We start from the raw sequence: 144,179 nt of genomic DNA on the forward strand, positions 1-144,179 counted from the left end.
TGCACTCCTTTCCTTATGGTGCAGAACTCACCCTCCATGGTTCTGGGATCCTAACTATTGGTATTGCTTCCATCAGCATTCAAATCCTAGTCACCTCACACCACACCCTGTCAGGCACAGCAGTGGGTGGTCTAGCTGGAATAGGGCCACCCACTTAGGGGTCAGGCAGACTGGTGGGAGGGACTTGGTAAGGAGAGTTGGAGAGTAGCCCTCAGAGAGTGAGGAGCTAGGGGAGTTGTTACTCCCTGGGAGACTTTGGCTAGGTCGCGGACGGTGGTCTGGGACCGGAGGAGTCGGAGACCCGGTCACAGGGTATTGGAGAAAGGTGCCAGACTTAGTTTTGGAGAACGGTCGACACCGGAATATCTAGTAACCGGACTGGTACCGAGTACGGCGGGGTACTGGATGCCAGATCAGGGAGTAGCTTCACATAACTGATAATTAACCTGTGGAGGATAGTCTCTTTATGAACTTTCCCCAAGAGCTCAGAGATTGAAGGCACCAACACACCGAGGGGGATTGGGCTTTCCAACTGATGCGGCCCACTGAAATCCCAAGTGTCAGCCATTGAGAGCACGGCTCCTCTATTTAAGTATAGGGAACAGGACCCCGACAGCTTCAGGCTGAGGGGTCACTCAGAAACGTCTAAACATCAGTGCATGGAGGCAGGTCAGGACCATCAGCAATACCAACGGGAATAGATTCCCGGATGAGCACCCCAGGGAGGCAGCGGCACCCAGAGACTTGTTTTACTCATTTGTCAGAGTCTACTTAGGCTATGTGCACACAGTGCGTTTTTCTCGGCGTTTTTGCGCGTTTTTCGGGTGCGTTTTTGGCCTCAAAACTGCATGACTTTGCTTCCCCAGCAAAGTCTGAGTTTTCATTTTTGCTGTCCCCACACAGCGTTTTTTTTCAGCTGCGTTTTTGTGGTGACCACAAAAGCGCAGCATGTCAATTATTCCCGCGTTTTTCACTGCGCTTTTCATCCATTGAGTGCAATGGGATGTTGAAAGACGCAATGAGAAACGCAAATAGCTGCGTTTTGGTGCGTTTTGGTGCGTTTCTAAGACCAAAAACGCAGCTATAAACGCAGGAGGTGGGTAGTAAAGTGACGTGTACAGGAAGAGGATTCCTTCTGTCAGTAAACACAGAAGCGTGAATCCTCCCGGTACCGTCACCGTCGCGTCCACCTCCCGTCCTGTGCATGTATGCTGCCGTGCGGCGCCATGTCTGGGCGGGAGGTGGAAGCGGCTGAGAAAACAAAAGTTAACAGTAGAAAAAAAAAAAAAGTTATACTCACCTGTCTGCAGACTCCTGGTGCCATGCCCGCTCCCAGATCCTCTCACGGTATCGCCACCCCCGCTCCGGCTGTGTGCAGACGGCCGGGAAACCTCCGATGGATCCTGGCGATGGATCACCTGATGCAGTCACCTGACGCATCAGGTGATCGTAAGTATCGCGGTGACGCGGGCGCCCGGCCGGTATCAGCGGATGCGTCAGGAGACTTCATTCATCCCTGATTACCGGCAGCTGCTGCAGCGATCGGACGGGATCAGACTCCCGCCCCATCGCTCCAGGTGCTGCCGGTAATCAGCACATAAGTATTATTTTTTTTATTTTCTTTTGCACCGATGCATCAGCTGATTGTATAATCGGCTTTTATACAATCAGCTGATGTGTGATGGGATTCAGGAACTTGATCCTGACACATCATCTGATCGCTTTGCCTTCCAGCAAACCGATCAGATGATATTGGATCCGGATTGGACGGCGCGGGACCCTGACCCAGGATTACTGCGGAGGGGGGGTTCTTTATTTCAATAAAGATGGAGTCACTAATTGTGTTGTGTTTTATTTCTAATAAAAATATTTTTCTGTGTGTTGTGTTTTTTTTTTATCTTTACTAGAAATTCATGGTGGCCATGTCTAATATTGGCGTGACACCATGAATTTCGGGCTTAGGGCCAGCTATACAGCTAGCCCTAACCCCATTATTACCCGGCGAGCCATCCGGCATCAGGGCAGCTGGAAGAGTTGGATACAGCGCCAGAAGATGGCGCTTCTATGAAAGCGCCATTTTCTGGGGTGGCTGCGGGACTGCAATTCACAGCGGGGGTGCCCAGAAAGCATGGGCACCCTGCACTGTGGATTCCAATCCCCAGCTGCCTAGTTGTACCCAGCTGGACTCAAAAATTGGGCGAAGCTCACGTCATTTTTTTTTTAAATTATTTCATGAAATTCATGAAATAATTTTAAAAAAAAGGGCTTCCCTATATTTTTGGTTCCCAGCCGGGTACAAATAGGCAGCTGGGGGTTGGGGGCAGCCCGTACCTGCCTGCTGTACCCGGCTAGCATACAAAAATATGGCGAAGCCCACGTCATTTTTTTTGTTTGGGGGGGCAAAGAAATCCTGCATATAGTCCTGGAAGGAGGATGCTGAGCCTTGTAGTTCGACAGCTGCTGTCTGCTCTCCTGCATACACTATTGGATGGAGGATGCTGAGCCTTGTAGTTCTGCAGCTGCTGTCTGCTCTCCTGCATACACTATTGGATGGAGTATGCTGAGCCTTGTAGTTCTGCAGCTGTCTGCTCTTCTGCATACACTAGTGGAGAATGAAGAACACATTGAAGAAGGAAATGACATCAGACCTTTTTTTTTTTGTTCACTGATAAAAAACGCATAAGGACGCAGTGAGCAAAAACGCAGCAAAACGCAGCAAAAAACGCACCAAATCGCGGCAAAACGCGTGCGTTTTTTGCCGCGTTTTTTCGACACAGGTGCATTTTTGTGCGCTTTTAGCGGCCAAAAACGCACAAAAACGCAGCGTCAAAAAAACGCAGTGTGCGCACATAGCCTTAATGGTTGCACCAACATCCACACGGCCTGAGTGAGTACGCTGCTCGCTCCCCCCCCCCCCTTCGTCCTGCCTGCTGCATGGTCTGCACCACGCTTCCCTGTGCCTCCACCATCCAGAGTCCCGGGGCCTTCCCCTACCTGTGGAGGGAATGTCATCTGGCTGCCCCACTCCATCTCCCGCGGGTACTCCCATCGGTAGCGGCGGTACTCCCTTTACCGCGAACCATTGGTGGCATCACGAACACTAATCCCCTGTAAATAGACCCCCCTTTTATTTTCGAGTGGCCGCGAGCCACAGTAACCCCCGGATCCGAGCAGTCTGACTGCTGCAGGGGTGGTACAGATAGAAGCCACCAGGTCACTAAACCAGCACTGGGACTAAGGGGACCTGCGGTTAAGACCAGCCGGCCTTGGGTGACCAGTTTCCAGCTTACTGTGATTAAATGAACCAGTTACACTGCAACCCCCTGTGTGGCCTACTTTCTTTCAACACCCATCTAGATCCCCTATCCTCTGGGGCCTGGCCCTGCTTGCAGAGGGCCTAACATCTAGGCTGCCACTAACACCAGCCCCAGTAGTGAAAACTATGCAGCGGTGGCTCCATCCACATAGCCGCAACACCGCAAGTGGTGTCATCTGATAAACTCTAATTTAATTCCCTTGTAAATATACCCCTTTTTCAAAGAGCTCCCATGGCACGGAACCGGGCAACGGCCACCAAAGTGACATTCCCCAGTTATACACCTCCCAGGACTGAGTACCCCATAACCCTGTGTGACACATTGGCACTGGCTCTCCCAAGGCTCACGTGATATATGACTTCTCAATAATCCCTGTGGCCAATTAGAGGCTGCTTCACTTTCCAATTTTTTTAATGTAATTGTCATCCAGAGAAAGTCAGTGCTGCGGCTGCTCTTTCACCAAATGTCTGAGGGAAGGGAGAGTGAAGCAGCCTCTGACTGACCGTAGGGATGTCATGACATAATAATGTAATCTGAGCCCCGGGAGAGCAAGTGCCAATACCACTGGAATGGCAGACTACCCGGAGGGGAGAATAGCTGCTCTTATTTTACTTGGAAAAACATAGAGATAAAGAAGAGGTTGTCTGAATAGAGAAATACCCCTTTAATTTAAAAAATTGCTAATTTCGAGCTTATATCCTGCCAAAATATTGCTTGCTCAGAAGTTGGAAAGATAGCAAAAACCCCTGGCATCATTTAGAACGTATTCCGCAGCACTTTACAAATTAAGGGGGACATATACAGATATTACAGAGTAAAGGCCCTGTTACACGCAACAATGTATCTAACGATATATCGCCAGGGTCACGGATTCCATGACACACATCCGGTGTCGTTAGTGGCGTTGTTGTGTGTGACACTAACGAGCAAGTGTTAACAATGGAAAATACTCACCAAATCGTCCATCGTTGACACGTTGTTCACTTTAAAAAAATCGTTGATTGTTGAGGATGCAGGTTGTTCGTCGTTCCCGAGGCACACACATCGCTGTGTGTGACACCTCGGGAACGACGAACTACAACTTACCTGCGGCCGCCGGCAATGCGGAAGGAAGGAGGTGGGCATGATGTTACGGCCGCTCATCTCTGGCCCTTCGCTTCTATTGGGTGGCCGCTTAGTGATGCCGCTTAGACACCGCACGAACCGCCCCCTTAGAAAGGAGGCGGTTTGACGGCCACAGCGACGTCGCTAGGCAGGTAAGTACGTTTGACGGCTCCTAACGATATTGTGCGCCACGGGCAGCGATTTGCCCATGACGCACAAACGACGGGGGCGGGTACACTCGCTAGCGATATTGTTAGCGATATCGCTGCGTGTAACACCCCCTTTACACAATTCAACAGATACCAAGAGGCGTGAGGGCACAAGTTTACAATTTATGTCTTTAGACATATATCTTATATCCTGCCAAAATACTGTTTGCTCAGGAGTTGGAAAGAAAACACACCCTATAACATTACATAATCACATTATGCATCTTATTTGGAGCAAGTTTCTTGAAGACCAAATCTCACATTAGGACAAGATAGGTGGATACATAAAGTAAATTTGTTATATTTATTGCTATCATTTGATGTGATTATATCTTATCTCTTTCTTTTTAGGAAAGCTGAGTAATTAATGTAAATATTTGCGGCTCTATTTCCGATCGGGATTTTATTACGTGACAAAACTATCTTTCAAACAAGTTTATCCACCTCTTCTCCGGGAAAGCCTTCTCTCAGTATCCCTCCCATGAAAACCTCTAAGGTACTATACAGAAAGGAAGAATAACATCAATTACTTGATAATGTCTCTACAAGGTACTTGCTGCTTCTTTCTTTCTCTATTCTTCTTGATCGGTAAGAAATTCTACTTAATATTATTTACTAGAACTTATCAACTATTGTTACATAAGTACATTTATATGTCTACAAAATCCCACTAGTTTGTAAACTGTCCACTACTAACCTGACCTAAGGTTTTGATCCAGTAATCAGCCGATAAGAATCCTTCTTCCAAAAAAAATGGTGAGTGGAGTTGATACCAAAGCGTTCTATTGATGTCATCTGACCACATGACCTTCTCCCATGCCTCCTGTGAATCATCCAGATGGTCACTGGCAAACTTAAAAAGGGCCTGGACTTGTGCTTTTATGATCAGGGGGACCTTGCATGTCCTGCAGAATTTTAATCTTAGAGACTGTGGTTCCAGCTCTCTTTAGGTTATTGACCAGGTCCTCCCATGTAGTTCTGAGCTCATACCTGACCTTTCTCAGAATCATCGTTATCCCATGAGGCGAGATCTTGCATGGAGCCGTAGACTGTGTAAGATTGACAGTTATCTTATGTTTCCTTCATTTTCTAATAATTGCACCAACAGTTGTTGCCTTCTCACCAAGCTGCTTGCCTATTGACCTGTAGCCATCTCAAGCTTGTACAGGTTGACAATTTGGTCTCTGGTGTCCTTAGACAGCTCTTTGGTCTTGGCCATGGTAGAGAGGTTGGAGTGCGATTGATTGAGTGTGTGGACAGAAGTCTTTTATACAAGTAACATGTTCAAATAAGTGTAATTAATATAGGTACTGAGCGCAGAGTAGGAGCTTCTTGATGAAAATAAGTCCATGAGAGCCAGAATTTTTGCTGGTTGGTAGGTGACCAAATACTTATTTCATGCAATAAAATGCGAATTAATTATTTAAGTATCATACAATATAATTTTCTGGATTTTTTTTATTCTGTTTGTCACAGTTGAAGTTAACTATGATAAAAATGACAGAGCTCTCCATTCTTTGTAGTTGGGAAAAAATTGCAAAATTGACAGTGTATCAAATACTTATTTTTCCCACTGTATATAAGATTATCTCTGAACAGAAACATTTTTTTGAACACATCCAATTGTATAAATTATTATTATTTTTATTATTATTATTATAATAATACTAATGATAATAATTAAGAAAATAAATGGGTAATAAAACGCGCCTAAGATAAGCGGATAACAAAGTATAATGGCTAAAAAACACCCGATGAATCATGAAAACCGGCAAAAAAAATTGTGTATAGCCAGAGTACGAATACAAGTATATTGAAACAAATAATGACAATATTTAAAAAGATAAATGTAAAAAACAGGGGGATACTAATTGGTGACAAACAGCAGGAGGAAATAGTATAGCATCTGAATAATTATATTTGAGCAATAATCCCAAAAAATGTATAAAGATAAATGAAATATAGGAAAATGACAATAGTATGGTAAATAAATATATAAAGGATTCTGGGAAAATCTTACAATATACAATGCAAGTATGCACAAGAAGAGTTAAGTAGCTGATGATGAGGGTATATACGATTGTATATAAAGTGCTTGCAAAGATCAGGGGAATACTAGAATGACAAATAACACCAGTAAGGATAGAAGTAAGAAATAAATGAAAAAAAGAGTCTAATTTACTCCTATACTTCTCCTTCTGGAAAGGTGCCAGCTCCAAAATGCGTTTTACCGTAAGCCTTCATCAGGGAGTGGTGTTAGATTATATTTGCAATATATATGATATCTTAACACAGAGTACTTGATCTATTTATTTACAATATTATTGCAATTTTCCCATATTTCATATATTTTTATTTTATTTCTCAATTATCATTATTCATATATCAGGACCATGTTACTGCACGTCATTCACAACCTCTTTACCTCTTCTACGCTATCCATCCTGGGCCTTACTGAAACATGGCTGACACCCTCCGACAGTGCCTCATCTGCTGCGCTGTACTATGGCGGCCTTCACTTCACCCACACACCTCACCCTGGCAATAGACAGGGTGGAGGAGTGGGTCTCCTTCTTTCTAACAACTTCAGCTTTAACTAGAGATGAGCGATGTTCGAGGTTCGCCAATTTCATGTTCGAGTGATTTTGGGGGGTGTTCGAGTGGTTCGTCGAACTCAAGCTTTTTGCTAAAAGCTCGACAGTTCGAGTTACGTTCGAGAACGGTTCGAGCACCAAAAACGTGGCTTTTCACAGTAAGTATGTGCGCACGTTGCGTATCTGCATGCGTCCTGCGTCCCCAGCACAATCCCTCTCTCTTTCCTACTCACCGATCACGGGCGCCTCGCTGCACGGTTGTCACAAATCTGCAGCGTCTTTTCCTCTTTTGAAAATGGCTGCCGCTTCATTATTCAATTAGTTATTCCGTGCTTTCCCCACCCACCGGCGCCCATGATTGGTTGCAGTCAGACACATCCCCACGATGAGTGACAGCTGTCTCACTGCAACCAATCACAGCTGCCGGTGGGCGGGTCTATATCGTGCAGTAAAATAAAGAAATAAATAATAATAAAAAAAAAAAATGCGGTTCCCCCATATTTGATACCAGCCAGGATAAAGCCACACAGCTGGAGGCTGGTATTGTCAGGATGGAGAGCACCACGTTATGGGGAGCCACCAGCCTAACAATATCACCCAGCAGCCGGCCCGGAATTGCCGCATTCAGTAGATGCGACAGTCCCGGGACTCTACCCAGCTCATCCCGAATTGCCCTGGTGCGGTGGCAATTGGGGTAATAATGAGTTAATCATGCCAGGCGTCTCCCCGAGACACCTTCCATGATTAAACTGTAAGTGAAAGTAAAGAAACACACACAGCGAAAAATCCTTTATTTGGAATACAAGACAAAAAAATCCTCTTTCCCCATTTTATTAAAATTCCCAAATACCCCTCCAGGTCCGACGTAATCCACATGACACTGTCAGGTCTGCTAGCTCTGCTACATGAAAAAGACAAAGAATGTACATCCACAATGCCCAATAGTGAAAGGTGATATCTTTATTGAAACCAGGGTAGGTGAGGAGCGGCACAATTACAAGTGGGACTGCAGGCAGCAGGTATATCCAGGTTATCAAGGTATAATAACCAAATAACAATCAAAAATGATGATTGACCAAATATACAATGTACATGGACAATATAGCACCCCATTAAATATAATAGATGATGGAGCGCCCCAATTTCATCCACACAGTTACCCGCGTCCGGGTGGACGTGGGTAACTGTGTGTCTCCAGGTCTCTTTCCCTTCCAGGTATGTCAGCACCAGATATATGCTATTAGCCGTAGGCTGGCTTGTGTTTTTATATCTGTTAAAGGGTGCTTTATTGATTTCTCTACTATTTATATACCTAATTCAAGTTACTACACCCCTTTTGGGGTGCTTGATTTATCATTCATTATCCTGGTTGGTGAAATTGTGGCACTCCATCATCTATTATATTTAATGGGGTGCTATATTGTCCATGTACATTGTACATTTGGTCAATCATCATTTTTGATTGTTATTTGGTTATTATACTTTGATAACCTGGATATACCTGCTGCCCGCAGTCCCACTTGTAATTGTGCCGCTCCTCACCTACCCTGGTTTCAATAAAGATATCACCTTTCACTATTGGGCATTGTGGTCGTACATTCTTTGTCTTTTTCATATAATAATTAGCGACTGGCCTGGGTCATACTCTCTAATACCATGAATTCTAATTATATAGCTTCTTACATATCAACTTGATAATCATGGTGAGGCTGTGGTTTTTGTTTAGCTCTGCTACATGAAGATGACGGGGAGCGCTCTGTGTCCTCTCCACGTAGCACCTGAGGTGAACCGCGCTGTAATCTGAGACTTCAGTCTGCAATGCAAATCTGCTTATGTTTATCATTAGAGCAAGTAGCTGAATGGATAGAGCGCTCGCCTAAGAAGCCTTAGTTCACGAGTTCAATAAGTCCCGGCTGTGTCGGTAAAAAATTTGATTTATTTTTAATTTTAAATTAGAATTATTTATTTATAATTCTAATTTAATTTAATTATGCACTGAGGGGAGGAGCCGGACATCAGCTGTGAGCCACACCTCTAAAATCGGAGCAGTTCACGGAATGAGGCTGCATTGCTCTCTCAGTCATTAAGTCAGTCTCAGTCAGTCAGTCAATCAGTCTCAGTCATTCAGTCAGTCTCAGTCAGTCAGTCTCAGTCAGTCAGTCAATCTCAGTTAGGCTAAGTTCACACATCCTGTGTTTTCAATCCGTCAGGTCCGTCAGCAACGGATCAGTCATTTTCAAGATGTCAACTGATGCAACTGATGTGTTTTTCACAGGATTCCTTTCACAGGAATCCTGTGAAAAAACGGATCAGTTGCGTCCGTTACATCCGCTGTGCATCCGTTTTTTGACGGATCAGTCATGATCCGTCTGTGTTTGGGACAGCCCAGTGGGCGTGCCAAGCATGCTGGGCATGCTCAGTAGAGCATGACGGAATCCTGCGCTGGATTCCGTTGTAAGACGGATTACGACGGAATCCAGCACCATAGACATGCATTACAAGCTTGACGGATGGCGACGGATTCCTGCGCGGCGCGTTAATTTTGACGGCCCGAAAAACGTTACATTCTGCGTTGCTCCCCGCTCGGCGGTCAGTCAAAAACGACGGACCGCGACGCAGCGGATGCAACGCAGGGTCATCAGTCGCAATCCGTCACTAATAGAAGTCTATGGGGAAATACAGGATTCCTTCAAAATATTTTGCAGGATTCCGTAATTCCTCAAGGCTACGGATTGTGACTGATGCAAAACACAGGATGTGTGAACTTAGCCTTAGCCTAAGTCAGTCAGTCTCATTCAGTCAGTCTCATTCAGTCAGTCTCAGTCAGTCAGTCAGTCAGTCTCAGTCAGTCAGTCAGTCTCAGTCAGTCAGGCAGTCTCAGTCAGTCAGTCTCAGTCAGTCTCAGTCAGTCTCAGTCAGTCAGTCTCAGTCAGTCAGTCTGAGTCAGTCAGTCTCAGTCAGTCTCAGTCAGTCTCAGTCAGGCAGTCTCAGTCAGTCAGTCTCAGTCAGTCTCAGTCAGTCTCAGTCAGTCAGTCTCAGTCAGTCAGTCTGAGTCAGTCAGTCTCAGTCAGTCAGTCAGTCAGTCTCAGTCAGTCAATCAGTCTCAGTCAGTCAGTCCCACTCAGTCAGTCAGTCTCAGTCTCAGTCACTCTCTCTCTCCTTTCTCTCTCCTCTTCACTCCCCTTTCTCTCTTCTCTCTCTCCTCTCTCCTCTTCTCTCCTCTTCTCTCTATCTCCCTCTCTTCTCTCCTATTCTCTCTCTCTTCTCTTTCTCTCCCTCTTCTCTCTCTCTCCCTCTCTCTTTTCTCTCTTTTCTCTCTCTTTTCTCTCTCTCTTTTCTCTCTTTTTTCTCTCTCTTTTCTCTCTCTTCTCTCTCTCTTCTCACTCTCTTCTTTCTCTCTCTCTTTCAGACCTGGCGATGATCAGCTGATGCGGTCACCTGACGGAATCAGCTGACACTATAAGTCGAGCGGTGAGGCCGGATTTTTACCGCCCGGCCGGATAAACTATTAGCTGATGCTGTCGGACAGGAGTCTGCACAGAAGTGTGTAGTTTGGTTTTTTTGCACTGATTCATCAGCTGATTGTATAAAAGCCATTTATACAATCAGCTGCTGTGTCATGTGATTCAGGCCCTTGAACCTGATACATCATCTGATCGCTTTGCCTTCCAGCAAACCGATCAGATGATATTGGATCCGGATTGGACGGCGCGGGACCCTTGACCCAGGATTACTGCGGAGGGGGATTAATTATTTCAATAAAGATGGAGTCACTAATTGTGTTGTGTTTTATTTCTAAAAAAAAAAAATTTCTGTCTGTTGTGTTTTTTTTTATCTGTACTAGAAATTCATGGTGGCCATGTCTAATATTGGCGTGACACCATGAATTTCGGGCTGAGGGCCAGTTGATAATATACAGCGAGCCACCCGTCACCAGGGAAGCTGGTAGAGTTGGATACAGTGCCAGAAGATGGCGCTTCTATGAAAGCGTCCTTTTCTGGGGTGGCTGCAGACTGCAATTTGCAGCAGGGGTGCCCAGAAAGCTTGGGCACCCTGAGCTGCGGATTCCAATCCCCAGCTGCCTAGTTCTACCTGGCTGGACACAAAAACTGGGCGAAGCCCAAGTCATTTTTTTTTTAATTATTTCATGAAATCATGAAATAATTAAAAAAAAAAAAAAAAAGGGCTTCCCTATATTTTTGGTTCCCAGCCGGGTACAAATAGGCAGCTGGGGGTTGGGGGCAGCCCGTAGCTGCCTGCTGTACCTGGCTAGCATACAAAAACATGGCAAAGAACACGTAATTTTTTGGGGGGCAAAAAACTCCTGCATACAGTTCTGGATGGATTATGCTGAGCCTTGTAGTTCTGCAGCTGCTGTCTGTCTGTATGGAGGAGAGCAGACAGCAGCTGCAGATCTACAAGACTCAGCATACTCCATCCAGGACTGTATGCAGGAGTTTTTTGCCCACCAAAAAAATGTCGTGGGCTTTGCCATATTTTTGAATGCTAGCCAGGTACAACAGGCAGGTACGGCTGCCCCCAGCTGCCTATTTGTACTCGACTGGGAACTAAAAATATAGGGAAGCCCTTTTTTTAATAATTTCATGAAATAATTAAAAAAAAAAAAATCGACATGAGCTTCGACCCATTTTTGTGTCCAGCCAGGTACAACTAGGCAGCTGGGGATTGGAATCTGCAGCACAGGTTTGACCGAGCTTTCTGGGCCCATCTGCTGTGAATTGCACTCCACAGCCGCCCCAGAAAAAGGCACTTTCATAGAAGCGCCATCATCTGGCGCTGTATCCAACTCTTCCAGCTGCCCTGAAGCCGGGTGGCTCGCTGGGCAATAATGAGTTAATACTAGCTTTGTTTTACTAGCTAGTATTAAGCCAGAGATTCTTAATGTCAGGCAAGTTTGACCCGGACATTAAGAATCTCCAATAAAGGGTTAAAAAAAAGACACCACACAGAGAAAAAATGCTTTAATAGAAATAAATACACAGACACACTTAGAGACTTCATGTTTATTACTCCCTGTCAGCCCTCCATGATCCATGGTCTTCTGTCTTCTTTCTCCTTCAACCCATGCAGCTCTGCTACATCAGGCAGCACTGTGTGGGAGGAAGAACGCTGTTGCTCCCGTGCAGTCTATTCACTCAGTGAGTGAGCAGAAGCTGCATGTGACATCACCGCTGACAAGCGGGATACCATAGCAACGGTGCTCTGATCACGTAATTCCCGGTGCCGCTGCGGGCTGTAAGCGGTGACATCACCACGACAGGCGGGTTATCATAGTAACGGTGCTCCGATCACGTGACTCCCGATGCCGCTATTTACCGGCTAACAAATAGGAATAACGTTTGGAACACCATTCTAAGTCCGAACTGGGTGCAAAAACCTAAAAAAACATCACTATGGGGAGATAAGGTATGCACACCAGTGACTATGTAAGGGGAATACATGAAATAGCAGAAACTGCTGTGTGAATACTGACTTGAAAAATCCAATAGCTATATGCAAGAGTGAATATGTGAAAAATGGAATCTGCATTACTGCCATGAACATATGAATCAAGAGAAATTTAGCTACTGAATTGATCAATGCAATAGAGCCCCAACACTACGCCAAAGTATTTCTCTACGTTGGGGTCCCTAGCTTGTGTGTGTCCTCTCATGCAGTTAAAAATCTTACCATGTATGGGAAGCTGAGACCCAGGCTATTTATGCGTATGATATGGATTGGCAATAGGTGTGGTTGGGGAGGGTTCACAAACGAAAAAATACTAACAAATAGGAATAACGTTTGGAACACCATTCTAAGACTTAGAATGGTGTTCCAAACGTTATTCCTATTTGTTAGTATTTTTTCGTTTGTGAACCCTCCCCAACCACACCTATTGCCAATCCATATCATACGCATAAATAGCCTGGGTCTCAGCTTCCCATACACGGTAGGTTTTTTAACTGCATGAGAGGACACACACAAGCTAGGGACCCCAACGTAGAGAAATACTTTGGCGTAGTGTTGGGGCTCTATTGCATTGATCAATTCAGTAGCTAAATTTCTCTTGATTCATATGTTCATGGCAGTAATGCAGATTCCATTTTTCACATATTCACTCTTGCATATAGCTATTGGATTTTTCAAGTCAGTATTCACACAGCAGTTTCTGCTATTTCATGTATTCCCCTTACATAGTCACTGGTGTGTATACCTTATCTCCCCATAGCTATTTACCGGCTGTGATAGCTAGTCCCTGCATGTGGGCTGACTCTGTAAAGAGCGCCCACATACAGGAACGGGGAGTCGACCATGTGTCAGAGCATTTTGCCGGTACACGGACATGCTGGAGCGATCACCGCGTACCGGAGAGATGCACTGACAGGACCTAGCATGATGTCATAGCCATGTGACCAATCTGTAGCCAATGAGATAATAGACACGTGACTGGTCACATGCTATTTTGACGTCACGATAGGTCCTATCATCAGTGCTGGTTACCGGGAGGACGCAGTGATTATCGGAAGGAAAAGCGTCGGGAGACAGAGTGCAGGACGTGTCGCGGGGACCTGTAAGTGTTATGGCAATGTTTATTAACTGTATGTGTACATGTATAATGTGTTTATATATGTTTGTGTTTGCCTCCCATTGTTTTCAATGGGGTTCGACAGGTTAGTCGAACCGAACTCGAACGGAGCCTCCGTTTGACAAACCGAACCGAACTTGAGCCTTCAGAGGCTCGCTCATCTCTAGCTATAACCCAATCCCACCTCTACCCTCCTTTGTCCTGACTTTCTTTTGTTCTCCCCCCAACCTCACGCAGTGCTCTGCCACATGCATGCTCGCAATGCTCTGACACACACATGTGTAGCTCCCCTAAGACTGGTTGCTACAGGGTATGTCATTATATCCTCCCCGGGCAGGTGAAGATGTTAATCTGGTAAGTTCTACACACACCTCACACCACCTTACAGCAGGGAGAAGCAGTCACTAGAAAAGGGTTAACAATGTTTCTACACACACACTTCCTGGCAGACGCCAGGTGGACTCCACTAATTAGAAGAAGAGTGGTTGCTATAACAACTTGCAAAGGTGGTGGAATGGGCAGTTAGGAGTTGAGAACATTTCAGTTTAACTTTTAGCCAGGAGAAACAGCTTGGACACGAGACAGAGCAGATGCACAGTGTGTAGCTCCCTGAAGTGAGGCTGCCAGGCCCTTTGCGGCGGCAGATCAGAGCTGTCTGGATGTAACACCGAACAGACAGCACAACCAAGCCAGTGCCAGTAACATCTAGAGAGACGGGACTCGGCACCTGGAATCGTGGACTAAAAAGGAGCAATCACCAGAGCACGGGACTGAGCACAGGAGAGGTACAGAGCCCTAGATCGGGTGGCCGAGGCACAGCCTGGGAGATGGGTCAGAGGTCCAACCCACGAGAGGCCCAGGCTACCGGCCGTACGGACCAGGACTTGGGTGAGAGTACAGTGTTGTGCATGGAGGAGAAAGGCCACAGATTACCAAACCGGATCCAGCCTCTGACCTTCCCGGGAAGCAACCGGAGTCTCTGACGGCGAGGACCAGCACCCAGGGTGCGATACCACCTGAGCCAGTAAATAATGTGACTGGAACCCGCATCCGGTGACTCTGTGAGTAACTGCCACCGTCCTGCGCTCCGGCGCTCCCATGGCCTGCAGCCCCCGTTCTCACCAACCTCCCGTGGTTCCCCGCTCCACCCGCAGGTAGCGATACCATCCCGGCTGCACCTAACACCTGTCCCAGAGAGAGACTGTGTAGTGGCGGCTAATTCCTGGCCGCATACCGCGGGTGGCGCTGCAAAGCATCCCCACTCCCTATCCAGTACTGCCCCTAGGAGAGGACTAATCACAGGAAGGGTCGGCGGTGAAGGAGGCCGAGACCCCAGTCACGCTGCAACTGCTGACACGCTCCCCAGGGACCCGTCACCTTCCTTCCATCCCCATCCATACTGCACACTTGTTTGTTTGATGTTTTTGTTTGTCATGTAGCCGACGGGGTCACGGAACCGGGTCAAGCCAGTCACAGCTATCCCAAGGAACCATTGGCCCGGTGACAGGTGGCCCTAAGGCCCCGTGGACGCTACACATGCTCGCAATGCTCTGCCGCACGTATGCACGCAATGCTCTGCACGCCCCCCATAATGCTCTGCTGCACGCCCGCCCACAATGTTCTGCCGCATGTATGCACACATGCCCGCAATAATCTGCCGCACGCGTGTTTATAATGTTCTGCTGCACGCCTGCTTGCAATGCTCTGTCGCACGCACGCTTGCAATGCTCTGCCGCACACACACTTGCAATGCTCTGCCGCACGGCCACACGCTCGTAATACTCTGCTGCCCACCCGCTTGCAATGCTCTTCTGGATGAACGCCCACCCACCCGCTTGCAATGCTCTGCCGCACGCAGGCCCCTACTCACCTCATTCCAAGACCTCTGCTACCGGCAGCTATTCCTGTCAACCCACTGTCTTTCCAGGGCGAAAGTGCAGCACACAGCATACACTGTGAGCTCCAAAGAGATGGCGGCGATCTCCTCCCTCTGCTGTGATCTGGACAGCTCAGGGGGCATCTCCAGATCACAGCAGGGAGCTCTCCGTGTTAAGTATATGGGTCGGAGCGGGACTATCAGAGTCAATGGGTGCTGCCATAAATGAGGTAATTGTCGCTACACACAAGTCCAAGATGGCAGCGCCCAGTGGTTCAGTAAAATAGAATTAAATAAAAACTAAAACAATGAATTTAATTTTGTATTAATAATAATGGATTCTATACTCACTATTATTAATACAAAAAAAAACCCGCCACACCTTACCTTTAAGGTGCTAGTTTTGGTTTATTCTTCAAAAATCTGGTGACAGGTTCTGACTCGCCCACCCCAGGGCTATGGGACACCCGGTGCCGGGCCGGACTAGTCCGGTGGTAGTCAGTGGTGGCTGGGCCCGGCTCCGTGGCCCTGGTGGGTGTCAGTTGAATATGTGGCGGATGACTTTAAGTTTGTATTCGTGACGCCACCTGTGGTCTGCGGCTATTAAGCCGCCGCTGCTGTGTGAGGCCACCGGGATGATGTTATAGCAGCAATGGTGGTACTGCTCCCCACAGGTGGAGCAATGCCCGGGGCACAGTTGGTGCTTGTGGAAGTCTATGGTGCTGTGTGACTAACACGGTGCAGGGCCGACAAGCAATGAAAGAAACAGGCACAAACAGTAGTCTCTTTACCTTCTCCTCTTTTACTCGGCAGAAACTTAGTCCAGGGAGACCGTCACAGATGGTAAAGATGATCCGGCCGGCCTGGAAGTGCCTGGGGTGATCTTTGGCCAGTTGAGTATGAGGCCTACTCCTTAATCTTTCTCTGCTGTTTTAGGACACTGCACTTTAGGTTTGCAATTGCCCTCTTGCTGCTGGGACTTGTTTTTCGTCCCCTTTTCTGTGTGGTAGACTGCGCAGGCCCTCTCTGGTGCTTCTCTGCTGGAGCCCACACCAGGCCCTTGGGATGCAGCTGTACCTTCAGATTGCTTCTGGGACAGGGGGCTTGCAGCTCTCCTGCCCTCCGGATTCAGCTACCAGGGATGGATTTTATGCCCTGGCAACTACAGACTCCGATGTCCGAGTCTCTGCTGTGCCTCTCTGCACCTCTTGCTTCACTGGGCCAAGCTATCCAAGCTCTAGGCCCCAGTTTCACAAGGCAGCACTACCCTGCGTCTGCACTCTTTCACTCCTGTCTCCAGACTAACCACTACTTCCTCCCTTCAGCCAGACTTAAGGAATCCTCCCTGAAGTTCCAGGTTCAGAGCTCCCTCTGCTGGCCGGAGGGAGAATTGTGTTGAGTGTTAACTTACTGGCCAATAGATCTACCAATTACCTCCAGGCTCAGCATTAACCCTTTGGGAGGGCAATGCTGTTGTGGCGACCAGGTCCTGGGGCGCCACACTCCCCCTTAGTTAAATTCAGTACTCCCGGACTGTAGAAACAAACATGACATGTTAGAACATTTCATCCCATTATGGGAGGCGCAAATACTTTAACGTTACAAACTTAAACATTACTATAATAGTCCAGTGTGGCTCCCTGCCGGGTGTCCATTACACTGCTCCATGGGGGACCCGCCGCGATCAAACCCCCAACGTAGGCTCTGGGCGTGCGTCAGAGCATTGATGACCCCACTCTATGCACGCCGGACGGGTTTTTCTTCAGGGGTGTCGAGCACACTGGTGCTAACTATGAACAATTTAGGTGTTGGCCACCCATAGTCCAGTGGCCCAATTGTCCATTTTCGCAATCAAAGAAAAGAAAAACATTTTGTACACAACCTTACAGACATTTTGCATAACTATGTACATTCTAATAAATACTCCTTCTTTTTCCCTTATACAGTTGACTCTCTATACCTTGGAGGGGGTTGTCCCCGAGTGCTGCGCTGGGACCTACGTAGCTCTGGTGTTTGCCCCTGACTACGTGGTGCGTCTTCTATCTCAGCACTACAGGTGGGCCTAACCCCAATAGGTAAGCGTGATGGTTGCCTTTGTGGGCTAAGAGTCGCCAAGGGTATGACAGGTTCACCACTGACAGGGGGTTGATCCTCCTGTTCCACTGCTGGCGTGTCATCTCGTGCTGGCGCGGACGGTTCTTTAGGTGGATCCGGAACCTCTTCTGTTTCTGGCTCGACCAACTGCGGAAACGTCAAAACTGGTACCACTATAGCGTTGTTTATTCGGGTCCAAGTTTTGGGGAACTTTCCAAGGATGGTTTGAATCATCTCCCCTTCTTTCTCTTGACTTTGGGGACTTCCTTGTACTCCTTCCATTTCTCTTTGGATTCTGCACCGTTCAGGGCACGCTTTCAGGCGGTCTCGGGAAATTGCTTGATAGGTCTTGCCTTCATCCTTGCTTATGAGGCATACCTTACTATTGTCAAAGTTGGAGGGGATAATGGTGTAGGGCTCGTTTTCCCACTGATCATCCAATTTATGCGTCCTCCGCTTCTTCTTGAGGACTTGTTCTCCAGGTGCTAAGGGAGTTGCTGGGGCTGTTTGATTGTAATGCTGCTCTTGTCTCGTTCTTGCTTGAGACAGGCTCCTCTCTACGCACTCCTGGACCTTACGGTACCGCTGCTGCCGTTCTGTATCCCAATCCTCTATTTCTTGAACCGCCTCAGGCGACACAGTCCCCATCTCAAAGTCTACAGGCAACTTGCCAGGCCTGGCTCGCATCAGGTAAGCGGGGCTGCAGTTGGTCGAATTCACTGGGATATGGTTGTACAGGTCTACCAGATCTGGCAACTTTTCTGGCCATTGGTTCCTTTCCTCCAGCGGTAGGGTCTTCAGCATATCAATAACCACATGGTTCATTTTCTCGCACAGTCCATTGGTTTGGGGGTGGTACGGTGTGGTTCGGATTTTCTTACAACCGTACATGTTACAGAACTCTTGGAACACTTCAGCCTCGAATGCAGGACCCTGATCAGTCAGTACCCTTTCCGGATAGCCGTGAGGTCGACAAAAGGATGCCTGGAACGCTCTAGCTGCTGTCCTGGCTGTCTGGTCCTTCACAGGCACTACTACCAGGAAACGAGAGTAATGGTCCACAATGGTGAGGGCGTACACATAGCCTGACCGGCTTGGTGTTAGCTTCACGTGGTCCAGGGCCACCAACTCCAGGGGCTGCTTCGTGACAATTGGCTGTAGGGGAGACCTTTGGCTGGCATCATCCTTCCGCCTCAGGTTACACGGGCCACAGTCTCGGCCCCACTTCTCGATCATCTTTCTCATGTGCACCCAATAGAACCGATCACGGAGTAGGGCCTCCAACTTCTTCCACCCGAAGTGTCCTGCGTTATCATGATACGCTGCTAGGACCATTGGAGCATCCCTCTGCGGAACCACTATCTGCCAGACAAGTTCATTTGTTCGCCAGTTGACATATCTCTTGCAGAGCTTGCCTTGGTAGGTGAACAGTCGTCCCCTCTCCTTCCACAGCTGCTGGGCTTCCTCTGGAGCGTCTGGGCCAAGATGGGTCTCAGCTTGCGCTAGCTTCTCTTTGACCAATCGCACGGCCGGGTCACCATTCTGTGTTTCTTCCCAATTATGGTGGAGTAATGGGTTGACCGAGACCTCGTGCTGGCTTGAGCGCTTCACTCCCACAGCATGCTCACACTGGGAAACACCTTGGTGATGGAAAGCCGGTAACTCTATCTCTTCGAGTTCATCCAGGTCTTCTCCAGACTCGGGTAAGTGAGGCATTCTGGACAGCGCATCAGCATTGTTATTCTTCTTGCCAGCCCGATACTTGATGGTAAAGTCAAAGTTAGACAGCCGGGCCATCCATCGCTGTTCCATCGCACCTAACTTGGCTGTTGCCAGGTGTGTCAACGGATTGTTGTCCGTGAAGATGGTGAACTTGGCCGATGCCAGATAGTGCTTGAAGCGTTCAGTCACTGCCCAAACAATAGCGAGGAACTCCAGCTTGAAGGAACTGTAGTTTTCTGGATTCCTTTCTGTGGGCCGAAGCTTCCTACTGGCGTACGCTATCACCCTCTCTCTGCCTCCCTGTACCTGGGACAGAACTGCTCCCAGTCCCACGTTGCTGGCGTCTGTATACAGTACAAACGGTTGGCTGTAGTCAGGGTAGGCCAGAATTTCTTCTCCCGTGAGAGCCCCTTTCAGCCGGACAAAGGATGTTTACAGTTGGCTGCTCCATTCAAATGGAGGGCTCTGCTTCTTAGCCTGCTTTGGCTGGCCCACCAGGAGATCTTGAAGGGGCGCTGCTATCTTGGTGAAACCATCAATGAACCTTCGGTAGTAGCCCACCAGTCCAAGGAACTGCCGCACCTCCTTCACTGTGGTGGGTCTTGGCCAGTCCTTGATTACAGTGACTTTCTCCGGATCAGGTGCCACACCTTCTGCGCTGACCACATGACCCAGGTACTGTACCTTTGGCTTCAAGAGGTGACATTTGGACGGCTTGATCTTCAGGCCATATTTCGACAAGGACTCAAACACTTCTGCTAAGTGCTTCAGGTGGTCCTCATAAGTCTTGGAGTAGACTATGACGTCATCCAGGTACAACAGCACGGTTTCAAAGTTGTGGTGGCCCAAGCAGCACTCCATCAACCTTTGGAATGTCCCTGGGGCGTTGCAGAGCCCGAATGGCATACAATTGAACTCACAGAGGCCCATTGGTGTCGTGAATGCAGTCTTCTCCTTGTCCGCCTCTGCCACGGGAACCTGCCAATACCCACTGGTGAGATCCAAGGTGGAGAAATAGTTAGCTGACTTTAAGGCTGTTAGTGACTCCTCTATTCTGGGCAGTGGATAAGCATCTTTATGTGTAATGCGGTTAATTTGCCTGTAATCTACACACATTCTCATCGTACCATCTTTTTTCTTTACGAGCACTAGTGGAGCTGCCCAGGGGCTACAACTATCTCTGATAACCCCAGCCTCCTTCATTTCCCGTAACATTTCCTTGGCACACTGATACTGTGCGGGGGGTACAGGGCGGTATCTCTCTTTAATGGGATGATGATCACCCGTGGGGATTTGATGTTTAACCCCTTTCACCTGCCCAAAATCTAGGGGGTGTTTGCTGAAGACCCGCTCGTACTCCTGTACCACCCGGTAAACCCCATGCTTTTGGTGCGAGGGGGTGGAGTCGGTGCCTACATGTAATTTTTGGCACCAGTCTTCCGGCTGCCCCTTGGAGCCATTGTCTTCCGCCTGGTCGGACGGGATCAAGGGTTCCACTGCTTTAATGGTATTGTTGCTGACAGTGTACAGTTTTGCTACAGTGGCGTACCGGGGCAATTTGGCCTCCTCCTCCCCACAATTCAAGACACGGACGGGCACTCTCCCCTTGCAGACGTCCGCTACCCCTCTGGCTATCAGGACTCCAGGCCTACTGTCTGAATACACCGGTTCTACCAAGGCATGGTAATCCTGACCCTTGAGGCCTATTGCTGCCCGACACCATATCAACATTTCACTTCTTGGGGGTATTACAATGGGGAGGGGGTCACTTACCCTCACACTGCCAATTTCTCCTCCGGCCAGCTCTACCTGCTGCCTCCTCATCAGGGCTCTGATCTCCCTCTGTAGGACACGCTGCTGCCCGGAGCTGGCAGTTTCAGACGCCTGTTGCAACAAAATTATCACTTCGGCAATACAATTTTCTATCACATTTGTACCAATGGTTAGCAGTGGGTCAGATTCTTTGCGATCAATATCTACAATTATCATCCCCTGACATGGCAATTCCACCCGCCCCACTTTAATGGTTACTTCTTTGTACCCAATTTGAGGTAAGGGCTGACCATTACTGGCCACAATTGTTAAATCATCATCTGGGCCATGGTCAATGTCTGAATCAGCCCAATATCTTTTGTACAGTTTGTGGGGGATGGTTGTTACCTGGGACCCCGTATCCAGGAGGGCATTCAAAGGGATCCCATCCAGCACAATGGGAAGGACCGGTCGTCCTCCCACATACTTGCTGCGGCTGGGGTTTGAGCCGGGCTTCCTTACACCTGGGGGTTGGCTCCTGGCCCCAGGCTCAGCCCATTTAAAGGACAGCGTCGTGCAATGTGGCCCGCCTGGTTGCAGTGGCGGCAGATCGGTTGTCCTGTTGAATCATACCGGTCTGTGTCTCTGCCTCGGGTCGGCGGAATCCTCCTCTGTCGCATCCATGGGACGTCCTCTGGGCTGGAGGCCAACTCGATTTTTGCAGGCGAGGGGGTCATTTGTAGAGACTGCACGGTCTTGGCAAGGGCAGCCACAGTCTTGGTCAGCTCCTGGAACTGCTGTCTGAGCTCTGCAGTGGGATCCTTATCCAGGGACTGCGCCTCAGCCCCTGCAGTGGCTCGGGTTGCAGGCACCACCCCGGGGTACGTGATAGCAAGAGGCCGGAGGGGTACTGGGTCATTCGGTGTAGATTCTCTCAGTACCCTGATGGCCTGGTCCTTAAACTTGGCAAAGTCCAGAGCAGGGTTCTGCAGGACCAGGATACGCAGCTGGGTCCTGTGGGCATCTGACAGGAGCCCCTCTATGAACTGCTCAGTTAGGAGTTTGTGTTCTTCACGCACACTCTCTGGGTCCACCTGTTTAACTGCTTTCAGGGCCTCCTGCAAGTTTAAGGCATAGTCCCTTATGCTGTCTGTGGCCCGCTGCTTGCACCCAAAGAATCTCATCTTTATCTCTGCTGCGGTGCGGGTGTCAAACGTACTCTTTAGCTTGGCCAGTATCTGGGCTGCTGTCCCTTTATCTGTATCAGGCCAGGACTTCGCTTCACGCTGGGCTGCGCCGGCTAGCTGTCCCATTACTATGCCCACCTTCTGGCTCTCAGTCAGCGGATACACCCGGAATAAGCTGTGCAGGCTTTCTCTGAAGTCACTCAAGGTATGGGACTCCCCGGAGTACTGCGGCAGCCATTCTGCTCCCGGTATGTACGGCATGGTGATCGGCATTACCGGCGCTACAGTGGGGGCCGGGGCGACGGCGACTGGGACTGCTTCGGCCGGTGCTGCGGCGCCTTGGGCGATGGCAGCCACCTGCTCTCCCTCTGAGTCGGACATCTTCCTCCCCCTTAGTGAACCTTACCAGGCTCCGTTCACTTTTCAAATTTCCTTCTGGGTCGCGCGGGGTTAACAGCGCTCTGCTCTGATGGCGCGCTCCCTTCGCGCTCTTTTTCAGGCACGCCCCCCTTCTTCCTGCGCTCGGCGAGGCTAATGGCGGCGGCGGTTTACAGACAGTACACAGTCTTTTAAGCACAATTCCTGCAGGCGCACAGTACCCGGTGTGACCGGGCACGAAATCCTGTTCGTGACGCCAAAAGTTGACTCGCCCACCCCAGGGCTATGGGACACCCGGTGCCGGGCCGGACTAGTCCGGTGGTAGTCAGTGGTGGCTGGGCCCGGCTCCGTGGCCCTGGTGGGTGTCAGTTGAATATGTGGCGGATGACTTTAAGTTTGTATTCGTGACGCCACCTGTGGTCTGCGGCTATTAAGCCGCCGCTGCTGTGTGAGGCCACCGGGATGATGTTATAGCAGCAATGGTGGTACTGCTCCCCACAGGTGGAGCAATGCCCGGGGCACAGTTGGTGCTTGTGGAAGTCTATGGTGCTGTGTGACTAACACGGTGCAGGGCCGACAAGCAATGAAAGAAACAGGCACAAACAGTAGTCTCTTTACCTTCTCCTCTTTTACTCGGCAGAAACTTAGTCCAGGGAGACCGTCACAGATGGTAAAGATGATCCGGCCGGCCTGGAAGTGCCTGGGGTGATCTTTGGCCAGTTGAGTATGAGGCCTACTCCTTAATCTTTCTCTGCTGTTTTAGGACACTGCACTTTAGGTTTGCAATTGCCCTCTTGCTGCTGGGACTTGTTGTTCGTCCCCTTTTCTGTGTGGTAGACTGCGCAGGCCCTCTCTGGTGCTTCTCTGCTGGAGCCCACACCAGGCCCTTGGGATGCAGCTGTACCTTCAGATTGCTTCTGGGACAGGGGGCTTGCAGCTCTCCTGCCCTCCGGATTCAGCTACCAGGGATGGATTTTATGCCCTGGCAACTACAGACTCCGATGTCCGAGTCTCTGCTGTGCCTCTCTGCACCTCTTGCTTCACTGGGCCAAGCTATCCAAGCTCTAGGCCCCAGTTTCACAAGGCAGCACTACCCTGCGTCTGCACTCTTTCACTCCTGTCTCCAGACTAACCACTACTTCCTCCCTTCAGCCAGACTTAAGGAATCCTCCCTGAAGTTCCAGGTTCAGAGCTCCCTCTGCTGGCCGGAGGGAGAATTGTGTTGAGTGTTAACTTACTGGCCAATAGATCTACCAATTACCTCCAGGCTCAGCATTAACCCTTTGGGAGGGCAATGCTGTTGTGGCGACCAGGTCCTGGGGCGCCACAGTTCCCTTTAAGGCCGGAGTCACACTTGCAAGAGACTCACATGAGTCTCGCATCGCATCACCCGGCACGACCTGCCGCACTCTGGACAGGGGCATCTCAGCTGCATAGAAATACATGCAGCTGACCCGCTCCTGTCAGGAGAGAGTGCGGCCATACCGGGTGATGCAATGCGAGACTCATGCGAGTCTCTCGCAAGTGTAACTCCAGCTTAATGGTGTAACTCTATAACTATGGGTAAGGCAGTTTATTGGATAATCTGTTTAATTCTACTTTTCCTATTTCTTAGGTTCATCTTCATGTCAAAACTGCAGTTATAAAAATGTCATAGAAAACATAAAGTTTCCAAATCCCTCTGTCCGCCCAGTGTTGAACTGGACAGATCCCACTCATGTTGGGGTTCATATGTTTATTTTCAATATAATCAACGTGGTAAGCATCACATCATTTATTGTGTCAGTTTCATTTGTCATTTTTTTCTTTTTTGTCTTATGGCATTTGTTCTTTTTTTTGCACCAATTTCTTCACTGTGGAGCACTTGGTCCATGACTTTTAAGCACAGTAAAAATTATCTTAATTTTACCTTTAACCATTGTTGCATCTTTTTAGAGCAAAAGTCACAAACTCAGCAAAATTTGTGCAAAAGATTCTGGGTAACAAAAATACCTCCAAGTGGAAAATGCGGTTTGTACAAATGATTTTCGACTTTTTAAAAAGACACATTTGATGACTCAATCTTAAATAGTAATGGGCGATCCCGAACTGTAAAGTTCAGGGATTGTACCTATCACATAGTGATCGTGTGCATGATCCCGATCACGAGCTTTCCTGGGAAGCTCGTGTTACAGATCGAGACCAGATCAGGTCCAGGGGCTGTAAAAAAAAAAGCACATTATTAAAAAACATTATGATCATACTTACAGGTCCCACAACATGTCCTGCAGACTGTCTCTCGGCCGCTTCTGCTTCCGTGTCCGATAGTTGCTGTGCAGCCCGGTAACCAGCACTGACTTACAGGACCTTCAATGATGTCATAAACATTATTCTTACAGGTCCCGCGACGCATCCTGTAGACTGTCTCCTGACTGCTTCTGCTTCCGATCATTGGTGTGCCCCTGGGTTACAGGACCTTATGTGACATCATAGCCATGTGACCAGTCTGGTGTGAATGTTGTACAGACATTGGCTTACAGACTGGTCACATGACTATGACGTCATCAAAGGTCCTGTTAACTGAATTTGACTGTCACTGTTCAAGTGTCGCATCGCATCACGGCGTACAATCTCCTAACAGGAGCGGGTCAGCTGCATATATTTCCATGCAGCTGAGACGCTCCTGTCCTGATATCAGTCCGTGTGGGGTGATGCAATAAGAGACCCATGTGCAATCATACCTTCACTGTCAGCCTGCTTCTCGCTCTATACAGAGCGATGTAGCAGAGCTGACATGGCTCTCCCTGCTTCTCTCCCTGTAGAGCCGCTTGTCTTTACAAAGTGATGAAGCAGAGTTGACATGGCTCTCCCTGTGGACCACATCGGACTAAGGAGTTTTCTATAATAAAGATGGAGTCTCTAAATGTTTTTTTTGTTATATATCTAATAAAAAAAAATTCTCTGTGTTGTGTTTTTTTTTACTGTTTACTAGAAATTCATGGTGGCCATGTCTAATTTGGCGTGACACAATGAATTTCGGGCATAGTACCATCTGAGAATACAAAGCTGGTATTAACCCCTTTATTACCCAGCAAGCCACCGCCACCGGGGCCAATGGACGAGCCGGGTAAAGCACTTGTAAATGGCGCAAAGAAATTATGCGCCATTTCCAGGGGCGGCTGCAGGCTGCCGAGAATCCCAGCCCCAGATGCCTGGCTTTACCTGACTGGCGATCAAAATAAGGCGGGAGCCCACACTTTTTTTTTTAAATTTTTTTTTTAAACCCGTAGCCATCCGCTTTATCTGCGCTGAGAGTCAAAAATACCGCGGAGCGCTACGTCATTTTTTATTTATTCATTTTTATTCAAGTACTAGCTGTAGTACTCGAGCATTGCCTGTGATAGTAACTGTCTCTCTGTCTCTCTCCCAGTCTCTGTCTGTCTGTCTCTATGTCTGTCTCTTTCCCTGTCTGTCTCTGTGTGTCTGTCTGTGTCTATCTCCCTGTCTGTCTCTGTATCAGTCTCTCTGTCTCTATCTCTGTGTCTGTCTCTATCTCTGTCTGTCTCTCTCTCTCTCTCTATCTCTGTGTATCACACGAGACGATCTATCGTGCGATCGCACAAGCGATCGTACCCGCCCCCGTCGTTTGTGCGTCACGGGCAATTAGTTGCCCGTGGCGCACAAAGTCGTTAACCCCCCGTCACACGTACTTACCTCCCGGACGACGTCGCTGTGGGCGGCGAACATCCTCTTCCTGAAGGGGGAGGGACGTTCGGCGTCACAGCGACGTCACACAACAGCCGGCCAATAGAAGTGGAGGGGCGGAGATGAGCGAGACGTAACATCCCGCCCACCTCCTTCCTTCTGCATTGCCGGCGGGATGCAGGTAAGCTGCAGTTCGTTGTTCCCGGGGTGTCACACGGAGTGACGTGTGCTGCCTCGGGAACGATGAACAAGCGGCGCGCAGAAGGAGGAATGAGTTTTTGAAAATGAGCTGTCACACGCTACGATATATCAGACCATGCCGGATGTGCGTCGGGGTCACGTCGCTAGTGACGCATATCCGGCATCGTCTGATATATTGTAGCATGTGACAGCTATGAGCGACTGTTAACGAGCAAAAATACCTTATCGTTGCTCGTTGACACGTCGCTCATTTTCAAAAACTCGTTCCTCCTTCTGTGTGCTGGTTGTTCATCGTTCCCGAGGCAGCACACGTCACTCCGTGTGACACCCCGGGAACGACGAACTGCAGCTTACCTGCGTCCCGCAGGCAATGTGGAAGGAAGGAGGTGGGCGGGATTTTATGTCCCGCTCATCTCCGCCCCTTCCACTTCTATTGGCCGGCCGCTGTGTGACATAGCTGTGATGCCGAATGTCCCTCCCCCTTCAGGAAGAGGATGTTCCCACAGCGACGTCGTCCGGGAGGTAAGTACGTATGACGGGGGACGCGTGACGCACAAACGACGGGAGCGGGTACGATCGCTCGTGCGATCGCACGATAGATCGTCTCGTGTGAAGCCCGCATTACAGTGTTCACCCATATTTTTCAAGACATTTTACAATTCCTCTAGCAGCTAGATATCACCATCTAGGCTAAATCCTGATTGAGCACAACCCATTTGTGTCTAATATCAGAGCTTGGAGTTCATTAAAACTTCTGTGTTTGTTCGCCTTTACACTTTTTTGATAATTAACCACAGGTTCTCAATGACGTTGTGATCTGGGGAGTTTCCTGGCCAGGGACCCAAAAATGTAAATGTTTTGTTCACCTAGTCACTTACAGTTGAAACCAGAAGTTTCCATCCACTATCTAAAAAGACACATCTGCAGGTTTTTCCTCACTATCTGACATGAAATCAGAAAAAAACCTTTCCCTTTTAGATCAATTAGGATTAACAAAATTATTTATATTTACCAAATGCCAGAATAATGGCAGGGAAAGCGGTTTTAAGGCATTTTTATTACTTTCTGCAAAGTCAGAAGTTTACTTATGTACCGCCCCGGGCTCGGCTGCAGCTGAGCCGCTCGAATCTGGGCTCGTCGGTGGGTGGCTCGAGCGACTCCGGACCCGGGGTCACTTCACTCTGAAAGGGGACTGGCGCTTTGGAGGGGACGTACAGTCAGGGCCAGAAATATTTGGACAGTGACACAAGTTTTGTTATTTTAGCTGTTTACAAAAACATGCTCAGAAATACAATTATATATATAATATGGGCTGAAAGTGCACACTCCCAGCTGCAATATGAGAGTTTTCACATCCAAATCGGAGAAAGGGTTTAGGAATCATAGCTCTGTAATGCATAGCCTCCTCTTTTTTAAGGGACCAAAAGTAATTGGACAAGGGACTCTAAGGGCTGCAATTAACTCTGAAGGCGTCTCCCTCGTTAACCTGTAATCAATGAAATAGTTAAAAGGTCTGGGGTGGATTACAGGTGTGTGGTTTTGCATTTGGAAGCTATTGCTGTGACCAGACAACATGCGGTCTAAGGAACTCTCAATTGAGGTGAAGCAGAACATCCTGAGGCTGAAAAAAAAGAAAAAATCCATCAGAGAGATAGCAGACATGCTTGGAGTAGCAAAATCAACAGTCGGGTACATTCTGAGAAAAAAGGAATTGACTGGTGAGCTTGGGAACTCAAAAAGGTCTGGGCGTCCACGGATGACAACAGTGGTGGATGATCGCCGCATACTTTCTTTGGTGAAGAAGAACCCGTTCACAACATCAACTGAAGTCCAGAACACTCTCAGTGAAGTAGGTGTATCTGTCTCTAAGTCAACAGTAAAGAGAAGACTCCATGAAAGTAAATACAAAGGGTTCACATCTAGATGCAAACCATTCATCAATTCCAAAAATAGACAGGCCAGAGTTAAATTTGCTGAAAAACACCTCATGAAGCCAGCTCAGTTCTGGAAAAGTATTCTATGGACAGATGAGACAAAGATCAACCTGTACCAGAATGATGGGAAGAAAAAAGTTTGGAGAAGAAAGGGAACGGCACATGATCCAAGGCACACCACATCCTCTGTAAAACATGGTGGAGGCAACGTGATGGCATGGGCATGCATGGCTTTCAATGGCACTGGGTCACTTGTGTTTATTGATGACATAACAGCAGACAAGAGTAGCCGGATGAATTCTGAAGTGTACCGGGATATACTTTCAGCCCAGATTCAGCCAAATGCCGCAAAGTTGATCGGACGGCGCTTCATAGTACAGATGGACAATGACCCCAAGCATACAGCCAAAGCTACCCAGGAGTTAATTAGTGCAAAAAAGTGGAACATTCTGCAATGGCCAAGTCAATCACCAGATCCTAACCCAATTGAGCATGCATTTCACTTTCTCAAATCCAGACTTAAGACGGAAAGACCCACAAACAAGCAAGACCTGAAGGCTGCGGCTGTAAAGGCTCGGCAAAGCATTCAGAAGGAGGAAACCCAGCGTTTGGTGATGTCCATGGGTTCCAGACTTAAGGCAGTGATTGCCTCCAAAGGATTCGCAACAAAATATTGAAAATAAAAATATTTTGTTTGGGTTTGGTTTATTTGTCCAATTACTTTTGACCTCCTAAAATGTGGAGTGTTTGTAAAGAAATGTGTACAATTCCTACAATTTCTATCAGATATTTTTGTTCAAACCTTCAAATTAAACGTTACAATCTCCACTTGAATTCTGTTGTAGAGGTTTCATTTCAAATCCAATGTGGTGGCATGCGGAGCCCAACTCGCGAAAATTGTGTCACTGTCCAAATATTTCTGGACCTAACTGTAGGTTTACGGCCAGGGCCGTGGTTTTGGTTAAGTTCGTGACGCCACCCACGGGTTGTGGTGAATGTGGACACCACCGCTGCTGTTTACTAGGCACCCGGGAATGATACTGTGCAGCGAGGTGTTAACCCCTCCGTGGGTAGGGGTGATGGCCCCGGGACCCGATTGGGAAGGACGTGCTGGTGTGGTGCAGGGCGGTGCGCAGCTCGAGGGCACAGTTGTACTCACGATGATTGACACACACGAGTCTCTGGTAAACCAAGATGATGGTGGTCGGTGCCCGCAGCCGGCTGCGTCTGGTCCCCCACCCGGTTTGGTGGTCTCCGCCTTTTTCCTGTACCTTGTTGTGTAGCTGTAGACTGCCCGCGCTTCAGCGACGGGAGTCCGCTCCCCGGCTTTGTGGATGTCGGGAGAGCCCGTTGCCCGCAGACGCTGGCCCGTGGGATCTCTATGCCTGAGCGGTGGCTTTTTATCCCCCTCGGTGGGCTGTTGTCTTCAGTTGGGTCTTGGGTGGGAAAGGACCTAAAGTCCAGACCTCAATCAGTTAATTAACTCAGTCCAGTAGTTTCTGGACCTCATTTCAGGGTCTGAGTACCTCCCTTTGTGCTCCGGTTTCCATTCGGTTCCTTGGTTCATTACCGGTGGGCTACTACCCTGTCCCGGTCCCTTACGGTTCCACCGAGCCATCTTCCCGGTTCCTGCAGGCTGAGGCCACCGTCTGCCTCCTAGCCAGAGGTGGCTGGGCTCCGACCCAGACACCTGTTGTTAGACTCCGGCAGACCTGGGCACAGGTCTGCCTCTGCACTTGAACTTCACTACACTCCACTACAAGACTATCTAACTTGTTTTTCCTGCCTCAGGGCCTATGAACTCCTCGGTGGGCGTGTCCAACCACCTGGGCACGCCCCCTGGTGTGTCCATCAAACCCGGAGGGAGGTGACTAGAGTTTTAAGGTTGGCTGATGACACCTTTTTAGGGGACAGGTGTTGTGCAAGGGCCTACCTGTGACTACCTGGCTAGTCCAGGGCGTCACATTCCCCCTTGGTTTACAGACCGTCCGCGGGCTGTCCGACCACCACCGTTTATTTTTGCAACTGTAAAGAGATAAAAGAGAAACATGTACAAATATAATAACTTTTTACATTTCAGGTAGATTCAGAAATCATCTCTTACGGGACGCATTTTGCTTTAATGTTGCATAACATTTTATTTAACCGGGAACGGGACCAGGTCCTTTCATTTTCCCACCCAACCAAACCTAGCCTTGATGCTGCCTCTAAGAAACAGGTCAGCAGCACCCCTTTTCCCCAGTCCAGGAATCGGGTTCAGGTCCGGATGTTGCCCATAACGGGCCGGGTAAAAAGTTCCTTACCCAGCAGTCTCTCAGAGGCACCACATCCAGGGGTCCCTTGGACCGGAGGGTAGTCACCGGTTTCCATCGTGACGGGACCCCGGCCTACTCTGCCGCAGGCCCTTCCTCCAACCAGCCTCTCTGGAGACTGTAGAACTTAAAGGGAGGTCCAAGGGCTATTTACAAAACCCAATAGTTTTTGGGTCGCCTGCTAGTTTTCGGCCTTGTCTATGGTATAAAACAGGGATCAACCAAAGTCCCAACGGGGACAAAACTGCATGGTAGCCGGGAACCGCTACCTTTGAACTCTCTTCTACTTTTACTGCATGGGGTCGGGCCGCTCCCGCTGCTGCGGGTAACCGGGCACACCAAACCAGGGGCGGAACATCTGGGGATTCATGGCCTCCATGATGTACTGGAGCAGCTCGGCAGGCACCGCCGTTCCCTCCTGGGATTAAGCCGCCTGGGGTTCACCGCCCCCATCCTGAGGGGATTCGGTCTCCGCGCCGACTGATGGGGCAGAGGGGGTCTGCGTGGCCTTATCTTCCCGCGAAGCAGGCTTCTCATGTGCCCACACCACAGCAACGATTTTCTGCATCTCCCCCCTCCAGCCCAGGGCCTGTTGCATCGATTCAACCCGTATCTGGAGGCAAAACCGTGCCATACTCCGTTCGAACCACGCGGCGGTCCCCAGTGGCAGCCCGTACCCCTCCGCCTCGGCTTCGGCATCCATAGCGGGGGCCGCGGCCTCTTCGCCCTCGGGTGCTGCCATGCGGGGACTCACCACCGCAGCCTCGGGGCCCGCCGCTCCTGCGACCGGAGCGGGTGCTGCAGCCTCCTCTTCCTCGCCGGCAGTTCCCCCCGTGGGCGCCGCCGCTCCAGCGGTCGGCGCGGGGCCGGCATCAGGCTTGGGAGCAGACATCCTCCATCTGCTCCCCCTTGGTCTTTTCGCGGCACTCCCTTCTCGGGCCGGTCAGTTTCGTTTTTCGACCGCATGCTTTTCTGCACGGCTGTGTTCCCAGGGCTTCAACTCTCGCGCTCTTTTCGCGGGGAAGAAGGCTTTGGCGGGAATCTTCACGTCAGATGATGGCGGCAAGATGGCGGATTCGAAAATTTTTGAACGGGTCACCGCTGACTTTAACTTCAAGGCGCACTTCACCAGGTAGGTGAATAGGTAAGTATCCTGTTCGTGACGCCAGAAGAGTCGATGTGTACCGCTCCGCGCTCGGCTGCAGCCGAACCGCTCAGATCCGGGCTCGTCGGTGGGTGGCTCGAGCGCCTCCGGACCCGGGGTCACTTCGCTCTGAAAGGGGACTGGCGCTTTGGAGGGGACGTAGGTTGATGGCCGGGGACGTGGTTTTGGTTAAGTTCGTGACGCCACCCACGGGTTGTGGTGAATGTGGACACCACCGCTGCTGTTTACTAGGCACCCGGGGACGATACTGCGCAGCGAGGTGTTAACCTTTCCGTGGGTAGGGGTGATGGCCCCGGGACCCGATTGGGAAGGACGTGCTGGTGTGGTGCAGGGCGGTGCGTGGCCCGTGGGCACAGTTGTACTCACGATGATTGACACACACGAGTCTCTGGTAAACCAAGATGATGGTAGTCGGTGCCCGCAGCCGGCTGCGTCTGGTCCCCCACCCGGTTTGGTGGTCTGTTAAATAACCGGTTTAAGGCGACAACTGCAAAGCCAGTATATAATGATTGGAGCGAGAATTGGTGCAAAAACATATTATAGATTTATTCAGATTAAGAGTTTGAGGTTACAGTCATTAGAGAAAAATAACTGTCTTGGCTTGAGTTAATAGATGGATAGACAGGTAAGCAGAGAGAAAAAATAACAGTTCATTTATCTTACATCGCTGTAGTGTGTGTAAGCCGTCTCTCTGTCTGTAGATGGTCTGGTCGGGTTGGTGAGTCCGTCTTTCTCCTGTCACCTTCTGCCTCTCCCTCCTTCTTCTTCCTTTGAAGTCTAGTCTGCTTTTATAACCCAAACCCCTCCTCCTGATTGTCCTTATCTCTTTACATGGTATTACAAAAAGTAACTATCCTTATTTTAGTTCAGCATTATGTCATGTCACGTGGTACGTTTTACCCGCGAAATAAGTGTACTTGCGCAGTAGAGACTTGTAACAAAACCTACTTCAACTTATTTATAATTCCTTTGAGGCTCGCTGAACTTTGACCTTAGAGTAACAGAAAGAAGTTTCTCATAGCTATTTCAGTTCTTAGCCCAACATTCCAAACAGAATATAGCTCTTCTTTGACAACTTTGACGAACAACTAGCAGATGACTTTGGTTCTACCATTTCAAACTCTTGGTCAGTATTTCCAGCTCACAAACTCACTCTTAAAGGGGATGGCGAAATACACATATTTTATGAATACATGTATATTCAAGTTTATGAATCAAATCTCCATAAACTCACTATTTTACAGTCCCCCCTTTTATGGCGATTTGATGAACCCCGGGAAACCCTAACTCAATCGTGTCATCATTCGTATCACATACATTCTTGTTGAAAATTCTAGACCAATATTTGACTTGATAAACCAATCTGCAACTTTCTGTCAAAAAGTCATCTTGCGATTTAACATTCCTCTAAGAATGTTATCTTCCTTTTTCATTTCTATTTTTATATTCTTATATATCTTCTGAATTCTACACATCACAAAAACTTGATATATAATACACATCAAAACTAATAAAAATATGATTATGATGGGATTAAATAAAACATTACCAACCGCTGACTGAAAAGATGACTGAGACCAGGAATGTACAGATTTGCTAAAACTCTTCCACCAAGTTCTACCTGACATTCCATTCCATTCGTGTTCAATATCACTTAATTCACCTTGTTCATGCCTGAATATAATTTCTGCTTCCTTTAACTGTTTCGTTAATAAATCTAACAAACCCTTATCTTTCTTTATTTCACTTGTCCACATATCCCAAGGAAAATCATTTATCTGCGATAAATTGAATTGTATGGGAAATGCCGTTAAGTTTCTCCTTCCTATAGAAGTGATATTAAAACTTCCTTCCTTCTTTGAAAGAGATCTCACATTTCCTTCTATACAATACAAACCCATAGGTAGGTTTTCCTTATGTACACAAGCAGAATAGAAAACAGAAACCTTCTCTGTCTCAGACATGACCTGAAAACAAATCTTATTTGGACTTACTGGAGTCACCAGATCATGTAGTGTCTGTACAGTCTCTATTCTCGCATGACAAGAAGAATGATTATGAAAACATGAATGATAAATCACCTTATCCTGTCCAGGTAAACACATCACCTTAGAAACAAAATGTAAACATGAAGAAATGTCTACTTGTTCAGTGTTCACTCCATCAAATGCAAAATATGTGTACTGCAGTTGATAGAACACTTGTTGTGTGTTACTCACAGGTATACCCAAAACTGTAACGGGAACAATAGTTCCCTCTCTTCCGATCACTGGGACTAGCGATGTGCCAACACAAATGTTTCGTTCACATCCTAACCACTTATTTACCCACAAATCCGTATGATTCAATGCAAAATCATACTCTACAGGTAAATTTCGCAGTATTCCCAGTGGAGTAATTCCACTCTGTGAAGCTTGTGCAATCAACTTCAGATTAGAAGAATACTCTATCTGTATCTCCAGGCACGCTTTAGCCACTTGTGTTTCGTGTGTGCTTTCCACGAGAGCTAATGTAGCATCCTGTAGATGTGACACGGAAGAGCCTAGTACAGCAGCTGTATTCATTACCATCTTTTCAAGAAGTTGATTCAGACTCTTCTGAACCTTTACACCTTTTCCTCCAATAAAACCAATATTATCCAAATCTGACTTAAGTGTCTGTATATTCATGGCATTAGTCAGACTTCCCACTGTCCCAATTCCTCCCAGAATTCCTTCTAACACTCCTCTCTTACTCCTAGTCTGAGCTGTTCTTTTCCCAAACCATTGTTCTATCCCCATCTCCATGTTTATGAGATGTGATTGACACTGAGGAAACCTGGTAGAGATCTTCCAATGAGACATATTGAAAGTCCACACCATTGTCATAAATTCTCCATCCCTTAATAAGGACTTGGACTGAAATTGATTAATTTGGAAAGGAGTAGACGGCATGAACCTCGTGTTTGTGCATGCACTATCCGCTGCTGACCAAATATTCACACTAACGTCTTTACAATGTCTGTAATGTGTCTTTGTTTCAACGCAACACTGGTAAATTCCAGAGTCCCTGGAAGATGGATTCTCTATGGAAAAAATGAAATTATCATCCATCCATCTGATATTACCAATCTGACCTCTGTGAATGACATTAGTTGGACTGTTTAAAAAACTTCCCAAAAATGATGAATTTTTGGTCCATGTCAACAAAGACTCAGAAGGCAATTTCAACCTTGTGTTACATTTTAACATTATGGGTAATGTATTTACTTTGTTATGTACTGTCTGTGGTGAAACCCTTATTTCCGGAACTATAGTGTTAGTAACGGTAAACACTACAGATACCTGAACTTGCACAGGTTCCCGTGTTATCTGGAAATTCCATGTTTTGACCCAATCTTTATCTCCTTCTGTAATGGAGAGTAAAGAAGGATCCAGAATTTTCCCAAAAACCTGAGTTTTTAACAAAATTTCTGTTTTGGATCTTCCAAACTTTCCCCTTGCAATCATGTCATTTGTAATATCACCGGACCATACAGCAGGTTCATCACCTCTGATCTCTATGTTCCAGTATAGTACATCTGTAGGAGAACATTCCCATGTACCCGTTTTATTATTGTGTACATATTCTCCTTGTAATTGTGTGAATCTAGTTTTAGGTCCTGCAATCGCATGTAATATTATGTCTGTGTCGTGTATGAAATGTAATTCAATGCAACATTTTGTTCCATATCCCATGCAGATATTTCCTGTTATCTCCACAGAATCATCCGTGATGTTCTCTGTCAGTAAGTTCCGTGTATCTGATCCTCTTGGTCTTCGAGAATGTTGAATCTCTCTAGTCCGTTCATTCACATCATTGACGATTGTTCCTTGATGTAACATGTAAACAATGACGAAAATAAAGCAAAGCAGCAGGAACGTAGATCCCATCACGTAGAAGCTTGTCTTGAGCTTGGGAAGATGTTCTTTCTCCAGGAGGCTTGATGTCATCTTTCCTTCAAAGTCTTTAGGTTCCTTATTCCAGTTCTTATCGGAATCCATTTCTTCCTGGAAAGAAATGCAGTATCATTATTTTGTCACAAATATTTTGCACTGGTCAATGTGAACCCACACTTTTTGTGTTTTCCGGGTCTTTTTTACCACATTTGACACTCGGTGCACAAGAATCATGACTTGTCCCATAGTCTCAAGGACTTCAAAAGGACCTTCCCAATTACACTCCCATGGACCACTCTTGCGAAAGGTTTTGATCATCACTAGAGCACCTTTCTTGAATTTGGACTCATAGGGTGGCTCCATTTTCTGCATTCTCGATGCCGCATATGGCAGAATCGCTTTCAGGTTCTCCTGTAGCGATCTCAACCATTGGGACCTTGAGATAGCATCTTTTTGTGGTGTGGATAAAAATGGCTCATGTGGAAACCACAATGGCATTTTTCTTCCCGTCATCAACTCAAACGGAGTGAATTGAGTTATAGAAGAGATTGAACCTCTTATACTCATGAGTATGAAAGGTACCTTGTCAACCCAAGTGTTACCTTTGTCCAAAAGCATCTTTGCAATTCTGGACTTGATTGTCCTATTCATTCTTTCCACAATTCCCGCAGATTGTGGATGATAGGGGACATGAAATTGTTGTCGCGCCCCTAGAATAGCACAAGCAGTTTGCATGATTTTACCTGTGAAGTGGCTACCTCGATCGGAGGTAATCATCCTTGGGATCCCCCAAGTACAAAAGACATGTTGTACCAATTCCCTTGCTGTGGGCAAAGCATCATCTTTCCTAACAGGTAATATTTCTACCCATTTTGAGAACACATCTACCACAATCAATGCATACCTGAGACCATGTTTACCTGAGGGTAAAGGACCAATATAGTCTATCTGCAGTGTAGACCATGGACCATCTGCAGGTGCGATTCGTAGAAGTGGTGGCTTCTGTCCTTTAGGTCTTGGATTTATTTGGGCACAAATGAGACATGCTAGTACAACACTTTGAACTGTTTCGTCCATTTTTTCCCAATAAAATTTCTCCTTAAGAATGACTAACAATTTCTGTTGTCCCAAGTGACCTAAACTCTCATGGTTGTATCGAGTGAATTCTACCTGTAGATGTTTTGGTACAACTGGACGCAATTCTCCATTTGAACTGTGACACAAAACCCCATTTTCACAGATGAAAGGAGGCTTTGGATCATCCAGAGAAGTAACAAGAGAAGGATCTTTTCTCTGTTCTTCTGCAAATGAAGGTATGTACGTGTCTGCTCTTTGAACCGCTGACATCTCAGAAGGTTCAGAGTCAAACACTTCCTCTCCTGTCAGGGCAGCTTCTTTGGCTAGAGCATCTGCGGTTGCATTTCCTACAGATAACTCATCATCAGATCTTTGATGTGCAGCGACTTTCACTATAGCAAATCTATTTGGGGCCCTAGATGCCATCTCAAAAATTGATTCTAGCGTTTCGCGGTGCAGCAAGGCTTTGTTGGATGAGTCCACATAGCCTCTCCTTTCCCAAACAGGCAGGTAATCGGTTAGGGATCTGACAACATAGGAGCTATCACTGTAGATTACCATTGGAGTTTGATCATCAGCTTCATTCAGCTGTAGGACCATTCTTACCGCTTCTATCTCTGCCCTTTGAGCTGAGAAATGACTCGGTAACTTGTGTTTTACCACTTGTCCTCGCTTGGAATAGAAAATTCCATATCCTGTGTGATAGTGTCCTTCCAGAAAAAATCTAGAACCGTCTACAAACACAGGTTCATCTGCATCTTCCGACTGTCGTCTGAAGAGAGATGGACTTGGTTCATGGAACGTTTCTATGCAATCATGGGTTTGTCCTTCATACTGCATCAATTGAGGAAGAACATACTTGGCCTTATAATCTACCTCAATTTGATTTGGAGACAATGAGAGCAACCAATGGGCAAATCTCTGATTTGACACACCTGGGATGTTTTTCTCAAAGAGAAGTTTCAGTGTGGAATGTGGCGTTTGGAGAATAACCTTTTGGAACCCGATGATGTGTTGAGTGATTTTTATCGTAAAATACACTCCCACCAGGTGTCTTGCGCACACCTCAAACCCCCTCTCAACAGGTGAGAGAAGCTTAGAGAAGTACCCCAAGATTCTCCATTCCCCCCCTTGCAGCTGCAGCAAAACCACAGAGATGCTTGTCTCTGAAGTGTGTGCTTGTAGCGCAAAAGGTGCGTTCTTTTCCACCATACTTAACGCAGGTGCGTGTTGTAGATCATGTTTCAATTGTGTGAAGGCTTTTTCCTGTTCGACACACCAGGGACCAAAATAATCATCATTGTCACCTTTTAAAAGATCATACAAAGGTCTGGCTTTGTCAGCAAAATTTTCAATGAAATCCCTTGAGTAATTTACAAGTCCTAAAAAATGTCTTAGTGCCTTGTGTGATGTTGGAATTGGAAGAGATGCAATTGCCTCTATTCTGTCCTGTAGGGGTCGCCGTGTACCTGGACTTAGCAGAACTCCTAAAAACCTGACCTCAGTCTGCATCAGCTTGACCTTTTTGGTATTCAGTTTTAAACCTGCATCATGCAGCAGCTCAAACAATTCTGCCAGTAGAGAAATATGCAAATTCTCATCCTCCGTACTCAACAAGATATCGTCCACATATTGCAATAAACATTCCGGACGAGAAAATTTCGACAAAACGTTCGCTAGCGCCTGATGAAAAATGCTTGGCGACATACTTGCCCCCTGAGGAAGACGACAGCATACAAATTGCTGATCGAGGTGGTTGAATGCAAATCTATATTGGCAACTTTGCTCAATCGGTATACTGAAAAAACCATTACTGATATCCAATACTGAGAAGTACCTTGCCTTAGCATCCAATCTTGACATCATGTCATGTGTATCAGCTACAATCGGTGCAACATTGGGAGTATACTTATTGAACATCCTCAAGTCCAACAACATCCGATAGCTACCATCGCTTTTCAGAACACACCACAATGGATTGTTACAGACAGAATTTGCCTTACGTATCACACCTTGAGCCAACAATTCCTGTATAATCTTAGACATCGGAGCAACTGACTCCGGAGGCAACTTATACTGACGCTGTGGAGGTGGGTCTCGGCCTTCAATTTTGACAACAACATCCTTCATTGTTCCAACCTCATTCCTGTACTGAGCCCATAAAGAAGGAAACCGCCGTACTAACTCAGTCAATACTTCATCATCACCAGTTTCAGGCCACAAATGATCTGCTGACACTACATCGGTCAAACAAATGGTCCCGACATGACTATACTCATTTGGATCAATAACTACCGCCTTACAACCGTTAGAGTCTTTCCAAACTGTTTTGTTACCCAAATCAATAATCCAGCCATGCTTTTCCATAAAATCAGTGCCAATTATATTCTCAGTATCCTGACAACACCAAATATCCATTTTCGTTTTCAAAAAACCAGGTATTTCCAAAGAAACATCCTGCGCTAATGTCACCTTTGTTCCATTTTTACCACTGAAACCAACAATTGTACATACAGGGGAATCTGGCTTTAAATGTAAATCAACATTTGTGACACTCAATTGCGCACCTGTATCAAGGAGAAATGTTACTTCCTGACCTTCAAGATTTACCTTTAAAAATGGTCGACCACAGCTATCCATTGAAACTCGAGTAACAAATTCCAGTGGATGTAGCCTGGGGACCGGCTTTGCTAGTCAGGAGGATGGAGAAGGGAGAAGAGCAGCAGGTGTCTTACCTCTTCCATCCAATCCCTGTATGGTCATTTCCCTTATCTGTCTGGTCAGAGGTGCATATGGTGATTGGTTATTTCTGTTGTCAGTATGAGTGGGCGTATATGGTGATTGGTTATTTCTGTTGTCAGTATGAGTGGGTGCATATGAAGGTGGAGGTGCTGAAGATGGGGGAGGTGCACTGGATGTGTTTGGCATCAGTCCATTTTCCTTACCCAGCCTTTCCTCAACTCCCGCCCTCAGGAATTTCTTGCATTCCCACTTCAGGTGTCCGGGTAGGCCGCAGAAAAAGCAGTGAATTGTGCTCTTTCTGTTACCCCCCCCTGAATTCTTGTTTTTAGAATTCAACACCGGTCTTTTGTTGTTTTTGATCTGTTTTTCCTGGGATACTAATGTGTCAGTGGTCCCTTCTATCATGGCTATTTTTGATTTTACCTGATTTTGCTTCATTCGTCTACGTATTCTATCAATAAATGACGTGGCCTCTTGTAGACTTTCCAATCTAGAAGCTATTTCGAATGAAGCAGGGTCCAAATATTTAAACTTTTTAACAAAGGCCTTGATCATGGAAGGCGGTTCTTGATCAGATCCGATTTCCAGTATCAAACGATATCCTTGTTCGAATTTGACTAAGAAGACAAATGGATCCTCCTGTATGTGTGTCTTAAGGTTTTCTAACAATTCGACTGTTGGGGTAGACTCTCCTGTGGTAAAGAGAATTAACTGTCTCAGCCTATCTTCCTTTGTGTCATGGATCAGGTCATTGTGTTCGTCAGTCCTAGGTGTTGCTTGTAACCTTTTTGCCATGTGGGAGGGAAGCCATACCCTGAAAATCTTGTTTCTCTGTTCATTTGTTAGATTATATTTATCGGAATGTGACTCAAAAATGTCCGCATTATGGAAGGCGTCCATTTTATCATCATATTTGGGTATGTCTTTAATGATTTTCATTAATTGGTCATGGATTTTAATGTTAAGACGGGCGGCCTTATCATGTAACTTCTTTTTCCGAAGTTCCTCCTCATTCAGAGTCTCGTCCCCGGCCGTATTCAGCCCGTCCGGTACGTCTGAACCTGAACCTGATGCAGGTGACTGGGAAGCATCTGTCTTGTTCTGTCTCGTATTAACAGATACATATTTAATATCTTTCCGTAGTTTTGATATTAAATCTGCTCTTGTTTCCAACTGATCCTCCAGATGTTCGATATGTTCTGCTAATATCGAACAATTTGGACAATCTGTTGTTTCTGCATCTGTGACGTGTGTGTCTGTTGTATTGGGCGTGTCTGTTGTAATGGGTGTGTCAGTCACCATGCAGATAGTGTGTGCATATGGCTGTGCCCCACCCACCATGGAGTTGTAAGTGTATACCATACCCAATACATTCTGTATCTTTTTCTGTAATCGATTCACAGTAAAAAACTTCTTATCTAACTTAGTATTCTCAAGTTCACATTGCCGGTACAGATTTGACCATAACTGTGCGTCACTATGTGTATGGTCAAAAGAATACTCTACATGACAGTTATTAGAATAACCATGAATAAAATCCATGTCTCACCAATATGTGATGCTTGTCCTCGAATGGCTCCAACCGTCTTTGGATGGATGGTCCTCGAATGGCTCCAACCGTCTTATGGATGGATGGTCCTGGAATGGCTTTGACACATACGACCTCCGTGCAGCTTTGTCACGTTAAACCTCTCTTAGGTTCTGATGTGGACACAGTGTATCGTCTTTGCCTGCAGCACTTGGACAGAAAGTTTTACTGCACTGACCCCCCCTTCTCGGACAAAGGGCAGGGAATGACGTGAGAAAAAAAAAAAAAAGAGTCCTAATCGCTGTGAATAGGCAGCGTGAAAAAAATCACCTCGCACAGAAAACAGCTGTGCCTATCAATCATTCAGGCTGATGCTCGCCAATGTTAAATAACCGGTTTAAGGCGACAACTGCAAAGCCAGTATATAATGATTGGAGCGAGAATTGGTGCAAAAACATATTATAGATTTATTCAGATTAAGAGTTTGAGGTTACAGTCATTAGAGAAAAATAACTGTCTTGGCTTGAGTTAATAGATGGATAGACAGGTAAGCAGAGAGAAAAAATAACAGTTCATTTATCTTACATCGCTGTAGTGTGTGTAAGCCGTCTCTCTGTCTGTAGATGGTCTGGTCGGGTTGGTGAGTCCGTCTTTCTCCTGTCACCTTCTGCCTCTCCCTCCTTCTTCTTCCTTTGAAGTCTAGTCTGCTTTTATAACCCAAACCCCTCCTCCTGATTGTCCTTATCTCTTTACATGGTATTACAAAAAGTAACTATCCTTATTTTAGTTCAGCATTATGTCATGTCACGTGGTACGTTTTACCCGCGAAATAAGTGTACTTGCGCAGTAGAGACTTGTAACAAAACCTACTTCAACTTATTTATAATTCCTTTGAGGCTCGCTGAACTTTGACCTTAGAGTAACAGAAAGAAGTTTCTCATAGCTATTTCAGTTCTTAGCCCAACATTCCAAACAGAATATAGCTCTTCTTTGACAACTTTGACGAACAACTAGCAGATGACTTTGGTTCTACCATTTCAAACTCTTGGTCAGTATTTCCAGCTCACAAACTCACTCTTAAAGGGGATGGCGAAATACACATATTTTATGAATACATGTATATTCAAGTTTATGAATCAAATCTCCATAAACTCACTATTTTACATGGTCTCCGCCTTTTTCCTGCACCTTGTTGTGTAGCTGTAGACTTCCCGCGCTTCAGCGACGGGAGTCCACTCCCCGGCTTTGTGGATGTCGTGAGAGCCCGTTGCTCGCAGACGCTGGCCCGTGGGATCTCTATGCCTGAGCGGTGGCTTTTTATCCCCCTCGGTGGACTGTTGTCTTCAATCGGGACTTGGGTGGGAAAGGACCTAAAGTCCAGACCTCAATCAGTTAATTAACTCAGTCCAGTAGTTTCTGGACCTTGTTTCAGGGTCTGAGTACCTCCCTTTGTGCTCCGGTTTCCAGTCGGTTCACCGGTTCGGTACCGGCGGGCCACTACCCTGTCCCGGTCCCTTACAGTTCCACTGAGCCGTCTTCCCGGCTCCTGCAGGCTGAGGCCACCGTCTGCCTCCTAGCCAGAGATGGCTGGGCTCCGACCCAGACACCTGTTGTTAAACTCCGGCAGACCTGGGCACAGGTCTGCCTCTGCACTTGAACTTCACTCCACTCCACTACAAGACTATCTAACTTGTTTTTCCTGCCTCAGGGCCTGTGAACTCCTCGGTGGGCATGTCCAACCGCCTGGGCACGCCCCCTGGTGTGTCCATCAAACCCGGAGGGAGGTGACTAGAGTTTTAAGGTTGGCTGATGACACCTTTTTAGGGGACAGGTGTTGTGCAAGGGCCTACCTGTGACTACCTGGCTAGTCCAGGGCGTCACACATACATTAAGAGTACTATGCCTTTAAACAATATGGGACTGCCCATATGATGATGTCATGTCTTGAGAAGCTTCTGATAGGTTTATAATGCACACCTGAAACACACTTCTTCTTTGTGTTGCATCACGGGAAAGTAAAAAACAAAATCAGCCAACATCTCAGGAGAGAATTGTGGACTTGCACAAGTCTGGTTCATCATTGAGTGCAATTTCCAGATAACTGAAGGTGCCTCATTCATCTGTACAAAAACTATATGCAAGTAGAAACAAGATTGGAATGTCCAGCCATTATACTGCTCAGGAAGGAGACAGATTCTGTGTACAGGAGATGAACTTGCTTTGGGCAGACATGTGCAAATCAACAAAAAACAAAAGCAAAAAGACCTTGTGAAGATGCTGCCAGAAGCTGGTAAGATTGTGTAAGATCCACAGTGAAACAAGCACTGAATCAACATGGGCTGAAAAGCCACTCTGCCTGGAAGAAGCCATTACTCAAAAGGAAACATAAAAAAGCCAAATTAACCCCTTCACGACCTAGGATGTAATGGTATGTCCTAAATCATGAAGGGGTGATTACAGCCGGCTGCTGTGGTTAGCTGGTAGTGATCTCCGCACATGTCTGCTGATTTGAACAGCAGACGTGTGCTTTGCAGGCGCAGGTGGATCCGTGATCCACCCGTGCCTGTGAACCCCTGAAATCGTGCTGTCAAAATATGCAGCATACTGCGAGTTTCATCTCATGTTAGGATATAATCACATAGGACTATGTGACGCCCTGCCCTATCAGGTCATCACAAGAGTGCTGTGCAACCTGCCCTTCTGCATGGTACCTGCTCCTCCTTGGTTACAAGTCCTGTCCCTTTGGTGTTGCTAAGAACAGGTATACACAAATCCTGAGGAACACTCTGCACCACACCTACCAGACACCCATTGGGCGGCCTGAGGGGAATAGGGCCACTCAGATGAGGGGATGGAAGAAGGAGGGCCAGAAGTGTCAGTAGTAGTAGGAAGTGTCAGTAAGCTGTGACAGGAAAAGGTAACGCTGCGGAGCTGGGCTCCTGTACCCGTCCCAGGTGCCAGACGTTAGCCTGGCCTGGAAGGAGCTGGAACCCCGGTCGCAGGGGGTAGTGACAGGAGACACGGTACTGCCATGGAGGACAGACCGGCTGCCTTGTGCTACAACCGGGCAGGGGCCAGGGCACGACGGGGTACGCGGACCCTAGGCTGGGAAGGAGCTTTATGCAGCCCAGTAATTCACCCGACGAGGACGGAATCTTTATGAACCGTTCTCCACCCACACCATAATCGGGGTACTAGCACAACAAGGGGGATAGGACTTCCCAAATCCGTCCAGAAAATACCAAGCGGGAACCCTGAGAGCAAGCTCACCCTGCTAGCCATTCAAGTGAGTGGGACCCGAGTAGTTTCAGGCAAAAGGGATCCACACAGAGTAAACACAGTGCCAAGGGACAAAGCTTCAGACCAACCAGCAATGCCAAAAGGGCACGGACCCAGCGTGCTCGCCCAAAGGTCACAAGGCATTCAGGATTTTGGTTTACTCGGTGTCTGTGTCAGCATCTCTTGACTGTGTGAGTACGTTGTGCCCCTCTACTCCCGACGGGTCCCCAGCCAACCATCACCGAGCCGTGGGACACCATCCCCCTTCCCACGGAGGGGTTAACATCACAAGCTGCCATCCCATCGCTCCCAGGCACTCCCTCTCAAACTCAGAGGTGGTATCCCACTTTACCACGACCCGTGGGTGGCGTCACGAACACTATCCAATTCTTTCACCCCCTTTGGTAAATATTTTTTCCCCTTTTTCATTTCGAGCGGCCGCCCGACCCCGCCTCGGGTACGGAGACCCCTCGAGCCACTGCGGATCCGAGCAGCCCGTCGGCTGTCGTGGGGCGGCACACCTCGAAAATCTTGGTGTCATGAACAGGATGCGAGCCGGACCCACTAACCTGGGTAACATACGCCTTGAAAAGTGAAGTCTGGGAGTCCAAATCCTTTTTCCCGCAACGTCCGCCATTTTTCCGTTGTTTTTCGCTCCAAAAACGCCATCTTCCTCAGAAAGCGCGCAAAGCCAAAACCAGGCCCTTTGTCCTCAACCTGAAACAGGAACCGGAAGTTCCCAGAGGGACACAGCGCGCAAAAGAGTGCTGGGAGAAAAAGGAGGGGGCGTGCCTGAATGTAGCGAAAGCGGAAGAGAAGCAAGGACGCCAGGACTCTGCCATACTGTTCCTGGACAACGCAGAGGCAAGATGGTGGAGCGGAGCTGGTCACCGGAACGTGCTGTTCCCGGGACCACGACTTGGATTGAAGAAGAGACCGAGCAGCTGTGCTTGAGATCTAGTTTTGTGTGTTTGTTTTGGACGATTTCCTGGGTTTGGAAACTTGTGCATATCATCTGGTATTTTTGGACCCTAGCCCCGCTGTCCGCTATATGTCAAAAGAGCAGATGACCAAAAAATGTCCGTTTAAATGGATTTAGCGCATGCGCGAATAGTGCGCTGTCCATATGCGGCGAAGGGGCGGGCCAGATGGGCGCGTCTACGTCCCACTCATACTTCCTACCTTGAAGGTGTCATGGGTGCGCCGGGCGGTTATGACGCGACTTCCTGTGGGACTTGCGTTCCACCGCTGCGTTCCATTGTATGGAGCGGAAGCGGTGGACGCATCAACGGAAGTGACGTCAGACGCCGGCGGGTAAGCGGCGACCATTTAAACCGGGTGGTTATTGACAGAGGTGTACAGCGGAGAGGATTCTAGCTGTTACCATCTGGTAAGTCGCTTGCCTTTCTTTGTTTTCTCTAAAGATTGGATGCATATAGGGGTTTTATAATTATGACTCCCACTCATTATCCCGTTTTTCTCTTTTATAGTGAACCCATTTGAGGTTTTTTCATTAAAACCTGCATCTCATTATATAGACTCCCCTGAAGAATAGCATATAGGAAACGCGTCGGGAGAAGGAGGATTGGGGATAAGGACAGTTCTTGTTACTTTGGAAGGGATCCCGGATCCAAAGTGGAAGGGTCCGTGGATACGCCGTTGATGGTGGCAAACTGTCTGTATGGAAATAAGATACACCAACACGGGTGAGATCGTTCCATTTTTTACTAATCAGACAAAGATACAGTGGGGATTTGAGTATACTATTAACCCTGAAGCTTTGTCGATTTGATTTGAACCATTGGGCATTAATTGATTGTTCCAACACCTTTACAGGTGGTGGTATACCTTTCCCCTTTTACCAGGTATATGAGGATGTGGTTTGGTACAATATTGTAGGCAGGCAGCACCAGGGTGAGACGACCCTGAGGTCTGGAGTTTTGCTTATACCAATTCAATCATTTTGCTCCTGTTTCGGCTGTCATATTTAACCAGCCTTTGTGTTTGTTTGTTTATGCTATATGATAAGGTGTATGGGCCCTCCTGCAGTTTATAAGGGCTACACAGTACTTCACGTGGCATCATTTTATTAAAGGCAAGGTTCTCCTTTCCTTTTTTTAGAGAAACTATTATTAAAAGTTAAATTTTAGATTCTGCTGTTTTTGATATTTGATTAATTTCACCAGTGGCTGTATTATATCCCAGGACCACGACTTGGATTGAAGAAGAGACCGAGCAGCTGTGCAGGAGAATGCGGATGCAGTTCCTGTTCATACTGAATCACTGGAGGGAAGAGATGAGGAGCCTGGCGGTGGCGCTGTGAGCCCGTGAGATTGAAATCCCACGTGAAGAAAGGGTAAGCGGTTACCCAGTCCCTGTTGATTACCTTAATTCGGCCATGGCGGCTGAGGGATCCGGTCCGCCCCTGTTTGCGGCAACCACTCCACCGCCTTCTACCCTTTCCTCGGCAGACGCCGAGCTGCCATCATCCATCCCGGTAGCAGAACCTGCAGTATTCTTATATGGAGCTCCAGCAGCAGCCCCAATGTCTACCATCAGCCCAGTCACGTCAGAGGTCACCCGGACCCCGGCCAGACGAGACCCGGCCGCATCACCGGGCATGTCCTCAGAGGCGGAGCAACTGGACCCTGCAACCCCGGCTGCGTAGCAGTCGGTCTTTCTACATACGGTGGCAGGAGTGGGACCTTCAAGCTATGGTTCCACTACCGCGCGGCATCCCGATGGCTGTTGGGGCTGCACGAGTCCAGTTCAAGCCAGTTAGGGAGCTGAGGCCGGACGCCGACGCCCCCTACTGGGAGCGACACAGCCAAGAATTACAGCAGTAGATCGTCACCAGAGAGCAGCATTGACGGGAGCTTGCTGCCCGCAACAGGGCAGAGAAGGAGCAGGTGAGGAGCACTGCTTCACGAGTTAAAGGCCCACGGTGTCGTGGTCTTGTGGGTCGTTTTGACCCCAAGCAGGGATGGGGTTTTATCTGTGAAGCAGGCCTCACAGCAGGGGTGTTTGCATCATGGCGGAACGTGTCCCCGCACTTTCCTTGGAAGCACCCTGCACGTAATCTGGAACCTGAAGAAATGGTCACTTATACTCGACACTGAGGGGAATGGGGCTGGTATGCCCTGGAGGTGACCAAGCATGTGATGTATGAGGAAGGGTATGTAGCACGCAGCCGCAAAGAGGCGTGGCTGCGAGACCCGACCATCTATTATTAAAGAAAAAAAAAATACTAACACTGCAAAAAGGTTAACGATGCCATAGAACTGTTAGGTATTGGTGTTTTCGTTTGTTATTTTTCAGTTTGTTGTTTTCCATATAGACACTGCTAGAAAATGAGTACTTTAATGAAAAGGTTTTAATTAAACAGGAAAGTAACCTGATTTTCTTCTAGATTTGCTACAAGTGTACGACCGGTACATGGACTTTGTTGACTTTTTCAGGGACTTCATAATAATTAAGTAAAAATGGACCACGGTCACAGGACTGGCGTGACCAACACAAACTTGTGTCTTGTACATAATTGCACCTCCTATGCCCACAAGAGTCGTCTGACACATCCCGGGACCTTAACCCGGCCAAGGACCCATTTAGGTTTCCAGGGGAAACAGGTTGTTTGGGTGGGGGATCGCGGATGAACTACGTTTAACCAAGGGGGAATGTGATGCCCTGGCGTATCAGGTCATCACAAGGGTGCCGTGCAACCTGCCCTTCTGCATGGTACCCGCTCCTCCTTGGTTACGGGTCCTGTCCCTTTGGTGTTGCTAAGAACAGGTATACACAAATCCTGAGGAACACTCTGCACCACACCCACCAGACACCCATTGGGTGGCCTGAGGGGAATAGAGCCACCCAGATGTGGGGATGGAAGAAGGATGGCCAGAAGTGTCAGTAGTAGTAGGAAGTGTCAGTGAGCCGTGACAGGAAAATGTAACGCTGCGGACCTGTACCCATCCCAGGTGCCAGACGTTAGCCTGGCCTGGAAGGAGCTGGAACCCCGGTCGCAGGGGGTAGTGACAGGAGACACGGTACTGCCATGGAGGACAGACCAGCTGCCTTGTGCTACAACCAAGCAGGGGCCAGGGCATGACGGGGGACGCGGACCCTAGCCTGGGAAGGAGCTTTATGCAGCCCAGTAATTCACCCGACGAGGACGGAATCTTCACGAACCGTTCTCCACCCGCTCCAAAATCGGGGTAGTAGTGCAACGAGGGGGATAGGACTTCCCAAATCTGTCCAGAAAATCCCAAGCGGGAACCCTGAGAGCAAGCTCACCCTGCTAGCCACGCAGGTGAGTGGGACCCAAGTAGTTTCAGGCAAAAGGGATCCACACAGAGTAAACACAGTGCCAAGGGACAAGGTTTCAGACCAACCAGCAACGCCAAAAGGGCACGGACCCAGCATGCTCGCCCAAAGGCCGCAAGGCATTCAGGACTTTGGTTTACCCGATGTCTGTGTCAGCATCTCTGGACTGTGTGAGTATGTTGTGCCCCTCTACTCCCGACGGGTCCCCAGCCAACCATCCCCCTGCCCACAGAGGGGTTAACATCACAAGCTGCCATCCCATAGCTCCCGGGCGCTCCCTCTCAAACTCAGCAGTGGTGGTGGTATCCCGCTTTACCACGACCCGTGGGTGGCGTCATGAACACTATCCAATCCTTTCACCCCCTTTGGTAAATATCTTTTCCCCTTTTTTCATTTCGAGCAGCCGCGCGACCCCGCCTTGGGTCCAGAGACCCCTCGAGCCACTGCGGATCCGGATCCGAGCAGCCCGTAGGCTGTTGCGTCGCACAACTACACAACGACCACAACATTTAGGAAATTGTGTGTTGTTCTCTAATTTTGATCTCCAGTGTATATGGGGTTCGGCGTCCATGCTCATAAATCAGGTTCAAATCCGGTGCCAAACCAGACATTTTTTTAAAAGGGAATCTGTCACCAGGTTTTTAATACCTAATCTGAGAGCACCATAACGTAGGGGCAGAGATCCTGATTTCAAGCGATGTCACTTACTTAGCTGCTTAAATAAGCAGTAGATTATCATTACAGGACTACTTGGCGTGCTGCAGGAAGTTCGGCATATTCATGAGCTCTGTATAACTGCTAGATCTGCAGTAGAGAAAACATTGATTTTATAAAAATGACAGCAAACAGCTCAGTAAGTGACACATTGCTGAAATCAGGGTCACTGTCTCTACATTATGCTGCTCTCAGATTAGGTGGCAAAAACTTTGTGACAGATTCCCTTTAAGTCCCTTTAAGTCCCTTTAATTCCCTTTAAGTCTGCTGGTTTGCCCATCTCTTGACACAAGTCATTAAATCAGTGTAAACAGAGCTGAGCTTTGCTAAATAAACTAATAACATCTTTTCTTTTTTAGGATACAAGAGAAAAGACTCTAACTACAATTGTTGAGTTAATGATGGTAAGAGCCATTTGTACAATATTCACTCTTTTATTGTACCATTTGACTGTGAATTTCAAAGTTATAACATTTGAAGAAAAGTACAAAATAAGTAGGAGTGTAAAAGCACAAAGCACAAATTCATTCCTAAATTTAGATATCCCCAGTATTTGTATGATGATCCTGCACTGATGTTAATAGCGAGATGCGTCTGGTGGCAGCATTTTTGTTGGGAACATTGAAGCCCAACATACCCAATCCTTCAATCTTACAAGGATCTTCCAATGCTCTAAAGGTGATCAGAAATAAAGTTGATGTGGAAATGTTACTGCGCTGCTGAAGATATGACATAAATCCAAGCAAACTGAATTAAGGTGGTTTTATTCAACGCGTTTCGAAGTGTCTCCCCACTTCTTCATCATGAAATCCACCAATATAACCTCTTATATTGCCATGTAGGTTAACAGTGTCCACCAGATATTACTATACATGTATCCCTTTAAGGTGATTAAATGGCAGAAGCTGGTCACAACAGGCACTCCAACCAGATCAAGCTAAAAACCAAGTATCCTATAAAGATACCCACTAATAATTTAATAGAATGTCTAGTGTATAACTAAGATGTAATGCTAGTGCAGAAAGCGCTCAGTCATTGAGCACAGTGTCACTCACCCATTTTGTCCTGCTTAGGGGAGAGAGAGGATGACGACCATGGGCCCCGACGTGCATTTCGCATAGGGCTTCCTTGGGTGGCAATGTGAGATTGTGTGTCCTACAATCCTATATACCATACTGGCAGGTGTAGGAATAGGCACGCTAATTCGCACGTGCACGTTAACCGGCCGTGATTCCATACTATCTACTTCCGGCAATCACAATGACGTGGTAAGAGGAAATCCTCAGTGATGTCATTTTACCCGCCCACGTGTCCGACGGGAGATTTTATGTTCTTAACTTTTCAGTGCCAGTGTTTAGATGCCTTCAGAAGCATAGAGGATCGTCGGCGTGAGCGCGCATGCGCAGTGCATGATCACCGTTTTGTTTAAGACCAATATGCCCAGGATCATACAAAACAAGAAATGTTCTAAAGGGGTCTCTCGACCTTCACTTGGTGGCAGATTTTGAGGAGCAGTCAGTTGAGTCCACTGGAACATAGCATTTTTGGTCAATCTTTGCTGAATTGTGTAGGTGTTTTTCTAGTGTCCAATTAATTATGATAAGTAGTGGTTTTGCTGCAGATATATCTGACCCCAGAGTAGTGGGATCAGATGATGACCCCTGTTGCTGTCATGACTTACATCCTGTGAGAACCAGCAGAGCGCCGACACTCACAGGGGAGCAGCATTTCTGCTGTACAGAGCGGTGCTGAAGCATAACTCTGATTAGCAGAAGTGATCAGACAGGGGACTATTAAATTCAATAAAAAATGTAAAAAAAAGTTTTAAAAATCATGACAATAAAACTCCTAAAAAGTTCAAATCACCCCTCTTTTGCCCCGTTGAAAATAAAACAATAAAAAATACACATATTTGGTATTGCCGCGTTCAGAAATGCCTGTTCTATCAAAATATCAAATCATTTAATCTGATTGCTAAATACCAAGAAAAAAAATGAAAACGCCAGAATTACATTTTTTGTTTGGCGCAACATTGCATTAAAATGTAATAACAGGCGATAAAAACATCGCACCCTCCCAAGAATGCCATAATTAAAAATATCAGCTCAAGACTCAAAATATAAACTCACAGATCTCGAAAAATGAATGGTTCTCGGAAAACGGCGACAAAAGCGTAATTCTTTTTTTTTTTTTACAAACTTCAGATTTTTTTTCACCACTTCGATAAAAGTAAAACTATACATCTTTGGTATAGTGAATATAGACATATATAGTGAACCTGGTAAATAAAGAAAACCCAAGACAATCATGGAATTTCACTTTTTTTGCAATTTCACTTGAAATTTTATTCCCGTTTTCCAGTACAATATGAGACAGAATGAATGCACATTCAAAAGTACAATTCATCTCGCAAAATCAAGCCCTTGTATGGCTATATTGATGGAAAAATAAAAAAGTTATGGCTCTTGGAAGAAGGGGAGAAAAAAACGAAAAAAAACCCCAAAACAACGGAAAATTGTCAATGGTGAAGGGGTTAATGTACTATATTAACATTGATTTTTATTGTATTGTAGGGTTGGAAAAATCAGTTTATAAATTGGCAGCCACATGACTATTGTGGTATTTCTTATCTTTACTTGGCAAAAGAAAGATTTTGGAGGCCAGACCTGTACATATACGAGATGTAAGTTTTTATGATTACTTTAATGCAATATTTATAATATGTTGGATAGAAAAGATAACACATTTACTGGGACATAAATCTTTTGTTTTCTCGGGTGACAAAATTTAGTGACAAAAAGTTTGCAAAACTGTGCCTCTGGAAGACATAAGAATGTCAGGAGCTATTCAATTAAAGCAAATCTGTCACCTGGTTTTTGATCTCAGAAATGTTGGCGCCTACTGAAAAGTCTGTACAGCAAATGCCTCAATACTTGGTCAGGGCTCCTTTTGCATGAATTACTGCATCAATGCAACATGGCATGGAGGCGATCAGCCTGTAGCACTGCTGAGGTGTTATGGAAGCCCAGGTTGCTTTGATAGCCGCCTTCAGCTCGCCTGTATTGTTGGCTCTGGTGTCTCTCATAGATTCTCTATGGGGTTTAGGTCAGGCGAGTTTGCTGACCAATCAAGCACAGTGACACTGTGGTTAGTAAACCAGGTATGGGTACTTGTGGCAGTGTGAACAGGTGCCAAGTCCTGCTGGAAGATGAAATTTCCATCTACAAAAAGCTTGTTGACAGAGGGAAGCATGAAGTGCTCTAAAATTTCCTGGTAGACGGCTGCGCTGACTTTGGTCTTGATAAAACACAGTGGAGCTACACCAGCAGATGACATGGCTCCCCAAACCATCACTGATTGTGGAGACTTCACCCTAGATCTCCAGCAGCTTGGGTTGTGGCCTCTCCACTCTTCCTCCAGACTCTAGCACCTTGATTTCCAAATGAAATGCAAAATTTGCTTTCATCTGAAAACATAACCTTGGACCACTTAGAGCAGTCAGGCTCTTTTTCTTCTTGGCCCAGACGCTTCTGGCATTGTCTATTGGTCATGAGTGGCTTGACACATGGAATTTGACACTTGTAGCCCATGTCCTTGATATATCTGTGTGTGGTGGCTTTTGAAGCACTAACTAGAGCATCAGTCAACTCCTTGGTGAATTTCACCCAAATTTTTGAATGGCCTTTTCTTAACAATCCTTTCAAGGCTGCAGTTATCCCGGTTGCTTGTGCACCTTTTTCTACTACACTTTTTCCTTCTATTAACCCCTTCACGACCGGCCGATTTTTCGCTTTCCATTTTTTTTTTGCCATTCTTTTTCTGAGAGACGTAACTTTTTTATTTTTCAGTCAATATGGTCATGTGAGGGCTCATTTTTTTGAGTAACGAGCTGTACTTTTAAATGAAATGATCAGTTTTACCATATAGTGTACTGGAAAACGGCAAAAAAATTCCAAATGCAGAAAAATTGCAAAAAAAGTGTGATAGCACTATGGTTTTTGAGATATTTTATTCACTGTGTTTGCTATATGGTAAAACTGATGTGTGGGTGTGATGCCTCAGGTCAGTGCGAGTTTGTAGACACCAAACATGTATAGGTTTACTTTTATATAAAAGGTTAAAAAAAAATCGGAAGTTTGTCCGAAAAAAGTGGCGCACGTTTTACGCCTTATTCCGTGACCCGTAGCGTTCTCATTTTTCGGGATCTATGGCTCAGTGACGGCTTATTTTTTGCGTCTCGAGCTGACGTCTTTAACGGTACCATTTTCGCGCAGATGCTACGTTTTGATCGCCTCTTATTGCATTTTGCGCAAAAGTTGTGGCGACAAAAAAAGTCGTTTTGGCGTTTGGAATTTTTTACCGCTACGCCGTATACTGACCAGATTAATTGATTTTACATTTTGATAGTACGGGCGTTTCTGAACGCGGCGATACGAAAAGTGTGTATATTTTTTAATTTTTTTAACCCTTTAATTTTCAATGGGGCGAATGGGGGGTGATTTGAACTTTTAGGTTTTTTTGTTTTTTTTAAATTTTTTAAAACTTTTTTTTTCATTTACTAGTCCCCCTAGGGGGCTATTGGGATCAGCATTCCGATCGCTCTGCACTATCTGCCGATCACAGCTACACAGCTGTAAACAGCAGATGACTTGCTTTCACTTTCGCTGTGCCAGCGGCACAGCGAAAGTGAAAGCAAGTCATATGTAGTACAGGAGCCATCACATGACCCTGTGCTACCATGACAACTATCGAAAGTCATGTGATCGCATCACGTGACTTCCGGTATCGGGCGGTAAGTAAAAGTTTATCGTGACCGCGCTTATAATGGCGCTGTCACGTATTGACAGCGCCATTTAAGGGGTTAATCGGCACGAGCAGATAACGATTCTGCTCGTGCCTAGCAGGCACACATCTCAGCTGTGAAAATCAGCTGAGATGTGCGCTGATCGCAGCATGATGCTGCCGGCAGACCGCGGGCAGTAACATTATGACATTTAGGACGTAATTTTACTGCCCGCGGTCGTTAAGGGGTTAATATGCTTGGATACAGCACTCTGTGAACAGCCAGCTTCTTTAGCAATGACTTTTTGTGGCTTACCCTCGTTGTGGAGTGTATCAATGACTGCCTTTTGGACATCTGTCAAGTCAGCAGTCTTCCTCATGATTGTGTAGCCTACTGAATCAGACTAAGGGGCCACTTAGGAAGCTTTTGCAAGTGTTTTCTGCTAATTATTCTAATTTTCTGAGATACTGATGTTTGGGTTTTCATTGGCTGTAAGTCATAATCATCAATATTAACAGAAATAAACACTTAAAATAGATCACTCTGTGTGTAATGACTCTATAATATATGCATTTCACTTTTTGTATTGAATAACTGAAATAAATTAACTTTTTGATGATATTCTAATTTATTGATAAGCAGTTGTAGATCCCATGAGACAACAGTGTGGTGCTGCAACTAAAAAAAGTCAACAAAATTCTGGGATGTATCAAGACAAGTATTGAATTTAGATCAAGAGAGGTAATTATTCCCCTATACTCTGCCCTGGTAAGACCACTCCTGGAATACTGTGTACAGCTCTGGGTGCCCCAATTCAAGAAAGACATCGATATATTGGAGCAAGTCTAGAGAAGAGCAACCAAGATGGTACGAGGTCTGAAAACCATGTCATATAAAGAACAGCTAAAAAAAACTAGGAATGTTTAGTTTGCAAAAGAGAAGGGTGAGAGGAAACTTAACAGTGGTCTACAAAAGGGGGTTAGACCCGATGGCCCTTGAGGTTCCTTCCAACTCTACCATTTTATGATTCTATGAAGGCTCTCAAGAATCACATAAGTCTACAGCAGATAATTGGGTTAAATGAATCACAAGGTTTTCCACAATGAACACATTGTCTGTCAGTATCAGTATGACCATCAATGCTGATTTATCCTAGCTTAACATAATGTATGGACATGAAATATCCATTTTATGTTTACACTACACTGGGTCAACCCCTTGTGTGAGACGGGAAACCCTGTTTCCTTGAACATCTAAATCTTCTTGGAAGATTTCCACAAGGTCTTTGATGAGCCGAGTTGTATTACTTTTGAACCACCCTCCCTCATGCGGTAGTGTCAAGTTAATCAGACTGTGGGTCAGAATGCAGTTAATTTCCGCACCCTTTCCTCTAAACTTGGATGGAATGATGATGCTCTGGTAGCTGCCTTTTGAGAAGGTCTGCCGGGAGGATAAAAGGATGAACAGGTGGATCATGATATTCCTGTTACGCTGGATGATCTAATTTCCTTGGGTAGCCGAGTTGATCTCTGGTTCCAAGATCGGTCCAGTGAGATGGCATGCAAAAAGAAACTAATGTGCCTGGCTGCATCCCTCCACAGGCTGCTGGTTTCCCAATCTCCAGGTCTTGCAACTGCTACTGAACTGATGCAGGTCAAGATGACTGAGCAACAATAAGAACATTGTCAAGCTTTTTCTACGAAAGTGCAGAAAGAACACTTCATCTATTCATGTCCCATGAGGTTGGGACTTTCTAGCCTAAGGTCTGTAGAAGAGGCTACCCTGGGCCAATTCCTTTTCCCACTGACTTTCTTTGTATTGTATGGAGTTACCCGGTTCATTGAGATGGCCTATCCTAGATTCCGGATCGTCTGGAAACTTCATGCAAAAGGCTGTGGTGCACTGGTACTAGATTTCCATCCAACACCTCAAAAACCAGTGACAGTGTTGTCTGTCTATGTAAAACTCTTGTCTGAACCATATTCTTTGTTTCTGAGCAAGTGAACCTATGAGTAGGAACTTTACATTCGGAGAAGATCTTCCGGATGCTTCCCAACCTGTGTTGCCCACTCCTCCTGGGTCTACCTTAGTCCGTACTCAGGAACTCATTCTTGACTGGAAATCCGGGAAGGTACTTCGGTGTGGTCACTATTGCCATAAGGGGTGTCTGGTCAGTTCTCACCCATCCCGGTCTTCTAGAGCAACATTTGCCTTCCAGTCCTGCTCCCTGTCTGTTGCTCTGATGTGGAGGTCTTCGACAAGAGGAAGAAAGAACTCCAACATGTTCTTGAGCCCACCAAAATGATTACTCTGGAATCCACTTCCATCTGCCATTCATGTGCTTGGAACAAGTCACTCAAGCAATGGCCGTCTGGTCTACTCCTTCCACCATCCGATCCTACACCTATCAATTCTGAGGATGTCTTGGAACCAAAGAAATCTCCTTCACGTCTGGTGAAAAGGGGTCGTAAGCAGGGGGTCGTGTAATACCAGCATTCCTCCACTGTCCTGCCTTTTCCCTTCGGCAGGTACGCCAACGCACTCACCGCCGCAGCTTTTCTGCTCCACAAATGAACACCCACATGTTCCTCCTGCTGCTGCTATCATCTTCCTGCTTATGCTCCGCTCCTAGCTCTGTCTGTTTCCGAGGACTTGTGCACGCTATGCAGGCCTCCAAGAATGGCTCATAGGGCACGCGCACACTCCCTGTTTCTTAAAGGGGCAGCATGTGCACTCCAAAAGTCTTCCCTGGCTTATTGCTGGGAACCTCAAGATATTTAAAGGCACATTCCCCACCAGGGAGGTGCCTGAGCAAGGTATGTTTTCTTTCTATTTGCAAGTTGTCAGGTTCCCGTTATCCTTAGCTTGTCTTGTGTATCTGAATCTGTGTTCCAGTAACCAGTTCTTGCCCAGTATTTTCTAAAACCTGTCTGGAGTACCTGCCACCTACTCTGTTCCAGCCGTCCTGCCAGTACCTGCCAACCAGCCTGTACCAGCCACCCTGCCAGTACTTGTGGTCCAGGATGTACCAGCTGGTCACTCTGTACCAGTCTGTACCAGCTTGCCCACCTGTACCAGTTCAGTCTGGGTTCCTGTACCCATCCTGCCAATGTTCTGGTACACTTCTGAAAGTTTTTGCCTTCATCCGTTTTGTGACTCTGTCTACACCAAAACCGGTACCTGTCCTGTCTGTGTCAGCGGTCCTATCTGCACTTGTACCTGAACCTGTCCAGCCTATGATTTCTACTTTGTCTCGCTGTCTGCTAATCCAGACTACAGTCTGCGGCCCCGACGCTATTTGGGTCAGTTACTGTGGACCCTGAGACTGCCTTGGAGTGTTACCATGTCTCTACTGGCAGCCAAGTCGAACCTCACCATCAGAAGCTCTTGTGAATAAATGGTAGACACTTAGTTACACCCTTCAAGGGTAATCCTGAGCTTCCATGGTCCAGTGGGTCCTGGCTGTTACATGCTGTGCCACTCCGGCTGTAATACTTTCCCAGTTTGTGAGTGAAAATGTTTTTAAAATTGTACCAGAATTGAATCACAGTCCACCTTCTACGTCTCTTCCAGGGTCTATTGCAATGTTACCTTGCCATTTTAGCTATGCCTCTGTAACAGGTGTGTCACGAGTGACAGACAGTCATGTGGTGTCCAGCAATAGAAGGTCACAGTGTTTGACTGCACAAACTGCTTCCTTACCTTTTACAAGTCCTGATTGATGTATTTGATATCCAATGTATCTCCTCTTCTTTGTTTTCATTCCTTTCACTTTAGGATCCTGCAGAGTTTTTCACCCTTTCAGCTGCTATTCATCAGCACTTCCTTGGCGTCTATATATACTCTCATTTTCCCATACTCCGTGCTGGCATCAAGTCCTCAACCCTTAACAAGTCTTCAATGCAAGCAGTTGGTTCACATTCTTCTGGTGTAACCTGGCTGTTGTTTATAGTTCCTCTTTCTGAGGCATCTGGAGATAAGTTGCTGTTTCTTTCCTTTGCTTGTTATTCATGTGTCTTCTTTAGAGCTTAGTGGGGTTGACTAAATGCTCATTCCATCTGCTCCCTACTGTTACGTCACCCCCGGAGTCCGCTCCATTGACTTTTGCTCCGATCGCCAGGCGACGCCGTGTTCCTGCCGTGGATGGTGCTGGTGATGGGAGAGGAGTCGATGCCGGCGGCGCCGGTGGGCGCAGGCTCCGGTCATCCACTGGTCTGGGTTTCCTGGGAATCTGCAGTGCCACTGGCTGACTGTAGGTGGCGGGTGTCTCCCAGTTGAGGTACCATCATTCAGCTACAGCCAATGGGAAGACACCACACCCTTTTTAATTCCCCTCCTGTCTGCTGACCTGCCAGAGATAGTTCTGATAATTCTGGCTCCTGTTTCATCCTGTGATTTTTTGTGCTGATTACCGCTTGTTTCCTGACTACCCTCCAGCCTGCTGTTTTTGTACCTCGCTGCCTGATCCGGTTTTGACCTCTGCTTGTTTCTGATTACGTCTTTGCCTGCCGATTCTGTCCCTGTTCCGCAATTCCTGGTTTGACTCTGCCTGACGACTACTCTCTCAGACTGCAGTCTTCCACAGGTAGTGATCTCCAGGGCCCTGTGTAATTCCAAATCCCTTAATACGGGTTAAAGGGTTTCAGGGTTCTGGGGGTCCTGCTTGGCGAGAGGCTTCCCTCTAGCCTGTCCATTACAGCCCGTCTGAGTCTGTGGATCTAGGCAGGAGTTATACCTACCTAGATCAGGGTCAGCCTAGGTCCAGGTATCCAGATCAGCGCATAGGTGCGGAACGTATCTAGGGTGGTGAGGGAACCCAGGGTCTAGTGGTAGGCTTGGTCAGGGGTCACCATCTCCCCCTTACCTAGATAGAGGGTCTCCCTTCCCTTTTGCCATATGCTAGGTATTTCCCTGTGCCTAGCATAACAGCCTCTCTCTGAGGGCACTTTCTTCATTTGGGAGTTAGAATGTTTTTTAAATTGTACCAGAAATGAATCACAGTCCCTCCTCTACGTCTCTTCCATGGTGTACTGCAGAGCCTCCTTATAATTTTAGCTAGGCCTCACACCGAGTGCATATGCTTTCCCAATCTTGGAGTCAGAATGTTTTTAAAATTGTACCAGAATTGAATCCCAGTCCACTCTATGTGTATCTTCTATGGTGTACTGCAATGTGTCCTTGTAATTACAGCTAGGCCTCACACTGAGTGCATAGGCTTTCCCAGCAGATAGATAGGCATAATCTTTCCCCAGCAGATCTGTATTATTTTTCCTGAGCACCTTACGGTGAGCCAGACCTTCTCTTGGACCTGATTTTGAGATCTATCTGCTGATCTTGGATAATGCCTAACGGGAATTTGTTTCCCGGGCACGTTGCAGCATTTGGATAATTTGCATGGGGTGGCAAAACAGTTTATCGGGACGTACTTCCATCCTTTTTAGCCACTCTCAAAATTCCCCTGATAAACCCCAATAAAAAGTGGGGGGAAACACGTTGGGATCAAAATTTTGGGAATCAGTGTTAGTACCAGGAATCAAGCAAATGGTGCTCTTATGTGGGAAGGTACTGTGATATATGGAGTCTCCCTGTAGCCCAGGAGGACTACCATCTAAACGTGAAGTACCCCAGTATGATGTATAGCCTACTATTCTGCAGATTATTAATGGTATATATGGTTACCTTGCGTGACCGGGTTACTATCAGGGAGGGTGACATATTGTATATCTGATAATTCCCTATCCTGGTGTGTATGTACCCATTATGATTTAATACTATTGCACCTTGCACTTTGTTGGAGGCTGGTGGACGGTTATTAAATTAGGTGGACAGGGAAAGAAGGGACAGCCATCGTGGAATGGGGGCACCATACATCTAGGGTGCTTAAAGCCCCATTGCCAGGCAGAGTATAGTGGAGGGACAGGTTCCCCCCTTTTTCTCCTGATTGAGGAGTTTTGCATTACCAATATACCACTGCACATTTTTGCAAGAAGAAACGTGTTCCAGCTCACCACTCTGGTGTGTAAGTCTGAGGAGTAGACCAGCTGATCCTGCACGGAAATCCCAGGCACAAGGGGATAATAGCAGATACAAAGTAACGAAAATCCAGCAGATCACAGGCAGATGAATTAAAAACTTTCCTTTATTTTCATCGCTTTAAAAATGGATAGACAGCATCCACAAGGCACAGTTCTTCCAACGCGTTTCGACATAACGCAGTGTCGTAAGTTCTTATTCATGGATATGAATCCATGAATAAGAACTTACGACACTGCGTTATGTGTAACTGCACATTTTTGTCCCATATATTAGTCCCCAGACACCTTGTTTTACCCAGTGTGCACTGATCACACAAAGCACGTTGGTTGTGTGTTTTTGTCTGTCCTATTGTGGTTTTATCAATTGACAAATCAAGTATCTATTTTTGGGTGGATAATTTGATAATTTGGCAAACTTTTGTCTAATGTGTTTCCCAGCCTTAATGGGATCCTGTCAACTTGGAAAATGTTAAAGGGGTAGTCCAACACCTAAAAAGTATTTTCTAACTATCTATCCTCACCCTCCCTAACCACTTTTGGAATTTTCTTTATTATACAATTCCTTATACGATCCCTATATATCTAATTCCTAAAAGTGTTTTTGTTACTGTACTTTCTTTGATGTTTTTTTTGAGAAGAGCCTTAAGCCTGCTTTACACGTTGCAATTTCGCATACGATTTCGTATGCGATTTGCAACGCCCCCATTGTATGTGTGGCACGTTCAATTTGTTGAACGTGCCGCACATACGAGTAACCCCCGTCACACGTACTTACCCGTTCATACGACCTCGATGTGGGCGGTGAATGTCCACTTCCTGGAGTGGGAGGGACGTTCGGCGTCACAGCGACGTCACACGGCAGCCGGCCAATAGAAGCGGAGGGGTGGAGCTAAGCGGGACGTAAACATCCCGCCCACCTCCTTCCTTCCGCATTGTGGGCCGGGAGCCGCAGGACGTAGGTAAGATCTGTTCATCGTTCCCGGGGTGTCACACACTGCGATGTGTGCTACCCCGGGTACGATGAACAATCTAACGTGCAATTCTAGAGACAGGTACGATGTAAATGCGATGAACGTTTTAACGTTCAATCGCAATCGCACGTACCTGTCACACATTGCAATGTACTTACAATGCCGAATGTGCGTCACTTACGACGTGACCCCGCCGACACATTGTAAGATACATTGCAGCGTGTAAAGCGGGCTTTAAATGGGATGTCACAAGAGGCTGGAGCAGCCCCTAGTGTACCGCTGCGCGCTCGTCTGCAGCCGAGCCGCTCGGATCCAGGCTCGTCGGTGGGTGGCTTGAGCACCTCCGGACCCGGGGTCACTTCGCTCTGAAAGGGACTGGTGCTTTGAAGGGGTTAGGTTTACGGCCGAAACCGTGGTTTTTAGTTAAGTTCGTGATGCCACCCATGGGTTGTGGTGAATGTGGACACTACCACTGCTGTTTACTAGGCACCCGGGGGAGATGTTGAACAGCAAAGGTGTTAACCCCTCCATGGGTAGGGGTGATGGCCCCGGGACCCAATTGGGCTGGTATGTCAGTGCTTGGCGGAGCGCAGCCAGAGGGCGCAGTTGTACTCACTATGATTGATGCACAAGAGTCTCTGGTAAACCAAGATGATGATGGTCGGTTCCCGCAGCCGGCTGCATCTGGTCCCCCACTCGGGTTGGTGGTCTCCGCCTTTCTCCTGCACCTTGTACTGTAGCTCTGGGCTGCCTGTGCTTCAGCAACGAGAGCCCGCTCCCCCGGCGTTGTGTATGTCGGGAGAGCCCGTTTTCCCGCATACGCTGGTCCGTGGGATCTCTCTGCCTATGCGATGGCTTTCTATCCCCCTCGGTTGGCTGTTGCCTTCAGTCGGGACTTGGGTGGGAAAGTTCCTAAAGTCCAGACCTCAATCAGTTAATTAACGTGGTCCACTGGTTTATGGACCTCGTTTCAGGGTCTGAGTACCCCCCTTTGTGCTCCGGTTTACAGTCGGTTCCCCGGTTCGGTACTGGTGGGCACTATCCTGTCCCGGTCTCTTACGGTTCCACCGAGCCGTCTTCCCGGCTCCTGCAGGCTGAGGCCACCATATGCCTCCTAGCCAGAGGTGACTGGGCTCCGACCCAGACACCTGTTGTTAGACTGCGGCAGACCTGGGCACAGGTCTGCCTCTGCACTTGAACCTCACTCCTTGAACTCCACAACTTAACTCCTTCTTTTTCCTGCCTCAGGACTTGTGAACTCCTCGGTGGGCGTGTCCAACCGCCTGGGCACGCCCCCTGGTGTGACCATCAAACCCTGAGGGAGGTGACTAGGGTTTTAAGGTTGGCTGATGACACCTTTTTAGGGGACAGGCGTGCAAGGGCCTACCTGTGACTACCTGGCTAGTCCAGGGTGTCACACTAGCACCGCCTTTGAATGAAGCATCATCAGGGGATGGTGCTGGTATCACTCACTACTTCTTGCACCACCCTCAAATAAATCATCATAAGGGGGCAGTGATGACACCAGTACTGCCCCCTGATGACGCTTCCTTTGTGCACAATGCTAGAGGCTGTGGGGCGGCGCAGATATCACTCACTACATCTAGCACCACTCTGAACCAGTGTCTTTCACACACGCAACTAAAATGTCTGCAGAGATATGAGTAGTAGAGATGAGCGAACCGGTCGCGGTTTGGCTCGAGCTCGAGTCGCCGAACCGAGGTCTGGTTCGCGTTCGGTTCAGCGAACCAGTTCGGCGAACCTCTCGAACCCATAGGAAACAATGTGAGGCAATCACAAACACATAAAAACACCTAGAGAACACCCTCAAAGGTGTCCAAAAGGTGACAAACAACTCACAACACAACACAAACACATGGGAAAGTGACAAGGACATATACTCATGCGAAAACAAAAGATCTGGACAAGGAAAAAGAGGAGGAGACACAGATATAGGCATGGCATGCCCTTCTAAAATGATGTAAAACACCGCAAGGTGACTCAAAGCGGAGTCTCCCTTTTTTCCAAAAATTGGGCTACACAGACACCCACCCCTTCAGTTGCAGCACTTGTGCCCCAGTCGTACACTTCACAGTTAGATTTGCATCAAGCACATTCAAAAATACGCCATCCTTAACCGTCCCCAGGATGACACCGGGGTAGGTAGCAAAGTCTTTGCTGAACTATGACTTGTTCATCTTGGCTCCTTTTTAAAAATACAGCAAGGGTTACTCCAAGCAGAGTCTCCCTTTTTTCCAAAAATTGGGCCACACAGACCCCTTCAGTGGCAGCACTTGTGCCCCAATCGTACACTTCACAGCTAGATTTGCATCAAGCACATTCAAATATGCCATCCTTAACCGTCCCCAGGATGACACCGGGGTAGGTAGCAAAGTCTTTCCTGATCCCAGCTCTGTTCATCTTGGCTCCTTTTTAAAAACACTGTAAGCAAGGTTTACTCCAAGCGGAGTCTCCCTTTTTTCCAAAAATTGGGCCACACAGACACCCCATCAGTGGCAGCACTTGTGCCCTAGTTGCAAACAGGATGTTTTGATTTGCATCAAGCACATTCCAAATCCACAAGCATTTACTCTCCCCAGGATGACACCGGGGTAGTAAATTCCTTGTGGATCCATGACTTGTTCATTTTGATGAACGTTAGTCTGTCCACATTGTCACTGGACAGACGCGTGCGCTTATCTGTCAGCACACACCCAGCAGCACTGAAGACACGTTCAGAGACAACGCTAGCAGCTGGACACGACAAAATCTCCAAAGCGTAAGTGGAGAGCTCAGGCCATTTTTCAAGATTTGAAGCCCAAAATGAGCAAGGCTCCATTTGCAAAGTAATGGCATCGATGTTCATTTGCAGATACTCCTGTATCATCCTCTCCAGCCGTTGACTATGTGTCAGACTTCTTGTCTCTGGTGGCCTTGCAAAGGATGGTCTAAAAAAAGTATGAAAAGTTTCAATAAAATTGCTGTTACCAGCACCAGATACGGTGCTGCTGGTACGGGTAGACTGTTGAAGATGACGAGACCGTCCCATGTTTCTCAAGTTACAACTGGGAGATTCACTCCGTGCACCATGGTTGTTTGGTGGAAAAGCCAAGTTAAGATCGAGTAACAGCTTCTGCTGATACTCCTGCATACGTGCGTCCCTTTCTATGGCTGGAATTGTCACAAAATTTGGACTTGTACCGGGGATCTAATAGTGTGGCAATCCAGTAGTCATCATCACTTCTAATTTTGACAATATGAGGGTCATGTTGGAGGTAGTGCAGCAAGAAGGCGCTCATGTGTCTTGCGCAGCCATGCGGACCAAGTCCACGCTGTGTTTGTGGCATAGAGGTGCTAACCGTTCTTTCTTCCTCCGACATCACCCCCCAGCCTCTTTCAACTGAAATTTGACCAAGGTCTCCCTCATCCGCTGACTCTTCCATGTCCATGGACAGTTCGTCCTCCATTTCTTCATGTTCTCCTGCATCTTCCACAACATTTCGCTTGCTACCATGCGCCCTTGTTGATCCCTATCCCCCAAGCCTGCCACCTTGGTGATGATGAACGTCTGGACCTTGGTGATGTTATTGTCCCTTGCGCATATGAATCCTCCTGTAGTTCCTCCCCTTCCTGTTGTCCCACCCCCTGACTCCGAATAGTGTTTAGCGTGTGCTCCAGTATGTAAATGACTGGAATTGTCATGCTGATAATGGCATTGTCAGCGCTAAACATATTCGTCGCCATGTCGAAACTGTGCAGAAGGGTGCATAGGTCCTTGATCTGAGACCACTCCATCAGGGTAATCTGCCCCACCTCTGCATCTCTTTGGCCCAGGCTATACGTCATGACGTATTGCACCAGGGCTCGGCGGTGCTGCCACAGTCGCTGTAACATGTGGAGAGTCGAATTCCAGCGTGTCGGCACATCGCATTTCAGGCGATGAACCGGCAGGCCGAAAGACTTCTGGAGCAATGCAAGTCGCTCAGTTGCGGCGGTTGAACGGCGGAAGTGAGCAGACAGTTTTCGTGCCCTGTTCAGAAGGCCATCTAGGCCGGGATAGTGTGCTGGACAACAAGGTTCAACACGTGAGCCATACAGGGCACTTGTGTCACCTTGCCCAGGCGAAGGGCCGCACCCAGGTTTGCAGCACTGTCGCACACGGCCTTACCAGGCTGCAGGTTGAGTGGAGACAACCATTTACCAAACTCAGTCTCCAGAGCTGCCCACAACTCAGCCGCTATGTGACTCTTATTTCCAAGACATTTCAAGACAAAGACCGCCTGATGCCGTTGCGCTCTGCTGCCAGCATAGTAATGAGGGGTGCGTGATTCCTTCTGCGCAGTTACAACGCTGATGGCCTGACCAGGCAGGCTTGGGGCGGAGGTGGAGGACCCAGACGAGGTTGAGGAGGCAGAAGCAATGGAGGAACTTGGACAGACAGAGGATTGACGCCCAATTTGTGGGGACAGCAAGACTTGTGCAGCAGACCCTTCACCATCTATCACCATAGTTACCCAGTGCCCAGTCAGCGACATGTAACGTCCCTGTCCATGCTTACTGGTCCAAGTATCGGTGGTGAAATGCACCCGTTCACACACAGAGTTTCTCAAGGAAGCGGTGATGTTGAGTACGACATGCTGGTGTAGCGCAGGCACACCTTTCTTAGAGAAGTAGTGGCGACTGGGCATCTGGTACTGGGGAACAGCGACAGACATAAGGTCTCTAAAATCTTGTGTGTCCACCAGGCGGAAAGACAGCATTTCGGTAGCCAAGAGCTTACAGAGGGATAAAGTCAACCTCTTAGCTTTGTCATGGGTCGCAGGAAATGGCCTTTAATTTGTCCACATCTGAGGGACAGAGATCTGGCTGCTGTGTGTAGACGGTGGTGAGTAGGGTGTCCCTGAAAAAATGCAGGTTTGTGAGGAAAGTTCAGGCGTAGACATGATGTTGCCTTCATCCAATGTTGATGCTATCGATGTCTGAGAGAGCTGTACACACGCACTTGTTTCCCCTTCCAAACCAACTGATGACCTACCAAGCAAACTGCCTGTTGTGGTTACAGTGGTGGAAGTTGTGCGTGGAAAACCAGGTGTGACAGCTGTCCCCACAGTCCTAGAAGATGAAGAGCGCACGGATGCACTGAAAGGGGCAGGCGGTGGATGGTCCACTCCGCTAGGCCGCAATGCAGCACGGTGAGCTTCCCACTGGGACATATGATATTTATTCATGTGACGATTCATGGAAGAAGTTGTCAAACTGCTGAGGTTTTTGCCTCTACTAACAGATTCCCGACAAATTTTACAGATCACATGATTTGGGCGATCCTTTGCAAGGTGAAAAAAGGACCATGCTAGGCAAGGCTTAGAGGACATGCGACCTGCTGAGCCACCCCGAATAGTGCTCAGAGGCAGTTGAGGATGCAGTTGTAGACGTGCTACCAGTACTCCTCCTCTGTCCAGCAAAGCGCAAGGTAACTTCATCGTCAGTAGCATCCTCCTCCACTGCCTCTGTTGACCTCCTTGAGTGCCTAACTGTGGGTTTTCAGTAGGTGGGATCTAGAACTTCCTCATCAAGCATTGTGTTTGCACTCCCCTCACCCTCAGACCGAGCCTCTTCCTGCCCTGAATGAATATTTAAGTTGTCATCCCAATCTGGTATCTGCGTCTCATCATCTTCAGTATGTTCCTCATTGTCTATTACAACAGGTATTACAGTTTGTGAATAAGGGTCAACATTATGCTCAGAAACGTGGTCATCACAGCCTGAATCTGAGTCACAAAGGTTCTGGGCATCACTGCAGACCATTTCCTGGTCTGTACTCACTGTAGCTTGGGAGCACATCTCTGATTCCCAGGCTATAGTGTGACTGAACAGCTCTGCAGACTAAGCCATCTCTGTTCCACCATACTGTGCAGGGCGAATGGAGACTTGAGAGCTGGGAGAAAGCAAGTGTGATTGGGATGACAACTCAGAGGACTGGTGTTTTTTGGATGCGGTAGTTGAGGTGGCGGAGAGGGCACTTGTTGGACCACTTGAGATCCATTCAAGCATTTTCTTTTTTTGGCCATCATCTACCTTTGTTCCAGTTGTTCGTGTCTGTAAAAAAGGGAGCACATCTGATTGTCCACGGAAAGTAGTAGACATCTTACTTTTGCTGGAAGATGGCCTATCTTCAGCAGATGTTAATGGAGCTTTGCCACCTTCCCCACGGACAAATCCTTTTTTTCCTTTTCCAAGACGCCTGTTCCCCTTTCCACCAGCATCTGTCATTTTGCCACTCATTTTGATTGCGACAAGATTGTGCACTTAAAATGTGTTAGTAAAAATTGAGAGGTGGTGTAGATTGCAGCGGTGGTCTACCTTAATTGACAGCAGAATAAACAACAATAACTATCCGGACAATGCAACTATGGCCCTTAAACTGGCAGCACAGTTTGCTATTCTAATAGCTTAGTAACAATGAGTTTGACTGTGCAATGCAGAGGTGCTGCAAATAGCTTTGCCCCAGTGGAACACTAATGAAGTCCAACAGCCACTTTTAGGATGCCACTAAGTTTCCTCAGTGTTTGCTATTATAATGGCTTAGTAACAATGAGTTTGAGTGTGCAATGCAGAGGTGCTGCAAATAGCTTTGCACCAGTGGGACACTAATGAAGTCCAACAGCCACTTTTAGGATACCACTAAGTTTCCTCAGTGTTTGCTATTATAATGGCTTAGTAACAATGAGCTTGAGTGTGCAATGCAGAGGTGCTGCAAATATCTTTGCACCAGTGGGACACTAATGAAGTCCAACAGCCACTTTTAGGATGCCACTAAGTTTCCTCAGTGTTTGCTATTATAATGGCTTAGTAACAATGAGATTGAGTGTGCAATGCAGAGGTGCTGCAAATAGCTTTGCACCAGTGGGACACTAAGTCCAACAGCCACTTTTAGGATGCCACTAAGTTTCCTCAGTGTTTGCTATTATGATGGCTTAGTAACAATGAGCTTGAGTGTGCAATGTGGAGGTACTACAAATATATTTGCACCAGTGGGACACTAATGAAATCCAACAGCCACTTTTAGGATGCCACTAACTGGCAGCACTCTGCAATTAAAATGGCTTTGCTAAAAAGGGCAGGAGGGTACAGTGGCCGGGTTGTGGGTCAGTGTAGAGGAAAGGAAGCCTCACTTTCTATCCCTCCTAATGGTGAAATGCAGCGAGGAAGTCCCTGAGCTTAGCTACACAGACGCTGTTATCTGTAGCTGTTAAAAACTGTTTCCACCCACCTGACTGTCACCTATGGCTCTGAGCCTGCTGTAATTAGCCCTTACAAGGGCTGAAAGAAACTTCTATCCCTATTCTGTATAGCGCTCTGTCTAGAGTGGCCACAACAGGATCGGCGACAGGAGCTGCGCCAGCGGTGACTGACACCCAGACGCAGAAGGAAGATAATGGCATCCAGACGGGCAGATCCCCGTTATTATAATGCTGGGACATGTGACATGGACAGCCTATGACACATGCCCTTGCTTGTCTGGCAAAAAGTCCACTTAGCTGTGTGTGTGTCTGGGATTGGCTGACATGCTGGCCCGCCCCACTACATGCGCGCTTAGGGAAGGAAGACAAGAAAAAAAAAAAAAAATGGCGATCACCATTATAGAAACAGCAGTGATCTGAATGCGCTGTTCCCGCACACTATACGCTGAAATTTCATAACAGTGTGAGTCACAGAGTGACTTACACTATTACAGCGAAAAGCCAGCTAGTAATTAGCTTGGCTTTTTGCTGCTAGAACCGTTCTCGAACGTAACTCGAGCTATTGAGCTTTTAGCAAAAAGCTCGAGTTCTAGTTCAATCTAGAACACTCCCAAAATCACTCGAACCGCGAACTGGAGAACCACGAACCACGCTCAACTCTAATGAGTAGCATGAAGGTGCTCCACTAACGTCGGCAACAATGTCCATCACACATCATCCAGGATCAAAGACATCTTTAGGGGCGTCGATGGAAGAAACTAGTAAGTATTTGCAGTGCTGCCCCCTGGTGACGTCCTTTTGGACACTATGAGGAGTGACTGCAGCTCCAGCCTCCTGTGACATCACGGTGGAGACTCCTCTCAAACAAAACGTCACAGGAAGTGCAGTTAAAAAAACATCTTTAGGAATTAGATACATAGGGGGGAAGTGTAGGGACACAGCACCCGGTCATGGTACTTTGGTTGACAACCAGCTCTGCACAGATGCATGAATGTGGGTTATATTGGGATATTAGAACATTACAATAACCATACATTTTCTTTTTTATTTCTTTAGGACTGAAACCGAGGATAAATCTCAACCCGCTGTCTTTAGTATACTTTATTACAATGGAGTGGTGCTTGATTTTACAATGATGAGATTAGTCACGTCTTGTGATCTAAACGTTTACAAATTTCCCTTTGATAAACAGAACTGCAATATATCTCTTGGTTCCTACATTTTCCAAGGTTTGTGACATTAACTAAAATGATGATAGACATGATTTGTATGGCAGAGGCTCACATAGATCCTTCTTTAGCAAGAAATGGTTGGAAAATAGTAGGTTTGAGAGTCACATACAACCCCAATTCCAAAAACAAGAAAAGAGAGCCAACTGGGGTGCAATTATACCCCAAATCAAGTAATAAGTCAATAATAAACACTATTTTATAGAAAATGAATTCTATTAAACACCTATCTTTATATAAACAGTAAAAACCTTTGCATACATTATTAGTCAAAAGCTAGTAAAGACCAAAGTACACTTGTACAGTAAGTAGAGATGAGCGAACCTCTCAAGGTTCGGTTCGGCAAGCCCAACTGAACAAGTGGTACGTTTGTCGAACCTTTCTCGAACCGAACTTCGAACCTTTATCAAACCTCTCCGAATCCCATTAAATTCAATGGAAGGCCAAACTCAAGACCGAGGAAACAGCTGTGAGGGGGTCGAAAAGCTTCCAAAACAGCAAAAATACATTTTACAGTGCAGCACCACTGTTTTGGCATAGGCATTAGCTTCCTAGACTATTAACATAAAAAATATAGAGGTGGGTGAGAGACAGGTGTAGAGCTGGTGCTCCCATACCCCTGCCAGTACAATCAAGAGACAACTTTGAGACCTATCTTGTAGTCTCGACATTCAAAATCTTTCCAGGCAGACAGCAGTATAGTAGCTGTGGCACCCCTGACCTGGTCAGGCACCACTAAGTACTGCACCCATGCTGGGGCAGTGCTATCGGGTAGTTCTAAAGGCCGGAAAGAGGTGTGTACGCACAGACACATAGTCACCAGGTCTCCCACACCATTAGATGGGACCCTTGGGCAGTCTCTAAAGGAGGCTGGCCTTCAATTCTTATCAAGGAGTGTAGTGGAGGGGCTAGAGGCTAATGTGCAGAGGCTGTCAGGAAAGGAAAGTAGGAGAGCCAGTCTGGTAGTGTAGCGTCGTGGTTGCTAGGAGACGGAGACGCGCACTCACACTAGTCAGACCCTGTGCGCGTGGAGTAGCCGTTAGCGGGGGAGAACGGTTAACAGTTAGTCAGTCAGAAAGTCGATGAGGAGAGAGTCAGTTGAGTACGGGGACTGTCGGTGACTAGGCGCGTACGGGGAACTGTTCCATAGAGTAGACGTCCATTTATTGATTTGCTAAACCTTCCAGTGAGGGGAACTACAAGTCCCTCACCAACCATCTAGAGTCCGAGCCTCAGCAGCAACGAAGGGGCCCATAAGGGGATCAAGCCTGGAGCCATCTCACTTGGTCCACTCTGCCGGTAAACAGGCCAAAAAGGGAGAAAAGGCAGTAGCGACTCCCTGGATGAACCCCACGGTACTTCAAGTCAGGGATTATCCGAATAAAGAAGTGCTAGGAAGGCGAGTTAACGGGTACCTTTAGACCGGCCTGAAGGACAACTGGTTTCCACCTGGTTTATTGAAGTGTGGCGCCCCTGACCTGGTCAGGCACCACTGAGTACTGCACCCATGCTGGGGACAGTACAATACAGGTAATCCAGAAGGCTGACAGGGGTGTGGTACACAGGCGCATAGTAATCAGCTCTCACACATGTACCCATGAGAGGACCCCTGGGGATCCCAGGAGGGGGAAAAGCCTTGACCTTCACTGGAATAGTGGAGGGGGCCAAAAGCCTCCATCTCCTCTCAAGGGGTGTGGTAAGAGAGTCTGGTTGCTAGGTGGTGTAGGCAAGAACAGGAGAGGAGGGGCAGTGAGTCAGTTAGAGCAGAACTCCATAGGGCTCAGTGAGGAGCAGACCTGTGGGGCTGTTGCTGTCTAACAGCGCCCGCGCAGTGGCTACTGACGGGGGAGAACGGTCAACTAGGAGGGCTACCCGAAATCCATCTTCAGCTAGAGAGAGAGCAACGGAGTGGGAAGTAAGGAGACTGCTAGAGAGAACCAGGCCCAAACGGGCGGCAGATCCCGAAGCGGAGATAGATCCAGCTTTCTTTTGCTAAACCTGCCGGTGTGGGGCTCTCAAAGCCCACGCCACAACACCACAAAAGCCGCAGCCACGTAGCCACAGTTAGGGCCCATAGCTCACAGGAGGCAAGAAGCTGGAGTGATCTGGCCCAGGCGACAAGCACACGGCGAACGAAGGGGAGAGAGGCTGCAGCATCTTCCCTGGGTGACCCCCATAGGGACTCAAAGTCGGGGTCACCCCAAACCACCAAGGGATAAGGAAGGCGAGTTGGTAGTCACCCTCATAAAGTCAGCCTGAAGGATACCTGGTTCCCACCTGGTTCATCTCAGCTACGCCCGGGCTACTCACCCTGCCATCAAATGTGAGTAAAGCCCTTGAAAGACAGTTCTGCTTGTGTGAGTCATTCTGCGACTTGTAGTACTACGCACCTACACCGGGCCCTGGGGCTTGCCTCACTCTCAGGAGGCTATTACAACTAACTGCACACACCATCAGCCCCAGGCGTCCCTCAACCTGCAGTGGCGGTCCCTACTGGCCGCAATACTGAGAGTGGCGTCACGACAATAGAAGATTCCCTACCTGTGACGAGATCCAGCCGAGTGGAGTCCCTGAAGGTAATGCACCGACACAACACCTGTGGGGCTTCACAGAAGCATCGCCCGGGCACCTCACAATAACAGCAGAAGTGAGTAAAGATCAATTGAAAGACATTTTGGACTCTGACTGGATTATTCCTGGACCCACTACCCTACACACCTGAGCCCCTGGGGCCTGCCTCACTCACGGGAGGCCACACCATCTGACTGCACACTCCATCGGCCCCAGATGCTCCTAAAATCTGCAGTGGCGGTCACCCATATCCCTGACCGCAAGCCGTGAGTGGCGTCACGTTAAATAATTAAAAACTGACATACCTGTTGCCATATACTAAAGAAGACCCTGTGGCATCCCTGAAGGTGGATCGATGTCCCTGGGACGACCGGGCTTCACATAGCATCAATTGCCCTCCTCCCCATAGGGCCTTAAAAGAGCAGGGAGGTACAGTCCATGCAACACACAGGCTGTGGCCGGACATTTCAATTTTCAAAAAAAAGCACACAGCAATCGTGTCTTCTGCAGCAGCACATGCAGGACATAATAGTGCCCTAGACATTTCTGTACAACAAGGTTGATCCATGCAGTGCATACAGTGGGGAAAATAAGAATTTGATACACTGCCGATTTTACAAGTCTTCCCACCTACAAAGAATTAAAAGGTCTATCATTTTTATCGTAGGTACACTTCAACTGTGACAGAATAAAAAAAAAATACAGAAAATCACATTGTATGATTTTTAAATAGTGAATTTCCATTTCATTGCATGAAATAAGTATTTGATACAATAGTAAAATAACGTAATTTTTGGTGCAGAAACCTTTGTTTGCAATTACAGAAAGTCAGACGCTTCCTGTAGTTCATGACTAAGTTTGCACACACTGCAGCAGGGTTTTTGGCGACTCCTCCATACAGATCTTTTCCATATCTTTCAGGTTTCAGAGCTGTCCGTGGGCAAAATTGAGGTTTAGGTGCCTCCAAATATTTTCTATTGAGTTCAGGTCTGGAGACTGGCTACGTCACTCCAGGACCTTGAAATACTTGTTACAGAGCCACACCTTAGTTGCCTTGGCTGTGTGTTTTGGTTCAATATTTCGGGTCATTGTCATCCTGAAAGACCTCAAACACAACACATTTTCAATGCTCTTACTGAGCGAATGAGGTTGTTGAACAAAATCTCTCAATACATGACCCCATCCATCCTCTCTTCAATATGACATAGCCTTCCTGTTCCCTTTGCAGAAAAGCACCCCCAAAGTATTATGTAGTCATCCTTCTTCTTCCTCTGAACACGGCGAATGGAGTTGACAGCAAAAAGTTCTATTTTGGTCTCATCTGATCACATAACCTTCTCCCTTGCCTCCTCTGGATCATAAAGATGGTCATTGGTGAACTTCAAACATACCTAGACATGTGCTGGTGTTAGCAGGGGGACGTTCCTTCCACAAAGTGGCCTTTAGAGGGTTTTACATAAAAGGTTTGTTTGTAATTTTAACCCACCTAGTCTTCCTGCTTCCTAGCGCTCCTACTGTGTTTTTCCAAAAATAAGACACTGTCTTATATTTTTTTTGCCCCCCAAAAAAGCACTAGGGCTTATTTTTGGAGGAGGTCTTATTCTTGGAGAAACATGGTTGGGGGTAAGTTTACCCCCCAAAAAAGCAGACCCCCCACTTCCCAGGAGACTCATACTCACCAGACCAGGACGTCTCCGTGGTTCCCAGGTCCTCCTGTGATCTCCGGTCGGTGCTGCACGCCGTACTCCCCTGCTGCTAGCTGACATACTGACACACACAGCAGATCACAGGCACACACAGCAGATCACACACAGCAGATCACTCACACACACACACTCACACACACACAGCAGATCGCAGATATACACAGCAGATCACACACACAGCAGATCGCAGATATACACAGCAGATCACACACACAGCAGATCGCAGATATACACAGCAGATCACACACACAGCAGATCGCAGATATACACAGCAGATCACGCACAGCAGATCACAGGCACACACAGCCATCACAGATACACACATCCGATCGCAGGCACACACAGCCGATCACAGATACACACATCTGATCACAGACATACACAGACGATCACAGATACACACATCTGATCACAGGCATACACAGCCGATCACAGATGCACACAGCAGATCACACACACAGCAGATCACACACACACACAGCAGATCACACACACACACACAGCAGATCACACACACACACACACACATCACATCACATCACATCCAGCACTTACGGCAGCAGGGAATGAAGCAAGTCACGTGTCCGGCCGCAGCTCCTGTTTGTCGTGCTGCACTGCCTCTCAGGATTCTCCCGGCGAGAAGAGATCGGTGTCGCTGGATGAGGTGAGTGTGTATGCGATCCGATGTGTGTGCGATCCAATGCTTCTGTGTGTGTGATTTGATGTTTACGTGTGATCCGATGTTTGTGTGTGTGTGTGTGTGATTTGATGTTTGTGTGTGCGATCTGATTATGTGTGCGATCTGACTGTGTGTGCGATCCGATGTTTGTGTGTGAGATCTGGTGTGTGTGTGAGATCTGGTGTGTGTGTGTGTGTGTGTGTGAGAGAGCTGCTGTGTGCGGGTGTGTGATCACTGCAGGTCCTGCCGCTCAGTGTCGGGTGAGTGTAATTGCTGGGTGCCGCTGTGTATAATGAAGTGTCCTGCAGTATCTGTAACTTTTTAGCTGCACAGACACTTCATTATTGATCCGCGACTAGGGCTTATTTTCGGGGGAGGGCTTATATTTAAGCCTTTCTCCGAAAATGCTGAAAATCCCTGCTAGGGCTTATTTTTGGGGGAGGTCTTATTTTTGGAAAAACACGGTATCTGACCGCCACCCTGCTATCTTCATTTTCACCCTAGTTTGGCAGCATTGCTGCCCTTGCATACCCATATAAATGAAGCCTCCATTTGGAAAGGCCACAGCTCAGCGATCAAGAGGTGATGAGCACATGCAGACATTTCTGCAAATATGATGAAGAAAAGGACCTCTCACAAGAAACATCAAAGCAAACTGGGACAAAGTAAACAATTTCTCAACCAAGAAGAAATATTATAGGTTGCAGGATGCAACATTGTTGGACAGAGGGCAGTGGTCGAATAGCACAATGGAAAGGAACTGTTTTGGATCAAGTACCAGTCAACCCTTCTCTTTATCTTATGAAATATGATGGATTTGATTGTCTGTATGGATTTAAGCTTCACAAAGATGAAAGGGTGTCTGCTCTCAAAGTTCTACCAGTTGCATCATCCCGAATCATCCTGAATCAGCGATGCTCATTTAGCAGGGGGGTGGCACCGGGAACACCTGCAGGGAACACCTCCATGAAGACAACCTGCCTTTTTGTGGCACTTCACGGTTGTCATAGAAAGAAAGGGTATCTTCTTTTTCATGTAGACTGTAACAACATCATCAGACTTGGAGTGACTCATTTTCACCCTAGTTTGGCAGCATTGTTGCCCTTGCATACACATATGAATGAAGACTCCATTTGGGAATTGCCAACATAACCTCCTTGGCTTCCTCCTCCTCCTTATCTGCTGAGCTACACAGCTGCATGCCTCTGGGTTCACACCAAGTGGGATCTACAACTTCATCATCAGGCTCTATGTTGTCCCACACCTCCTCTTCCTGACCTGACATCTAAGGTATCTGAGTCTCATCATCATCACCTCCACCCCCAGGGGTTAATGTCAGTTGACAAGGGTCGGGATCCTGCTGGAACCCTAATTCATCTGGGCCAGGATCCAACTCACAAAAATTTTGGGCATTGGTGCAGATGTTTTCTTCCTCTTCAGTCTGGGAATCTTTTGGAGTGGACTTATGATGCCCATGGGATAGAATGTGTGAACAGCTCTTGAGACTTCAGTCAGTTTGCCACTTGGCGATTTGTTATGTGTGTGCAAACAAGTGTAATTGGGGTGGCATCTCTAAGGAATGAACTCTAGGTGATGTTGAAGTGCAGGAAGAGACGGAGAGGCCACTTGATGCAGCACTTGCCATCCACTCCAGCACCTGCTGTTTGTCAGGCTCATTTCAAAGTTGAAGTGATGTGTGGCTGCCAAAGAAATATAGTGTAGTAGGCTGTCCAGTAACTGAAGTTGTTCTCATTTCTCTTGGGATAGGATGAGGCAGCTTTTGCTCACAAGACCTTCGACCAACAGAACTTCCCACACGTACACCTCCAACATTCCTCCTATGTACTCTTCCCCTTTCAAACAGATGTTTTGCAAACCTACGCTCACACCTGTCAGACACAAAATATAAATTACTTTTTTTTGCCTGAGTTGCCATTATTGTGAAGGCACTAAAATGTACCACTATCTACAAATGCATTTCACTGTATAATTTGGAGCCGACACGGAAAAGTGCCAAAAAGACCTATTTAGCTTGTTCAATAGCAAATTTTCAGCAGGCATTAATAAAAATACCTATAAATGTCTATCACTGCTGAATTTTTAGCAGGCAATTAAAATTGCCAAGAACAACTTTTTAGCTAGTTGCCTAGAAAATTTACAGCAGGCCAGGCACGGTTAACTAGCAATACCTATAAATGTGTTTGCGTAATTTTGAGCAGGCAATTAAAATTAGCAAGATTCACTTAATGCATACTTCCCTAGCAACCTTTTCGGCCATGCACTCCTAACTAGCAATACCTATAAATGTTTTCGTGTAAATTTTAGCAGGCAATAAAAATTGTCAAGAACCATTTTTTATATACTTCCCTAGCACTTAATTTAGGCCACGCACGGCAAACAAGCAATACCTATAAATGTGCTTGCGTAATTTTGAGCAGGTAATTAAAATTGGCAAGAACCACTTTTTCCACACTTCATTAGCAGCATTTTAAGCCAGGCTCTGCAAACTAGCAATACCTATAAATGTGTTTGCATACTTGTGAGTAGATAGGGTTAGAACAACCAACATGCACGGGATAGGAGCCCGTGCCATAATATGTACATGGAAATAGCCATATACAGATATAAATATAAATAAAGAAGAAAACTGTACACACGGCTTAGAAGATTTATATAAATTTATTCAATTCAAAGCTTACAAAGGTAAAAAAGATTAAAAACAGGATTTGAAATGAGAGAGCCAGCAGGTGGCGTACTCACACCACAACTCAGTAATCAGGTCTGTAAAGGCTAAATTGGCTATACCAAAGCACCGTACTAAAGTGCCTACCAGACAATGCCCATGTAATAAATTGTAAATGGCTGCCAAAAGGCATGCAAATGGTCATACAGAGCAAAGTCAAGAGGCAAAGCAGCAGGTGCCTATAACGAAGTTGAAAGACAAAATCAACATAGCATAAATCAAGGAGTCATATACCTGAGTTGTGGGGTGAGAATGCAAGAGAACCCGACCTAGGTTTCGATCTTAATGCCTTCTTCCGGGGGTGGCCTCATGTTCAAAAAGAGCGCCCTTTTATATCAGAATACACCAATAAGGGAACGGAAAAGATAGACCAATCAACTCAGCCTTTACTTTAGTCGGTATAGCAAATAACAATCCCATCACCTGATTGGTCTCCAGAGAGGCGTGACTGTTCAACAGAGGTGTGTATACAAAGTGACGTATAGTGTAACTATAGTAACTGTCAAACAAATACTGCTTAACCCCGAACTGCAAAAACATAGGCAGAAGGGGGAGAGTGACATAGGTAACAGCCAATCGGAGATACCAATCACATAGTAGGTTGCCATAAGCATAAGTACACAGGAGGGATGTCACAAGTAAGCAGCCAATGGCAAACATAACAAAGGCCGACATGATTGGTCCTCCAAACCGCTCACCGCCGGTGCATTCAGGAAGATGTGTGCACTGCGGTGGCGCCGCTTTGGTCATCGCCCGGAGTGTGGGAGAAACAACCGCAGCGTCTCATATAGTAGTGGTAAAATAGCAAAGGATCCGGCACAGCAACAGTGCAATTTGCCAAACAGCGTCCCGTAGCCGAGCGGCGCATGCGCGGATGTCCCGAGAGTCGGCACACCACGAGCGCGTTCAACCGTCGCCATAGAGACAGCCACTCCCCAAGCACGGGAAGTGGGCGTCACAAGGGCGAAGGCAAATGTGACGCGCCCAAGGTGAGGCCGAGCCACGCAGACAGGCGCGCAGGCGCACAGGCAAGCGGGAGACTGTTAGGAAAAATCAGGAGGACCAGCAAAATAATGAAATACTACAGACGATATCATATACATATACAATGCAGGCACCTGAACCGATGCAATAGATAAATAACCACATGAATAAAATAACATCCTGTACATAATACATATGTTATGCACGTCCAGGTCCGCAGTAAACATTAATGTATAATTCAAGATGACATCTTATGGGCATAGGTATTCCTATATAGTCCGTCATAGATTCGGTGTTGTAAAGGATGGATCCAATTCAGAGATTAAAGCCACCACAGAAGGGAATATACAAGTAAATACAAAAGGAGCGCATACTGAAAAATAAAGAACAAAAAATACAATTAAGAACAAATTTAAAAAAAAGGGCCAATATAGCAGTGAGCAGAACATTGGACTGAGAATATAGAGTCAGCAGTAGATGTATAGCGAGAGATCACAGAAATGGAGCAAAGCTCATACATTCATTTAAACCAAAAGGCTGGAGGGTTTTGAGAGTCCAAATCCATTTGGTTTCTTGTTGTGCAAGTAGACGGCTTACATTCCCCCCCCGAATGTTCATTACTACTTGGTCAATCCCACGTACCTTCAAAAGATGAGGATTACATTGATGAAGCAATTTAAATTGTTTCGGTAAGGTCTTCAAACCTTCATTGTATTCCTCATCTTTTGCAGCCAAGATGTCACGTACATGTTCTCTGACACGAACCTTAAGGGCCCGTGTCGTAAGACCAACATAGATACGGGGGCAGGGGCAAGTTGCATAATAGACCACTGCTTTGGATAAGCAGTTAATCCTTTTCTTAATTGCAAATGCCTTGCCGTCTGAAGAGAAAAAATCGCTGGCAACCTCAATATTTGGGCACGCAACACATGACCCACATGGTGAGCAGCCACTCGAACTGTTTCGCAAACCAAGGGAGGGGAAGGGGGCAGCAGGTTTGTCACGTTTATCGTAGTGACTCATAGTCAATAGGTCTTTAAAATTTCTTGCACGTCTAGCTACAACTGATGGTTTCTGTGGAAGATACTGGCACAAAACAGGGTCAATGGTCAAAATGGACCAATATTTTGACAAGACCTCCATCATCCTGCCCCAGTGTGAGTGGTATTGAGTGATCAGTCTTACCGTATTGTCAGACGTTTGTGTCTTCCCTCCAAAAAGGAGGTCTACTCGTGAGGCTTTTTTTGCCCTATTATAGGCTTTCTTAATAGAGCGATTGCTATAGCCCCTATCCTGGAATCTTTTTTTCAATTCTAGAGCCCTCAAATCAAACTCTGACTCCGATGAGCATATACGACGGATACGCAAAAACTGTCCGACTGGAATACCATGCACACTGTGGGCAAGGTGAGCAGATGTCGCATGGAGAACCGAATTAACCGAGGTGGATTTTCGGTACAGGTCTGTCTGTAGAAACCCGTTCTCATCACGTGTGACCAATACATCGAGGAATTCGAGGGACTTTCCATGGAACTTATACGTAAGATGTAAATTAATCTGGTTATCATTCAAGCCCTGCAAAAATAAATGTAAATCCGCGGGGTTCCCCTGCCAGATAAAGAAAATATCGTCGATGTACCGCGTCCAAAAAGGGACGCGGTCCATCGACGGCACTGAATCTGACAGGAGAAGGTCCCCTTCCCACAGCCCCAGGAACAAATTTGCATAAGAGGGCGCAAATGCCGCCCCCATTGCTGTCCCCTGGAGCTGTAGGTACAGGGACCCCCCAAAAAAGAAAAAATTGTGAGTCAGGGCGAATTCCAGAAGGTCCATGACAAAGTCCCTCTCTCTCCCAGACATATTGGACATAGACAGAAAATATGAGACCGCCCGTAGTCCGTCGCGATGTCGAATGCTAGTATATAGCAATTCGACATCGCAAGAGACCAACAGGCAGTCACTATCGACGTGCAAGGAATCGACTTTCTGCAAAAAACTACTGGTGTCCCTTAGGTAGGACGGTAGGGTTTCTACCAGAGGTTTAAGCAGAGAGTCGATATAGATACATACCCACTCCAAAAAGTTACCCACCCCAGACACTATCGGTCTGCCCGGAGGCGTAATGCTGTTTTTGTGCACCTTGGGCAATAGGTATAGTGTCGGTACCGTCGGTTCCTGAACCAAAAGGGAATCAAATAAAGTTTTCTCAATAATTCCATTATCATTATTGAGAAAACTTTATTTGATTCCCTTTTGGTTCAGGAACCGACGGTACCGACACTATACCTATTGCCCAAGGTGCACAAAAACAGCATTGGGGAGTGTCTGTCTCTATGGCGACGGTTGAACGTGCTCGTGGTGTGCCGACTCTCGGGACATCCGCGCATGCGCTGCTCGGCTACGGGACGCTGTTTGGCAAATTGCACTGTTGCTGTGCCGGATCCTTTGCTATTTTACCACTACTATATGAGACGCTGCGGTTGTTTCTCCCACACTCCGGGCGATGACCAAAGCGGCGCCACCGCAGTGCACACATCTTCCTGAATGCACCGGCGGTGAGCGGTTTGGAGGACCAATCATGTCGGCCTTTGTTATGTTTGCCATTGGCTGCTTACTTGTGACATCCCTCCTGTGTACTTATGCTTATGGCAACCTACTATGTGATTGGTATCTCCGATTGGCTGTTACCTATGTCACTCTCCCCCTTCTGCCTATGTTTTTGCAGTTCGGGGTTAAGCAGTATTTGTTTGACAGTTACTATAGTTACACTTTACGTCACTTTGTATACACACCTCTGTTGAACAGTCACGCCTCTCTGGAGACCAATCAGGTGATGGGATTGTTATTTGCTATACCGACTAAAGTAAAGGCTGAGTTGATTGGTCTATCTTTTCCATTCCCTTATTGGTGTATTCTGAAATAAAAGGGTGCTCTTTTTGAACATGAGGCCACCCCCGGAAGAAGGCATTAAGATCGAAACCTAGGTCGGGTTCTCTTGCATTCTCACCCCACAACTCAGGTATATGACTCCTTGATTTATGCTATGTTGATTTTGTCTTTCAACTTCGTTATAGGCACCTGCTGCTTTGCCTCTTGACTTTGCTCTGTATGACCATTTGCATGCCTTTTGGCAGCCATTTACAATTTATTACATGGGCATTGTCTGGTAGGCACTTTAGTACGGTGCTTTGGTATAGCCAATTTAGCCTTTACAGACCTGATTACTGAGTTGTGGTGTGAGTACGCCACCTGCTGGCTCTCTCATTTCAAATCCTGTTTTTAATCTTTTTTACCTTTGTAAGCTTTGAATTGAATAAATTTATATAAATCTTCTAAGCCGTGTGTACAGTTTTCTTCTTTATTTATACTTGTGAGTAGGCAGTATGAGATAGCAATACTTATTTACATGCTTTATTGGCAACTCTTTAGCAGGCACTACAAGTACCAATGAAAAAAATATTATTCAGCTCACCCGTATATGTATCCGCTCAGTTCAGGTGGGATGCAGGATGTCCACCGGACAGGCAGGTCCGTAGAGGCAATAGCAAGGAGACAGGATGGGACTCAGCACCAATTCCAGGATAGCAAAAATATAAATCCAACGAAAAATATATAAAAATGTAGAAACTTTATTCAATGATTAAAAATCCAAGAAAAACATCACCGGTTCCATGAAAAAATCATGGCTTGACGCGTTTCGGACACTTGAAATATAGATAAGTCCTTAATCATAAGCATCCTGGAATTGGTGCTGAGTCCCATCCTGTCTCCTTACTACAAGTACCAATGCCTATTTCTATCTGGAAATGTGCCACTTTCCCTATACTGCATGTCCCTATTCTAAACTATCGCTCTCCTATCTATCTCAACTACCTAGTGTTAAACTAATTGTCTAGCAGCCCCTGCAGCAGCACCACCAGCAGCACCTTCCCTAATGTTTGACATTCACAAAATGGTGTGACTCAACATGTTCGCAATTTATATGCACACAGACATGTGACTTAGGCAGCCAATCACAGAAGTCCTTCTGTCTGAACCTTGTGGATGTTTGCTGAGCCATGGTTGGCTGCAGCAACATCCACAAATAAAGTTAAGGAAAAAAAAATGGCACCACACGCCAAAAGGGTTCTCCCGGTCCACAGTGCCTGCCTCCTCCACTGATTTTACACATCCGACATCAGACAGCACCACAATCCTATACAACAGCTCAAAATACGAGGGCAGAAAACGAACAAAAATGAACATTACCAACTTTTGGGGAAAGTGATCGGAGTTAAAGAGCTCGAACGAACATGCTAAAGCTCGTACCAAATTTGAAATTGGCGAATCGTTTCTGAACAGGTTCGCTCAGCTCTACTTGTAAGTATAGGTAGGAAAGAGTAGCCCAGTATAGACATCTAGAAAGACAAACAGGGTAACTATCATAAAGGGGGTTAACTTTGAGATGATCGCCACTATAACATAAATTATAAATTTTCTGCACCAAAAACACATCTTGTGGCAGAAAAATGCACCAAAAACCATGCATTTTTTGGGGAATTTTTGTGCCATGCATTTTTTTTGAGAAATCAATTCCTAGAAGGTCTAAAATAAGGCAGGAAAAAATGCACCAACAATTGACATGCTGCAGATTTTTTTCTGCACCAAAAATTGCAAGGAAAAAAGCAACATGCACATCAGAATCCTGATTGACTGCAGATTTCGGCCAAAACCTGCACCAAAAATGCATCAAAAATTGCACTGTGAGCACAAGGCCTTTTACAATAATTTAGGATAAACATTTTGCTGGTTAAGCGTGCTGTGCACCACATATCGGCAAGTCGCCTGAATTGCGTTTTTGCATCGGTGTGTACGCTGGTTTAGTGTGTTGTGCATCACATATAGGTAGGTTGCATGAATTTTGCGTATTCTTTTCTTTTACGGCTTATGCAGTCTGTGTGCAATTAACAGAATCTTGTGTGTTCATTTATACTCTGCTTTACTTTTATCTGTTGTTGTCCGTCTTGCTCTCTGGGCTCTTGGCAGCTACATTCCATATATAGCATGGTAGACCCCGGTTTGCGCTTAGGATTGCTATAAGCTGTCAACCCCTTTACAATACCCTAGTGTGATTTAGCGGAATAATATCCAAGTGGATAGGAAATGCACCAAAATGGGACATAAAGTTAGGACAACATCTCCACAAATGGTTACTTACCCATGGTGATGGTGTCTTAAATATATCAACACTCTCCAACACGCGTTTCGCAATGGCTTCCTCAGTGGGCTGAGGGGATGTGTGGTTCGATGCATGTTTAAATACAACCAGCAATTAATTGGCCCCATGCAGATGTATTTTGTCGATCCCTCTTACCTTCAATTCCTCAGGGTTACAGTTTCACTTGAAATTTCGCAGGTTGACTTAAGGGACTATAAATCATCAACAATATTGTGTGTCATCTATCTGCGTTCTTCTTTGTGTCGTGGTATATTGATATTTTGATTCTTATTCATATATACTGCATAGATTATTTCTGGTTATTTCTATTTAAACAGACAACACCTTGAAAAGATCTCTATACTCAAACACCCCTTGCGTACAAGCTAGCTATCTTTTTAATAGCATTCGTGGAAAATGTCATCTGGATTAATGTATATGATGCCCACATCTTTGCCCTCAGTTATCATGGCCCCCACATGCGCTGTGGGACTCCTGAACACATCCGCCACAGAGGGCTTCCATACGCAGGTACATGGGTTCTACATGGCGTCAAAGGAAGTGTTTTCCTGACCCGCGCCTCTTTCGGGGACGCTTGATGAAGAGGACTTCTGACCAGAGCACCACCCCCCATGTGGCCAATTAAGTGGCATCCCTAATTCCTGGCTGTATTTAAACATGTATCACGCCCCACATCCCAATTATTTACTTGTGCTATTGATATAAGTGCACATGATCATCTAAGTCACGCATGAGCGTTGTTCTAGAAGTTTGCAAAATTTTAACTAAATCCACTTTTTTTGTTTCTCTACAGCTTCTGAAATGATATTTAAATCATATACTGCAGATGTCTCTAATATATCAAAAGCATCATTTAAGTGCAAAGGAGACTGGAATCTAGTAAATGCCACTGTGATTGAAGATAATTATACAACCGAAGGACAAATATATAGCAGAGTTATTTTACAAGTAAGGAATAAGCTCATTATTAGGTATCCAACAACTGAATGTTAAATATTAGGAAATCTAAAAAGGAATCCATAAATACAATCAAGCATACAATAAGACTAGGACATAGAAAAAAATTTGTATGTACAGTTAGGTCCAGAAATATTTGGACAGTGACACAATTTTCGCGAGTTGGGCTCTGCATGCCACCACATTGGATTTGAAATGAAACCTCTACAACAGAATTCAAGTGCAGATTGTAACGTTTAATTTGAAGGTTTGAACAAAAATATCTGATAGAAATTGTAGGAATTGTACACATTTCTTTACAAACACTCCACATTTTAGGAGGTCAAAAGTAATTGGACAAATAAACCAAACCCAGACAAAATATTTTTATTTTCAATATTTTGTTGCGAATCCTTTGGAGGCAATCACTGCCTTAAGTCTGGAACCCATGGACATCACCAAACGCTGGGTTTCCTCCTTCTTAATGCTTTGCCAGGCCTTTACAGCCGCAGCCTTCAGGTCTTGCTTGTTTGTGGGTCTTTCCGTCTTAAGTCTGGATTTGAGCAAGTGAAATGCATGCTCAATTGGGTTAAGATCTGGTGATTGACTTGGCCATTGCAGAATGTTCCACTTTTTTGCACTCATGAACTCCTGGGTAGCTTTGGCTGTATGCTTGGGGTCATTGTCCATCTGTACTATGAAGCGCCGTCCGATAAACTTTGCGGCATTTGGCTGAATCTGGGCTGAAAGTATATCCCTGTACACTTCAGAATTCATCCGGCTACTCTTGTCTGCTGTTATGTCATCAATAAACACAAGTGACCCAGTGCCATTGAAAGCCATGCATGCCCATGCCATCACGTTGCCTCCACCATGTTTTACAGAGGATGTGGTGTGCCTTGGATCATGTGCCGTTCCCTTTCTTCTCCAAACTTTTTTCTTCCCATCATTCTGGTACAGGTTGATCTTTGTCTCATCTGTCCATAGAATACTTTTCCAGAACTGAGCTGGCTTCATGAGGTGTTTTTCAGCAAATTTAACTCTGGCCTGTCTATTTTTGGAATTGATGAATGGTTTGCATCTAGATGTGAACCCTTTGTATTTACTTTCATGGAGTCTTCTCTTTACTGTTGACTTAGAGACAGATACAGCTACTTCACTGAGAGTGTTCTGGACTTCAGTTGATGTTGTGAACGGGTTCTTCTTCACCAAAGAAAGTATGCGGCGATCATCCACCACTGTTGTCATCCGTGGACGCCCAGGCCTTTTTGAGTTCCCAAGCTCACCAGTCAATTCCTTTTTTTCTCAGAATGTACCCGACTGTTGATTTTGCTACTCCAAGCATGTCTGCTATCTCTCTGATGGAGTTTTTCTTTTTTTTCAGCCTCAGGATGTTCTGCTTCACCTCAGTTGAGAGTTCCTTAGACCGCATGTTGTCTGGTCACAGCAACAGCTTCCAAATGCAAAACCACACACCTGTAATCAACGACAAACCTTTTAACTACTTCATTGATTACAGGTTAACGAGGGAGACGCCTTCAGAGTTAATTGCAGCCCTTAAGAGTCCCTTGTCCAATTACTTTTGGTCCCTTGAAAAAGAGGAGGCTATGCATTACAGAGCTATGATTCCTAAACCCTTTCTCCGATTTGGATGTGAAAACTCTCATATTGCAGCTGGGAGTGTGCACTTTCAGCCCATATTATATATATAATTGTATTTCTGAACATGTTTTTGTAAACAGCTAAAATAACAAAACTTGTGTCACTGTCCAAATATTTCTGGACCTAACTGTATATATATATATATATATATATATATATATATAAACACAGTATAGTATGTGTGTATGTAAATGTATAAATGTGTAAATGGAGAACCAGGTACATGCACATTTAGGCCCCCACACTCTACCAGTTCCCAAAGGGTTACATCAGCCGACCTGAAACCCTAGTCACCCCCCCTTAGGACAAGACAGGCACACCAGTGGGCGTGACCAGATGGTTAGGGCACGTCCACCCAGGGGGTCTAGACAGCCCAGGGCAGGGAAACAAGCAGAGTTTAGTTTGGAGTTCAAGTTGAGAGGAGTTGGGCTGGAGCTAAGTGTAGCTCCAGCTGAGAAGTTCAAGTTGAACGGTGCCAGGGTTGGAGCCCTGGTACCTCTGGCAAGGTGGCAGACGATAGCCATAGTCTGCAGGAGACAGGAAGACGGCTGCGGGGATCCAGAGTGGACCGGGACAGGGTAGTGGCCCGCCTGTGCAGCCACCGGATAACCGATCGGAAACCGTACGCACAGTAAGGGGGTACTCGGACCCTGAAGCCGGAACCGAAACCAGCGGCCCAGCTAATTCACCGATTGAGGGCAGAATTATAGGTTCTGTCCCAACCTAAGTCCCGAAAAGTAGACAACCACACACAGTGAAGGGATAGTGGCCACCGCCAGGGCCTGTAGATCCCACGGGTCAGCGTCAGACGGGCACGGCTCCCAAACAAAGAACCTGAGTTACACACCAGGCAGTCCCATTTTCCACAAACAGTGCAGAGTAGAAAGACTCAACTACCACACCCGGGTGAGGAAGTAAATGCACCCATCTGCGGAGACCAGCCACCACCAATTTGGTTTACCAAAGGACTTGTGTACTTCTTCTAATTGTGAGTACCATCCCTGGCCTGGCTGGACGCGCCGGCCCCTGCACCATCACTCTTCAGCGCAAAGACACTGGGCCCCGAGGCATCCATCCCTGCCCACAGAGGGGTTAACACCTTGCTGCCGCAACATCTCCCCCGGGTGTCCCATAACCGCAGCGGTGGTGTTCCACTTCACCACACACCATGGGTGGCATCACAGACAACCTCCCTTGTAAATAAAACCCCTATTTCACTCGTCAGCGGCGGAGCGCTGCTCGAGCCCAGGTCCGGTTCGCACTCGAGCCATGAAGAAGCCCCGGATCCGAGCATCACCGAGCAGCCCCTCGTGGAGGTACGGCCCCCCGCCCGCGACAAATATATATATACTGCTCAAAAAAATAAAGGGAACTCTAAAATACCTTTGTGTTGTTTAAGTGTTCCCTTTATTTTTTTGAGCAGTAATATATACAGTATATGTATATACACACACACACACACACACACACACACACAGTCATGGCCAAAAGTGTTAGAAGCCTTTAAGTTGTTGCAGAATATGAAGTATTTCCCTCAGAAAATTAATAATACACGCCCTACACCACCCCTCTCCATAATATCTCTCCCACACTATGCCATGTAAAATATCCCTCCACACACTGCTCCTCTATATAATATCTCTTCACACACACACTGTTCCTCTGTATAATATCCCCCCAAGCACTGCTCCTCTGTATATCTCTACCACACACTGCTCCTCTGTATAATACCCCCCACACACTGTTCCTCTGTATAATATCCCCCATACAAGTGGCCTCTCTTTATATATATCCTCCCACCCACACTGCCCCTCTGTATATCGTGCCACAAACACACACACACACTGCCCCTCTGTATACTATCCTCCTGGTATACATGTACCTCTCCTGGGCCCATCCTGGTATATATGTACCCATCCTGGTTTATTTGCACCCTCCTAGCATATATGTTGTCCTCCTGGTATATATGTCCCCATCCTGGGCCTCTCCTGGTATATATGTCCCTATTAAGATTTATTTGTCCCCATCTTGGTATATATATCCCCTGCTGGACTCTGTCCCCTTCCTGGTATATATCGTTCTCCTGGTACATTTTACTGACCTTCCCCAGCTCCCACGTCGCACGGCGTCATCTGTGTGTGGCGCAGCATTTCAGCTGGATTGTATGCATCCAGCTAAAGCAAGGCAGCGGCTGGGGTTAGTGGGGGGTTGTTGTCAGCAGGAGCCCCCACCACCTTTGGTGATCATCTTCAGCTTAACGATCGCTTGCCTGTCTCAGCCAGCCGCCGCCTGCATCCTCTCCCTCTCCGCCGCTCTGTTATCTGCAGCAGTGTGGTGAGTTCGCAGAGTGATGACCTCATCACAATGCTGTGTGCTGGGAAGCTGGATGATGCACCTATGCCCTGCTCTGCTCCAGTCACTTTGCCTGCAGCACACATGGCTAATTTGCATGTGACGCCCGTGAAGGGCTTCTCCTGAAACTTAGCGATGTGTTGTGGTGGCAAAAGCTACACTGCTGGGCCCCTCTTCTGTCGCTGTGCCTGGGACCCAGTGAAGAGGGGAGTCTGAGGTTTAACACAGCTAAGTAATTACACCGGCCCCCCGCTTCACTGGGCCCCCTACACCAATCATGGTTGTACTGCCCTGATGGCAGCCCTGCAGGACATACAGTATCTTTCCACATAAAAAATTTCAGAATGCCATCATTTCTCTTCATAATTTCTACTGAAACTATTCACCATTCACTTTCATCTCAGTAAATACCATATACGGAGAAATTAAAAAAAAACTTATTGGAAGAAAAAGAGAAACACTCTGAGGCTATTTTCGGATATGTTCACATGTACACTTAAAAAGGATTGACCACTGCCAAAGAAATGGCACTCCTTCAAGTGTTTGGGCCAGGGCTGTGGAGTTGGTAAGCGAAACCTCCTACTCCGATTCTTCAGTTTCCCTGAGTCCGACTCCAACTCTATATCTCTGACTCCCTCATAAATGGCTCATGTTTAAGCAAACGTTTACTGTAGTAAAATGGTGAGGTAAAGGGGGCTTTACATGCTACGATATCGCTAGCGAGCATACTCGCCCCGTCGTTTGTGCATCATGGGCAAATTGCTGCCCGTGGTGCACAATATCGCTAACACCCGTCACACGTACTTACCATCCTAGCGACGTCGCTGTGGGCGGCGAATAACCTCTTTTTTAAGTGGGAGGTTCGTGCGCCGTCACAGCGACATCACACAGCGGCCAACCAATAGAAGCGGAGTGGCGGAGACCAGCCGCATTAACGACATGCCCACCTCATTGCCGGAGGACGCAGGAACGCTGTTGTTCGTCGTTCCCGGGGTGTCACACATAGCGATGTGTGCTGCTTCAGGAACGACAAACAACCTATGTCCACAATGACCAACGAGATTTTGAAAATGAACGACGTGTCAACGATCAATGATTAGGTGAGTATTTTTGATCGTTAACACTCGCTCATAGCTGTTACATGCAATGACGTCGCTAATGATGCCGGATGTGCGTCATGAATTCAGTGACCCCGACGACATATCGTTAGATATGTCGTTATGTGTAAAGCCCCCTTAAGTGTAGAGAACAATCTCTCTACGCTAAGTTGGGTTGGTGTCAAAGCAGTAACCACATGGGCAACATCTCTAACAATCTATAAAGGAATTGCCTCATCCACAGTCAGTTTTGATGAACAGATGAACTCTTCTGCTTCTATGAGAGCAGTTGAAAAATGTTGTGGAAATCTGGTCAATCTGCTTGCTATAGGAGTGGAAGCTTTTTCCCTGCGACAATGCTTTGCCTGCTCCATGACATCGAAATACTTTTCAAAATTAAACTCCTCATCTGATGAGGATGACGATATGGCATCAGTAGCACTGGCAGGATCCTCAAGTCCTCTTGCTCTTGTCTGTCCTTTAGCCTAACTGCTACCTCAGTCAGAACTTCTTTTCCTTTAGTAAGCTGTTGATCATCCAGCAATATACAATGACTTGGGTCCATATAAACAGCTGTCAGAACAATTGTATTTCCTAATAGCTGTGTCTCGCTCCCCTTCTTTGAAGCAGAAATGCCATCTGTGATTAAACCTCCTCTTTGGGACGAGCAAAACTGCAAGTTCTTCCACTCCTTTATGAAAATGCGAGGAGTTAAATCGTTAAAGCTTGTAATTTTTTAGTCACGGTAAATATGTGATGAAGCAGTTCCTTCAATTCAGCCACCTGTATCCATTGACCTTCACTTAGTGTTACCTAAGGCTTGGTCATGTCTACAAAAAAAGGTTTCAGCTCAAGCAATCGCTCAATGATTACTTAAGTGCTGCCCCACCGAGTGGCTTGATCAACAATTGTCCCTTTTCCAGCACGTCTCTTCAAGATGGAATCAATTTTAGGGGTTAGGATAGCAATACCCAATGTCCTCACTTTGCCAATCAGAGTTCCAGCACATCCCTCTTGCAGACTATCCATTATTGCTGGCTGCAGCATGTGCACAGCGCATGTGATTAATAGGAGAGATTTGAAGCAGCTTCAACAAGTTCATCTAATTCTAAGGGAACTTTTTGATGTTCTTCTGTAGTAATATCTACAGCACAGATTCATTTCAACTAAAAGCCTAGATGTTTGGATCAGGAATAGAACAGACATTTCTGAGACATTTCATAACTTTTCCAAATTCTCATGAAAAAATATTCAGCACATATTGCATTGAACTACTGTACCCAATTTATTATATATTTTAGGAGTCGGTCCATTTTATGCCAACTCCAACTCCACCAAAGTGGACACTGACTCCGACTCCACTACTCTGACTCCACAGTACTGGTTTGGGCAACTATATCATACATGGTTTCATTGAGCCCTCCAGAACAAGAGTTGGTTTTCTCATTATTATTATTATTATTATTTATTTATAGAGCACCATTAATTCCATGGTGCTGTACATGAAAAAGGGGTTACATACAGAATACGTATACAAGTTACAGTAGTATTATTATTTATTTATAGAGCACCATTAATTCCATGGTGCTGTACATGAGAAGGGGGTTACATACAGAATACGTATACAAGTTACAGTAGACAGACTTGTACAGAGGGAAGAGGGCCCTACCCTTGCGGGCTTACATTCTATAGGATTATGGGGAGGAGACAGTAGGTGGGGTGTAGATTGGGCGGCAGCTCCGCACGGTGGTTGGGCAGTGAGTTCATTGTAGATTGTAAGCATTTCTGAACAGATGGGTTTTCGGGTTCCGTTTGAAGCTTGCAAGGGTAGGAGATAGTCTGACGTGTTGAGGCAGCGAGTTCCAGGAGACTGGGGATGCTCGGGAGAAGTCTTGGAGTCGGTTGCGTGAGGAGCGAATGAGAGAGGAGGAGAGAAGGAGATCTTGGGAGGACCGAAGGTGACGTGTTGGAGTGTAGTGGGAGATTAGTTCAGAGATATACGGAGGAGATAGATTATAGATGGCTTTGTAGGTTAGTGTTAGTAGTTTGAAGTGGATACAGTGGAAGATTGGGAGCCAGTGAAGGGACATGCAGAGAGGAGAAGCGGGGTGGTATTGAGGAGAGAGGTGGATCAGTCGGGCAGCAGAATTAAGGATGGACTGGAGAAGGGCGAGCGTGTTAGCAGGGAGGCCACAGAGGAGGATGTTACAGTAATTGAGGCGGGAGATTATGAGGGCATGCACTAGCATTTTTGCAGATTGTGAATTGAGGAAAGGACGGATTCTGGAAATATTTTTGAGTTGAAGACGGCAGGAGGTGGCGAGGGATTGGATGTGTGGTATGAAGGACAAGGCAGAGTCAAAGGTCACTCCGAGGCAGCGAACTTTGGGTACTGGCGAGAGCATGGTGTTATTTATTGTAATAGATAGATTAGGTAGAGAGTGTAGGTGAGATGGTGGAAAGATGACTAGCTCAGTTTTGGCCACATTGAGCTTTAAGAAGCGAGAGGAGAAGAAGGAGGATATAGCAGATACACACTTCGGGATTTTGGACAGCAGAGATGTGACATCTGGGCCAGAGAGGTAGATCTGAGTGTCGTCGGCATATAGGTGGTACTGGAAGCCATGGGACTTTATGAGTTGTCCCAGGCCAAATGTGTAGATAGAAAAAAGTAAGGGTCCCAGGACAGAGCCTTGAGGGACACCAACCAAGAGATGGTGGGATGAAGAGGTTGTGTGGGAGTGGGAGACGCTGAAAGTGCGGTTGAAGGTATGAAGAGATCCAGGAGAGGGCAAGATCTCTGACACCGAGGGAAGAGAGGATCTGTAATAGGAGGGAGTGGTCGACAGTATTGAAGGCTGAGGACAGGTCTAGAAGTAGGAGTATAGAGAAGTGCTTGTTAGCTTTGGCAGTAAGTCATTTGTGATTTTAGTCAGGGCTGTTTCAGTGGAATGATGTGGACGGAAGCCGGACTGTAGGTTGTCAAAGAGAGAGTTGGATGAGGGGTGGGAAGAAAGTTCAGCATGGACGTGCTGTTCCAGGAGTTTTAAGGTGAATGGGAGTAATGATATGGGGCGATAGCTGGTAGTAGAGGTTGGATCGAGGGAAGGTTTCTTTAGGATAGGTGTGACTGTTGCTCTGCACTGTTTCTCATCAGCTCTCCACTTTGTGCCATATGGAGTAAGTCTGGATTCACACTTATAGTTCTCTCAAATATGCGATACAGAGCACACGGGTTAATACACTCGCACTTTCCTCTGCCATATTTGACTGAGATTTGATGAAGTCTCATCCACTTTGCTGTTACTGTAATGCTAATTTTTGACCTGGACACCCCAATAGTATCCACTATTTGCAATCATAGCCTAAAATTAGTTTACATTTTCTTTTGAAAAGTCTTCTTTAAATCTCTCAATGTAGATCCAGCCTATGACATGTAACTTAATATTTAGGAAAATCATAGCTAACACTGACCATTTGCAGACAGCAATACAAATGGGTAAAGTGATATCTTTAAGCTCTTGTACTTTCTGTACTTTTCAAACTTCACCCCCCCAAACCACATATCTGGGCATGCAGGTGTTTTAAAGCTAAATCTATCGACATCTTTATAGCTTCTATCTGTTGCTGCTTTCCTGAGCAATCAGCATTTTAAGTCACATGCAGTCTGGGACTTTCCAGCTCTATTAAGAACAGGTGGGACATTTGCATGCACAATCATTGTATGCTTGAGTAATATATATGCTACTAATTCTTCAATTATTCCAATCACTAGATCACAATGGAAAGAATTCCACAAAATTACGTTGTGAGCTTCATCTTGCCGATATGCTTCATGGTGTTGCTGGATATGGCGAGTATGTTCATTGAAATGCCGAAAAATGACCGTCTGGGCTTTAAGATCAGCATTGTGCTTGGATTCTCAGTGCTCCTTTTGATCCTGAATGACATTTTGCCTTTAACAGATAAACCTCCATTATTAGGTAAGATATAACCCTGTTTTGGTACCGTGGTTGGAGCTTTCTATACATCAGCTGTTCCTAATCTGGACAACTTTGAAGTCTACATCTCTATAGAGAGGTCAAAGGGTGAAAATCCCTGAGTTGTACTGTCCATCTGTTTTATTGAGCAACAGTTAGGGGTACTTTGCATACTATGACATTGCAAGCCGATGCTTGCGATGCTGAGCGCGATAGTCCCCGCCCCCGTCGCAGCTGCGATATCTTGTGATAGCTGCCGTAGCGAACATTATCGCTACGGCAGCTTCACATGCACTCACCTGCCCTGCGACGTCGCTCTGGCCGGCGAACCGCCTCCTTCCTAAGGGGGCGGGTCGTGCGGCGTCACAGTGACGTCACACGGCAGGCGGCCAATAGAAGCAGAGGGGCGGAGATGAGCGGGACGTAAACATCCCGCCCACCTCCTTCCTTCCGCATAGCCGGCGTGAGCTGCAGGACGCAGGTAGGAGATGTTCCTCGCTCCTGCGGCTTCACACACAGCGATGTGTGCTGCCGCAGGAACGAGGAACAACATCGTAACATCGGTCCTTCCGTAATTATGGAAATGAAAGACGCTACTCCGATGATACGATTTTGACGCTTTTGCACTCGTTAATCGTATCAAAAACGATTTACACACTCCGATATCGACAGCGACGCCGGATGTGCGTCACTTTCGATTTGACCCCACCGACATCGCAGCTGCGATGTCGTAGTGTGGAAAGTACCCCTTACGGTGCAGATGGTCGATGATGTTCATATCATGTCAGTAAACACATGCAAAAGAACAACCGTGTCTATATTATGCTTCCACTCTCCTGCTATACAAATGCATGGGTAGAATTCTCTATGCATCTGAAAGCACTTGCACTTTATGTGCAGGCCATGGCCTTACATGATATATAGTGATTAACATTTGGGCAATGCTTGTTACATTGCCTATGGGCGGCTTTGCACACTACGACATCGCAGGTGCGATGTCGGTGGGGTCAAATTGAAAGTGACGCACATCCGGCATCGCATGCGATATCGTAGTGTGTAAAGCCTTGATGATACGATTAACGAACGCAAAATCGTCGTAATCGTATCATCGTTGCAGCGTCGGCGTAATTCATAATTACGCTGACGCGACGGTCCGATGTTGTTCCTCGCTCCTGCGGCAGCACACATCGCTGTGTGTGAAGCCGCAGGAGCGAGGAACATCTCCTACCGGCGTCACTGCGGCTTCCGTAGGATATGCGGAAGGAAGGAGGTGGGTGGGATGTTTACATCCTGCTCATCTCCGCCCCTCCGCTCCTATTGGCCGCCTGCCGTGTGACGTCGCTGTGACGCCGCACGACCCGCCCCCTTAGGAAGGAGGCGGGTCGCCGGCCAGAGCGACGGTCGCAGGGCAGGTGAGTGCGTGTGAAGCTGGCGTAGCGATAGTTTTCGCTACGCCAGCTATCACACGATATCGTACCTGCGACGGGGGCAGGCACTATCGCGTGAGACATCGCAGCATCGGCCTGCGATGTCGCAACGTGCAAAGCCCGCCTATGACTATACTAATGACTGGTTATATAGGCATTGAGTTGAATAGTTGAGGCAATTAACTTGGAAGTTACTAAATCTTAGCTTGGTGGTTACACCACTAGACAGTGGCACCAAACTTGGCCGTTATACTTCAGAACCGAGGTATAAGCACATAAATCACATAGATGACTTTATATATTAGAGTCATTATTAGGCTTTTTTTTTACACAATATGCCAGACTATTAAGAGGTAATGCCTACATTGCTCTAAACTGTAAATATGTTAGCACCAACAACCATCTAATCACAAGACATACCGTTGTGCCTGGAAAAAGACACAATGTTGGAACCAGGATGGTTCCATCATCAGACCAATGATGTTTATGAAGAGATGCGGAGAAGAGGATATGCTGCGTTGCTGGTGTCTCAACAGATTGGGTTGTCAGAAAGCACTTGAGATAGTGTGGTAGATAATTCACCGTTATTTTTCAATGCGTTATGAAGTGTACTCATATCTGTAATGTGTCGTTAACAGGTATTTTTTGCATCTTATGTATGGCTGCCATGGTGGTCAGTATTCTGGAGTCCATATTGATGTCCCACATCCTGATGCTGTCTGAAAATAAAGCAGATGTCCCCTGTTGGGTAGAGATTGTCTTTGTTAAGTATCTATCAAGAATTCTATGTTTCAATAGACTTAAGGACTCAGATACGGAGACAATGCCGGATCCAGGTGAGTTTTATGAAAGGTATTCCTTAACATGAGGCAAGGTGGGAACTTCATGTGGAAAGATGAATAGTCAGCAGTGACCAGGTTTTCAGAACTTCTATGCTCCCAACTCATCCTCTGTTCCAACAATGTTTTACCTAGGCTTTATTCAACAGGTTTTCTGATTTGTGTGCTGTTTTAAAAAATGTACAAGACACGGGCCACGTACAGGACACAGGGCCATATACGCATGCATTTTTAATGGATATGTAAAAAATCTGCATGTTCTACTCTGATCTTTTCTTCCAACACACACTTAAGAGGCTTTATGAAAAATGGATGGATTTTTTGCAGACATAAAAACAGACACTGTGAATGTAGCTTTCATGCCTCAGTTTTAGGACCCAATCCAATGACCTCTTGCTGCATGGTCAGTTTTTTTTCCCTGCTGGACCACTGCCTGGTCGGTCCTTGCCCAACTGCTCATGATTCCCTTATCTTTGCTTTTCTTCCCTTGTTTTGTGTAAAAGCGGCGTCACACGCTACGATATATCGGGCGATATGTCGTCGGGGTCACGTCGGTAGTGACCCACATCCGACATTGTTCGAGATATCCACAACACCAAAGAGAAAGAGTCAAAAACACTACCTTCATGCAAAGACAGTAATTTATTAAACACTTATATAACAAACAATTAAAAACTTCAAGGTGTGCTGGTAAGGATACAAACAGAAGTGGAGCATGCCCACCATTGCTGGCACTAAATATATTGGGCAGAATAGCCTATAGCTGGGAATTATGTGTCATGAATGATAATCTATCAAAAAAGCACTCAGTGGTTACCTAGTAAAATACATACAGTGCAACGTAATGCAGAGATGTAATTACTGTTAGGCAGTCAGTAAATCCCAAAAAAATAGAGCAAACCGCTCACAGGTTGTATGAGGGAAGGGGACAAGGCACCACTTCCACTCCTGCCCAACTGGTGACCAAAAGAGACTTATATCAACATGAGGTTAAAGATAACACATACCCATAATAGCCAGTCAGCAAAGGTGATGCAGCTCCACGGACCCCGACGCGTTTCGCAAGGGCTTCTTCACAAGGGGGGGTCACCAAGGTGACCCCCCCTTGTGAAGAAGCCCTCGCGAAACGCGTAACCACTGAGTGCTTTTTTGATAGATTATCATTCATGACACATAATTCCCAGCTATAGGCTATTCTGCCCAATATATTTAGTGCCAGCAATGGTGGGCATGCTCCACTTCTGTTTGTATCCTTACCAGCACACCTTGAAGTTTTTAATTGTTTGTTATATAAGTGTTTAATAAATTACTGTCTTTGCATGAAGGTAGTGTTTTTGACTCTTTCTCTTTGGTGTTGTGCATATACTTATGGAGTCACTACCAGGGATTTTGTATCCTTTATGTCCTTTATAGGGGTTATGATGATCATTTGTGACCACCAGAAATCTCCCCCATATGGTTATGTTCAGATGTTGTTTATATTGTTCGAGATATCGTAGCGTGTGACAGCTACAAATGACTGTGAACGAGCAAAAATACCTTATCGTTGCTCGTTGACACGTTGTTCATTTTCATAAAGTCGTTCCTCCTTCTGCGCGCTGGTTGTTCGTCGTTCCAGAGGCAGCACACATCGCTCCGTGTGACACCCCGGGAACGTTTCTTTTACTTTCATTTATATATATATTCATATATTTCTTTTCCCCCCTTGGGTACTTGCTTTAAGTTTCCTCAACTTGAATCCCCCTCTACCTCTGCACACTTTCCCTCTCTTGGTGAACTGTGCATTGCAGCCTTCCCTCTGGTTCCTCAGGAGGAACAAGAAACCACTCGATGGCCTTTCAGAGAGTCAGATCCAATTGGTGTTTTTAGTTCTGTGGCTTGTGGTTTTCTAGTCTGTACAGGAACCATCATGCTGTGGGTGCGACTGCTGTGTTGTAGGCTTTATTTCTCCCTATTCCCATGTTGGTTTAGGTATGTACATAACAGTAGCTTTATTGATCAGTCCCACCATGCCATAACAACGTGAGACTGTTGAAGTATACTTAGGTTTTAGTCTTAAAACATCTTGGGAACCATAAATTAGAAACCACAACAGACCATAGTTACACCAGCTTTATTCAAGTTGGCGGAGGCTCATTGCACATACCCTTTGGTCTAGTGTTTCTTGGATCATCCTAAAATTCATAGATATTCTGGTGGATCCCTACTTTGAATACACATTGTACATACTGGAGAAGACATGACAGTACCAAGGGAAAAATAATTTAAAGAAGAATTTGTTTGCCATTTCCCAGGACATTCAAAATTACAATTTGTCTTGCATAAAGCAAACCCTCTTATGGCTATGTGGATGAAAACATAAAAAGTTATGATTCTTAAAACAGAGGGGGGATGGCGGAAGGTATACATTTCTTGAATCCCACAAAGTTCATTTTAATTATTAGATATTGGAATAATAATAATTTCCACAATTGGATGTGTTTAAAAAAAATGTTCCTGTGCTGAGATAATCTTATATATCTATACTGTGTAATGACCGTGTCTGACCGTACAGGGACATGGTCTGATCATACCACATCTCCTGGGTCGAGGAAGAAGTAAAAAAGTATACAAGCATTACAGCATGGGATTGTAATTTATTCTTTGGGTTTTTTTTAAAAACAGGCAGGGAATGTTTTATCTCACAAAAAGAATCAGCTGTGGTCCCATGTTGTAATGTCTGTATACGCTATTGCATGCTCCCCTGCACAGGAGATGTGGTATGATCAGACCATGTCCCTGTACAGTCAGACACGGCCATTACACAGTACATAGTAGGAGCACATACAACTGCATCTCAATAAATTAGAATATCCTCAAAAAGTGAATGTATTTCAGTAATTCAATACAAAAGGAGAAACACATATTATATAGAGTCATTACACACAGAGTGATCTATTCCTATATATTATATAGGGTCATTACACACAGAGGGATCTATTCCTATATATTATATAGAGTCACTCATTACACATAGAGGGAGCTATTCCTATATATTATATAGAGTCATTACACACAGAGGGATCTATTTCTATATATTATATAGAGTCATTACACACAGAGGGATCTATTCCTATATATTATATAGAGTCATTACACACAGAGGGATCTATTCCTATATATTATATAGAGTAATTACACACAGAGGGATCTATTTCTATATATTATATAGAGTCATTACACACAGAGGGATCTATTCCTATATATTATATAGAGTCATTACACACAGAGGGATCTATTCCTATATATTATATAGAGTAATTACACACAGAGGGATCTATTTCTATATATTATATAGAGTCATTACACACAGAGGGATCTATTTCTATATGTTATATAGAGTCATTACACACAGAATGATCTATTCCTATATATTATATAGTCATTATACACAGAGGGATCTATTTCTATATATTATATAGAGTCATTATACACAGAGGGATCTATTCCTATATATCATATAGAGTCATTACACACAGAGGGATCCATTTCAAGTGTTTATTTCTGTTAATGTTGATGATTATGGCTTACAGCCAATGAAAACCCAAAAGTCTTTATCTCAGAAAATTGAAATATTATATAAGACTACCTGAAAAAATGATTTTAAACTCAGAACTATTGGCACCTACTGAAAAGTCTGTACAGTAAATGCCTCAATACTTGGTCGGGCTCCTTTTGCATGAATTACTGCATTTATGCGGCGTGGCATGGAGGCGATCAGCTTGTGGCACTGCTGAGGTGTTATGGAAGCCCAGGTTGCTTTGATAGCAGCCTTCAGGTCGTCTGCATTGTTGGGTCTGATGTCTTTCATCTTCCTCTTGACAATACTCCATAGATTCTCTATGGGGTTTAGGTCAGGCGAGTTTGATGGCCAATCAAGCACAATGATACTGTGGTTAGTAAACCAGGTATTGGTACTTTTGGCAATGTGAACAGGTGCCACGTCCTGCTGGATAATGAAATTTCCATCTCCAAAAAGCTTGTCAGCAGAGAGAAGCATGAAGTGCTGTAAAATTTCCTGGTAGACGGCTGCGCTGACTTTGGTCTTGATAAAACACAGTGGAGCTACACCAGCAGATGACATGGCTCCCCAAACCATCACTGATTGTGGAAACTTCATAGTAGACCTCAAGCAGCTTGGATTGTGGCCTCCACTCTTCCTCCAGACTCTGGGACCACGATTTCCAAATTAAATGCAAAATTTACTTTCATCTGAAAACAACACTTTGGACCATGGAGCAGCAGTCCGGTTCTTTTTCTCCTTGGCCCAGGTAAAATGGTTCTGGCGTTTTCTATTGGTCATTAATGGCTTGACACAAGGAATGCGACACTTGTAGCCCATGTCCTGGATACAACTGTGTGTGGTGGCTCTTTAAGCACTGACTCCAGCAGCAGACCACGCCTTGTGAATCTCCACCAAATTTTTGAATGGTCATTTCTTAATCTTATCAAGGCTGCGGTTATCCCGGTTGCTTGTGCACCTATTTCTACCACAGTTTTTCCTTCCACTCAACTTTCCATTAATATGCATGGATACAGCACTCTGTGAACAGCCAGCTTCTTTAGCAATGACCTTTTGTGGCTTACCCTCCTTGTGGAGTGTGTCAGTGACTGCCTTCTGCACATTTGTCAAGTCAGCAGTCTTCCCCATGATTGTGTAGCCTACTGAACCAGACTAAGGGACCATTTTAAATGCTTTGCAGGTGTTTTGTGCTAATTATTCTAATTTTCTGAGATAATGACGTTTGGGTTTTCATTGGCTATAAGCCATAATCATCAACTTTAAAAGAAATAAACACTGTAAATAGATCACTCTATATAATATATAGGAATAGATCCCTCTGTGTGTAATGACTCTATATAATGTATAGGAATAGATCCCTCTGTGTGTAATGACTCAATATACCGTATTTATCGGACTATAAGACGCACCGGACTATAAGACGCACCCTGGTTTTAGAGGAGGAAAATAGGAAAATAAAATTTTAAGCAAAAAATGTGGTCATGACACACTGTTATGGGGCGAGGGTCTGCTGCTGACACTGTTATGGGGGTAATGTCCCCAAATTCTCTACTAAGGTGCCGCATCCTGGTAATGATCCTCCTGCCTTGTATATACAGTATATGTCCCTCATCCTGCTATATACCGTCATCCTGCCATATGGCCGCATCCTGCTATATACTGGCATATGGCCGCATCCTGCTATATAACCCATCATGGCATATGGCCCCATCCTGCTATATACCCCCATCCTGCTCATAATATACCCCCATCCTGCTCATATACCCCCATCCTGCTCACAATATACCCCCATCCTGCTGATATGCCCCCATCCTGCTGATATGCCCCCATCCTGCTCATATGCCCCCATTCTGCTAATATGCCCCCATCCTGCTCATATGACCCCATCCTGCTCATATACCCCCATCCTGCTCATATGACCCCATCCTGCTCATATGACCCCATCCTGCTCATATGACCCCATTCTGCTCATATGACCCCATCCTGCTGATATGCCCCCATCCTGCTCATAACATACCCCCATCCTGGTGTATGGCCGCATCCTGCGGCACATAAAAAAATAAACGTTCATACTCACCTCACCTTACCTCACTCCCTGCAGCATCGCTCGTCCTCCCGTCTGTGTCAGCGGCAGCACAGCTGAGTGGAGCCGTCCCCGTTACCCTGATACATCGTGATCATCTCCTGTGTCTGTGCCGGCGGCTGCGTGTGGACACGTGTGCACAGCGATGACGTCATCGCTGTGCGCGCCGCTAGTCTCCACCCAGCCGCCGGCACAGACACAGGAGATGATCGCGATGCAGCAGGGTAACTGGGACGGCTCCACTCAGTAGCGCTGTCGCTGACACAGACGGGAGGACGAGCGATGCTGCAGGGGAACGGTGAGTACTGTACACTGATTCACTGCTCCCCGCGCTGATGATGATGCGCGGGGAGCAGTGAATACAGCTGCTCATGATCACTCCAGGCCGTAGTTGCCAGGGGTGATTATGCGAACCGGCTGTTTATCTTCCGCCCATCATCCCGCCCACCTGTCAGTACCTGCTTCAGCGCTGAGGGATGATGGGCGGGGGATGGGCGTGCATATTAAATGAGTGGGTCCTCGTGGTCACAGCAGGCTGCTACAGCCTGCTCGTGCCCCCGATGACCCGCTCCACCGCAGCACCCACATTCCCGCAGCCACATTCAGACCATAAGACGCACCCCCCACTTTCCTCCAACATTTGGGGGGAAAAAAGTGCGTCTTATGGTCCGAAAAATACGGTAATGTATAGAAATAGATCACTGTGTGTGTAATAACTCTATAAAATGTATAGGAATAGATCCCTATGTGTAATGACTTTATATAATATATAGGAATAGATCTCTCTGTGTGTAATGACTCTATATAATATATAGGAATATATCCCTATGTGTGTAATGACTCTATATAATATATAGGAATATATCCCTCTGTGTGTAATGACTCTATATAATATATAGGAATAGATCCCTCTGTGTGTAATGACTCTATATATATGTGTTTCCCTTTTTGTATTGAATTACTGAAATAAATTAACTTTTTGAGAATATTCTAATTTATTGAGATGCACTTGTATATAGGATTATCTCAGCACAGGAACATTTTTTTTTTTTAAACACATCCATTTGGGGAACTTATTATTCCAAGATCCATTGACTAAAATCAACTTTAAAATTAACTTTGTTTTTGGGAGAACCCCTTTAAGGGGTTATTGAACAGTGTAACAATCTGTCTCTTATTTTATACTGTTTTATCAGATGCCAATGTTAAGAAAGCAGAAGCAAAGTTCAAGAATATGTTGGAGAAAATAGAGTCAGCAGCTACAAATGAGGAAACCGAGAAAGTGATTCAGCTGAAGAACTTATTGCTAATTATTGTAGTCATTCAAAACTTAATAGATGCCAAGAGGAAACCTAAAAAATTCTGCACAGCATGGAGCATTACTGCCAATGTTATAGACCACTTGTTTTTCATACTATATGTACTTTTTGAAATAGCACTATGTATTTCTGTGGCTCTCATTTGGGCACATTAGCATTATTTCAACATGATTTAATTTTAAAAGTTGGTAAAATACCCTGTTTCCACAAAAATAAGACCTTCCCCAAAAATAAGCCCTAGTAGGATTTTTGGGACTTTTTTTGAATATGCTTAAAATATAAGCCCTACTCCAAAAATGAGTCCTAGTTGTGGTTCCATAAAGATGTATCCAAGCAGCTACCAAAGTTAAAGAATACAGCAGAACGCCTCACCAAAGAAAGTAGACATGGCCAAAAGAAAGTAGACACCACCCAAAACAAAGCAGACTCCCCTAAACAAAGCAGACACCCCAAAACAAAGCAGACAACCCCCTAAAAAAAATCACACTCATCATATCTAAAACAATTACATTTGGCAATTGCCGATGGTGGATGGGCTCTCATACAGAGATCAGCATCGCTGTCAAGTCCCTTTACATTCCAGCTGCATCGCACTGCAGCTCTTACAAACAAACCGGGTACCAGTATCACTCTGCACAAGTGATAGTGCTTCTAGTCACCAGGGGGCGCCAACAGTTGTAGAACACAGAAGGACCTGACAATGATGTAGATTTGTATGTGAGAGCCCATTCACTTGCCAACTTTAATTGTTTGGGGCCTGGTAAGAGCAATTTGTTTTAGGGGCTGTTTGTTTTATTTTGGGGTTAAACTTAGCAGTAAATAGAGAATAATAAATTTAAGCAGATGATTTAAACCTTTGTAAATAATGTATATAACCACCACTATAGGACTAGTACTGCAAGGGGTTAATAGGAGCAGTGTGATTGTTCTCGTACCCATTCGACTTGAGTAACCAGTATAATGGAAGTCAATACGGAACTCAATCATTTTTGGCCTGACTACGCCAGTTGCTAAACCTTCTGAGGACCCCCTGCACGCACACTGATGAAGGTCTTTGACCGAAATGTCTGTGCTTTTTCTGGTCCTACAAGTTCCTCTCAATAAAAGACCACTATTCACATTTATCTTGAGTGCCAAGTTTCTACATCTACTTGAGACGGTTTTGGACCCTACTTGAACACCACCCCAGAAGTGTATCTTCTCTTTGGGGTCATCTGAAGGCAATTGTCTATGCTGTGAAGATACAAGATGTGCAGCATCTGAAACAATGGATACCGGAAGCATGTGCTAGCATTTCTTCTCCGGTGTTTCTATCAGTGTGTCAAGAGTGGGAAAAGAGGGTTGCATTGACAATCCAACATAATGGGCAGCACAATGAACACATTTTATAAGTGGTCATAAAATTGTAAATAACTAATAAACGAATAAAGTTACATTAAAACCAAGCACGCCATTGTTTTTCTTGTGAAATTCTCAATATGTTTGATGTGCTACATGATCCTCTTCCCATTGGAAAAAGTAAAGATGGATCCAAAATGGCCAACTTCAAAATGGCCGCCATGGTCACCACCCATCTTGAAAAGTTTCCCCCTCCCATATCCTAATTAGCCACGAACAGGAAGTTGATATCACCAACCATTCCCATTTTATTTAGGTGTATCCATATAAATGGCCCACCCTGTAGTATATATTATGTGTATGTCTATGTAAATAACATAAATGGGGCAAGTTTAAGAGTATATTACTAGAATCCTGTAGAAAACTTATTCTCTATGGTAATAAAATCTCCAGAAATAAAAAGAAACCACTATGGATAAATAAGACAGTACAAACTATAATAAGGCAAAAACAAAGGGTATTCAAAATATTGAAGGCTGAGAATACAGAAGTAGCATTTCAGGAGTATAAAGAATGAATCTCAATAGCAAATCTAAAAAAGAAATCAAGCCATCAAAATTAGCTACTAAAACATAAAATCGAAAAAGATATTACATTAAATCTCCAAAATGTTTATAAATACATCAATCGCAAAACGAAACCAAATGATGGTATCAGCTTCTTAAAAGACAATAACAGGATAATTATTGAGGACAAAGAAAAGGCTGAGATATTACACAGGCACTTTTCATCTGCTCACCAGTGAACTAATTGTGCCAGGGATCATTCTACAAGGCAAAAATCAAAGTTTATCACTTGATATAACTAATTTAACACAAAAAGAATTATGCCTGCATCTAAGTAAATTAAACATGGAAAAACCTCCATGGCCAGATGACAATTATCCAAGGATATTGAGGGAATTGACCTCAGCAATTGACAGCATTCTGTATCTCATTTTCTTAGACTCTGTAGTAACAGATATTTAAGAAAGGTAAGAAGGTGAATCAAGTCAACTACCGTCCAGTAAGTCTGACATCAGTAGTGTGCAAACTTTTTTAAAGCATTTTAAGAGATGATATCCAAATATTTATTGCAGAGAATAATACAGTACCTGAAAACCTGCATGGATTCACAAAAGATAAATCGTAACTAACCAACATCCTTAGTTTATTTGAGGAGGTAAGTACAAATCTGGATCTACAGTAGGTAGTGAGACTGATGCGATTTATGTAGACTTTTCAAAGGCATTTCATACTGGACCACATAACAGTCTTATAATGAAGCTCCAGAATCAGGGATTAGGGGAAATTATATGCAGATGGGTAAGGAATTGGCTAAAAAATAGGAAACAAAGAGTAGTCATAAATGGTACATTCTCTAATTGGGCTACAGTCGGCAGTTGGGACCACAGGGATCTGTACTGGGAGCAGTGGGGACCCCAAGAATTTTTGCTGGGCCAATTTTTTTTAATCTCTTTATTAATGACCTTGTGGATGGGATTGAGAGTAAAGTGTCAGTCTTCACTGACGATACCAAACTATATAGGAAGTTAAAAACTGAGCTTGATAGTACAATATTATAAAACGATCTGGATAATATGTCAGAATGAGCAGACACTTGGCAAATGAGATTTAAGGATGAAAAATATAGAGCAATGCATCTAGGACAGAGTAATCCTATAGCTGTTGTGAGGTAGCGACCACCAATGTTGTGGATGGTCACAGTGGAGAAGGATCCCCCTGTGATATTGAACTGAAGGTGTGACGGTGGGACTTGTAGTTCCACAGAACTTGGGTTGTAATTAAGGGTTAGGTTCCCTTTAAACTGTGACCAGTGTGATGGACAGAGCTGGAGAATCACATACCTCCACCTGTGGGTGTATCCGGTTGGGTTTTAAGAGACTGTTAGTTTTAGAAACAGGGGGAAGCCTGAGAGTGCTGCACATGGAGGATGTGTGCTGGAGATCTCAGTCTGTGTGAAGACTGAAGAGAGACTCCTGGAAATCAGTCCAGGTGAGGGCTGGGGAAAAATACTGCAGCCTGGCTGGAGAGGGCTGGTGGCTGCAGGAAGCAACCACAGTGACTTGTGTTCGCTGGCTGGAGCCAGAGTGTGGAGAATCCACTATGGACACTTAATTGGACTGGAAGCCCACGGTATGTGGATGTTATATTTTCCTTTAAGCCAGGAGAGACTTCATTGTGTTTTGGAAGGGCAGTTTATGTTGGTTACTAATAAACTGCTGCATTTTTTAGAGAGACTGTGTTGCCTGTGTATGCCTAAGCTACCCTGCACCGCTGCAAGCGAGTAAAACCCCCGGGTTGCGGTAAGCAACGTTCACATATGGTGCTAGATAGCGGGCAGCAATCCAGGCAGCACGTCTAGCAACTGCAGAGGTGTTGTTCCTGTGGATCAGCCGGGTCCACGAAGGTTGTTTTTTTTTTTTTTTTCTGCTGTCTACACACTGCAAGGAAGTGTTGCCTGTGGATTGGCGGGTCCACGAAAACAATATTCGAAGCTGTCTGCAGTGGATCGGCGGGTCCACGGAAATCGTGTTGGCGCACTCAAGCAGCTGGCGGTGGATCGGTGGGTCCACGAACAGGGACAGCGTACTCCAGCTGCTGGCGGTGAATCTGCGGGTCTGCGGGGTTCCGTGCTGCAGTGGCGAGAGACCAGTGACTGGAGGTTCCAGGCCAACCCAGAATTGCGGGGCCCTGTTTGGTGAGCAGTGATACACCACAGGCTGGAGATCCTGGTTGTACGAGCGGTACAACCTGGAAAGGTTAGTGGTTCTCTAACCCCCCCCCCTCTTTAGACCACCGGGTATTACCCATTGGAGCGCCCCTCCTGTTTGTTTTCTTGTTTCAGCATGGAGGGCGCACAAATGGATGCTATGGAGGAGCTGTACCAGTTCCTTGTGCGTGGACAGCAGGAGCCGTCAGTGCGCACTGATGTGGCAGCAGTGGACCAGTTGATGAACTCCCTTCTGGGGCCAATACGAACACAGGGTGCCCAGCGAGATAAAGGGGAACTGTGTGAATTCGGGTCTAAAGACACTGCAAGGAAGCCACAGAAACCCCAAAAGGAGGCGGAGTCCCAGAAAGGGGTGGTTAGCCAAAAGGGGACAGAGGCCCGGAAAGGGGTAGTCGCTCAAAAGGGGGCGGAGTCCCGGAAAGGGGCGGTTACCCAAACGGGGACAGAGGCCCGGAAAGGGGTGGTTACCCAAAAGGGGGCGGGGTCCCAGAAAACGGTGGTGACATGAAAAGGGGCGGAGCATCCCAAATCCGAAGGTGTAGTGGCACCAATGGACAGTAGCCAAGGACAATGGTGTTCATGCTATTCGTGTCCGGTCTGCGGTACAGACTGCCCGGCTGACGAGAAGTCACGTCTGTGTTCTGTGGAAGTTGATGGCAAATGTGTGACTGGGCTGGTAGACTCGGTGAGCTTGGTGTCCCTGGTGAGGGCCACGCTCGATACCTACCCGATTCTTGGAAGGATAGAAGCCCGCTGCAGACATGGGAACATTGGAGAGTATCCACGGTCCCGAGTGGTCGTTGAGACGGATGGGGTGTTTGGATCCGTTAATGTTGGGGTAGTGCCTGACTTACCGCATCCCATTATAATAGGCCGGGACTTTAATTTTTTTGAGGACTTGTGGTCGATGGCAGAAATGGTCAGCTGCTTGTGTAAAAGCCGGAAAGGCTCAAAGGAAGCCCTATCACAGCGGGAGGCTGAAAGTGTTCCTAGTAGTATGATATTGTGTAATAAGGGGAAGACCGTTAAAAATGGGAGAGCTCCAGACAGGGGGTTCAACACTTGGTTAAGTGGGGGCTTGTTAGTCCAGGACACCAGGGGGAGTGACACTGACTCTAGTAACCTGACGACTGAGTACAGTGAGGTACAGACAGTTGAGAAAGATAAAATCTCCTCTCGACGCCGAAGACGTAATAAGCGCCGAGGGGTAGTGCAATGTATATCGTCTGAGTGGGGAGAGAAGGTTGAGGAAGGCACGTTGACAGTAGCAACCGCTAATGTAGAGTCAGACAGTGAAATCCTGAAAAAGAAAGAGTCAGAAACTGAACAGACACACTGTAACGACAGAAATCAGCAGGGTGAAAGTGCAAAAATGGAGCCGACCAAAACAGTATTGGTGATGTCCCCTATGATTTCCTGGTGTGAAGCTGATGGTCTGTTGAGTGAAAACACTATAGGAGAAGAAATCCTGGAGGCTGTTGGTGGAGGAAAAATCCACAAAGGTCATGGTGAGCAGACCAGTGATCCACCCAGTGCTGGGGTGAATAATAGTGCAAACGGCACAAAAGCTGTTGTAGACCCCAGAGAATCTGAGGTTGAAGGTATGGAGTGCAAGAAAGCCTCTGAAGTTGCAGAGAATCAAGAGGAAATTGAGGGAGATGCTGCAGAGTCCCAAGAGATGGCTGAAGCTGCAGAAATTGAGAGAACCCTTAAAGTAGGGAAATCTAGCCCAGAAGTCCCATCAGCAGCTGAGAGCTTAACTGAACTTGCTGGTAAGACCAAGATGGAGGCCATAAAGATGGACTTGGTACAGAAGATTGAGAATCTTGAGGCCAAAGATGAGGAAAAATTCAAAGGCTCTGAGGCTATGGAATAACCTGAGGAGAATGCAACTCCAAAGGTGGAGCCTGTGATAAGAAAAGAGGATGGATATGGAAGACCCAAGGAACGGTCCGATGGCCTTACAGGTAAAGAAATTCGGCCAGTCTTTACGTGCATGGTAGAAGTCCCTGCAGACTTGAGAAAAGCCTGTGCCAGTGAGGCGGTACATGAAAAATTCAAGACGGCCGTAGGAGCCTATAAAGTGTACTTTGTCCCAGAGTCTTGTCGGTTGCTGGTGTGCTCTGTAAGTGATGTGACAAAGAAGCGGGTGGCTATCCTGAGTGGCATGCACCTACAGTGTCTTCGCACGAAGTGGCTCATCTCTACAAAGATGGAAGAAGACACCAGACGATTGGAGCATATGAAACGGCTCACCGCAGCGTTTCAGGAAGTGGTGGTTGTGAAGAAACCATTAATTAGGCTTGCAATAAGAGCGCTGAGAAGTAACATTCAGCAAGCCAGGAAGGTTCCAGGTATTACAGCTATTGAATTGGAAAAAAACAGTGGAACATTCCGAATCTATGGGAAAACTGCAGGAGCAGTCAAGACAGCTCGGAAGTTGTTGGAGTTTGTGGAGGAGGTCACACAAGTGCCCAGAGAACTGGTTAAGAAGCTGATTGGAAGAAATGGAAGAGTCATGCAGGAGATGGTTGACAAGTCCGGTGTGACGAGAGTAAGAATTAATATTCATAATGAAGCCAAGATACTCTGTGAAGTCGGTATGGTTCCATGTGTCATTGTGGGAACAAAGGAGTGTGTTGAAAATGTACGAGTCCTCCTAGAGTACCGCCTGGGTTACCTGGAAGAACTAAGGCAGTTGAACCTAAAAAGGCAGAATATTGCAGAACAACTCCATCAAGTGGGTATGAGGTGGAGACCGCTTTCAGGCTGGGGCCAGGAGAAGGGTTGCCCACCTGATAAAGGTGTTGCTTCAGTTGGCACAGAAAGTAGGTCCTATAATGAAAGGAACCAAGGTCATGGAAGACCTAACTACACTTTGGGCTATAGCATAGACTCTGAATGGTCCAAGTCCTCTACTCTAAACTCCAAAGGAATGGATGAAGGGAGTGATGTATCTAAAGCGAAGGATGGTCTTGAAAGAACACACCAACAGAGCGATGACAACCGAAGACGCCATGGCAGAACAAGCCATAGTATATCTGCAAAAAGAGAATGCAGACGGTCTAGATATAGCAGATCGTCTATCCGCTCAGTGCTGAGGTGCCCAGACAGTAGCCCTTCTAGTGGATTAGATAGCTCAGAGTCAGACCAGACAGTAGTTTCGACTGGAAGAGACTTTCGCTACTACACTAGCCGTTGGAGACAGTCATGGAGAGATAGGTCTGACCAGGGGGGCGTACCTGACAAGGAGGTTGACTGAGACGAGTCTGGTGACAATGACCGACTTTCTGTCAGGAGCTAAAGCTCAAATTTATCAGAGAGGGCCCTCTCAACTTGTAGGGCAAGGTAACACTAATGCCCTGTCTCAGGGCCCCTGTGGGTTATCAAATGTTCAACCCTACAAGTTTGAACAGAGGGGGGGGATATGTGAGGTAGCGACCACCAATGTTGTGGATGGTCGCAGTGGAGAAGGATCCCCCTGTGATATTGAACTGAAGGTGTGACGGTGGGACTTGTAGTTCCACAGAACTTGGGTTGTAATTAAGGGTTAGGTTCCCTTTAAACTGTGACCAGTGTGATGGACAGAGCTGGAGAATCACATACCTCCACCTGTGGGTGTATCCGGTTGGGTTTTAAGAGACTGTTAGTTTTAGAAACAGGGGGAAGCCTGAGAGTGCTGCACATGGAGGATGTGTGCTGGAGATCTCAGTCTGTGTGAAGACTGAAGAGAGACTCCTGGAAATCAGTCCCGGTGATGACTGGGGAAAAATACTGCAGCCTGGCTGGAGCGTGCTGGAGGCTGCAGGAAGCAACCACAGTGACTTGTGTTCGCTGGCTGGAGCCAGAGTGTGGAGAATCCACTATGGACACTTAATTGGACTGGAAGCCCACGGTATGTGGATGTTATATTTTCCTTTAAGCCAGGAGAGGCTTCATTGTGTTTTGGAAGGGCAGTTTATGTTGGTTACTAATAAACTGCTGCATTTTTGAGAGAGACTGTGTTGCCTGTGTATGCCTAAGCTACCCTGCACCACTGCAAGCGAGTAAAACCCCAGGGTTGCGGTAAGCAACGTTCACACTGTGTATACATTATATGGAAGTAACTCGGGACTACAGAACAGGAGAAGAACTTGGGGATTCCGGTTACAAGTAAGCTGAGCAACAGCATTCAATGTCAGGCAGCAGCTGCAAAAGCACATAAGATTTCAGGGTGCATAAAAAGACATATTAGATCCTGTGATCCCAAAGTGAGATACATGTCTATGTATATAGATATATATCTACAGTCCCTGTCAAAAGTTTTGTCGCTTATCCATGTTATGTAAATAAAAGCTTATAACCTGACTTTAAATTCATCCATTGGTTTCATAAATTACTCTTTCGAAAGCTGAAACCCTCCCAAATTTGGTTTACGTTATGACAATAAAGTTGCTGCAAAGCTGAAATACAGTATTGATCATTTAATGAACACAGAAAGGTCAGATTTTGGCAAGACAAACGTTTTGTCATCCACAGAAAGTAATGGGAAATTCAAACAAATAATTACGTTCTAATACAAAGATAAGTTGCATAACATTGGTGAATGAAGTTGTGGTGCTATTAGAGCCATATTTAATATTTTGTGTGACTTCCATGAGCTTGCAGGACTGCATCCATGCGGTTCAACAATGATTCATACAAAGTATTGATGAAGTCATCAGGAATAGCAAAGAATGCAGTTTTACATGCCTCCCAGATGATGGTTTTGTCTTCCAATCTTCCTCTTTCATCCTACCCCAAACCTGCTCAATGATGTTTATGTCTGGTCACTGGGCTGGCCAGTCCTTGAGCACCTTGATCTTCTTTGCCAGGAGGAACTTTGTTGTAGAGATGGATGTATGAGATGGAGCACCATGCTGCTGCAGAACTTGACCCCTTTTATGATTGGGAATATAAGAGCTAGCTAATACTTCTTGAAATTTTAGGCAATTGATATTGACATCCACCTTGCAAATGTTTTGCACACCCCCATACTGAATGTAACCCCAGACCATGATCTTTCCGCCACCAAACTTAACTGTTTTCTGGATCCATACGGGCTTCAGTAGGTCTCCTGCAGTATTTGCGGTGGCTGTGGTGTAATTCAACTGAAGATTCATCAGAGAAATCCAACTTCTGCCACTTTTCCAGCATCCATCTGTTTAGCAGGCTGTGGGACTTGGCAAATGCCACATGGTTTTTTAATTGCCTTTTGTTTAGTGCTGGCTTCTGGCACTGATTCGATCATGGAGGCCATTTCGAGACAGAATCCTACAAATTGGTATAGTTGACACAGGGACTTGAGGTGACCAGGCCTTTTGGAGCTCTGCTGCAGTGGTAGAGGGGCTGGCTTTGGATTTTCTAACCAACAAACGTTCCTCCTGAGAAGTTGTCTTGCGGGGTCTGCCGGACCACAGCTTGTCAAAAATATCTCCAGTCTCTTCAAATCATTTTTTAATTCTTTGTACTTGAGGCTGAGACACATTAAAGGTGCCAGCCACCTCTGCAGTGGAACTGGTCTTAAGCTTCTTGATAATCAAGGCTTTGGTCACAGGGTGGATTTTTGCCATGTTGTCGGAGGTCAAGTTGCAGTTCAACTGAAGGTCTAGGGTGCTGAGTTTCTTTTTTATATGCACCCACTAATTAACCGATTATTTAGTGAGCAAAGGGGATGATGTAAACTAGGATTGGGTGCATTATACGACAAAACGATAAAAATGTTGTCTTGCCAAAATCTGACCTTTCTGTGTTCATTAACCCTAGAATGCATACTTGGGGCCTCGCAGGCCTGCTAGGTTACTTGTTTTCTATTGTAGATGTCTATGGTTGCACGTTCTAGGGTTAAATCATCAATATTTCAGCTTTGCAGCAACTTTATTTTCATAACCTAAACCAAATTTGGGAGGGTTTCAGCTTTCAAAAGAGTAATTTATAAAACCAATGGATGAATTTAAAGTCAGGTTATAAGCTTTTATTTACATAACATGGATAGGCAACAGAACTTTTGTCAGGGACTGTATATGATTTCATATATATTTATATTGGGTAGAATAAGTATTTGATACACTGCTGATTTAGCAAGTTTTCCCACCTAAAAAGAATGGAGAGGTCTGTAGTTTTTATCTTAGGTACACTTCAACTGTGACAGGTGGAATCTAAAATAAAAAATCACATTGTATGATTTTTACATAATTAATTTGCATTTTATTTCATGAGGAAGAGTATTTGATACAATAGAAAAACAGAACTTAATATTTGGTAGAAACCTTTGTTTGCCATTACAGAGGTCAGATGTAGAGATGAGCGGTGTTCGAATTGAACCGTTCGCCAATTTCAAATTCGAGTTGTTTTGGGCGGTGTTCGAGTCGTTCGACAAACTCGAACGATTTCCTTAACATTCGACCGTTCGAGTTACCGTTCGATAACTGTTCGATCACCAAAAGCGTAGCTAGTTACTAGCTGGCTTTTCACTGTAATACTGTCAGTCACTGTTTATATTATCAAAATTCAGCGTATAGTGTGTGGGGGGACGGGGTTTAGATCAGTGCTGCTGAGTGCTGAAAGAATGGCGATCGCCATTTTTTTTTTCTAACCACGCATACAGTGGGGCAGGCCAGGCTGTCAGCCAGTCACAGATACACACACACAGCAAAGTGGATTTTTGCCAGACAACCAAGGGCATATTTCATTGGCTGTGCATGTCACATGTCCTTGCCCTATAAGAACCAGCCATTTTCCCCATTGCCGCCATTATCTCAGTGCTGCGGGTGTGTGTCAGTCACCGCTCCCGCTGCTGCTGCTGTGGGCGCTATACATTTATACAGTGCAATCTACATATCGGTTTAGGGATTAGGGACTACTTGTGATTTCAGCCCTTTTCAGGGCTAGATTAGAGCAGTTCATAGCCATTTTTGCTAGGCAGGTCTCTGCCAGCGCTGTGCAAGGGTTTTTCACTGCGTCTGTCTAAATTAGCTCAGACAATTCCTTGGGGCATAGTATCAGTGTGTGTAATAGTCAGTGACGCACCACTGCTGTCAAGAAAGCTACCCCACCTCTCCATTTCTACTAGCCAATTTTTAACTGCAGGTAGTCCAGGCAATTCTTTCGGGCATAGTATCTGTTACGGGGGGCTGTCTGATAATAACCGAAAGGAGTATCAGACAGTCAGGGTCCACCGTGCAAAGACTTTGCTGCAGACTATGGCAGAGTGCAATACCTCTGTTAACTCACAGAAGGATATAATAAGTAAGTAAAGCAATTCCTCCCTTACTTGGAGGGTGTGTGGAATGATCTCTGTTAATAATCACAGAGACAAAGGCAATGTGTGCGAAATGGCACCTACCTAGGTCCGCTCTTCTAGTGGTGCAAAAGAGACGAACAGCAGCGTAAGCCGCACAAAGCTCCTACCTGCGTTCGCTCCACTAGTGTGCGAGGACACGAACCACTAGATATGGCACCTGCCTAGGTCCGCTCTTCTAGTGGTGCAAAAGAGACGGACAGCAGCATAAGCCGCACAAAGCTCCTACCTCTGTTCGCTCCCCTAGTGTGCGAGGATACGAACAACTGCCAGACGCAGTATAAGGAACGTTACCCTAGCGGCAACGTCCACCTACGAGTAGAATCACAAGGCCCAGCCAGACCATGTGCCTCAGGCACCTGCCTATGTCCGCTCCCCTAAGAGGTAAGGATACGGACAGCAGCCGAAGCTGTAAGGTATAAGAACGCTACCCTGCCGGTAGCGCTCACCTAGCATAGACAGAGGAATGCCTAGAGGAACGCGCACAGAGCGTCTACTCATATGCATGAACCAAGAGGACTGAGCACCATGCGGCGTGTGTCAGGGTCTTATATAGACTCTGTGCCTCATCCAAGATGGAGGACACCAGAGCCAATCCGCTGCCAGAACGACAGGAGTGACATCATGCTGGCCTATCACCGAGCAAGACGTCACAAGCACATGACCAGCGACCAATCGGCATAGAAGGTGTCAGAGACATGTGACCTCGTGTCAGCGATGATGTCACCCGCACATGTGCAATGGCTCCAAGATTGGACTTAGTCTCCAGCGCTCGCACATGTGCAGTAGCAAGAAATCTGGACTTAGTCTCCAGCGCTCGCACATGTGCAGTAGCAAGAAATCTGGACATAGTCTCCAGTGCTCGCAGCAACCATAACAGTACCTCCCCCTCAAGGGCCCCCCTCCCGGCAACGCAGGTAATCGGCAACTAAGTCGGGAGCATGGACAGCCTCCTCAGGCTCCCAAGAGCGATGTTCCGGGCCATAGCCCTCCCAATCTATCAAGAAGAACCTGCGCCCTCTAACCATCTTAGAACCAACTATGGCTCGTACCTCATAGCTAGAGCGAGAGGAATCAGAGGCAGGAGAGTGCACTTCACGAGCGTGAGGTAAAATAGCCGGCTTTAGCAGTGAGACATGGAATTTGTCATGAATCCTAAGATGGACAGGTAACTTCAATTGATAGACTACAGGATTTACCTGTCGAAGAACCTCATAAGGACCCAGGAAGCGAGGAGCAAATTTGACAGAGCTCACTCTAAGTCTCACGTGTTTTGCAGAGAGCCACACAAAGTCCCCTGGAGAAAAGACAGGAGCCGGGCGACGAAACCGATCGGACACCGTCTTCATACGGTCCTTAGCTGCTTGGATCGACTCTTGAGTCCGATCCCAAACCTCTCTGGCATTAGTTGCCCAGTCGGCCACAAGAGGAGGAGGTGCAGCAGCGGGAAACGGTACCGGTACCCTAGGGTGTTGCCCATTATTGAGTATGAACGGTGTCTGCCCAGTGGCCTCAGCCAGCGAATTGTTAAGGGCAAATTCTGCCCAGGGTAGGAGGGAGGACCAGTTATCGTGGTTCTCAGCAACAAAGTGTCGAAGGTATATAATCATAGATTGATTGGTACGTTCAACCAAACCATTAGTCTCCGGATGGTATGCCGAAGAGAGATTCAACTCAATTTGCAGAAGGCTACAAAGATCTCGCCAGAAACGGGAAGTAAATTGCGGGCCTCTATCACAAATGATACGATCTGGCATCCCGTGAAGCCTAAAGACATGCTTGTGGAATAGTTTGGCTAGTACCCGGGAAGATGGGATTCTCGATAACGGTACGAGATGAACCATCCGGGAGAAATGGTCCGTAATGACCCACACAAATCTATGTCCCTGTGAACATGGAAGATCACCCACAAAGTCCATGCCTACCACCTCCCATGGTCTATCTGGCACTGGTAAAGGATGCAAGAGCCCAGCCGGTCTCTGCCGTAATGGACGGTTGCGAGCACACGAGTAGCAGGAACCGACATATCTCTTGACGTGGCTGGCTAAGTGTGGCCACCAATACCACCTCTCCAGTAACTCTCGTGTCCGCCTAATACCAAAATGCCCACCCACCTTTGAGGTGTGGGCCCATGACAGTATATCATTCTGTCGATCAGGCGGAACAAAGGTCTTGCCCGGTGGGATTTGGTCTAACGTCACAGGGGAGAGCGTATGAAAAACCCTGGAGGGAAGGATAAGACGAGGTTCGTCAATCTCTTCCTGGGTAGAAAGCATAGAGCGAGACAGGGCGTCTGCCTTGTTATTCTTACTCCCAGACAGATAGTTGATGGAGAAGTGAAAGCGGGAGAAAAACAAGGACCAGCGGGCTTGGCGAGGATTCAGACGCTGAGCGGTTTGTAAGTACGTCAGATTCTTATGGTCTGTATAGACCTGGAAAGGATGTTTCGCTCCTTCCAGCAAGTGACGCCACTCCTCCAAGGCTAATCTCAAGGCGAGCAGTTCCCTATCCCCAATGGTATAATTTCTCTCTGCCGGTGAAAAGGTTTTAGCAAAGAAGAAACACGGCCTTTTTCTACCTGCACCGTTCTTTTGATACAAGACCGCACCAGCACCCACTGAAGAGGCATCAACCTCTAAGAGGAAGGGCTTATTCTCATCGGGTCTTTGAAGAACGGGAGCAGTTGAAAAGTGTCTTTTTACTGCCTCAAAAGCCTGAGATGTCTCAGTAGACCAGGCTTTGGGATTAGCACCTTTCTTAGTCAAGGCCACCAAAGGGGCCACCAAAGTAGAAAAATGGGGTATGAACTGCCTGTAATAATTTATGAATCCTAAGAAGCGTTGCACCGCCTTCAAGGAATGAGGTTCGGACCATTGCAGGACAGCAGAGAGCTTCGCAGGATCCATAGCCAGACCCTCTTGTGAGATAATGTAACTCAAAAAAGGCAATGAGGACTGCTCGAATACACATTTCTCGAGTTTAGCAAACAATGAGTGCTCCCTTAAACGGGAAAGGACACGAACGACATCCTGACGATGAGTCTCCAGATCAGGAGAAAAAATCAGGATGTCGTCCAGATACACCACTACTGAGGATAACAGTAAATCCCTGAACACATCGTTTACGAAGTCCTGAAATACTGCGGGTGCATTACATAACCCAAAAGGCATGACGAGGTATTCATAGTGACCGTCTCGGGTGTTAAAAGCGGTCTTCCATTCGTCACCCTTTCGAATTCGTACCAAGTTATACGCACCCCGCAGATCCAACTTCGTAAAAACTTGAGCTCCTCTCAGTCTGTCAAAGAGCTCCGAAATTAAAGGTAATGGGTATTTGTTCTTTATTGTGATTGCGTTGAGACCCCTGTAATCTATGCAGGGACGCAAATCACCCTCTTTCTTCCGAACAAAGAAAAACCCAGCTCCCGCGGGAGAGACAGACTTACGAATGAACCCCTTCTCTAAACTCTCTCTTATATAGGTCGACATGGCCTCCGACTCAGGTATCGACAGGGGGTAAACCCTGCCTTTAGGTGGAACCGAACCTGGGATAAGGTCTATGGCACAGTCATACGGCCTATGGGGTGGAAGAACCTCAGCACCCTGTTTGGAGAACACGTCAGCGAAATCCAAATAGGGTGTAGGTATGGGAGAGAGATCAGTTGATGCAACCGCAACGACCTTAGATGGTAAGGGAAGACATCGGGACTGACATTTCGAACCCCAACTAATAATGCTGTCAGACTCCCAGTCAATGTGAGGAGCATGAGTCCGAAGCCATGGAAGACCCAGAAGGACGTCGTCTATACCCTCAGGCAAAACAAGAAAAGAAATTTCCTCTATGTGACCCTGAGACAGGGAAAGGCGCAAGGGAACTGTCCTCAATGTAATGGAGTCAGACAACATAGTTCCATTAACAACACGGACAGGAATAGGCGCCTCTAACATGATAGAGGGAATATTGTGTCCCTTTACAAATCCTGAGGACACAAAAATCCCGTCAGCTCCGGAATCCACAAAAGCCATAATAGGCCATGTATTCTCAGATAACGAGAGCTGACCTGGGATACAACACTTAGAGGGTGCAGAAGACGTCTCTAGTAACCCCCCTCTAATGGTTACTAGGCCAGGGAGTTTCCCTGACGACTAGGACACTTGTTGGCATAGTGCCCAGCCTGACGACATACGTAACATATAGGAGGACCAGACTTGCGTAGTCTGGAGAACGTATGACCTAACTCCATAGGAGTGGGAGATGTTTCAGATGCTGAGGAAGATGGTAGTGGACCCTCAACAACTGGAATAGCCCAATGCTTAGGGCGTGAGGAAGAGACCTCGAGTCTACGTTCCTTATGGCGTACATCGATCCTCGTTGCTACTGTGATCAAGTCCTCCAGAGAAGCAGGGACCTCACGAGTAGCAAGGGCATCCTTGACATAGCCTGCCAACCCTCTCCAGAAGATAGGAATCAACACCTTCTCTGGCCAATCTAGTTCTGCCACCAGAGTTCTAAAAGCAATGGCATAAGAACTAGTGGATAACGAACCCTGAGATAGATCTAACAGTCTCAGGGCCGCATCATGGGTAACCTGCGGACCCATGAATACCGCCTTAAGAGCATCAAGAAAGTCTTGATGTCTCAGAGTAACCACATCAGAGCGCTCCCATAGGGGAGTCGCCCATTCTAAGGCTTTGTCCTGAAGTAAGGAGATGATAAAGCCTACTCTGGACCTCTCCGTAGAGAAGCGAGAAGAGTTGACCTCTAGGTGTATCTGACACTGACTAATGAAACCACGACATGATCTGGCATCGCCAGAATATCTGTTTGGCAGAGCAAGTCGAGGATCATGTGCAGATGTCACCATGGTCTGAGGTTTATCCTCTATACTCTTGAGCCGTGACTCAAGTACTTGTATGTAACGGTGTAACTGCTGATATTCTGCCATAACTGCCAGACCCTTGGCTCAGTCCTAATGTTACGGGGGGCTGTCTGATAATAACCGAAAGGAGTATCAGACAGTCAGGGTCCACCGTGCAAAGACTTTGCTGCAGACTATGGCAGAGTGCAATACCTCTGTTAACTCACAGAAGGATATAATAAGTAAGTAAAGCAATTCCTCCCTTACTTGGAGGGTGTGTGGAATGATCTCTGTTAATAATCACAGAGACAAAGGCAATGTGTGCGAAATGGCACCTACCTAGGTCCGCTCTTCTAGTGGTGCAAAAGAGACGAACAGCAGCGTAAGCCGCACAAAGCTCCTACCTGCGTTCGCTCCACTAGTGTGCGAGGACACGAACCACTAGATATGGCACCTGCCTAGGTCCGCTCTTCTAGTGGTGCAAAAGAGACGGACAGCAGCATAAGCCGCACAAAGCTCCTACCTCTGTTCGCTCCCCTAGTGTGCGAGGATACGAACAACTGCCAGACGCAGTATAAGGAACGTTACCCTAGCGGCAACGTCCACCTACGAGTAGAATCACAAGGCCCAGCCAGACCATGTGCCTCAGGCACCTGCCTATGTCCGCTCCCCTAAGAGGTAAGGATACGGACAGCAGCCGAAGCTGTAAGGTATAAGAACGCTACCCTGCCGGTAGCGCTCACCTAGCATAGACAGAGGAATGCCTAGAGGAACGCGCACAGAGCGTCTACTCATATGCATGAACCAAGAGGACTGAGCACCATGCGGCGTGTGTCAGGGTCTTATATAGACTCTGTGCCTCATCCAAGATGGAGGACACCAGAGCCAATCCGCTGCCAGAACGACAGGAGTGACATCATGCTGGCCTATCACCGAGCAAGACGTCACAAGCACATGACCAGCGACCAATCGGCATAGAAGGTGTCAGAGACATGTGACCTCGTGTCAGCGATGATGTCACCCGCACATGTGCAATGGCTCCAAGATTGGACTTAGTCTCCGGCGCTCGCACATGTGCAGTAGCAAGAAATCTGGACTTAGTCTCCAGCGCTCGCACATGTGCAGTAGCAAGAAATCTGGACTTAGTCTCCAGCGCTCACACATGTGCAGTAGCAAGAAATCTGGACATAGTCTCCAGTGCTCGCAGCAACCGTAACAGTATCAGTGTGTGATAGTTAGGGGTGTAGCAGTCTTGTAAAGTAAGATACACCACAAGTCTCGATCTCGACAACAAGCATCAGCTTACCTGCGTCCCACCGGCAACGAGGAAGAAAGGAGGTGGGCGGGATGTTCCGGCCGCTCATCTCCGCCCCTCCTCTTCTATTGAGCGGCCGCTGTGTCATGTCGCTGTGACTCCGAACGTCCCTCCCCCTTCAGGAAGAGGATGTTCGCCGCCCACAGCGAGGTCGTTGGGGAGGTAAGTACGTGTGACCGGGGTTATCGACTTTGTGCGACACAGGCAACGATTTGCCCGTGACGCACAAACGACGGGGGCGGGTGCGACCGCTCATGTGATTGTACGATATATCGTCCCGTGTAACGGGGCCTTTAGATACACCACCTGTCTCCATCTCTAGTAGCCAATTTTTAACTGCAGCTAGTCCAGGCAATTCCTTTGGGGCATAGTATCAGTGTGTGATAGTCAGTGGCGTACCACTGATGTCAAAAAAGCTACCCCACCTCTCCATTTCTGCTAGACAATTTTTAACTGCAGGTAGTACAGGCAATTCTTTGGGGCATAGTATCAGTGTCTGTGATAGTCAGTGATGTATCACTGCTGTCAAGACAGCTACCCAACCTCTCCATTTCTGCTAGACAATTTTTAACTGCAAAAAGTGCAGGTAATTCCTTTGGGCATAGGACGAGGGGAGTGCAAACAAACAGGGTGATGATAAGGTTGTAGATCCTACTTAGGGGTGCTTCACACACAGCGAGCTCACTGCCGAGATCGCTGCTGAGTCACGCTTTTTGTGACGCAGCAGTGACCTCATTAGCGATCTCGCTGTGTGTGACAATGAGCAGCGATCTGGCCCCTGCTGCGAGATCGCTGCTCGTTACACACAGCCCTGGTTCGTTATCTTCAAAGCCGCTCTCCCGCTGTGACACACAGATCACTGTGTGTGACAGCGAGACAGCGACGAAATGAAGCGAGCAGGGAGCAGGAGCCGGCGTCTGGCAGCTGCGGTAAGCTGTATCCAAGATAAACATCGGGTAACCAAGGTGGTTACCCGATATTTACCTTAGTTACCATCCTCCGCAGCTCTCACGCTGCCTGTGCTGCCGGCTCCGGCTCTCTGCACATGTAGCTGCTGTACACATCGGGTTAATTAACCCGATGTGTACAGCAGCTAGGAGAGCAAGGAGCCAGCGCTAAGCAGTGTGCACGGCTCCCTGCTCTCTGCACATGTAGCTGCATTACACATCGGGTTAATTAACCCGATGTGTACTGTAGCTAGGAGAGCAAGGAGCCAGCGGTCAGTGTGCGCGGCTCCTTGCTCCCTGCACACACAGCTAAGCGGTGTGCGCTGGTAACTAATGTAAACATCGGGTAACCATACCCGATGTTTACCTTAGTTACCAGTCTCCGCAGCTTCCAGACGCCGGCTCCGTGCAAGCGCAGCGTCGCTTGCACGTCGCTGCTGGCTGGGGGCTGTTCACTGGTCGCTGGTGAGATCTGCCTGTTTGACAGCTCACCAGCGACCATGTAGCGATGCAGCAGCGATCCTGACCAGGTCAGATCGCTGGTCGGATCGCTGCTGCATCGCTAAGTGTGAAGGTACTGTTACTGTCAACCAACAGTCAGGCAGTCGATGAGATCAGCAGAGGAGATGGCCTAGCGGGGTGGGCCAACCGCCGTCTGGCTCATCAAGTGCATCCGCGTGCTCTTCATCCTCTGTGACTGGGAGGACAGCAGTCACACGTGTTTTTGGACGCAGACCTTTCACCTCTTTACCTGCAACAGGCAGTGTGATTGGCAGGTCGTCAGTTGTTTTGGAAGTGGAAACAGCTGCTGGTGTTGAGCTCTCTCAGACATCGATAGCACCACCTTTGGATGAAGCCAACATTCTATCTTCGCCTGCACCTAACTCACAGACCAGCAGTTTGCCAGTGATACCCTACTCATCGCCGTCTCAGCACAGCAGCCAGCCCTTGGTTCCTCAGATGTGGACAAGTAAAAGACTTTTTCCTCCTAGCCATGACAAAGCTAAGAGGTTGACTTTCCGCATTTGCAAGCTGTTGGTGACAGAAATGCTGCCTTTCCACCTGGTGGACACAGAGGATTTTCGAGATCTTATGTCCATCGCAGTGCCCCAGTACCAGATGCCCAGTTGCCACTACTTCTCCAAGAAAGGTGTGCCTGAGCTACACCGGCATGTCGCACTCAACATCAATGCTTCCTTGAGAAACTCTGTGTGTGACAAGGTGCATTTCACCACAGATACTTGGACCAGTAAGCATAGACAGGGGCGTTACATGTGGCTGACTGGGCACTGGGTACCTATGGTGAGAGATGGAGAAGGGTCTGCTGTACGACTCTTGCCGGCCTACATGGGCTTCTGCAGAGGGCAAGGTCACTATGTGCTCACTTCCGCCATTCAGACCCCGCAGCTGAACGACTTGCATCACTCCAGAAGTCTTTCAGCCTGCTGGTTCACTGCCTGAAATGTGATGTGCTGACACGCTGGAATTCAACGCTCCACATGTTGCCGCGACTATGGCAGCACCGCCGAGCCCTGGTGCAATACGTTATGACGTACAGCCTGCGCCAACGAGATCCAGAGGTGGGGCAGATCACGCTGCTGGAGTGGTCTCAGATCAAGGACCTATGCACCCTTCTGCACAGTTTCGACATGGCGACGAAGATGTTTAGCGCTGATGATGCCATTATCAGCATGACAATTCCAGTCATCTACATGCTGGAGCACACTCTAAACACTATTTGGAGTCAGGTGGTGGGACAAGAGGAAGGGGAGGAAGTACAGGAGGATTCATATGCGGAAGGGATACCAAGATCTACAAGGTCCAGATGGTCAGTAGCACCAAGGCGGCAGGCATGAGATGGTGGGGGAGAGGGATTAACAAGGGTTCATGGTAGCAGCCAAACTGTTGAGGAAGGTGCACGAGACTAGGAAGAAATGGGGGACGAACTGGCGATGGGCATGGAAGACTCAGCAGATGAGGGAGACCTTGATCACATTTCTGTTGTGCGAGGTTGGGGGGAGAGGGCAGAGGAAGGAAGTATGATTCTCACCTTGCCGCCAACAACACAGCAAGGACTTGGTCCTCCTGGATGCGCAAGACACATGAGCGCCTTCTTGCTGCACTACCTACAACATGACCCTCGGATTGTCAGAATTCGAAGTAATGCTGACTACTGGGTTGCCACACTCTTAGATCTCCGGTCAGTAGCGTAGCTAGCGGGGGGGCAGAGGGTGCGGCCGCCCCAGGTCCCGTGCTCAGAGGGAGCCCACCTGGAGCTGCGATACCATTAACTATATCAGCGTGCACAGCGCGCGCCGATATAGTTAACCTCTACGGCAGGGCCGCCATCAGGGCATTACTAGTGGAACTCCTGTAGCGGGCCGGTGAGCAGCAGGCAGGAGGGGGGGCCGGACACGCTGACAGGCCCCTCCCCTTTCATTCCTCTGCTCCCCGGGCCGCAGCGCAGGGGGCGTTGACAGTACACTTCGCAGGGCGGGCTGATCTTGCAGTGAGCAGGAGGGGGGCCCGGACACGCTGACAGGCCCCTCCCCTTTCATTTCTCTGCTCCCGGGGCAGGGGGCGTTAACAGTACACTTCGCAGGGCGGGCTGGTCGTGCAGTGAGCAGGAGGCGGGGCCTGGACACGCTGACAGCCCGGGCCCCTCCCCTTTTATTTCTCTGTTTCCCGGGCCGCATGGGCAGGGGGTGGGGACGTTGCACTGACAGCACCTGCAGTCGCACAGTGGCCCCAAGCGGGAGTGGGCCCCTAGAGCCTGAAAATGTACTGGGTACGTCATAGCTCCCTGGCACTTAAGGACCCATGACGTACCCAGTACGTCATGGCGAGATCGTTGGCCCGGTGGCTGCGATCGCTGAAAATACCTTAGATTCGGGGAGGAGGGTCCCTCTGCCTAACCTCAGGAGGGGTGGTGTGTCCTCCCCGGACCTAAGGAGGCTGTGATTGGCTGAGCGGCGTTCGTCAGCCAATCACAGCCACTGTAATGTTCCAACCATTGAAAATGGCTGAAACATTGAAATCCAGCCATATCAGTGCAGCTGTAGCACCGATCATTGGCTGGAGCTGGGTGACCTCTGCTGCACCCGCCCCCAGCTCTGATTGGAGAGATCGGCCTTGTGACCGAGCTCTCCAATCACTGTGGATCTGGGGCCGGTGACCACTCCCCTCAGTTTCACTCCAGCGTCCGTTGAAGGTGAGGGGAGCGATCGGTAAGTGTAAAGACACTGTCGCCTTTCAGCCACAGCCATTGCCCCAGCCCCCACCCATCAGCCGCCGCCATTGCCCCAGCCCCCACCCTTTAGCTGCCGGCTGCAGCAGTCACTGCCCCTGATCCAGCAGCACTGAACTCATCTGCTGCCTTTCCTCCATCTGCCACCGCCTCCCCCATCAGCCGCTGCCCCCTCCCTCATCTGCTGCGTCCCCCCATCAGCCGCTGCCCCCCTCCCTCATCTGCTGCGTCCCCCCATCAGCCGCTGCTCCCACCTTCCTCCATCTACTGTGATCTCCCCACCTTCTGTGACCCCACCCCCACCTGCTGTGACCCCTCCCCCACCTGCTGTGAGACCCCCCTACCTGCTGTGAGACCCCCCCTACCTGCTGTGAGACCCCCCCACCTGCTGTGAGACCCCCCCTACCTGCTGTGAGACCCCCCTACCTGCTGTGAGACCCCCCCTACCTGCTGTGAGACCCCCTCCACCTGCTGTGAGACCCCCCCACCTGCTGTGAGACCCCCCCACCTGCTGTGAGACCCCCCCACCTGCTGTGAGACCCCCCACCACCTGCTGTGAGACCCCCCCACCTGCTGTGAGACCCCCCCCACCGTCTATCCGTCCCGCTGTCCCTCCGTCCCGCTGTCCCTCCGTCCCGCTGTCCATCCGTCCCTCTGTCCCGCTGTCCATCCGTCCCTCCGTCCCGCTGTCCATCCGTCCGTCCCGCTGTCCCTCCGTCCATCCGTCACGTCCATTGTGACCGTCACGGGAACTCTGGGGGCTCTATTACTTTCTAGGAGCAATATGTGGGCACTTTTCTAGGGCACTTACACAGGGCATTAATATTTTCTAGGGGGCAATTTTACCATCTAGAGAACAGAAAGGAGGCATTTTACTGTGTAAAGGGCACAATAGTGGCATTAATATGTGGGGGGCATAGTGGTGGTATTATTATGTGAGGGCACAGTGGTGGCATTATTATGTGGGGGCACAGTGGTGGCATTATTATGTGGAGGCACAGTGGTGGCATTATTATGTGGAGGCACAGTGGTGGCATTATTACCATGTGAGGGCACAGTGGTGGCATTATTATGTGAGGGCACAGTGGTGGCATTATTATGTGGGGGCACAGTGGTGGCATTATTATGTGGGGGCACAGTGGGGGCATTATTATGTGGGGGCACAGTGGTGGCATTACGATGTGGGGACACAGTGGTTGCATTACTATGTGGGAGGCACAGTGGTGACATTATGTGGAGGCACAGTGGTTGTATTATTATGTGGAGGCACAGTGGTGACATTATGTGGAGGCACAGTGGTGGCATTATTACGTGGGGGCACAGTGGTGGCATTATTATGTGGAGGCACAGTGGTGGCATTATTATGTGGAGGCACAGTGGTGGCATTATTACCATGTGAGGGCACAGTGGGGGCATTATTATGTGGGGGCACAGTGGTAGCATTATTATGTGGGGGGCACAGTGGTGGCATTATTATGTGGGGCACAGTGGTGGTATTATTATGTGGGGGCACAGTGGTGGCATTAATATGTGGGGGCCACAGTGGTGGTATTATGTGGGGGCACAGTGGTGGCATTATTATGTGGGGGCACAGTGGTATTATGTGAGGGTCACAGTAGTGGCATTACTATGTGGAGGCACAGTGGTGGCATTATTATGTGGGGGCACAGTGGTGGCATTATTATGTGGGGGCACAGTGGGGGCATTATGTGGGGGCACAGTGGTGGCATTACTATGTAGGGACACAGTGGTGGCATTATTGTGTGGAGGCACAGTGGTAGCATTATTATGTGGAGGCACAGTGGTGGCATTATTATGTGGAGGCACAGTGGTGGCATTATTATGTGGGGGTACAGTGGTGGCATTATGTGGGGGCACAGTGGGGGCATTATTATGTGGGGGCACAGTGGTGGCATTACTATGTGGGGACACAGTGGGGGCATTATTATGTGGGGGCACAGTGGTGGCATTATTATGTGGGGGCACAGTGGTGACATTATGTGGAGGCACAGTGGTGACATTATGTGGAGGCACAGTGGTGGCATTATTATGTGGGGACACAGTGGTGGCATTACTATGTGGGGACATTATTATGTGGGGGCACAGTGGTGGCATTATTATGTGGGGGCACAGTGGTGACATTATGTGGAGGCACAGTGGTGACATTATGTGGAGGCACAGTGGTGGCATTATTATGTGGGGGCACAGTGGTGACATTATGTGGAGGCACAGTGGTGACATTATGTGGAGGCACAGTGGTGGCATTATTATGTGGAGGCACAGTGGTGACATTATGTGGAGGCACAGTGGTGGCATTATTATGTGGGGGCACAGTGGTGGCATTATTATGTGGGGGCACAGTGGTGGCATTACTATGTGGAGGCACAGTAGTGGCATTATTATGTGGGGGCACAGTGAGGGCATTACTATGTGGGGGCACAGTTGTGGCATTATTATGTGGGGGCACAGTGGTGGCATTATTATGTGGAGGCACAGTGGTGGCATTATTATGTGGGGGCACAGTGGTGGCATTATTATGTGGGGGCACAGTGGTGGCATTACTATGTGGAGGCACAGTAGTGGCATTATTATGTGGGGGCACAGTGAGGGCATTACTATGTGGGGGCACAGTTGTGGCATTATTATGTGGGGGCACAGTGGTGGCATTATTATGTGTGGCAGTAAGAGGAGTCGGTTTTTGTGCCACACAGCAGGTGCAGTAATAGGGGCACACACGGCAGCAGTGGCTCAGTATTGGGGTGACGGCAGGATGAGGAGTTTGTGCAGGTTGGGATAAGATGGGGTTCGGGGCCGGAAGTGTGAGGAGTGAAATGTGTCTTTGTTGTAATTTCTGTAGATGACTTGTGGCTGGAAGAAGTCGTCATGTCGGTCTGGGCCAGATGGAAAACACAGAAAAGGTGAACAATATCATCTAAAAGAATGTCAGCTGTAAGTCACCATCTATAACTGCACTGTGATCTCTTGTATGTGCTGCAGCACCGATATCTACCACTATATAGTCACCATATAGCGGTAATATTGTCGCGGGCGGGGAGGAGGGTGTCAGCACACTACGCTCACCCCTTCTGCTCGGGTCCGGCGGTTGCTGCTCAGTGGTGGCTCGAGCTGTGGGCCGGATCCCTGGGGTTCTCGAGCGGCACTCCTCGCCCGTGAGTGAAAGGGGGGTGTTGGGTGTGGGGATAGTTGATTGTCCGTGACGCCACCCACGGTTGTGGTGATTTCACCACCACTGCTCAATATGGGGATCCCGGGGATGGTGATGCGGAGCAGCCAGGTGTTGTGTTGCCCCTCCGTGGGTAGGGGTTGGTGATCCCGGGGCCCGGTGATGAGATGGGAGATGCAGGGCCTGGTGGGCGCAGGGACGCGGGGGCAGCGCTGTGCCTTGCGGCACTGTGGTACTCACTCAGCCTGAGACGTTGACACAGTTTTACGGTAAACCACACGGCTGGAAAGACGGTTCCCACGGACGGCTGCACTTGCTCTCCCAGTAGGTGATGGTGATGTCCCTTTTCCTTGCACCTTTGTTTCTGTGTTGGTAGCGATGGGTTCCCACCGGTAACCCGCTCCCCAGCTTCAAGCTGGACCGGAGGACCTCTACTCTTTGCCCGCAGGCGATGGCCCTGAGAAACTGGTGCCCTGGCGGTGGCGGTGTTTCTGCTACAATGGTTGGGCTGTTGCCTTCAATCGGGACTTGGTTGTTGGGGGATCTGCGTCCCCTTCACTGACGGATTTGGCAAATTCTGGCGACTCCAAGCCTTGCCGGGGTCCGAGAGGCCCCTGCCCTGGTGCTGACTGTCCTTTGGTACACTGCTTCAGACCGCCGGGCCACTACCCGTCCGCGGTCCTTCCAGGAACTTCCAAACGGTCCCCCTCCAGACAGTCACCGCCGTTGCTGACCTTGCTGACCCTGTCCTGCACACAGCTGGACTCTCTTCAGGCTTTCTTTCTGTCACCTTTCACCTTCCTTCAACTTCTCCTACTCCTCCTTTACCACTTCCACTTCACTTCCCTATCTAGACTAGACTCGACTCTGTTCACTTAGCTCCTCACTCAAGCTCCCCCTGAGCTAATCTGCCTGGTTCTTCCCGCCTCCAGAGCTGTGAACTCCTCGGTGGGCGGAGCCAACCGCCTGGCCCACCCCCTGGTGTGAACATCAGCCTCTGGAGGGATGCAACAAGGATTTTGGTTAGCTTTGATGTACCTAACTGGGATGTAGGGTGTGGTGGTGCAATGACCTGTGACCCCTGGCTTGCCCAGGGCGTCACATTCCCCCTTAGCAAAATGCAGACCGTCCGCGGGCTGCCCGTCCAACACCGGTTTTATTTTTCTGCAAATGCATAAAAAGGTATAACATGGTAAAACAGTAACATATTTACATTTTTAATGAATCTTCCCATAACGGGAGGCACTTTTACTTAAACGTTTCAAACGGTTTACGGTTACGGTTTCCGCTCTCTCCCACCCAAGCAACCTGGCCCTGATGCTGCCCCTAAAGCCCAGGCAGCACCCCTTGACCCACAGTCCAGCCCACGGTACCCGAGCGGGATCTGTCCTTCCCCTCCAGAGGGTAGCCACCGGTTCCTGTGGTGGCTGGGCCCCAGCCTGCTCTGCTGAGGGCCCTCCCTCCAACCTGCCTCTCCGGAGGCGGCATTGCGGAAAACGGTAACGGTAAACAACTTATTTACAAGCCACTAACGTTTGTGGTTGCCCTGCAAGTTCACGGGCTTGTCCATGGATAGTTCCCATGCAAAACAACTTTTTAAACGGTCCCCACTGGGACAACGGTGCCGGCTCCGGCCGGTTGCAAATCACTTTTTGACAATCAGGTTACTGTTTGGTAATCATCTTATCATCAGCAGAACTTTCAAACAAACAAACAACTCTTTACATTCCCTGACCCCTTTTACTCACAGGACGGTCTCCCTGTACCTAAGTGGGGGTCTACCTAGGTTGGGACGGGTGGACCTCCGGGGCCCGATGTCAGTGAGGCTAGACAGTGGGGTAGAGGGAACAATCGGTTCCTCCTCCCTGCTATAGTGTGGAGCAGGCGGAGGTATAGGGGAGCTGGGTACAGGTTCATCCCTGGGCACTGGCACTGGTTCTGGCTCACGGTTGACCGCTTCCACTACTTCTTCATCCACGGGTTGTGGGAACAGTATCACTGGAAGAATCACTGCGCCGTTCTGTGTAGGCCAGTTTGCTGGGAAGTCACCCATTACAGTGTGGATTACCTCTGCTGCCTTCTCTGCTGGTGGAGGAACCGGTACTTCAGCCTCTGCCCTCAATGCTGGTGGGCAGCTTTTTAGATGGTCCCGGGAAACTGTGGCTAGAGTGCGCCCTTGGTCACGACTGATCTGGTAGGCCTTCCCATCTCCCCATTCTGTGGGTTGTATGACGTAAGGAACTTGTTTCCACTGATCATCCAGCTTGTGGGTCTTCCTCTTCCGCTTCAACACCACATCTCCTGGCTGGAAAGGACCCGCGGACGCCTTCTGGTTGAACCGGTGCTCCTGCTGTTCTCGACTTCGACTGAGGTTTTTCTCCACGTACTCCTGGATTTGCCGGTATTGTGCTCTCCTCCGACTTTCCCACTCCGCTGTCGAAGGGAGCGCTTCTGGGGCCTCCAACCCCATCTCCAGATCCACCGGCAGGCGGCCAGGCCGAGCCCTCATCAGATACGCTGGGGTGCACTTCGTCGAGCTAGACGGGATATTATTGTACATGTCGACCAAGTCGGGTAACTTTTCCGGTCACAGGTTCCGTTCCTCCAGTGGTAGCGTCTTGATCAGCCCCAGGACCAAGTGGTTCATTTTCTCACACATGCCGTTGGTCTGGGCGTGGTAAGGAGTGGTCCGGATCTTCTTGCAGCCGTACAACTGGCAGAATTCGTGGAACACCTCTGCTTCAAAGGCCGGGCCTTGGTCAGTCAGCACCTTTTCTGGGTATCCATGGGGTCGGCAAAAATAAGCCTGGAACGCTCGAGCAGCAGTTCGACCAGTTAGGTCCTTAACGGGGACTACCACCATAAATCTTGAATAGTGGTCTACAATGGTCAATGCGTAGGTGTACCCACTTCGGCTGGGGGTGAGCTTGACATGGTCTAGGGCGACCAGCTCCAGCGGCTGATGGGTGACTATTGGGTGTAGGGGCGCCCTCTGGCTAGTCTCGTCCTTTCTCCTCAGCGTACAAGGACCACACTCTCGGCACCAGGCTTCCACCGATTCACGCATCCCACTCCAATAGAACCGCTCCATCAACAGCATCTCCAGCTTCTTCCACCCGAAGTGCCCAGCACCATCATGGTATGCCCGCAGGACAGTAGCCACGTCAGCTTGAGGAACGACCAACTGGCAGATTTTCTCATGGGTCTTCGGGTTGATCAGCTCACGGTACAGCCTCCCTTGGTGTAGGTAAAGCCGTTTCCGTTCTTTCCACAAGCGTTGGGCTTCGGCTGGAGTGGCAGGGTCTATTCCCACAGCACCCTGTTCCACCAGAGTCTTGACGAGGCGAACAGCCGGCGCCTGGTTCTGAGCTTCCTGCCACTCTTGACTGGGCCGTGGGTCCAGATCCACCCGTTGCTGATGTACTTGTACCCTCTCAGTAGGCGGCTGGTGAAACGCAGGCAACTCGATCTCCTCGAGGTCGTCATCCTCGCACCCCTCTTCTAACAAATGGGGCATTCGGGAGAGTGCATCAGCATTTATGTTGACACGACCGGCTCGGTACTTTATGGTGAAATCATAGTTGGCTAGCCGGGCTACCCACCGCTGCTCCAGCGCGCCCAACTTGGCCGTGTCCAGGTGAGTCAACGGATTGTTGTCCGTGAACGCGGTGAATTTTGCTGCAGCCAAGTAGTGGCGGAACCGCTCCGTGATGGCCCATACCAACGCCAGGAGCTCGAGCTTGAAGGAGCTGTAGTTCTCAGGGTTCCTTTCAGTCGGCCGGAGTTTTCGGCTAGCATAGGCAATCACCTTCTCCTTTCCATCCTGGACCTGGGATAGGACTGCTCCTAGTCCCACGTTACTGGCGTCTGTGTGGAGGATGAACGGGCGCCCATAATCAGGGTACGCCAGGACCTCTTCTCCGGTCAAGGCCGCCTTCAGCTGGCAAAAGGATTCCTCATGCTTGTCCTCCCACAACAGTGGGGCTCCAATGGGTCTACCACCTTTGGTCTGTCCCACGAGGAGATCCTGCATGGGGGCAGCCATCTTCGTGTACCCCTTTATAAAGCGCCGGTAGTACCCCACCAGGCCCAGAAACTGCCTTACTTCCCTCACTGTGGTTGGTCTCGGCCAGCTCTGTATGGCAGTAATCTTCTCAGGGTCGGGGGCGACACCGTCTGCACTCACCACGTGCCCTAGGTACTGCACCCTGGGTTTCAGCAGGTGACACTTAGAAGGCTTCAATTTCATCCCGTACTTGGCAAGGGACGCAAACACCTCGGCCAGGTGCTCCAGATGGGCTTCATACGTCTGGGAATAAACAATCACATCATCCAAGTACAACAGGACGGTCTCGAAGTTTAGATGTCCCAGACAGCACTCCATCAGCCGTTGGAAGGATCCTGGGGCATTGCACAGCCCGAACGGCATACTATTGAATTCGCAGAGCCCCATCGGGGTGGTGAAGGTGGTCTTCTCCCGGTCTTCTGGGGCCACGGCCACTTGCCAGTACCCGCTGGTGAGATCAAGGGTAGAGAAGTAGTTTGCAGTTCTTAGTGCAGCCAAAGACTCTTCGATACGAGGCAGTGGGTAGGCATCTTTATGGGTTATTTGATTAATCTTCCGGTAGTCCACACACATCCACATGGTACCATCCTTCTTCTTGACCAGTACCAACGGAGCGGCCCAGGGACTACAGCTGTCCCGAATAACCCCTGCCTCCTTCATATTCCTCAACATATCTTTGGCACACTGGTAATGTGCAGGGGGAATAGGTCTATACCTCTCTTTGATAGGGGGATGTTCACCGGTGGGGATGTGGTGCTGGACCCCTTTGATCTGCCCAAAGTCTAGGGGATGCTTACTGAAAACCTGTTCGTACTCCTGCACCACCCTGTATACCCCTGCCCTGTGATGTGTAGGGGTATCATCAGTGCCTACATGTAGCTGTTGGTGCCACTCCTTTGTCTCCCCTTGGGGCGGGGAAGTGCTAGTGGTAGGTGGGAGTGTTGATGGATTGGCTTCATGGATAGTGTGAGGGTCCAGGGTGAGCAGCTTGGCAATGGTGGCATACCGGGGAAGCCTGACTTCTTCCTCTCCACAGTTCAACACCCTCACAGGCACTCTCCCTTTCTTCACATCCACCACACCTCGGGCGGCCATTACAGTGGGCCAATGCTCAGAGGGTATGGGCTCCATCATGGCCGGGTAATCACGCCCCTGAGGCCCTACTGCTGCCCTACACCAAATCATCATCTCACTCCTAGGGGGCACAGTCAACGGAGCTACATCCATTACTCTCACTCCACCAATCTCCCCTCCTGTTGAGCTTACATGCTGGCGGTACATCAGAGCCCGAATCTCACGCTGCACAGCTCTCTGCCGGCTTCCTGCTGCTGTGGCGGCCAGCTGTTGTAATAGGGTCAAAACATCAGTCATACAGTGCTCCATCACATTGGTTCCTAGCACTATCTTCGGGTTATGATCACTGGGTTCATTCATGATCACAATCATACCCTGATGTTGTAGTTCAGCTTGCCCCACTGTCATAGCCACTTGTTTATACCCCACTTGGGTCAATGGAAGTCCATTGGCAGCAATCAGTGTTATACTAGTATCTGGGGGTGCCAATTCGTCCGTTCCCCAATACCGCTGATACAACGTGTATGGTATGGTGGTTACCTGTGATCCAGTGTCCAAGAGAGCCATCACCGGTATACCGTCCACAGCCACGGGGATGATGGGTCGGGCCCCGATATATCGATCTCGCCAGTCCGGGGGGCCACGATGTTCTACTCCTGAGGATTGGCCCAGGGCCCCAGGGGTTGCTCGTTTAACGGGCACTGTCGGAAGTAGTGACCAGGCTTACGGCACTTGTAGCAGGTTGGAGGTCTGCTCCGCGGGATATTAGTGCTTCTCCGCTGCATCCAGGGGACGTCCTCGGGGCTGTCAGCAAGCTGTATTTGTGCGGGAGGCTGAGATCGGGTCAGAGTTTGGAGTGCAGCAAGGATCTTGGCGAGGTCTCCGTCCATGCGACGGACCTGAGCTGCCAGCTCCTCCACGGTGCTGCTTGGGGCTGCAGATATTGAAGAGGTCGGTGGGGCGGGAGCCACCACAACGGGGGCCGTCTCGACGGGCCACGGGGCTGGCTCCAGGACTTCTGAAGCTGGGGGCTGTAGTGCCTTAATAGCCCGTTCCTTTAACACAGCAAAGTCCACATCAGGGTGTTCTAGGGCCCACAGCTGGAGTTGTTTGCGATCCTCGGGGGACTTCATTCCCTGCACAAATTGCTCCACTAACATCTTGTTGCTATCCGCCTCATTGATGGGATTCACCCGCTTTAGCGTGCGGAGGGCGGTTTGCAGACGTAAAGCATAGTCCCGAATGCTATCCACAGTCCGTTGCCGGCACTGGTAAAACTGCATCCTCAGCTCAGCCTCAGTCCGGGTCTCAAAGGCAGTCTGTAGCTTCTCAAAGATGGTGGCCACAGAAGGCCGGTCCCCTTCGGCCCAGGTCTCCGCCTCCTGCTCCGCCGCGCCGGTTAACTGGCCCAGCACTACCGCCGCCCGTTGCTTATCGGTCAGGGGGTACAGTTCTAGCAACGGGTTAAGCTTTTTCCGGAAGACCTGTAAAGCGTCAGGTTTCCCGTCATACTGCGGTAGCCAGGTAGCTCCGGGCGCATAGGGCAAGGAGAACGGCATCACCTGAGCGAGTGCGGGGGCCGCGGCACCTCCCGCTAGCGCGACTGGGGCCGGGGCAGGCCCATTCCCATCCACGGGTGCCACCGCGGCTGCGACCGCCGCTCCTCCAGCGGCTCCGTCGGGCGCAGACATCTTGTTTCCGTCCCCCTTAGCTCTTTCCGGCCCCTCCTCTCTCGGGGCGGGGTTTTGGCCTTCGCGCCTCTGCTACTCGAGAAGACGCTCGAGCGGGAACTTTTCGCGCCAAAGATGGCGACTTCTGAAATTTTTCAGCCGGATACCTCCGGCGGTAACAAGGCGCACCTCTACCAAACGGCAGAGCGGTAAGATCCTGTTCGTGACGCCAAGTTGTCGCGGGCGGGGAGGAGGATGTCAGCACACTACGCTCACCCCTTCTGCTCGGGTCCGGCGGTTGCTGCTCAGTGGTGGCTCGAGCTGTGGGCCAGATCCCTGGGGTTCTCGAGCGGCACTCCTCGCCCGTGAGTGAAAGGGGGGTGTTGGGTGTGGGGATAGTTGATTGTCCGTGACGCCACCCACGGTTGTGGTGATTTCACCACCACTGCTCAATATGGGGATCCCGGGGATGGTGATGCGGAGCAGCCAGGTGTTGTGTTGCCCCTCCGTGGGTAGGGGTTGGTGATCCCGGGGCCCGGTGATGAGATGGGAGATGCAGGGCCTGGTGGGCGCAGGGACGCGGGGGCAGCGCTGTGCCTTGCGGCACTGTGGTACTCACTCAGCCTGAGACGTTGACACAGTTTTACGGTAAACCACACGGCTGGAAAGACGGTTCCCACGGACGGCTGCACTTGCTCTCCCAGTAGGTGACGGTGATGTCCCTTTTCCTTGCACCTTTGTTTCTGTGTTGGTAGCGATGGGTTCCCACCGGTAACCCGCTCCCCAGCTTCAAGCTGGACCGGAGGAGCTCTACTCTTTGCCCGCAGGCGCTGGCCCTGAGAAACTGGTGCCCTGGCGGTGGCGGTGTTTCTGCTACAATGGTTGGGCTGTTGCCTTCAATCGGGACTTGGTTGTTGGGGGATCTGCGTCCCCTTCACTGACGGATTTGGCAAATTCTGGCGACTCCAAGCCTTGCCGGGGTCCGAGAGGCCCCTGCCCTGGTGCTGACTGTCCTTTGGTACACTGCTCCAGACCGCCGGGCCACTACCCGTCCGCGGTCCTTCCAGGAACTTCCAAACGGTCCCCCTCCAGACAGTCACCGCCGTTGCTGACCTTGCTGACCCTGTCCTGCACACAGCTGGACTCTCTTCAGGCTTTCTTTCTGTCACCTTTCACCTTCCTTCAACTTCTCCTACTCCTCCTTTACCACTTCCACTTCACTTCCCTATCTAGACTAGACTCGACTCTGTTCACTTAGCTCCTCACTCAAGCTCCCCCTGAGCTAATCTGCCTGGTTCTTCCCGCCTCCAGAGCTGTGAACTCCTCGGTGGGCGGAGCCAACCGCCTGGCCCACCCCCTGGTGTGAACATCAGCCTCTGGAGGAAGGCAACAAGGATTTTGGTTAGCTTTGATGTACCTAACCTGTGACCCCTGGCTTGCCCAGGGCGTCACAATATCAGTGTTATCTGCCGGGGTTCCACTATACCCACGATTAGTCTGCACCACCGTAGTTATCATGGTTACCTGGTAAGGGGCCCACTCAGATGTTTTGCCCCCCGAGCTGAACCCCTAGCTACGCCACTGTCTCCGGTACAAGTCAAAATTTGGCGACATAATTCCTGCCATAGAAAGGGACGCATGTATGCAGGAGTATCAGCAGAAGCTGTTGCACAATATGAGATTGGCTTTTGCACTAAACACCAGTGGTGCAGGGAGTGAATCTCCCAGTTCTAACAATCAAGCATGGGACTGTCGAGTCATCATCACTCAAACCGTACCAGCAGCACCATATCTGGTGGTAATAGCAATTTTATGGAATCGTTTCATGAATTTTTTAGACCATCCTTTGCAAGGCCACAAGACACAAGAAGTCTGACACTTAAGGGGGCTTTACACGTTGCGACATCGCTTGCAATTGCTAGCGATGTTGTGCGTGATAGCACCCGCCCCGGTCGTACATGCAACATTGTGTGATCCCTGCCGTAGCGAACATTATCGCTACAGCAGCGTCACACGCACATAGCTGTGCAGCAACGTCGCTGTGTCTGCCGAACAATCCCTCCTTCAAGGGGGAGGTGTATTCGGTGTCACAGCGACGTCACCGCAACATCACTAAGCGGCCGTCCAATAGATGCGGAGGGGCGGAGATGAGCGAGACGTAACATCCCACCCACCTCCTTCCTTCCGCATTGCCGGTGGAGGCAGGTAAGGAGATGATTGTCGCTCCCGCGGTGTCACACATAGCGATGTGTGCTTCCGCAGGAACGACAAACAACATCGTACCTGTAGCAGTAACGATATTAAGGAAAGGAGCAACTTGTCAACAATCAGCGTTTTTGAACGATTTTTCAATCGTTGATCGTCGCTCCTAGGTTTTACACGCTGCGATGTCGCTACCGGTGCCAGATGTGCGTCACTAACGACGTGACCCCCGACGATATATCGGTAACAATGTTGCAACTTGTAAAGCCCCCTATAGTCAACGCCTGGAGAGGATGATACAGGAGTATCTCCAAGTGAATATCGATGCCATGACTTTGCAACTGGAGCCTTACTCATTTTGGGCTTCCAATCTGGAAAAATGGCCTAAGCTCGCCACTTACGCCTTGGAGATTTTGTCGTGTCCCGCAGCCAGCATTCTCTCGGAATATGTATTCAGTGCTGCTGGGTGTGTGCTGACAGATAAGTGCATGCGTCTGTCCACTGACAATGTGGACAGACTAACGTTCATCAAGATGAACAAGTCATGGATCCGCAAGGACTTTTCTACCCCTGTGTCATCCTGGGGAGAGTAAAGGTACCGTCACACTAAGCAACGCTCCAGCGATCCCACCAGCAACCTGACCTGGCAGGGATCGCTGGAGCGTCGCTACATGGGTTTCTGGTGAACTGTCACACAGGCAGATCTCACCAGCGACCAGTGACCAGCCCCCAGCCAGCAGCGACGCGTGGAAGCGATGCGCTTGGTAACTATAGGTAAATATCGGGTAACCACCCCGATATTTACCTTGGTTACCAGCGCACACCGCTTAGCGCTGGCTCACTGCACTCCTAGCCAGAGTACACATCGGGTTAATTACCCGATCTGTACTACAGCTATGTGTGCAGGGTGCAGGGAGCCGGCACTGACACCGTGAGAGCGGCGAACGCTGGTGACGAAGGTAAATATCGGGTAACCAAGGAAAGGGCTTTTTGGTTACCCGATGTTTACCGTGGTTACCAGTGTCCGCAGAAGCCGGCTCCATGCTCCCTGCACATTCAGTTGTTGCTCTCTCGCTGTCACACACAGCGATGTGTGCTTCACAGCAGGAGAGCAACAACTAAAAAATGGTCCAGGACATTCAGCAACAACCGGCGACCTCACAGCAGGGGCCAGGTTGTTGCTGGATGTCACACAGCAACATCGCTAGTGTCGCGGGCGGAGGGAACGCGCTCGCCACGCTCGGGTCTTCTGCTGCTGCTGCTCGGTGGCTCGAGCGGTGGGCCGGACCCAGGGACTCAAGCCGCGCTCCTCACCCGTGAGTGAAAAGGGATGATTTGTTTGTGGAGAGAGTTCGTGACGCCACCCACTGGACGTGGTGATGATGGCACCACCGCTGCTGGTGACGGGGATCCCGGAAGAGATGGTAGGGAGCAGCTAGGATGTTGTCCCCTCCGTGGGTAGGGGTTGGTGATCTAGGGGCCCGGATGGTGATAAGGGGAGGCTGGATGGCTGGGGTGCAGGGTTGCGGGACAGCGCGGCGCAGTGCCGGACGGCACTGGTGTACTCACTCAGACAATCAATGACAGAGTCTCTGGTAAACCAAAACGGCCGGATGGACGGGTCCCGCAGCCGGCTGCAGTGTTGTTGTGCTCTCCCCGGACAGCTGATGGTGGCTGTCTTTCCCTGCACTTGTTAGAATGTTCTGACTCCTGTGGTTGCCCACCGGTAGTCCGCTCCCCGGCGTATTGGTACCGTAGGAGCCCTTTTGCCCGCAGGCGCTGGCCCTTGGATCTCTAGCCTGTGGCGGTGGCTGTATATCCTCACGGTGTGGACTGTTGCCTTCTAGCGGGATTTGGTTGTTAGGAAACCCCTGGGGTTCCTGTCACACTCGGATTTGACTATTGTCGGCGGCTCCAAGCCTGGTCGGGGTCCGATGGCCCTGCCTGTGTGCTTAGCTTCACTCGGTCCCCGATTCGGTACCGGTGGGCCACCACCCAACCCCAGTCCTACGGTTTGCAGAGATCCGCTAACTCCTGCAGACGGCCACCACCGTCTGCCAACCTTGCTGTCAGTGCCTGGGCTCTAACCCAGACACTTGCAGTTTCTGACTTCTCACTTCTGTCGTGGGCGGAGGAGGGGACGCCACGCTCTCCCACTGCTGCTCGGGTCCGGCTGCCGTGGCTGCTGCAGCCTGCTGCTGCTCGGTGGCTCGAGCGATGAGCCGGATCCCGGGGACTCTAGCGGCGCTCCTCGCCCGTGAGTGAAAGGGGGTTGTTGGGTGTAGGGATGGTTTATTGTCTGTGACGCCACCCACGGTTGTGGTGATTTGTAGCACCACCGCTGCTCAATATGGGGATCCCGGGAGTGGTGATGCGGAGCAGCCAGGTGTTGTGTTGCCCCTCCGTGGGTAGGGGTTGGTGATCCCGGGGCCCAGTGATGGAGTGAAAGGTGCAGGGCCTGGTGGGCACAGGGACGCGGGGGCAGCGCTGTGCCTTGCGGCACTGTGGTACTCACTCAGCCTGAGACGTTGACACAGTTTTACGGTAAACCACACGGCTGGAAAGACGGTTCCCACGGACGGCTGCACTTGCTCTCCCAGTAGGTAACGGTGATGTCCCTTTGACCTGCACCTAGTGTTTCTATGTTGGTAGCGATGGGTTCCCACCGGTAACCCGCTCCCGGGCTTGGATATGGGCCGGAGGAGCCCTACTTTGCCCGCAGACGCTGGCCCTGAGGAACTGGTGCCCTGGCGGTGGCGGTGTTACTCCTTAATGGTTGGACTTTTGCCTTCAGTCGGGACTTGGTTGTTGGGGGATCGACGTCCCCTTCACTGACGGATTTGGCAAATTATGGCGACTCCTAGCCTTGCCGGGGTCCGAGAGGCCCCTGCCCTGGTGCTGACTGTCCTTCGTATACTGCTCCAGACCGCCGGGCCACTACCCGTCCGCGGTCCTTCCAGCAACCTCCGAGCAGTCCCCCTCCAGACGATCACCGCTGTTGCTGACCTTGCTGACACTGTCCTGCACTTAGCTGGACCAACTTCAGGTCTTTCTATGCTCACTTTTACTCCGTTCTTCTTTACTCTACTACCACTTCACTTTCACTTAGCTCCTCTACCACTTCCTTCTACTTTGAACTTCCACTTCTATCTGCCTGGTTCTTCCCGCCTCCAGGGCTGTGTACTCCTCGGTGGGCGGAGCCAACCGCCTGGCCCACCCCCTGGTGTGAACATCAGCCCCTGGAGGAAGGCAACAAGGATTTGAGTAGCTTTGGTGTTCCTAACTGGGATGTAGGGTGTGGTGGTGTGATGACCTGTGACCCCTGGCTTGCCCAGGGCATCACATTCCCCCTTAGCAAAATGCAGACCGTCCGCGGGCTGCCCGTCCAACACCGGTTTTATTTTCTGTAAATGTAAAAAGGTAACATATAAATCATAACATCATCCCACAACGGGAGGCACATTTCTTAAACGTTACTAAACGGTTTTACGGGTACGGTTTCCGCTCTCTCCCACCCAAGCAACCTGGCCCTGATGCTGCCCCTAAAGCCCAGGCAGCACCCCTTGACCCACAGTCCAGCACAAGTTACCCGAGCGGGATCTGTCCTTCCCCTCCAGAGGGTAGCCACCGGTTCCTGTGGTGGTTGGGCCCCAGCCTGCTCTGCTGAGGGCCTTCCCTCCAATCTGCCTCTCCGGAGGCGGCAACTGCAGAAACGGTACGGTAAAACAACATATTTACAAGCCACTTAACGTTTGTGGTTGCCCTGCAAGTTCACGGGCTTGTCCATGGATAGTTCCCATGCTAACTTGTTAAACGGTCCCCACGGGGACAACGGTGCCGGCTCCGGCCGGTTCAATCACTGTTAATCAGGTGAAGTACACGGTAATCATTTTCCATTTTCATCAACTTTCAAAACTTTTTAAACTTTTAAACATGAACTCACACAGACTTCCTGACCCCCCCTCTTTAAAGGACAGCCTCCCTGTACCTAAGTGGGGGTCTACCTAGGTTGGGACGGGTGGACCTTCGGGGTCCGGTGTCAGTGGGGCTATGCAGTGGGGCAGAGGGAACAACCGGTTCCTCCTCCCTTCTATCGTGTTGGGCAGGCGGAGGCATAGGGGAGCTGGGTACAGGTTCATCCCTGGGCACTGGCACTGGTTCTGGCTCACGGTCGACCGCTTCCACCACTTCTTCATCCACAGGTTGTGGGAACAGTATTACTGGAAGAATCACTGCGCCGTTCTGTGTAGGCCAGTCTGCTGGGAAGTCACCCATCACAGTGTGGATCACCTCTTTTGCCTTCTCTGCTGGTGGAGGAACTGGTACATCAGCCGTTGCCCTCAATGCTGGTGGGCACCTTTTCAGATGGTCCCGGGAAACCGTGGCCAAAGTGCCCCCTTGGTCACGACTGATCTGGTAGGCCGTCCCATCTTCCCACCCTGTGGGTTGTATGACGTATGGGATTGGTTCCCATTGATCATCCAGCTTGTGGGTCTTCCTCTTCCGCTTTAACACCACATCTCCTGGCTGGAAAGGGCCCGCAGACGCTTTCTGGTTGAATCGCTGCTCTTGCTGTTCTCGACTTCAACTCAGGTTCTTCTCCACATATTCCTGAATCTGCCGGTATTGTGTTCTCCGACGAGTTTCCCATTCAGCTGTCGAAGGGAGTGCTTCCGGGGACTCCAACCCTATTTCCAGGTTCACCGGCAGGCGGCCGGGACGAGCCCTCATTAGGTATGCTGGGGTGCACTTTGTCGAGCTGGACGGGATATTGTTGTACATATCGACCAAGTCAGGTAGCTTCTCCGGCCACAGGTTCCGCTCTTCCAGCGGTAACATCTTGAGGAGTCCCAGGACCAAGTGGTTCATCTGCTCACACATGCCGTTGGTCTGGGCATGGTAAGGGGTGGTCCGGATCTTCTTACAGCCGTACAACTGGCAAAACTCATGGAACACCTCCGCTTCAAAAGCCGGGCCTTGGTCAGTAAGCACTTTTTCTGGATATCCATGTGGGCGGCAGAAATAAGCCTGGAACGCTCGAGCAGCAGTTCTGCCAGTTAGGTCCTTGACGGGGACAACCACCATGAATCTTGAATAGTGGTCTACGATGGTCAACGCGTAGGCGTACCCACTTCGGCTGGGGGTGAGCTTGACATGGTCTAGGGCGACCAGTTCCAGCGGCTGATGTGTGATGATTGGGTGCAGGGGTGCCCTCTGGCTGGTCTCGTCCTTCCTCCTCAGCGTGCAAGGGCCACACTCCCGGCACCAGGCTTCTACCGACTCCCGCATCCCACTCCAGTAGAACCGCTCTCTCAACAGCATCTCCAGCTTTTTCCACCCGAAGTGCCCGGCACCATCATGGTATGCTCGCAAAACAGTAGCCACATCAGCTTGGGGAATAACCAACTGGCAGATTTTCTCATGAGTCTTCGGGTTGATCAGCTCACGGTACAGCTTCCCTTGATGTAGATACAGCCATTTCCGTTCTTTCCACAAGCGCTGGGCTTCAGCCGGGGCGGCAGGGTCTATCCCAACAGCACCTTGTTCCACCAGGGTCTTGACGAGGCGGACAGCCGGCGCCTGGTTTTGAGCTTCCTGCCACTCTTGACTGGGCCGTGGGTCCAAGTCCACCCGTTGTTGGTGTACCTGTATCCTCTCGGTTGAGGGCCGGTGAAATGCAGGCAACTCGATCTCCTCGAGGTCATCATCCTCGCACCCTTCTTCTGACAAATGGGGCATTCGGGAGAGTGCATCAGCATTAATGTTGACACGACCAGCACGGTACTTGATGGTGAAGTCATAGTTGGCTAGCCGGGCCACCCACCGCTGCTCCAACGCGCCCAACTTGGCCGTATCCAGGTGAGTCAACGGATTGTTGTCCGTGAAAGCGGTGAATTTTGCTGCGGCCAAGTAGTGACGGAACCTCTCCGTGATAGCCCATACCAATGCCAGAAGCTCGAGCTTGAAGGAGCTGTAATTCTCCGGATTCCTTTCAGTTGGCCGAAGCTTCCGGCTAGCATAAGCAATCACTTTCTCTTTCCCATCCTGGACCTGGGACAGGACTGCTCCTAGCCCCACATTGCTGGCGTCTGTGTAGAGGATGAACGGGCAGCCATAGTCGGGATACGCCAGGACCTCTTCTCCGGTCAAGTTCGCTTTCAGCTTGCAGAAGGATTCCTCATGCTTTTCTTCCCACACCAGTGGGGCTCCGATGGGTCTACCACCTTTGGTCTCTCCCAAGAGGAGATCTTGCATGGGGGCAGCCATCTTCGTGTACCCTTTGATAAAGCGCCGGTAGTACCCCACCAGACCCAGAAACTGCCTTACTTCCCTCACGGTGGTTGGTCTTTTCCAGCCCTGGATGGCAGTGATCTTCTCAGGGTCAGGGGCAACACCTTCTGCACTCACCACGTGCCCCAGGTACTGCACTCTGGGTTTCAGCAGGTGGCACTTAGAGGGCTTCAACTTCATCCCGTATTTGGCAAGGGACGCAAACACTTCGGCCAGGTGCTCCAAATGGGCTTCATACGTCTGGGAGTAAACAATCACATCATCCAAGTACAATAGGACGGTCTCGAAGTTTAGGTGTCCCAGACAGCACTCCATCAGCCGTTGGAAGGTTCCTGGGGCATTGCACAGCCTGAACGGCATACTATTAAATTCACAGAGCCCCATCGGGGTGGTGAAGGCGGTTTTCTCCCGATCTTCCGGGGCCACGGCCACTTGCCAGTACCCACTGGTGAGGTCAAGGGTAGAGAAGTAATTTGCAGTTCTCAGCGCGGCCAAAGACTCTTCAATCCGGGGCAGTGGGTAGGCATCTTTATGGGTTATCTGATTAATCTTCCGGTAGTCCATACACATCCGCATGGTACCATCCTTCTTCTTGACCAGTACCAATGGAGCGGCCCAGGGACTACAGCTGTCCCGAATAACCCCTGCCTCCTTCATATTCCTCAACATATCTTTGGAACACTGATAATGTGCAGGGGGAATAGGCCTGTACCTCTCTTTGATAGGGGGGTGTTCCCCGGTGGGGATATGGTGTTGAACCCCCTTGA

At 47.9% G+C, this 144,179-nt stretch overlaps 1 protein-coding gene across 8 annotated transcripts; it reads left to right on the plus strand.

Annotated features, from left to right (window-relative positions):
* Window positions 1–4,854: 4,854 nt before the first annotated feature.
* Window positions 4,855–104,554, plus strand: LOC142254635 (5-hydroxytryptamine receptor 3A-like). Of its 8 annotated transcripts, none has more exons than XM_075325795.1 (11): window positions 4,855–4,906; window positions 4,982–5,218; window positions 46,864–47,014; window positions 48,068–49,148; window positions 50,052–50,096; window positions 52,266–52,375; window positions 69,779–69,951; window positions 84,646–84,800; window positions 93,675–93,882; window positions 95,945–96,142; window positions 102,987–104,554. In XM_075325795.1, exons 4-11 carry the CDS (start codon window positions 49,122–49,124, stop codon window positions 103,262–103,264), a joined length of 1,194 nt encoding a protein of 397 aa, XP_075181910.1. In that variant the 5' UTR covers window positions 4,855–4,906; window positions 4,982–5,218; window positions 46,864–47,014; window positions 48,068–49,121; the 3' UTR covers window positions 103,265–104,554. The 8 variants fall into 8 exon arrangements, with proteins under 8 accessions (XP_075181910.1, XP_075181911.1, XP_075181907.1 ...); XM_075325796.1 differs by having other exon boundaries at window positions 4,982–5,179; XM_075325792.1 differs by lacking the exons at window positions 46,864–47,014; window positions 48,068–49,148 and adding an exon at window positions 24,435–24,577.
* Window positions 104,555–144,179: the final 39,625 nt, after the last annotated feature.

Source organism: Anomaloglossus baeobatrachus, chromosome 10, assembly GCF_048569485.1.
Source record: "Anomaloglossus baeobatrachus isolate aAnoBae1 chromosome 10, aAnoBae1.hap1, whole genome shotgun sequence".
Classification (NCBI taxonomy): domain Eukaryota; kingdom Metazoa; phylum Chordata; class Amphibia; order Anura; family Aromobatidae; genus Anomaloglossus; species Anomaloglossus baeobatrachus.

Bases quoted from the DNA above. Each gene is read 5' to 3' on its own strand.
- LOC142254635 (XM_075325792.1), top strand. From the start codon at position 5,167: ATGTCTCTACAAGGTACTTGCTGCTTCTTTCTTTCTCTATTCTTCTTG. The intron at 52,376-69,778 runs GTAAGTTTTTAT...TTATTTCTTTAG, and splicing joins GACCTGTACATATACGAGAT to GACTGAAACCGAGGATAAAT. The intron at 69,952-84,645 runs GTTTGTGACATT...GTTTCTCTACAG, and splicing joins TGGTTCCTACATTTTCCAAG to CTTCTGAAATGATATTTAAA.